Raw genomic sequence first — 137,228 nt, forward strand, 5'->3', positions numbered from 1 at the left:
AGTGGCTTCCAGCAATGGTTATAGAGGCACCCTAGTGTCATTCTCAGGCGAGAACTGTGACGCAGTTGGCGGCCATGTTTGTGTACATCGTGTACTCGTCTTTCAGCTGCTTTTTTCCTTCATTTTCCTGTCAGTTAGGTTCGTCCTGAGCCCCCAATGGCCTCCGGTGTGGCCTGAAGCCGCCATTGTGTGCAGAGAACACAGGAAATGGCCGCCTTCATCCAGGACATGGTGATAAATCTACCGTCCGAAGTCCCGCTAGCAACAAATATGGCAGCTGGGCGCAAAGATACCGGATGACATGGCGTAGTCGCCCAGCGACAGACGAGTGAGGTGATGACAAGATGGCCGACACCCAGCTTTTCCTCCCCGATTTACCCGTACCGCGGCTTTCCCTGATCTCTTGGGTCGTCGCCTGCTGTGTAAAGACCGCGGCACGGAGGACTTCACCAGCCGCCATGTTTACGTTATAATCAGAAATTCCCTCATCATATGACGCGACATTGAGCCTCTGAGGAGAAACGACCGGTGTCCTGTCAGACACATTAGCACAGTAATGGCGGTGACCCCGCTCCTTCACGTCTCATCAGAAGAGGGTCACACGACCGTATTACGGTGCAGGTCCCTGTGTGACCTGGGCTCACAGCATCGCAGGGAATCAGCGGACAATACGGTGGTGAAAACCTTCTCTGATTCATTCTCAGCCGTGACGGGAGACACAAAGCCACGGTGCAGGCTTCGTGTGTCAGCCATGCTGTCCTCAGTGTCACGCAGCTGCCTCCCACCACCCCTCTGTTCACTGAAGATGGTCTCTTCCATTACTGGCCAAGACCAGGCTGCTCCCAACTAAAGGACAAAGAAAGGGGGGTGCGCTGGAGCAGGAGGTGCGGGTGAGGACAGATGGGCAGAAATGGTAGCTCAGGAAGCGATACATACATGCTAGCCACCTTAGGGAGAGACCCAAGTTGGGCTAAATGTAGCGGGACGAAAGAGACCGAAAAGCCCTCTACTTAAAGGGAACCTGTCACCCCGTTTTTTGAGATTGAGCTATAAATACTGTTAAATAGGGCCTGCGCTGTGCGTTACTATAGTGTATGTAGTGTACCCCGATTCCCCATGTATGCTGAGAAATACATTACCAAAGTCGCCGTTTTCGCCTGTCAATCAGGCTGGTCTGGTCAGGTGGGCGTGTTCACAGCGCTCTTTTCTTCCCCAGCTTTCCGTTGGTGGCGTAGTGGTGTGCGCATGTCCAGAGTTCCGACTTCCCTGCGCCCACGTGAAGACACAGCGCGTGATCTGCGCTGTAATCCCTTGCATCGGTGGGGGCGGCCATCTTCCTGTGGCCGCGCGTGCGCAGATGGAGTGCTCTGCTGCACGGGGCTTCAGGAAAATGGCCGCGGGCCGCCGCGCGTGCGCATTAGAGATCGCGGCGGCCATTTTCCCAAAGCCGAGTTTGCATCTCGGCTTTGGGAAAATGGCGGCCGCGATCTCTAATGCGCACGCGCGGCGGCCCGCGGCCATTTTCCTGAAGCCCCGTGCAGCAGAGCACTCCATCTGCGCACGCGCGGCCACAGGAAGATGGCCGCCCCCACCGATGCAAGGGATTACAGCGCAGATCACGCGCTGTGTCTTCACGTGGGCGCAGGGAAGTCGGAACTCTGGACATGCGCACACCACTACGCCACCAACGGAAAGCTGGGGAAGAAAAGAGCGCTGTGAACACGCCCACCCGACCTGACCAGCCTGATTGACAGGCGAAAACGGCGACTTTGGTAATGTATTTCTCAGCATACATGGGGAATCGGGGTACACTACATACACTATAGTAACGCACAGCGCAGGCCCTATTTAACAGTATTTATAGCTCAATCTCAAAAAACGGGGTGACAGGTTCCCTTTAAAGGAAATACATAGTGGATGCTTTCCTGAAACGGAAAGTACTTGCAAGCATTTAGCCCAACTTCCCCTACATTTAGCCCAACTTGGGTCTCTCCCTAAGGTGGCTAGCATATATGTATCGCTTGCTCACCGAGCCCCACTCCATACAGCCAACCAATTCCAGCCCTGTGCTGATGAGGGCCTAAAGCCCGAAACACGTGTCCACAGGTAGGAATTGGTTGGCTGTGTAAATTTAGAAACTAATCCGCAGCATTGCACGCTTGGCGGTTCCAAGCGCTGTGGATTAGACTGGGGTGGAAAGAGATGATTTGCATAGCTCCGCCTACTGCAAAGGATTCTGGGTAAACCTGCTATTCTTTGTATTATGCTGCTTGCAAGTACTTTCCGTTTCAGGAAAGCATCCACTATGTAGCTCAGGAAGAACACTAATGGAAAAGTCTGGAAAAAAAAAAGAAAAACTTTATTTGGTTGGCAGATGCGGAACATTGGTGGCCTTCCCTCAAAATCCACTGGGTGGTGCCAAACTTTTGCGCATTACAGATGTAAAGGTCCCCATATAAATGGGGACCAGTCATAGCCACACGCAGTACATAGGCTCCACCCACAGTCAACCCCATCTATAGTCTCCATACTGTCACCCCCTTCTACAGGCTCCACCCACAGTCGCCCCACCTATAGACTCCAACCACAGTCAACCCCCTTTATAGGCTCCACCTACAGTCACCCCATCTATAAGCTCCACCCACAGTCATCCCCGCCTACAGGCTCCACCCACAGACACACCCATCATTAGGCCCCAACCACAGACAACACCATTTATAGGTTCCACCCACAGTCACCCCATCTACAGGCTCCACCCACAGACAACCCTGTCTACAGGCTCCACCCACAGTCACCCCACCTACAGGCTCCACCCACAGACACACCCATCATTAGGCCCCAACCACAGACAACACCATTTATAGGTTCCACCCACAGTCACCCCATCTATAGGCTCCACCCACAGCCAACCCTGTCTACAGGCTCCACCCACAGACAACCCTGTCTACAGGCTCCACCCACAGTCACCCCACCTATAGACTCCACCCACAGTCAACCCCCTTTATAGGCTCCACCTACAGTCACCCCATCTATAAGCTCCACCCACAGTCATCCCCGCCTACAGGCTCCACCCACAGACACACCCATCATTAGGCCCCAACCACAGACAACACCATTTATAGGTTCCACCCACAGTCACCCCATCTATAGGCTCCACCCACAGCCAACCCTGTCTACAGGCTCCACCCACAGTCACGCCCATGTATAGGCTCCACCCACAGTCGCCCCCTATCTCTGCCCCTATAGGGGTCAGGACTGTCCTGTAGATAATAATGATATGGAAATAATGACTGACTGAACCATAAATCTGTCACATACAGTATCTGCCCATTTTTTTTCGGTCAACATCTTGTTTTTTGCCGTCTTTAATATTTGTTTCTTTGTTATGGACCTTCTCATCCTCAGGAGTGATATCCCGCCACAGAGGAGAGCGGTGAGAGCTTTCATTGCCCCTCCACAGACCTGGAATAAAGAGGTGACCAGTATATTATATTACGCCCAGGTGTGGAGCACGGTGTGTGAAGTGTTTGTGGAGATCGCCAGGGGCGAGGGTAACGACGTCCCCCATCTAGAGGGCACATAGGGGGCATCACTGAGCAGGAAAATGTGGATCCACCTGGGGAAAAGAACATTTAGAAGTCACTTTTATTTATGGCAATCCAAGGATGATCACGCCATGGTGCAAGCTACATGATGACATCATAACGATGACCTAATAATCTGTAACTAGAGCAGGGCGACACGCCCAGTGATGACATCATCCCCACATCACAGAATTCCGCCATGATGTCATAATATTCTGTGATGTCATCACCGAGCGTATAGAACACGGTGAATGAGTCACAGGCACCACATTGTCCTCGCACATTATACAGACGAAGAAGAGCAACATTCCCACGTGTCACCGAGTTCTGCCTCCTCCGAGATGGATCGTCCAATGACCGACGTGAGACAGTACAGTAGCAGTGCTCAGACACCGGCCGCCACCAGACAGCGCGCTCCTCCCACGGGCCTGTACATGCCGCTAACGAGTCCCAGTGTAGTCGGAGCCGAGCCCTGGGGTAAGAGGATAGATTTTTACTGTGCGCCCCCTAGTGGTGGGGATGAGTAGACCAATCACTGAAGACAGTGATGTAATATACGGATAGCGGATGATACGCCGCCATGCGGTGATTATAGAGCGCTGTGACATCATAAGCGCAGAAGGCGCACCGTGGGTTCCGTTATCGGGGCCCGTAATGGTGGCCCCTCAGCTGCCGGGTTCTATAAGTTGGTGTAAAGCCTGAACATTACTCACTGTGGCGCCTCCATGTTCTCTCTCTCTGTAGGTGGTGCCTATGATATTGCTTGGATCCCCCCTTTTCCTGCTCAGTGGTGCCCCCTGCCTCCCGCCATCTTGCTCCAGACCCGGGATCTATGCCCCTGTCACCTTCTCCATTCATGTTCCCGGAGGGTCAATGACGGCGTCGCACCGCTCTCCTCTGCTGTGCAGTGTATCGCTACAGATGCAGCAAAGGCCCACAGCACCCTCCAGAGCAATGTACCCAGCGCCCCTGAGGAGGCGAAACCCGAGAACTGTTCACACCACAGAGGGGACATCATCGCTCTCCCACAGAAAGGTCCGTACCCCACCGTGGGGGGTGATGTTCAAAAGGAGCAGAAGGAAAAGCCAAAATCTCCTGTGGTGCCCCCACCCCGGCCGCCAGAGGGTCAGAAAAGCCGCCCGGCTACAGGGCTCACGCTGCCTCTCAAGAAACTGATCTTACACAGAATCAGAATGAATCACCAAGACGGCCGCCGAAAAGAAAAGGGACACAGGACCAGGAAGACGGAGAAATGTAACCGTACACAGGACCCGAAGACCTTCTCATGTCCCCTGAAACAGCACGAGAAGAAGGCGAAACGTTGTTAGGGTCACTGATCGGATTTATACAGTATCACTATAAAAGTATCTCATCCTGTCAGTGTGTATGTAATGTATCTAGGACAATGGTGCATAGACGAAGGGGCTCAGCAGCGAGTATCACACAGGAGAGGATTAGATACACAGCTCAGCAGCCAGTATCACACAGGAGAGGATTAGATACACAGCTCAGCAGTCAGTATCACACAGGATAGGATTAGATACACGGCTCAGCAGACAGTATCACACAGGATAGGATTAGATACACGGCTCAGCAGACAGTATCACACAGGATAGGATTAGATACACGACTCAGCAGACAGTATCACACAGGAGAGGATTAGATACACGGCTCAGCAGACAGTATCACACAGGAGAGGATTAGATACACAGCTCAGCAGCCAGTATCACACAGAAGAGGATTAGATACACAGCTCAGCAGTCAGTATCACACAGGAGAGGATTAGATACACGGCTCAGCAGACAGTATCACACAGGAGAGGATTAGATACACAGCTCAGCAGCCAGTATCACACAGAAGAGGATTAGATACACAGCTCAGCAGTCAGTATCACACAGGAGAGGATTAGATACACGGCTCAGCAGACAGTATCACTCAGGATGGGATTAGATACACGGCTCAGCAGTCAGTATCACACAGGATAGGATTAGATACACGGCTCAGCAGTCAGTATCACACAGGATGGGATTAGATACACGGCTCAGCAGTCAGTATCACACAGGATAGGATTAGATACACGGCTCAGCAGTCAGTATCACACAGGATGGGATTAGATACACGGCTCAGCAGTCAGTATCACACAGGAGAGGATTAGATACACGGCTCAGCAGACAGTATCACACAGGAGAGGATTAGATACACGGCTCAGCAGTCAGTATCACAGGATAGGATTAGATACACGGCTCAGCAGTCAGTATCACACAGGATAGGATTAGATACACGGCTCAGGAGTCAGTATCACACAGAATGGGATTACATACATGGCTCAGCAGTCAGTATCACACAGGACGGGATTAGATACACGGCTCAGCAGTCAGTATCACACAGGACGGGATTAGATACACGGCTCAGCAGTCAGTATAACACAGGAGAGGATTAGATACACGGCTCAGCAGTCAGTATCACACAGGACGGGATTAGATACACGGCTCAGCAGTCAGTATAACACAGGAGAGGATTAGATACACGGCTCAGCAGTCAGTATCACACAGGACGGGATTAGATACACGGCTCAGCAGTCAGTATCACACAGGAGAGGATTAGATACATAGCTCAGCAGTCAGTATCACACAGGATGGGATAAGATACACGGCTCAGCAGTCAGCATCACACAGGAGAGGATTAGATACACGGCTCAGCAGTCAGTATCACACAGGATAGGATTAGATACACGGCTCAGCAGTCAGTATCACACAGGAGAGGATTAGATACACAGCTCAGCAGTCAGTATCACACAGGAGAGGATTAGATACACGGCTCAGCAGTCAGTATCACACAGGATAGGATTAGATACACGGCTGAGCAGTCAGTATCACACAGGAGAGGATTAGATACACGGCTCAGCAGTCAGTATCACACAGGATAGGATTAGATACACGGCTCAGCAGTCAGTATCACAGGATAGGATTAGATACACGGCTCAGCAGTCAGTATCACACAGGACGGGATTAGATACACGGCTCAGCAGTCAGTATAACACAGGAGAGAATAAGATACACGGCTCAGCAGTCAGTATCACACAGGACGGGATTAGATACACGGCTCAGCAGTCAGTATCACACAGGACGGGATAAGATACACAGCTCAGCAGTCAGTATCACACAGGAGAGGATTAGATACACGGCTCAGCAGTTAGTATCACACAGGATAGGATTAGATACACGGCTCAGCAGTCAGTATCACACAGGAGAGGATTAGATACACGGCTCAGCAGTCAGTATCACACAGGAGAGGATTAGATACACGGCTCAGCAGCCAGTATCACACAGGAGAGGATTAGATACACGGCTCAGCAGACAGTATCACACAGGATAGGATTAGATACACGGCTCAGCAGTCAGTATCACACAGGAAAGGATTAGATACACGGCTCAGCAGTCAGTATCACACAGGAGAGGATTAGATACACGGCTCAGCAGACAGTATCACACAGGAGAGGATTAGATACACGGCTCAGCAGACAGTATCACACAGGATAGGATTAGATACACGGCTCAGCAGACAGTATCACACAGGTCAGGATTAGATACACGGCTCAGCAGTCAGTATCACACAGGAGAGGATTAGATACACGGCTCAGCAGTCAGTATCACACAGGAGAGGATTAGATACACGGCTCAGCAGACAGTATCACACAGGATAGGATTAGATACACGGCTCAGCAGTCAGTATCACACAGGAAAGGATTAGATACACGGCTCAGCAGTCAGTATCACACAGGAGAGGATTAGATACACGGCTCAGCAGTCAGTATCACACAGGAGAGGATTAGATACACAGCTCAGCAGTCAGTATCACACAGGATAGGATTAGATACACAGCTCAGCAGTCAGTATCACACAGGATAGGATTAGATACACAGCTCAGCAGTCAGTATCACACAGGAGAGGATTAGATACACGGCTCAGCAGTCAGTATCACACAGGAGAGGATTAGATATACGGCTCAGCAGTCAGTATCACACAGGAGAGGACTAGATACACAGCTCAGCAGTCAGTATCACACAGGAGAGGATTAGATACACGACTCAGCAGACAGTATCACACAGGTCAGGATTAGATAAACGGCTCAGCAGTCAGTATCACACAGGAGAGGATTAGATACACGGCTCAGCAGACAGTATCACACAGGATAGGATTAGATACACGGCTCAGCAGTCAGTATCACACAGGAAAGGATTAGATACACGGCTCAGCAGTCAGTATCACACAGGAGAGGATTAGATACACGGCTCAGCAGACAGTATCACACAGGAGAGGATTAGATACACGGCTCAGCAGACAGTATCACACAGGTCAGGATTAGATACACGGCTCAGCAGTCAGTATCACACAGGAGAGGATTAGATACACGGCTCAGCAGTCAGTATCACACAGGAGAGGATTAGATACACGGCTCAGCAGACAGTATCACACAGGATAGGATTAGATACACGGCTCAGCAGTGAGTATCACACAGGAGAGGATTATATACACGGCTCAGCAGTCAGTATCACACAGGAGAGGATTAGATACACAGCTCAGCAGACAGTATCACACAGGAGAGGATTAGATACACAGCTCAGCAGACAGTATCACACAGAAGAGGATTAGATACACGGCTCAGCAGTCAGTATCACACAGGATAGGATTAGATACAGGGCTCAGCAGTCAGTATCACACAGGAGAGGATTAGATACACGGCTCAGCAGTCAGTATCACACAGGAGAGAATTAGATACACGGCTCAGCAGTCAGTATCACACAGGATAGGATTAGATACACGGCTCAGCAGTCAGTATCACACAGGAGAGGATTAGATACACGGCTCAGCAGTCAGTATCACACAGGAGAGGATTAGATACACGGCTCAGTAGTCAGTATCACACAGAAGAGGATTAGATACACAGCTCAGTCAGTATCACACAGGAGAGGATTAGATACACAGCTCAGCAGTCAGTATCACACAGGAGAGGATTAGATACACAGCTCAGCAGTCAGTATCACACAGGAGAGGATTAGATACACAGCTCAGCAGTCAGTATCACACAGGAGAGGATTAGATACACGGCTCAGCAGTCAGTATCACACAGGATAGGATTAGATACACGGCTCAGCAGACAGTATCACACAGGAGAGGATTAGATACACGGCTCAGTAGTCAGTATCACACAGAAGAGGATTAGATACACAGCTCAGTCAGTATCACACAGGAGAGGATTAGATACACAGCTCAGCAGTCAGTATCACACAGGAGAGGATTAGATACACAGCTCAGCAGTCAGTATCACACAGGAGAGGATTAGATACACAGCTCAGCAGTCAGTATCACACAAGAGAGGATTAGATACACGGCTCAGCAGATAATATCACACAGAAGAGGATTAGATACACGGCTCAGCAGTCAGTATCACACAGGAGAGGATTAGATACACGGCTCAGCAGACAGTATCACACAGGAGAGGATTAGATACACGGATCAGCAGACAGTATCACACAGGAGAGGATTAGATACACGGCTCAGCAGTCAGTATCACACAGGATCGGATTAGATACATGGCTCAGCAGTCAGTATCACACAGGATAGGATTAGATACATGGCTCAGCAGTCAGTATCACACAGGATAGGATTAGATACATGGCTCAGCAGACAGTATCACACAGGAGAGGATTAGATACATGGCTCAGCAGACAGTATCACACAGGAGAGGATTAGATACATGGCTCAGCAGTCAGTATCACACAGGAGAGGATTAGATACACGGCTCAGCAGTCAGTATCACACAGGAGAGGATTAGATACATGGCTCAGCAGTCAGTATCACACAGGATAGGATTAGATACACGGCTCAGCAGTCAGTATCACACAGGAGAGGATTAGATACACGGCTCAGCAGTCAGTATCACACAGGAGAGGATTAGATACACGGCTCAGCAGTCAGTATCACACAGGAGAGGATTAGATACACAGCTCAGTCAGTATCACACAGGAGAGGATTAGATACACAGCTCAGCAGTCAGTATCACACAGGAGAGGATTAGATACATGGCTCAGCAGTCAGTATCACACAGGAGAGGATTAGATACACGGCTCAGCAGTCAGTATCACACAGGAGAGGATTAGATACATGGCTCAGCAGTCAGTATCACACAGGAGAGGATTAGATACACGGCTCAGCAGTCAGTATCACACAGGAGAGGATTAGATACATGGCTCAGCAGTCAGTATCACACAGGATAGGATTAGATACACGGCTCAGCAGTCAGTATCACACAGGAGAGGATTAGATACACAGCTCAGCAGTCAGTATCACACAGGAGAGGATTAGATACACGGCTCAACAGTCAGTATCACACAGAAGAGGATTAGATACACGGCTCAGCAGACAGTATCACACAGGATAGGATTAGATACACGGCTCAGCAGACAGTATCACACAGGAGAGGATTAGATACACGGCTCAGTAGTCAGTATCACACAGAAGAGGATTAGATACACGGCTCAGCAGTCAGTATCACACAGGAGAGGATTAGATACACAGCTCAGTCAGTATCACACAGGAGAGGATTAGATACACAGCTCAGCAGTCAGTATCACACAGGAGAGGATTAGATACACGGCTCAGCAGTCAGTATCACACAGGAGAGGATTAGATACACAGCTCAGCAGTCAGTATCACACAGGAGAGGATTAGATACACAGCTCAGCAGTCAGTATCACACAAGAGAGGATTAGATACACGGCTCAGTAGTCAGTATCACACAGAAGAGGATTAGATACACGGCTCAGCAGTCAGTATCACACAGGAGAGGATTAGATACACAGCTCAGTCAGTATCACACAGGAGAGGATTAGATACACAGCTCAGCAGTCAGTATCACACAGGAGAGGATTAGATACACGGCTCAGCAGTCAGTATCACACAGGAGAGGATTAGATACACAGCTCAGCAGTCAGTATCACACAGGAGAGGATTAGATACACAGCTCAGCAGTCAGTATCACACAAGAGAGGATTAGATACAAGGCTCAGCAGACAATATCACACAGAAGAGGATTAGATACACGGCTCAGCAGTCAGTATCACACAGGAGAGGATTAGATACACGGCTCAGCAGACAGTATCACACAGGAGAGGATTAGATACATGGCTCAGCAGTCAGTATCACACAGGATAGGATTAGATACATGGCTCAGCAGACAGTATCACACAGGATAGGATTAGATACACGGCTCAGCAGACAGTATCACACAGGATAGGATTAGATACACGGCTCAGCAGTCAGTATCACACAGGAGAGGATTAGATACATGGCTCAGCAGTCAGTATCACACAGGATAGGACTAGATACATGGCTCAGCAGACAGTATCACACAGGATAGGATTAGATACACGGCTCAGCAGACAGTATCACACAGGATAGGATTAGATACACGGCTCAGCAGTCAGTATCACACAGGATAGGATTAGATACACGGATCAGCAGTCAGTATCACACAGGAGAGGATTAGATACATGGCTCAGCAGACAGTATCACACAGGAGAGGATTAGATACATGGCTCAGCAGACAGTATCACACAGGATAGGATTAGATACACGGCTCAGCAGACAGTATCACACAGGAGAGGATTAGATACACGGCTCAGTAGTCAGTATCACACAGAAGAGGATTAGATACACGGCTCAGCAGTCAGTATCACACAGGATAGGATTAGATACACGGCTCAGCAGTCAGTATCACACAGGAGAGGATTAGATACACAGCTCAGTCAGTATCACACAGGAGAGGATTAGATACACAGCTCAGCAGTCAGTATCACACAGGAGAGGATTAGATACACAGCTCAGCAGTCAGTATCACACAGGAGATGATTAGATACACAGCTCAGCAGTCAGTATCACACAAGAGAGGATTAGATACAAGGCTCAGCAGACAATATCACACAGAAGAGGATTAGATACACGGCTCAGCAGTCAGTATCACACAGGAGAGGATTAGATACACGGCTTAGCAGACAGTATCACACAGGAGAGGATTAGATACATGGCTCAGCAGTCAGTATCACACAGGATAGGATTAGATACATGGCTCAGCAGACAGTATCACACAGGATAGGATTAGATACACGGCTCAGCAGACAGTATCACACAGGATAGGATTAGATACACGGCTCAGCAGTCAGTATCACACAGGAGAGGATTAGATACATGGCTCAGCAGTCAGTATCACACAGGATAGGACTAGATACATGGCTCAGCAGACAGTATCACACAGGATAGGATTAGATACACGGCTCAGCAGTCAGTATCACACAGTATAGGATTAGATACACGGATCAGCAGTCAGTATCACACAGGAGAGGATTAGATACATGGCTCAGCAGACAGTATCACACAGGAGAGGATTAGATACATGGCTCAGCAGTCAGTATCACACAGGATAGGATTAGATATGCGGCTCAGCAGTCAGTATCACACAGGAGAGGATTAGATACACGGCTCAGCAGACAGTATCACACAGGAGAGGATTAGATACACGGCTCAGCAGTCAGTATCACACAGGACGGGATTAGATACACGGCTCAGCAGTCAGTATCACACAGGACGGGATAAGATACACAGCTCAGCAGTCAGTATCACACAGGAGAGGATTAGATACACGGCTCAGCAGTCAGTATCACACAGGAGAGGATTAGATACACGGCTCAGCAGTCAGTATCACACAGGAGAGGATTAGATACACGGCTCAGCAGCCAGTATCACACAGGAGAGGATTAGATACACGGCTCAGCAGACAGTATCACACAGGAGAGGATTAGATACACGGCTCAGCAGCCAGTATCACACAGGAGAAGATTACATACAAGGCTCAGCAGACAGTATCACACAGGACGGGATTAGATACACGGCTCAGCAGACAGTATCACACAGGACGGGATTGGGTACACGGCTCAGGAGTCAGTATCACACAGGAGAGGATTAGATACACGGCTCAGCAGTCAGTATCACACAGGATAGGATTAGATACACGGCTCAGCAGACAGTATCACACAGGATAGGATTAGATACACGGCTCAGCAGTCAGTATCACACAGGAAAGGATTAGATACACGGCTCAGCAGTCAGTATCACACAAGAGAGGATTAGATACACAGCTCAGCAGTCAGTATCACACAGGAGAGGATTAGATACACAGCTCAGCAGTCAGTATCACACAGGAGAGGATTAGATACACGGCTCAGCAGACAGTATCACAGGAGAGGATTAGATACACGGCTCAGCAGACAGTATCACACAGGTCAGGATTAGATACACGGCTCAGCAGTCAGTATCACACAGGATAGGATTAGATACACGGCTCAGCAGTCAGTATCACACAGGAGAGGATTAGATACACGGCTCAGCAGTCAGTATCACACAGGAGAGGATTAGATACACGGCTCAGCAGTCAGTATCACACAGGAGAGGATTAGATACACAGCTCAGTAGTCAGTATCACACAGGAGAGGACTAGATACACAGCTCAGCAGTCAGTATCACACAGGAGAGGATTAGATACACGGCTCAGCAGTCAGTATCACACAGGAGAGGATTAGATATACGGCTCAGCAGTCAGTATCACACAGGAGAGGACTAGATACACAGCTCAGCAGTCAGTATCACACAGGAGAGGATTAGATACACGACTCAGCAGACAGTATCACACAGGTCAGGATTAGATACACGGCTCAGCAGTCAGTATCACACAGGAGAGGATTAGATACACGGCTCAGCAGACAGTATCACACAGGATAGGATTAGATACACGGCTCAGCAGTCAGTATCACACAGGAAAGGATTAGATACACGGCTCAGCAGTCAGTATCACACAGGAGAGGATTAGATACACGGCTCAGCAGACAGTATCACACAGGAGAGGATTAGATACACGGCTCAGCAGACAGTATCACACAGGATAGGATTAGATACACGGCTCAGCAGACAGTATCACACAGGTCAGGATTAGATACACGGCTCAGCAGTCAGTATCACACAGGAGAGGATTAGATACACGGCTCAGCAGACAGTATCACACAGGATAGGATTAGATACACGGCTCAGCAGTCAGTATCACACAGGAAAGGATTAGATACACGGCTCAGCAGTCAGTATCACACAGGAGAGGATTAGATACACGGCTCAGCAGACAGTATCACACAGGAGAGGATTAGATACACGGCTCAGTAGTCAGTATCACACAGAAGAGGATTAGATACACAGCTCAGTCAGTATCACACAGGAGAGGATTAGATACACAGCTCAGCAGTCAGTATCACACAGGAGAGGATTAGATACACAGCTCAGCAGTCAGTATCACACAGGAGAGGATTAGATACACAGCTCAGCAGTCAGTATCACACAAGAGAGGATTAGATACACGGCTCAGCAGTCAGTATCACACAGGAGAGGATTAGATACACGGCTCAGCAGTCAGTATCACACAGGAGAGGATTAGATACACGGCTCAACAGTCAGTATCACACAGGAGAGGATTAGATACACGGCTCAGCAGACAGTATCACACAGGAGAGGATTAGATACACGGCTCAGTAGTCAGTATCACACAGAAGAGGATTAGATACACGGCTCAGCAGTCAGTATCACACAGGAGAGGATTAGATACACAGCTCAGTCAGTATCACACAGGAGAGGATTAGATACACAGCTCAGCAGTCAGTATCACACAGGAGAGGATTAGATACACGGCTCAGCAGTCAGTATCACACAGGAGAGGATTAGATACACAGCTCAGCAGTCAGTATCACACAGGAGAGGATTAGATACACAGCTCAGCAGTCAGTATCACACAGGAGAGGATTAGATACATGGCTCAGCAGACAATATCACACAGAAGAGGATTAGATACACGGCTCAGCAGTCAGTATCACACAGGAGAGGATTAGATACACGGCTCAGCAGACAGTATCACACAGGAGAGGATTAGATACATGGCTCAGCAGTCAGTATCACACAGGATAGGATTAGATACATGGCTCAGCAGACAGTATCACACAGGATAGGATTAGATACACGGCTCAGCAGACAGTATCACACAGGATAGGATTAGATACACGGCTCAGCAGTCAGTATCACACAGGAGAGGATTAGATACATGGCTCAGCAGTCAGTATCACACAGGATAGGACTAGATACATGGCTCAGCAGACAGTATCACACAGGAGAGGATTAGATACACGGCTCAGCAGTCAGTATCACACAGGAGAGGATTAGATACACGGCTCAGCAGTCAGTATCACACAAGAGAGGATTAGATACACGGCTCAGCAGACAGTATCACACAGGATAGGATTAGATACACGGCTCAGCAGACAGTATCACACAGGATAGGATTAGATACACGGCTCAGCAGTCAGTATCACACTGTATAGGATTAGATACACGGATCAGCAGTCAGTATCACACAGGAGAGGATTAGATACACGGCTCAGCAGACAGTATCACACAGGAGAGGATTAGATACATGGCTCAGCAGTCAGTATCACACAGGATAGGATTAGATATGCGGCTCAGCAGTCAGTATCACACAGGAGAGGATTAGATACACGGCTCAGCAGACAGTATCACACAGGAGAGGATTAGATACACGGCTCAGCAGTCAGTATCACACAGGACGGGATTAGATACACGGCTCAGCAGTCAGTATCACACAGGACGGGATAAGATACACAGCTCAGCAGTCAGTATCACACAGGAGAGGATTAGATACACGGCTCAGCAGTCAGTATCACACAGGAGAGGATTAGATACACGGCTCAGCAGTCAGTATCACACAGGAGAGGATTAGATACACGGCTCAGCAGCCAGTATCACACAGGAGAGGATTAGATACACGGCTCAGCAGACAGTATCACACAGGAGAGGATTAGATACACGGCTCAGCAGCCAGTATCACACAGGAGAAGATTACATACAAGGCTCAGCAGACAGTATCACACAGGACGGGATTAGATACACGGCTCAGCAGACAGTATCACACAGGACGGGATTGGGTACACGGCTCAGGAGTCAGTATCACACAGGAGAGGATTAGATACACGGCTCAGCAGTCAGTATCACACAGGATAGGATTAGATACACGGCTCAGCAGACAGTATCACACAGGATAGGATTAGATACACGGCTCAGCAGTCAGTATCACACAGGAGAGGATTAGATACACGGCTCAGCAGTCAGTATCACACAAGAGAGGATTAGATACACAGCTCAGCAGTCAGTATCACACAGGAGAGGATTAGATACACAGCTCAGCAGTCAGTATCACACAGGAGAGGATTAGATACACGGCTCAGCAGACAGTATCACAGGAGAGGATTAGATACACGGCTCAGCAGACAGTATCACACAGGAGAGGATTAGATACACAGCTCAGCAGTCAGTATCACACAGGAGAGGACTAGATACACAGCTCAGCAGTCAGTATCACACAGGAGAGGATTAGATATACGGCTCAGCAGTCAGTATCACACAGGAGAGGATTAGATACACGGCTCAGCAGTCAGTATCACACAGGTCAGGATTAGATACACGGCTCAGCAGTCAGTATCACACAGGATAGGATTAGATACACGGCTCAGCAGTCAGTATCACACAGGAGAGGATTAGATACACGGCTCAGCAGTCAGTATCACACAGGAGAGGATTAGATACACGGCTCAGCAGTCAGTATCACACAGGAGAGGATTAGATATACGGCTCAGCAGTCAGTATCACACAGGAGAGGACTAGATACACGGCTCAGCAGTCAGTATCACACAGGAGAGGATTAGATACACAGCTCAGCAGTCAGTATCACACAGGAGAGGACTAGATACACGGCTCAGCAGTCAGTATCACACAGGAGAGGATTAGATACACGGCTCAGCAGTCAGTATCACACAGGAGAGGATTAGATATACGGCTCAGCAGTCAGTATCACACAGGAGAGGACTAGATACACAGCTCAGCAGTCAGTATCACACAGGAGAGGATTAGATACACGACTCAGCAGACAGTATCACACAGGTCAGGATTAGATACACGGCTCAGCAGTCAGTATCACACAGGAGAGGATTAGATACACGGCTCAGCAGACAGTATCACACAGGATAGGATTAGATACACGGCTCAGCAGTCAGTATCACACAGGAAAGGATTAGATACACGGCTCAGCAGTCAGTATCACACAGGAGAGGATTAGATACACGGCTCAGCAGACAGTATCACACAGGAGAGGATTAGATACACGGCTCAGCAGACAGTATCACACAGGATAGGATTAGATACACGGCTCAGCAGACAGTATCACACAGGTCAGGATTAGATACACGGCTCAGCAGTCAGTATCACACAGGAGAGGATTAGATACACGGCTCAGCAGACAGTATCACACAGGATAGGATTAGATACACGGCTCAGCAGTCAGTATCACACAGGAAAGGATTAGATACACGGCTCAGCAGTCAGTATCACACAGGAGAGGATTAGATACACGGCTCAGCAGACAGTATCACACAGGAGAGGATTAGATACACAGCTCAGCAGTCAGTATCACACAGGAGAGGATTAGATACACGGCTCAGCAGTCAGTATCACACAGGAGAGGATTAGATACACGGCTCAGCAGACAGTATCACACAGGAGAGGATTAGATACACGGCTCAGCAGACAGTATCACACAGGAGAGGATTAGATACACGGCTCAGCAGACAGTATCACACAGGAGAGGATTAGATACACGGCTCAGCAGTCAGTATCACACAGGAGAGGATTAGATACACGGCTCAGGATAGGATTAGATACTGGGTTCGGTATCTCGCACACGCCGCCCAGTATCTGGAGAATATCACACTCGTCACCAGCAGAGGGCGCTCATCCAGAGAGAACAGAAAGTGAAAATAACTTGTGTGTTCTCCGGAGACGGCGCCGGTGAACAGAGCAGAGATCACTGTCCGGGGGAACCTTCAATGCCAAGAGCCCAGGTAAGATATATCGTAAAAGCTTTAACTCAGCAATGTGCAGACTTTAAGAACTACAAGTTCCAGCACTGATGGGAAAAGACTCCTGGTGTTCTCATGTCTGTCCCATCATCTGTACCTGCGTGTACTCGGTTCTCGTCACACAGGTGTGAATCAGAAAGCAGGAAAGGAAATCTGGAACCTGAACAGTGAGAATAGGAGGCTGCAGCCCCAAGCGTTCTATGTAACCACAGAGACTAAAGGGAGCTCCCTGTATACAGAGATACATGATAAGATCCTGTCTGCAGTCACCACTAGGGGGAGCTCCCTGTATACAGAGATACGTAATAAGATCCTGTCTGCAGTCACCACTAGGGGGAGCTCCCTGTATACAGAGATACATGATAAGATCCTGACTGCAGTCACCACTAGGGGGAGCTCCCTGTATACAGAGATACATGATAAGATCCTGTCTGCAGCCACCACTAGGGGGAGCTCCCTGTATACAGACATACAGGATAAGATCCTGTCTGCAGCCACCACTAGGGGGAGCTCCCTGTATACAGACATACAGGATAAGATCCTGTCTGCAGTCACCACTAGGGGGAGCTCCCTGTATACAGAGATACATGATAAGATCCTGTCTGCAGCCACCACTAGGGGGAGCTCCCTGTATACAGACATACAGGATAAGATCCTGTCTGCAGTCACCACTACGGGGAGCTCCCTGTATATAGAGATACATGATAAGATCCTGTCTGCAGTCACCACTAGGGGGAGCTCCCTGTATATAGAGATACATGATAAGATCCTGTCTGCAGTCACCACTAGGGGGAGCTCCCTGTATACAGAGATACGTAATAAGATCCTGTCTGCAGTCACCACTAGGGGGAGCTCCCTGTATACAGAGATACATGATAAGATCCTGACTGCAGTCACCACTAGGGGGAGCTCCCTGTATACAGAGATACATGATAAGATCCTGTCTGCAGCCACCACTAGGGGGAGCTCCCTGTATACAGACATACAGGATAAGATCCTGTCTGCAGCCACCACTAGGGGGAACTCCCTGTATATAGAGATACATGATAAGATCCTGTCTGCAGTCACCACTAGGGGAAGCTCCCTGTATATAGAGATACATGATAAGATCCTGTCTGCAGTCACCACTACGGGGAGCTCCCTGTACACAGAGATACATGATAAGATCCTGTCTGCAGCCACCACTAGGGGGAACTCCCTGTATATAGAGATACATGATAAGATCCTGTCTGCAGTCACCACTAGGGGGAGCTCCCTGTATATAGAGATACATGATAAGATCCTGTCTGCAGTCACCACTAGGGGGAACTCCCTGTATACAGAGATACATGATAAGATCCTGTCTGCAGCCACCACTAGGGGGAGCTCCCTGTATACAGAGATACATGATAAGACCCTGTCTGCGGCCACCACTAGTGGGAGCTCCCTGTATACAGAGACACATGATAAGATCCTGTCTGCAGCCACCACTAGGGGGAGCTCCCTGTATACAGAGATACATGATAGGATCCTGTCTGCGGCCACCACTAGGGGGAGCTCCCTGTATATAGAGATACATGATAAGATCCTGTCTGCAGTCACCACTAGTGGGAGCTCCCTGTATACAGAGACACATGATAAGATCCTGTCTGCAGACACCACTAGGGGGAGCTCCCTGTATACAGAGACACATGATAAGATCCTGTCTGCAGCCACCACTAGTGGGAGCTCCCTGTATACAGAGATACATGATAAGATCCTGTCTGCAGCCACCACTAGGGGGAGCTCCTTGTATACAGAGATACATGATAAGTTACTGTCTGCAGTCACCACTAGGGGGAGCTCCCTGTATACAGAGATACATGATAAGATCCTGTCTGCAGTCACCACTAGGGGGAGCTCCCTGTATACAGAGATACATGATAAGATCCTGTCTGCAGTCACCACTAGTGGGAGCTCCTTGTATACAGAGATACATGATAAGATTCTGTCTGCAGCCACCACTAGTGGGAGCTCCCTGTATACAGAGATACATGATAAGATCCTGTCTGCAGTCACCACTAGGGGGAGCTCCCTGTATACAGAGATACATGATAAGATCCTGTCTGCAGTCACCACTAGTGGGAGCTCCCTGTATACAGAGGTACATGATAAGATCCTGTCTGCAGTCACCACTAGGGGGAGCTCCCTGTATACAGAGATACATGATAAGATCCTGTCTGCAGTCACCACTAGTGGGAGCTCCCTGTATACAGAGGTACATGATAAGATCCTGTCTGCAGCCACCACTAGGGGGAGCTCCCTGTATACAGAGATACATGATAAGATCCTGTCTGCAGTCACCACTAGGAGGAGCTCCCTGTATACAGAGATACACGATAAGATTCTGTCTGCGGTCACCACTAGAGGGAGCTCCCTGTATACAGAGATACATGATAAGATCCTGTCTGCAGTCACCACTAGTGGGAGCTCCCTGTATACAGAGATACATGATAAGATCTTGTCTGCAGTCACCACTAGGGGGAGCTCCCTGTATATAGAGATACATGATAAGATCCTGTCTGCAGTCACCACTAGTGGGAGCTCCCTGTATACAGAGATACATGATAAGATCCTTTCTGCAGCCACCACTAGGGGGAGCTCCCTGTATACAGAGATACATGATAACATCCTGTGCAGTCACCACTAGGGGGAGCTCCCTGTATATAGAGATACATGATAAGATCCTGTCTGCAGTCACCACTAGTGGGAGCTCCCTGTATACAGAGATACATGATAAGATCCTGTCTGCAGCCACCACTAGGGGGAGCTCCCTGTATACAGAGATACATGATAACATCCTGTCTGCAGTCACCACTAGGGGGAGCTTCCTGTATACAGAGATACATGATAAGATTCTGTCTGCAGCCACCACTAGGGGGAGCTCCCTGTATACAGAGATACATGATAAGATCCTGTCTGCAGCCACCACTAGGGGGAGCTCCCTGTATACAGAGATACATGATAAGATCCTGTCTGCAGCCACCACTAGGGGGAGCTTCCTGTATACAGAGATACATGATAACATCCTGTCTGCAGTCACCACTAGGGGGAGCTTCCTGTATACAGAGATACATGATAAGATTCTGTCTGCAGCCACCACTAGGGGGAGCTCCCTGTATACAGAGATACATGATAAGATTCTGTCTCCAGTCACCACTAGGGGGAGCTCCCTGTATACAGAGATACATGATAAGATTCTGTCTCCAGTCACCACTAGGGGGAGCTCCCTGTATACAGAGATACATGATAAGATCCTGTCTGCAGTCACCACTAGGGGGAGCTCCCTGTATACAGAGATACATGATAAGATCCAGTCTGCAGTCACCACTAGGGGGAGCTCCCCGTATACAGAGATACATGATAAGATCCTGTCTGCAGACACCACTAGGGGGAGCTCCCTGTATACAGAGGTACATGATAAGATCCAGTCTGCAGACACCACTAGGGGGAGCTCCCTGTATACAGAGATACATGATAAGATCCTGTCTGCAGTCACCACTAGGGGGAGCTCCCTGTATACAGAGATACATGATAAGATCCTGTCTGCAGACACCACTAGGGGGAGCTCCCTGTATACAGAGATACATGATAAGATCCTGTCTGCAGACACCACTAGGGTGAGCTCCCTGTATACAGAGATACATGATAAGATCCTGTCTGCAGATACCACTAGGGGGAGCTCATTGTATACAACGATACATTATAAGATCCTGTCTGCAGACACCACTAGGGGGAGCTCCCTGTATACAGAGATACATGATAAGATCCTGTCTGCAGCCACCACTAGGGGGAGCTCCCTGTATACAGAGATACATGATAAGATCCTGTCTGCAGCCACCACTAGGGGGAGCTCCCTGTATACAGAGATACATGATAAGATCCTGTCTGCAGCCACCACTAGGGGGAGCTCCCTGTATACAGAGATACATGATAAGATCCTGTCTGCAGTCACCACTAGGGGAAGCTCCCTGTATACAGAGATACATGATAAGATCCTGCCTGCAGCCACCACTAGGGGGAGCTCCCTGTATACAGAGATACATGATAAGATCCTGTCTGCAGCCACCACTAGGGGGAGCTCCCTTATACAGAGATACATGATAAGATCCTGTCTGCAGCCACCACTAGGGGGAGCTCCCTGTATACAGAGATACATGATAAGATCCTGTCTGCAGCCACCACTAGGGGGAGCTCCCTGTATACAGAGATACATGATAAGATCCTGCCTGCAGCCACCACTAGGGGGAGCTCCCTGTATACAGAGATACATGATAAGATCCTGTCTGCAGCCACCACTAGGGGGAGCTCCCTTATACAGAGATACATGATAAGATCCTGTCTGCAGTCACCACTAGGGGGAGCTCCCTGTATACAGAGATACATGATAAGATCCTGCCTGCAGCCACCACTAGGGGGAGCTCCCTGTATACAGAGATACAGGATAAGATCCTGTCTGCAGCCACCACTAGGGGGAGCTCCCTTATACAGAGATACATGATAAGATCCTGTCTGTAGCCACCACTAGGGGGAGCTCCCTGTATACAGAGATACATGATAAGATCCTGTCTGCAGCCACCACTAGGGAGAGCTCCCTGTATACAGAGATACATGATAAGATCCTGCCTGCAGCCACCACTAGGGGGAGCTCCCTGTATACAGAGATACATGATAAGATCCTGTCTGCAGCCACCACTAGGGGGAGCTCCCTGTATACAGAGATGCATGATAAGATCCTGTCTGCCGCCACCACTAGAGGGAGCCCCCTGTATACAGAGATACATGATAAGATCCTGTCTGCAGCCACCACTAGGGGGAGCTCCCTGTATACAGAGATACATGATAAGATCCTGTCTGCAGCCACCACTAGGGGGAGCTCCCTGTATACAGAGATACACGATAAGATCCTGTCTGCAGCCACCACTAGGGGGAGCTCCCTGTATACAGAGATACATGATAAGATCCTGTCTGCAGTCACCACTAGGGGGAGCTCCCTTATACAGAGATACATGATAAGATCCTGTCTGCAGCCACCACTAGGGGGAGCTCCCTGTATACAGAGATACATGATAAGATCCTGTCTGCAGCCACCACTAGGGGGAGCTCCCTGTATACAGAGATACATGATAAGATCCTGTCTGCAGCCACCACTAGGGGGAGCTCCCTGTATACAGAGATACATGATAAGATCCTGTCTGCAGCCACCACTAGGGGGAGCTCCCTGTATATAGAGATACATGATAAGATCCTGTCTGCAGCCACCACTAGGGGGAGCTCCCTGTATACAGAGATACATGATAAGATCCTGTCTGCAGCCACCACTACGAGGAGCTCCCTGTATACAGAGATACATGATAAGATCCTGTCTGCAGCCACCAATAGGGGGAGCTCCCTGTATACAGAGATACATGATAAGATCCTGTCTGCAGCCACCACTAGGGGGAGCTCCCTGTATACAGAGATACACGATAAGATCCTGTCTGCAGCCACCACTAGGGGGAGCTCCCTGTATACAGAGATACACGATAAGATCCTGTCTGCAGCCACCACTAGGGGGAGCTCCCTGTATACAGAGATACATGATAAGATCCTGTCTTCAGTCACCACTAGGGGGAGCTCCCTGTATACAGAGATACATGATGAGATCCTGTCTGCAGCCACCACTAGGGGGAGCTCCCTGTATACAGAGATACATGATAAGATCCTGTCTGCAGTCACCACTAGGGGGAGCTCCCTTATACAGAGATACATGATAAGATCCTGTCTGCAGCCACCACTAGGGGGAGCTCCCTGTATACAGAGATACATGATAAGCTCCTGTCTGCAGTCACCACTAGGGGGAGCTCTCTGTATACAGAGATACACGATAAGATCCTGTCTACAGCCACCACTAGGGGGAGCTCCCTGTATACAGAGATACACGATAAGATCCTGTCTGCAGTCACCACTAGGGGGAGCTCCCTGTATACAGAGATACATGATAAGATCCTGTCTGCAGTCACCACTAGGGGGAGCTCCCTTATACAGAGATACATGATAAGATCCTGTCTGCAGCCACCACTAGGGGGAGCTCCCTGTATACAGAGATACATGATAACATCCTGTCTGCAGCCACCACTAGGGGGAGCTCCCTGTATACAGAGATACATGATAAGATCCTGTCTGCAGCCACCACTAGGGGGAGCTCCCTGTATACAGAGATACATGATAAGATCCTGTCTGCAGCCACCACTAGGGGGAGCTCCCTGTATACAGAGATACATGATAAGATCCTGTCTGCAGCCACCACTAGGGGGAGCTCCCTGTATATAGAGATACATGATAAGATCCTGTCTGCAGTCACCACTAGGGGGAGCCCCCTGTATACAGAGATACATGATAAGATCCTGTCTGCAGCCACCACTAGGGGGAGCTCCCTGTATACAGAGATACATGATAAGATCCTGTCTGCAGCCACCACTAGGGGGAGCTCCCTGTATACAGAGATACATGATAAGATCCTGTCTGCAGCCACCACTAGGGGGAGCTCCCTGTATACAGAGATACACGATAAGATCCTGTCTGCAGCCATCACTAGGGGGAGCTCCCTGAATACAGAGATACATGATAAGATCCTGTCTGCAGTCACCACTAGGGGGAGCTCCCTGTATACAGAGATACATGATAAGATCCTGTCTGCAGTCACCACTAGGGGGAGCTCCCTGTATACAGAGATACACGATAAGATCCTGTCTGCAGCCATCACTAGGGGGAGCTCCCTGAATACAGAGATACATGATAAGATGCTGTCTGCAGCCACCACTAGGGGGAGCTCCCTGAATACAGAGATACATGATAAGATCCTGTCTGCAGTCACCACTAGGGGGAGCTCCCTGTATACAGAGATACATGATAAGATCCTGTCTGCAGCCACCACTAGGGGGAGCTCCCTGAATACAGAGATACATGATAAGATCCTGTCTGCAGCCACCACTACGAGGAGCTCCCTGTATACAGAGATACATGATAAGATCCTGTCTGCAGCCACCACTAGGGGGAGCTCCCTGTATACAGAGATACACGATAAGATCCTGTCTGCAGCCACCACTAGGGGGAGCTCCCTGTATACAGAGATACACGATAAGATCCTGTCTGCAGCCACCACTAGGGGGAGCTCCCTGTATACAGAGATACATGATAAGATCCTGTCTTCAGTCACCACTAGGGGGAGCTCCCTGTATACAGAGATACATGATGAGATCCTGTCTGCAGCCACCACTAGGGGGAGCTCCCTGTATACAGAGATACATGATAAGATCCTGTCTGCAGTCACCACTAGGGGGAGCTCCCTTATACAGAGATACATGATAAGATCCTGTCTGCAGCCACCACTAGGGGGAGCTCCCTGTATACAGAGATAAATGATAAGATCCTGTCTGCAGTCACCACTAGGGGGAGCTCTCTGTATACAGAGATACACGATAAGATCCTGTCTACAGCCACCACTAGGGGGAGCTCCCTGTATACAGAGATACACGATAAGATCCTGTCTGCAGTCACCACTAGGGGGAGCTCCCTGTATACAGAGATACATGATAAGATCCTGTCTGCAGCCACCACTAGGGGGAGCTCCCTGTATACAGAGATACATGATAAGATCCTGTCTGCAGTCACCACTAGGGGGAGCTCCCTTATACAGAGATACATGATAAGATCCTGTCTGCAGCCACCACTAGGGGGAGCTCCCTGTATACAGAGATACATGATAACATCCTGTCTGCAGCCACCACTAGGGGGAGCTCCCTGTATACAGAGATACATGATAAGATCCTGTCTGCAGCCACCACTAGGGGGAGCTCCCTGTATACAGAGATACATGATAAGATCCTGTCTGCAGCCACCACTAGGGGGAGCTCCCTGTATACAGAGATACATGATAAGATCCTGTCTGCAGCCACCACTAGGGGGAGCTCCCTGTATATAGAGATACATGATAAGATCCTGTCTGCAGTCACCACTAGGGGGAGCCCCCTGTATACAGAGATACATGATAAGATCCTGTCTGCAGCCACCACTAGGGGGAGCTCCCTGTATACAGAGATACATGATAAGATCCTGTCTGCAGCCACCACTAGGGGGAGCTCCCTGTATATAGAGATACATGATAAGATCCTGTCTGCAGTCACCACTAGGGGGAGCCCCCTGTATACAGAGATACATGATAAGATCCTGTCTGCAGCCACCACTAGGGGGAGCTCCCTGTATACAGAGATACATGATAAGATCCTGTCTGCAGCCACCACTAGGGGGAGCTCCCTGAATACAGAGATACATGATAAGATCCTGTCTGCAGCCACCACTAGGGGGAGCTCCCTGAATACAGAGATACGTGATAAGATCCTGTCTGCAGCCACCACTAGGGGGAGCTCCCTGAATACAGAGATACAGTGGGGCAAAAAAGTATTTAGTCAGTCAGCAATAGTGCAAGTTCCACCACTTAAAAAGATGAGAGGCGTCTGTAATTTACATCATAGGTAGACCTCAACTATGGGAGACAAACTGAGAAAAAAAAATCCAGAAAATCACATTTTCTGTTTTTTTATCATTTTTTTTGCATATTATGGTGGAAAATAAGTATTTGGTCAGAAACAAACAATCAAGATTTCTGGCTCTCACAGACCTGTAACTTCTTCTTTAAGAGTCTCCTCTTTCCTCCACTCATTACCTGTAGTAATGGCACCTGTTTAAACTTGTTATCAGTATAAAAAGACACCTGTGCACACCCTCAAACAGTCTGACTCCAAACTCCACTATGGTGAAGACCAAAGAGCTGTCAAAGGACACCAGAAACAAAATTGTAGCCCTGCACCAGGCTGGGAAGACTGAATCTGCAATAGCCAACCAGCTTGGAGTGAAGAAATCAACAGTGGGAGCAATAATTAGAAAATGGAAGACATACAAGACCACTGATAATCTCCCTCGATCTGGGGCTCCACGCAAAATCCCACCCCGTGGGGTCAGAATGATCACAAGAACGGTGAGCAAAAATCCCAGAACCACGCGGGGGGACCTAGTGAATGAACGGCAGAGAGCTGGGACCAATGTAACAAGGCCTACCATAAGTAACACACTACGCCACCATGGACTCAGATCCTGCAGTGCCAGACGTGTCCCACTGCTTAAGCCAGTACATGTCCGGGCCCGTCTGAAGTTTGCTAGAGAGCATTTGGATGATCCAGAGGAGTTTTGGGAGAATGTCGTATGGTCTGATGAAACCAAACTGGAACTGTTTGGTAGAAACACAACTTGTCGTGTTTGGAGGAAAAAGAATACTGAGTTGCATCCGTCAAACACCATACCTACTGTAAAGCATGGTGGTGGAAACATCATGCTTTGGGGCTGTTTCTCTGCAAAGGGGCCAGGACGACTGATCCGGGTACATGAAAGAATGAATGGGGCCATGTATCGTGAGATTTTGAGTGCAAACCTCCTTCCATCAGCAAGGGCATTGAAGATGAAACATGGCTGGGTCTTTCAAAATGACAATGATCCAAAGCACACCGCCAGGGCAACGAAGGAGTGGCTTCGTAAGAAGCATTTCAAGGTCCTGGAGTGGCCTAGCCAGTCTCCAGATCTCAACCCTATAGAAAACCTTTGGAGGGAGTTGAAAGTCCGTGTTGCAAAGCGAAAAGCCAAAAACATCACTGCTCTAGAGGAGATCTGCATGGAGGAATGGGCCAACATACCAACAACAGTGTGTGGCAACCTTGTGAAGACTTACAGAAAACGTTTGACCTCTGTCATTGCCAACAAAGGATATATTACAAAGTATTGAGATGAAATTTTGTTTCTGACCAAATACTTATTTTCCACCATAATATGCAAATAAAATGTTAAAAAAACAGACAATGTGATTTTCTGGATTTTTTTTTTCTCAGTTTGTCTCCCATAGTTGAGGTCTACCTATGATGTAAATTACAGACGCCTCTCATCTTTTTAAGTGGTGGAACTTGCACTATTGCTGACTGACTAAATACTTTTTTGCCCCACTGTACATGATAAGATCCTGTCTGCAGCCACCACTAGGGGGAGCTCCCTGTATACAGAGATACATGATAACATCCTGTCTGCAGCCACCACTAGGGGGAGCTCCCTGTATACAGAGATACATGATAAGATCCTGTCTGCAGCCACCACTAGGGGGAGCTCCCTGTATACAGAGATACATGATAAGATCCTGTCTGCAGCCACTACTAGGGGGAGCTCCCTGTATACAGAGATACATGATAAGATTCTGTCTGCAGCCACCACTAGGGGGAGCTCCCTGTATACAGAGATACATGATAAGATCCTGTCTGCAGCCACCACTAGGGGGAGCTCCCTGTATATAGAGATACATGATAAGATCCTGTCTGCAGTCACCACTAGGGGGAGCCCCCTGTATACAGAGATACATGATAAGATCCTGTCTGCAGCCACCACTAGGGGGAGCTCCCTGTATACAGAGATACATGATAAGATCCTGTCTGCAGCCACCACTAGGGGGAGCTCCCTGTATACAGAGATACATGATAAGATCCTGTCTGCAGCCACCACTAGGGGGAGCTCCCTGTATATAGAGATACATGATAAGATCCTGTCTGCAGTCACCACTAGGGGGAGCCCCCTGTATACAGAGATACATGATAAGATCCTGTCTGCAGCCACCACTAGGGGGAGCTCCCTGTATACAGAGATACATGATAAGATCCTGTCTGCAGTCACCACTAGGGGGAGCTCCCTGTATACAGAGATACATGATAAGATCCTGTCTGCAGCCACCACTAGGGGGAGCTCCCTGTATACAGAGATACATGATAAGATCCTGTCTGCAGCCACCACTAGGGGGAGCTCCCTGTATATAGAGATACATGATAAGATCCTGTCTGCAGTCACCACTAGGGGGAGCCCCCTGTATACAGAGATACATGATAAGATCCTGTCTGCAGCCACCACTAGGGGGAGCTCCCTGTATACAGAGATACATGATAAGATCCTGTCTGCAGTCACCACTAGGGGGAGCTCCCTTATACAGAGATACATGATAAGATCCTGTCTGCAGCCACCACTAGGGGGAGCTCCCTGTATACAGAGATAAATGATAAGATCCTGTCTGCAGTCACCACTAGGGGGAGCTCTCTGTATACAGAGATACACGATAAGATCCTGTCTACAGCCACCACTAGGGGGAGCTCCCTGTATACAGAGATACACGATAAGATCCTGTCTGCAGTCACCACTAGGGGGAGCTCCCTGTATACAGAGATACATGATAAGATCCTGTCTGCAGCCACCACTAGGGGGAGCTCCCTGTATACAGAGATACATGATAAGATCCTGTCTGCAGTCACCACTAGGGGGAGCTCCCTTATACAGAGATACATGATAAGATCCTGTCTGCAGCCACCACTAGGGGGAGCTCCCTGTATACAGAGATACATGATAACATCCTGTCTGCAGCCACCACTAGGGGGAGCTCCCTGTATACAGAGATACATGATAAGATCCTGTCTGCAGCCACCACTAGGGGGAGCTCCCTGTATACAGAGATACATGATAAGATCCTGTCTGCAGCCACCACTAGGGGGAGCTCCCTGTATACAGAGATACATGATAAGATCCTGTCTGCAGCCACCACTAGGGGGAGCTCCCTGTATATAGAGATACATGATAAGATCCTGTCTGCAGTCACCACTAGGGGGAGCCCCCTGTATACAGAGATACATGATAAGATCCTGTCTGCAGCCACCACTAGGGGGAGCTCCCTGTATACAGAGATACATGATAAGATCCTGTCTGCAGCCACCACTAGGGGGAGCTCCCTGTATACAGAGATACATGATAAGATCCTGTCTGCAGCCACCACTAGGGGGAGCTCCCTGTATATAGAGATACATGATAAGATCCTGTCTGCAGTCACCACTAGGGGGAGCCCCCTGTATACAGAGATACATGATAAGATCCTGTCTGCAGCCACCACTAGGGGGAGCTCCCTGTATACAGAGATACATGATAAGATCCTGTCTGCAGCCACCACTAGGGGGAGCTCCCTGAATACAGAGATACATGATAAGATCCTGTCTGCAGCCACCACTAGGGGGAGCTCCCTGAATACAGAGATACGTGATAAGATCCTGTCTGCAGCCACCACTAGGGGGAGCTCCCTGAATACAGAGATACAGTGGGGCAAAAAAGTATTTAGTCAGTCAGCAATAGTGCAAGTTCCACCACTTAAAAAGATGAGAGGCGTCTGTAATTTACATCATAGGTAGACCTCAACTATGGGAGACAAACTGAGAAAAAAAAATCCAGAAAATCACATTTTCTGTTTTTTTATCATTTTTTTTGCATATTATGGTGGAAAATAAGTATTTGGTCAGAAACAAACAATCAAGATTTCTGGCTCTCACAGACCTGTAACTTCTTCTTTAAGAGTCTCCTCTTTCCTCCACTCATTACCTGTAGTAATGGCACCTGTTTAAACTTGTTATCAGTATAAAAAGACACCTGTGCACACCCTCAAACAGTCTGACTCCAAACTCCACTATGGTGAAGACCAAAGAGCTGTCAAAGGACACCAGAAACAAAATTGTAGCCCTGCACCAGGCTGGGAAGACTGAATCTGCAATAGCCAACCAGCTTGGAGTGAAGAAATCAACAGTGGGAGCAATAATTAGAAAATGGAAGACATACAAGACCACTGATAATCTCCCTCGATCTGGGGCTCCACGCAAAATCCCACCCCGTGGGGTCAGAATGATCACAAGAACGGTGAGCAAAAATCCCAGAACCACGCGGGGGGACCTAGTGAATGAACTGCAGAGAGCTGGGACCAATGTAACAAGGCCTACCATAAGTAACACACTACGCCACCATGGACTCAGATCCTGCAGTGCCAGACGTGTCCCACTGCTTAAGCCAGTACATGTCCGGGCCCGTCTGAAGTTTGCTAGAGAGCATTTGGATGATCCAGAGGAGTTTTGGGAGAATGTCGTATGGTCTGATGAAACCAAACTGGAACTGTTTGGTAGAAACACAACTTGTCGTGTTTGGAGGAAAAAGAATACTGAGTTGCATCCGTCAAACACCATACCTACTGTAAAGCATGGTGGTGGAAACATCATGCTTTGGGGCTGTTTCTCTGCAAAGGGGCCAGGACGACTGATCCGGGTACATGAAAGAATGAATGGGGCCATGTATCGTGAGATTTTGAGTGCAAACCTCCTTCCATCAGCAAGGGCATTGAAGATGAAACATGGCTGGGTCTTTCAAAATGACAATGATCCAAAGCACACCGCCAGGGCAACGAAGGAGTGGCTTCGTAAGAAGCATTTCAAGGTCCTGGAGTGGCCTAGCCAGTCTCCAGATCTCAACCCTATAGAAAACCTTTGGAGGGAGTTGAAAGTCCGTGTTGCAAAGCGAAAAGCCAAAAACATCACTGCTCTAGAGGAGATCTGCATGGAGGAATGGGCCAACATACCAACAACAGTGTGTGGCAACCTTGTGAAGACTTACAGAAAACGTTTGACCTCTGTCATTGCCAACAAAGGATATATTACAAAGTATTGAGATGAAATTTTGTTTCTGACCAAATACTTATTTTCCACCATAATATGCAAATAAAATGTTAAAAAAACAGACAATGTGATTTTCTGGATTTTTTTTTTCTCAGTTTGTCTCCCATAGTTGAGGTCTACCTATGATGTAAATTACAGACGCCTCTCATCTTTTTAAGTGGTGGAACTTGCACTATTGCTGACTGACTAAATACTTTTTTGCCCCACTGTACATGATAAGATCCTGTCTGCAGCCACCACTAGGGGGAGCTCCCTGTATACAGAGATACATGATAAGATCCTGTCTGCAGTCACCACTAGGGGGAGCTCCCTGTATACAGAGATACATGATAAGATCCTGTCTGCAGCCACCACTAGGGGGAGCTCCCTGTATACAGAGATACATGATAAGATCCTGTCTGCAGTCACCACTAGGGGGAGCTCCCTGTATACAGAGATACATGATAAGATCCTGTCTGCAGTCACCACTAGGGGGAGCCCCCTGCTTGTCAATAAGGTGGAGTCTTACACACTCTGACACTGTAGTGAATGTAGGGCTACAAGCTGAATAGTCACTGGAATTTTCTCACTTATTGATACGTTTTCAGGAGGAATAACTGAGGAACATTACAAAACAATATAAAGATGTACTGTGTCTGAACAGCTGACATGTTCTCTTCAAATAGTAATTTGTTTTTATCTATTATTGTATGTAAATCAGATTGAGATTTGGGGCCCGTTAGGGCCACGGTACTGGGCACATTGCAGCCGTACAGGTCAGTTGCTCCCGAGTTTACATTGAGGCTAGTAGTCACTTTTGCGGTTCAGCAAACTGTTCTTCATTGTAGGAAGCCGCTCAGGTTGTTGGTGGATTCAGAATATATGAAATCTGCAGAACATGACAGCCGCGCTCAGAAAGGAGCAATAATCTGCAGCCCTCTACAAAGGAACATAAAACCAGCTTAACCAGTGAAAACCAGTTATATTCGGAAACTAAAAGTGAAACCTACAGGTTGGATCCAGAGAAAATGTTGTCACTTTGCAAATTACATGTCACAATTTTTGTAATTTGTCAATTAATTTTGCGTTTTTCTTTATTTGGATCCCAAGATGAGTGCTGTAGTGGGTGTAGGGATCATGGTGACTGTAAGAATCATGGTGACTGTAGGGATCATGGTGACTGTAAGAATCATGGTGACTGTAGGGATCATGGTGACTGTAGGGATCATGGTGACTGTAAGAATCATGGTGACTGTAAGAATCATGGTGACTGTAGGGATCATGGTGACTGTAAGAATCATGGTGACTGTAGGGATCATGGTGACTGTAAGAATCATGGTGACTGTAGGGATCATGGTGACTGTAAGAATCATGGTGACTGTAGGGATCATGGTGACTGTAGGGATCATGGTGACTGTAGGGATCATGGTGAATGTAAGGATCATGGTGAATGTAAGAATCATGGTGACTGTAGGGATCATGGTGAATGTAAGAATCATGGTGAATGTAAGAATCATGGTGACTGTAGGGATCATGGTGAATGTAAGAATCATGGTGACTGTAGGGATCATGGTGACTGTAAGGATCATGGTGACTGTAGGGATCATGGTGACTGTAAGGATCATGGTGAATGTAAGAATCATGGTGACTGTAGGGATCATGGTGAATGTAAGAATCATGGTGACTGTAGGGATCATGGTGACTGTAAGGATCATGGTGACTGTAGGGATCATGGTGAATGTAAGAATCATGGTGACTGTAGGGATCATGGTGAATGTAAGAATCATGGTGACTGTAGGGATCATGGTGACTGTAAGGATCATGGTGACTGTAAGGATCATGGTGACTGTAGGGATCATGGTGACTGTAAGGATCATGGTGAATGTAAGAATCATGGTGACTGTAGGGATCATGGTCAATGTAAGAATCATGGTGACTGTAGGGATCATGGTGACTGTAAGGATCATGGTGACTGTAGGGATCATGGTGAATGTAAGAATCATGGTGACTGTAGGGATCATGGTGAATGTAAGAATCATGGTGAATGTAAGAATCATGGTGACTGTAGGGATCATGGTGAATGTAAGAATCATGGTGACTGTAGGGATCATGGTGACTGTAAGGATCATGGTGACTGTAGGGATCATGGTGACTGTAGGGATCATGGTGACTGTAAGAATCATGGTGACTGTAGGGATCATGGTGAATGTAAGAATCATGGTGAATGTAAGAATCATGGTGACTGTAGGGATCATGGTGACTGTAAGGATCATGGTGACTGTAGGGATCATGGTGACTGTAGGGATCATGGTGACTAAGGATCATGGTGACTGTAAGGATCATGGTGACTCGAGGGATCATGGTGACTGTAGGGATCATGGTGACTGTAAGGATCATGGTGATTGTAAGGATCATGGTGACTGTAGGGATCATGGTGACTATAGGAATCATGGTGACTAGGGATCATGGTGACTGTAGGGATCATGGTGACTGTAAGGATCATGGTGACTGTAGGGATCATGGTGACTGTAGGGATCATGGTGACTGTAAGGATCATGGTGAATGTAAGAATCATGGTGACTGTAGGGATCATGGTGAATGTAAGAATCATGGTGACTGTAGGGATCATGGTGACTGTAAGGATCATGGTGACTGTAGGGATCATGGTGAATGTAAGAATCATGGTGACTGTAGGGATCATGGTGAATGTAAGAATCATGGTGACTGTAGGGATCATGGTGACTGTAAGGATCATGGTGACTGTAAGGATCATGGTGACTGTAGGGATCATGGTGACTGTAAGGATCATGGTGAATGTAAGAATCATGGTGACTGTAGGGATCATGGTGAATGTAAGAATCATGGTGACTGTAGGGATCATGGTGACTGTAAGGATCATGGTGACTGTAGGGATCATGGTGAATGTAAGAATCATGGTGACTGTAGGGATCATGGTGAATGTAAGAATCATGGTGAATGTAAGAATCATGGTGACTGTAGGGATCATGGTGAATGTAAGAATCATGGTGACTGTAGGGATCATGGTGACTGTAAGGATCATGGTGACTGTAGGGATCATGGTGACTGTAGGGATCATGGTGACTGTAAGAATCATGGTGACTGTAGGGATCATGGTGACTGTAGGGATCATGGTGACTGTAGGGATCATGGTGACTGTAGGGATCATGGTGAATGTAAGGATCATGGTGAATGTAAGAATCATGGTGACTGTAGGGATCATGGTGAATGTAAGAATCATGGTGAATGTAAGAATCATGGTGACTGTAGGGATCATGGTGAATGTAAGAATCATGGTGACTGTAGGGATCATGGTGACTGTAAGGATCATGGTGACTGTAGGGATCATGGTGACTGTAAGGATCATGGTGAATGTAAGAATCATGGTGACTGTAGGGATCATGGTGACTGTAAGAATCATGGTGACTGTAGGGATCATGGTGACTGTAAGGATCATGGTGACTGTAGGGATCATGGTGACTGTAGGGATCATGGTGACTGTAGGGATCATGGTGACTGTAAGAATCATGGTGACTGTAGGGATCATGGTGACTGTAGGGATCATGGTGACTGTAGGGATCATGGTGAATGTAAGGATCATGGTGAATGTAAGAATCATGGTGACTGTAGGGATCATGGTGAATGTAAGAATCATGGTGAATGTAAGAATCATGGTGACTGTAGGGATCATGGTGAATGTAAGAATCATGGTGACTGTAGGGATCATGGTGACTGTAAGGATCATGGTGACTGTAGGGATCATGGTGACTGTAAGGATCATGGTGAATGTAAGAATCATGGTGACTGTAGGGATCATGGTGAATGTAAGAATCATGGTGACTGTAGGGATCATGGTGACTGTAAGGATCATGGTGACTGTAGGGATCATGGTGAATGTAAGAATCATGGTGACTGTAGGGATCATGGTGAATGTAAGAATCATGGTGACTGTAGGGATCATGGTGACTGTAAGGATCATGGTGACTGTAAGGATCATGGTGACTGTAGGGATCATGGTGACTGTAAGGATCATGGTGAATGTAAGAATCATGGTGACTGTAGGGATCATGGTGACTGTAAGAATCATGGTGACTGTAGGGATCATGGTGACTGTAAGGATCATGGTGACTGTAGGGATCATGGTGACTGTAAGAATCATGGTGAATGTAAGAATCATGGTGACTGTAGGGATCATGGTGACTGTAAGAATCATGGTGACTGTAGGGATCATGGTGACTGTAAGGATCATGGTGACTGTAGGGATCATGGTGACTGTAGGGATCATGGTGACTGTAAGAATCATGGTGACTGTAGGGATCATGGTGACTGTAAGAATCATGGTGACTGTAGGGATCATGGTGACTGTAGGGATCATGGTGACTGTAGGGATCATGGTGACTGTAGGGATCATGGTGAATGTAAGGATCATGGTGAATGTAAGAATCATGGTGACTGTAGGGATCATGGTGAATGTAAGAATCATGGTGAATGTAAGAATCATGGTGACTGTAGGGATCATGGTGAATGTAAGAATCATGGTGACTGTAGGGATCATGGTGACTGTAAGGATCATGGTGACTGTAGGGATCATGGTGACTGTAAGGATCATGGTGAATGTAAGAATCATGGTGACTGTAGGGATCATGGTGAATGTAAGAATCATGGTGACTGTAGGGATCATGGTGACTGTAAGGATCATGGTGACTGTAGGGATCATGGTGAATGTAAGAATCATGGTGACTGTAGGGATCATGGTGAATGTAAGAATCATGGTGACTGTAGGGATCATGGTGACTGTAAGGATCATGGTGACTGTAAGGATCATGGTGACTGTAGGGATCATGGTGACTGTAAGGATCATGGTGAATGTAAGAATCATGGTGACTGTAGGGATCATGGTCAATGTAAGAATCATGGTGACTGTAGGGATCATGGTGACTGTAAGGATCATGGTGACTGTAGGGATCATGGTGAATGTAAGAATCATGGTGACTGTAGGGATCATGGTGAATGTAAGAATCATGGTGAATGTAAGAATCATGGTGACTGTAGGGATCATGGTGAATGTAAGAATCATGGTGACTGTAGGGATCATGGTGACTGTAAGGATCATGGTGACTGTAGGGATCATGGTGACTGTAGGGATCATGGTGACTGTAAGAATCATGGTGACTGTAGGGATCATGGTGAATGTAAGAATCATGGTGAATGTAAGAATCATGGTGACTGTAGGGATCATGGTGACTGTAAGGATCATGGTGACTGTAGGGATCATGGTGACTGTAGGGATCATGGTGACTAAGGATCATGGTGACTGTAAGGATCATGGTGACTCGAGGGATCATGGTGACTGTAGGGATCATGGTGACTGTAAGGATCATGGTGATTGTAAGGATCATGGTGACTGTAGGGATCATGGTGACTATAGGAATCATGGTGACTAGGGATCATGGTGACTGTAGGGATCATGGTGACTGTAAGGATCATGGTGACTGTAGGGATCATGGTGACTGTAGGGATCATGGTGACTGTAAGGATCATGGTGAATGTAAGAATCATGGTGACTGTAGGGATCATGGTGAATGTAAGAATCATGGTGACTGTAGGGATCATGGTGACTGTAAGGATCATGGTGACTGTAGGGATCATGGTGAATGTAAGAATCATGGTGACTGTAGGGATCATGGTGAATGTAAGAATCATGGTGACTGTAGGGATCATGGTGACTGTAAGGATCATGGTGACTGTAAGGATCATGGTGACTGTAGGGATCATGGTGACTGTAAGGATCATGGTGAATGTAAGAATCATGGTGACTGTAGGGATCATGGTCAATGTAAGAATCATGGTGACTGTAGGGATCATGGTGACTGTAAGGATCATGGTGACTGTAGGGATCATGGTGAATGTAAGAATCATGGTGACTGTAGGGATCATGGTGAATGTAAGAATCATGGTGAATGTAAGAATCATGGTGACTGTAGGGATCATGGTGAATGTAAGAATCATGGTGACTGTAGGGATCATGGTGACTGTAAGGATCATGGTGACTGTAGGGATCATGGTGACTGTAGGGATCATGGTGACTGTAGGGATCATGGTGAATGTAAGGATCATGGTGAATGTAAGAATCATGGTGACTGTAGGGATCATGGTGAATGTAAGAATCATGGTGAATGTAAGAATCATGGTGACTGTAGGGATCATGGTGAATGTAAGAATCATGGTGACTGTAGGGATCATGGTGACTGTAAGGATCATGGTGACTGTAGGGATCATGGTGACTGTAAGGATCATGGTGAATGTAAGAATCATGGTGACTGTAGGGATCATGGTGAATGTAAGAATCATGGTGACTGTAGGGATCATGGTGACTGTAAGGATCATGGTGACTGTAGGGATCATGGTGAATGTAAGAATCATGGTGACTGTAGGGATCATGGTGAATGTAAGAATCATGGTGACTGTAGGGATCATGGTGACTGTAAGGATCATGGTGACTGTAAGGATCATGGTGACTGTAGGGATCATGGTGACTGTAAGGATCATGGTGAATGTAAGAATCATGGTGACTGTAGGGATCATGGTCAATGTAAGAATCATGGTGACTGTAGGGATCATGGTGACTGTAAGGATCATGGTGACTGTAGGGATCATGGTGAATGTAAGAATCATGGTGACTGTAGGGATCATGGTGAATGTAAGAATCATGGTGAATGTAAGAATCATGGTGACTGTAGGGATCATGGTGAATGTAAGAATCATGGTGACTGTAGGGATCATGGTGACTGTAAGGATCATGGTGACTGTAGGGATCATGGTGACTGTAGGGATCATGGTGACTGTAAGAATCATGGTGACTGTAGGGATCATGGTGAATGTAAGAATCATGGTGAATGTAAGAATCATGGTGACTGTAGGGATCATGGTGACTGTAAGGATCATGGTGACTGTAGGGATCATGGTGACTGTAGGGATCATGGTGACTAAGGATCATGGTGACTGTAAGGATCATGGTGACTCGAGGGATCATGGTGACTGTAGGGATCATGGTGACTGTAAGGATCATGGTGATTGTAAGGATCATGGTGACTGTAGGGATCATGGTGACTATAGGAATCATGGTGACTAGGGATCATGGTGACTGTAGGGATCATGGTGACTGTAAGGATCATGGTGACTGTAGGGATCATGGTGACTGTAGGGATCATGGTGACTGTAAGGATCATGGTGAATGTAAGAATCATGGTGACTGTAGGGATCATGGTGAATGTAAGAATCATGGTGACTGTAGGGATCATGGTGACTGTAAGGATCATGGTGACTGTAGGGATCATGGTGAATGTAAGAATCATGGTGACTGTAGGGATCATGGTGAATGTAAGAATCATGGTGACTGTAGGGATCATGGTGACTGTAAGGATCATGGTGACTGTAAGGATCATGGTGACTGTAGGGATCATGGTGACTGTAAGGATCATGGTGAATGTAAGAATCATGGTGACTGTAGGGATCATGGTGAATGTAAGAATCATGGTGACTGTAGGGATCATGGTGACTGTAAGGATCATGGTGACTGTAGGGATCATGGTGAATGTAAGAATCATGGTGACTGTAGGGATCATGGTGAATGTAAGAATCATGGTGAATGTAAGAATCATGGTGACTGTAGGGATCATGGTGAATGTAAGAATCATGGTGACTGTAGGGATCATGGTGACTGTAAGGATCATGGTGACTGTAGGGATCATGGTGACTGTAGGGATCATGGTGACTGTAAGAATCATGGTGACTGTAGGGATCATGGTGAATGTAAGAATCATGGTGAATGTAAGAATCATGGTGACTGTAGGGATCATGGTGACTGTAAGGATCATGGTGACTGTAGGGATCATGGTGACTGTAGGGATCATGGTGACTAAGGATCATGGTGACTGTAAGGATCATGGTGACTCGAGGGATCATGGTGACTGTAGGGATCATGGTGACTGTAAGGATCATGGTGATTGTAAGGATCATGGTGACTCGAGGGATCATGGTGACTAGGGATCATGGTGACTGTAGGGATCATGGTGACTGTAAGGATCATGGTGACTGTAGGGATCATGGTGACTATAGGAATCATGGTGACTAGGGATCATGGTGACTGTAGGGATCATGGTGACTGTAAGGATCATGGTGACTGTAGGGATCATGGTGACTATAGGAATCATGGTGACTAGGGATCATGGTGACTGTAGGGATCATGGTGATTGTAAGGATCATAGTGACTAGGGATCATGTGACTGTAGAGATCATGGTGACTAGGGATCATGGTGACTATGTGGATCATGGTAAATGTAGGGATCATAGTGACTAGGAATCATGGTGACTGTAGGGATCATGGTGAATGTAAGGATCATGGTGACTAGGGATCATGGTGACTGTAAGGATCATGGTGACTGTAGGGATCATGGTGAATGTAAGGATCATGGTGACTAGGAATCATGGTGACTGTAGAGATCATGGTGACTGTAGATTGCACAATAGCTGTAAGGATCATAGAAGTAGGGAGCATGGTACCTTAAAGGATCGTGTTGACTGTATGGATTATGGTGGCTGTAGGGATCATGGTGACTGTACGGCCTGTTTTGGCTTTAGTAGTTCTAGTATTTATAGGGGCTGTAGTTTCTTTAGGAGTCTGAATGACTGTAGTGTCAGTGGGTGTTGTAGGGGCTTTAGTTTCTTGGTGGGGCTATATTGATTGTAGTGGCTCTAATGGACCTTGTCTTCTGGATCTCCACATACCTCCCTAACTGCACATTTACCATCTCCCATTCTACCTCTTCATCCTGCCCTCTTTCTGTCAGAGTTCCTCACGGCTCTATCCTAGTGCCCCTACTATTCTCCATTTATACCTTTTTCCTGGGACAACCACGGCTTCCAGTACCACCTAGACACTGATGACACTTAGATTTACCTCTCTGGTCTTGTCCTTCAAACCTCCTTACAAGGCCATTCATAATTTACCTATTCATACTGTAGGGGTTACACTCGCTCAGGTGCGACGGCTGACACTCAAGAGGCACGTTCCATTAAAAGTTCAGAGGGTTTATTGCTCCATAAACCACATAGTAGATAACAGAAATCAAATAGCCTTTAGCTCAGGAACAGAAAATACAAGTGTCCAGTCCTTCAGGCTCAGTCCTGGAGCCTTAAAGGGACTCTGTCACCCGAATTTGGCGGGACTGGTTTTGGGTCAGATGGGCGGAGTTTTCGGGTGTTTGATTCACCCTTTCCTTACCCGCTGGCTGCATGCTGGCTGCAATATTGGATTGAAGTTCATTCTCTGTCCTCCATAGTACACGCCTGCGCAAAGCAATCTTGCCTTGTGCAGGTGTGTACTATGGAGGACAGAGAATGAACTTCAATCCAATATTGCAGCCAGCATGCAGCCACCGGGTAAGGAAAGGGTGAATCAAACACCCGAAAACTCCGCCCATATGACCCAAAACCAGTCTCGCCAAATTCAGGTGACAGGTTCCCTTTAACACACTCTGGAGGCTTTCACCTCCACACACACCTCCTGTGTAAAGCATTAGCCTGTCTTATATGGATCTAACCACACCCAGGAACCCATCACATGATTAGACATGTGGTTATGACATCACCACAGGTCCTGAAACACATATAGATAGGCAGGGTTATGTGCATCAAAGAAAACACTCCGGGTTACATCACAGCGACAAGCCACCTATGTGACACATACCTCCCGTTGACTACACAACCTTTAGCCACGCTACAATACATACATTCATTTAAGAGCACCAACCCTTGTAATGTAGAACTTTGACTTCTTAGTTTGTATGACTAGGATTCTTTATTAGTATAAATCCAGTAGATAATAGAAATGAACATTTCAGTCTAAGATTTCTTCTTTTTTTTAGCCAGGAAATGCCAATGGAATGGCTACTGTCCAAGCTTCATCTGGAGGAGTTCCAAGGCTCCAAAATCAGTCTGGAACATGTGATGTGTATCGAGAAAGAGATCAGGAATGATGAAACTTCACTGCCATGGAAGTTTCTCAGAAAACTTATAGCACTGGATGAAACTGCACGAAATACCATGATAGATGAGAATGAAGATTCCAACATAAGTGGTTTCTGTGCAGAAGATGATCTGTTTTTAAACCAGTTCTCAACTAGAAATTCCTCAAATTCTCTCCATCCCCTAGATGTCCTATGTGCTCTTCTTCGTTCTTCTGATAGCTTTCTACAACAATTTATCTTCTCCAAAATGTCCATGTGTCAGTTTGCGGTTCCTCTTGTGCTTCCTGCAGATAAGAACAATCCGATTACCCTTTCACTATGGCCCTTGAGAGAAATTGTAAAGAATTGGAGACCAACATCATTACTAAGCACTAAAGGCTTCAGAGAAGACAACCTGGTGAATATTTCCATGCCGATCTTTTCGTTTGTCAGATTAGGAAATTGTACTCTCTCAAAATCCAGAATCCTCAACAATGTTCTCAGTCCATCCTACGCTCATCATGATTTCTTCGTGCACCAGGACATGGAATGTGGTTATCATCATAGAACAATCTCGGAAGGACTTCTGGAGCTCTTCTGGCATTTTCCTGGTGGGAGTCAAAACTCTAACGTTTTTCTTGAACCCATAAGTATCATGAATTTACGTGGAGACCTAGAATTTAATCAGAAGCAGTTCAGTTTATTGACCAAAGTCTCTTCTGCTGTTTTTATTTTCTCGGAAGATCTCCAAGAAAAACATTGCAAAATATTGGAGAGCTATGCACCAGGCAATCCAAACCTCTACTTTATTATCTCTCTACCTGATGGCAAACATTACAATGAGGAGAAAGAAAAATATCTACACAAGTTAATAAGATCTCTAAACTTGACCAGTAAAAACATCTTGGTGAAAGATTCCGGGACAAATGAAGCCAAAATTGTAAAAGAGATACAAGGCTTTATAAGAAGTTTGATCAATGCTTCTCCTCAATCCATGACATTAGAGGAAGTTGGGAAAATTGCTAATGAGTTTGAAATCTATGTAGATGAAAATGCAGAAGAGTGCCAAAGAGCCAAGGCTCTAGCCAATAGGATCATCAGTCATATCACGGACGTGTCACAGTATAAGAAACAAACTATGACCCTGCAGGGGAATCTGTGGAAGAAGATTACTAAAAATGAAAAAGAACTCTGCAGGATGAGGAAACAGGTTGATGAAAGTGGGGAGACTTATAAGTCGGAGCTAAACAGACAAATTATAGACTTGCGTAAACAACAAAGCCAGCAAGAACTTCAGGCAGACATGAAGACATTTTTGTCGGCACTTACTGACTTGCCTCATCCTGAAAAAAAATATTTTTTGAAGTGGTTAAAGATATTTCTCGATAATATTGCTCGATCAACTATAAAAGAGTTACAAGCTGAGTATTTAAAAAATTCCACCAATATGTTTGTTCTGAAGGAAATAGATCAAAAGATGTCTGATGGCTCACTTGGGTTAGAACATTTCTTACGTGAAGTCGGGCAGATGCACGAGTCTCAGTTTTTTAAACTTAATCATAAACATCTAGGACAAAAATTCAGTGACCTCCCCAGATTAGCTGCTGATCTCATGCTGGATGGGTTTCCATTGGAGATGATTGATGGAGATGCCTCCAACATTCCCTTACAGTGGATAACTGATGTCCTGACCGAGCTGGATAAAAAGACCGGAGGACAATGCAGGATGAGGGTGATAACCGTGCTGGGAGTGCAGAGTACGGGGAAGTCCACCCTCCTGAACACCATGTTTGGTCTACAGTTCCCTGTGGCAAGTGGTCGATGCACACGAGGAGCCTTAATGACTCTCATTAAAGTGAAGGAGAACTTCCAGGAAGAACTAGGCTGTGAATTTATTCTGGTGATCGACACCGAAGGGTTGAAAGCTCCTGAATTGGCTTCACTGGAAAACAGTCATGAACACGACAATGAGTTAGCCACATTAGTGGTTGGGTTGAGTGACATCACCATCATTAACATATCCATGGAAAACTTTTCAGAAATGAAAGATATTTTACAGATTGTGGTCCACGCATTTCTCCGTATGAGCAAAATAGGAGAAAAACCAAACTGTCACTTTGTTCATCAGAACGTGAGTGATGTGTCTGCTCATACTTTGGGAATGAGAGACAGGAAAAAAATGTTGGAGAACCTGAATCACATGACAAAAGCTGCAGCAAAAATGGAAAAATTGGAAGGGATAACTACTTTTAATGATATAATGAATTACAATCCTGATGAACACACGTGGTACATTTCTGGCCTGTGGTATGGCATTCCACCCATGGCTCCTATAAACTCTGGGTACAGCGAGGGAGTTCTTTCACTTAAAAAATGTTTGATTGAGTTCCTGAGAAGTAAAGTGCAGAAGCCACGGACTATCTCAGTTTTTCTTCAGTGGTTAAAAAGTTTATGGAATGCAGTAAAATATGAAAAATTTATCTTTAGCTTTCGGAACAGTCTGATAGCTGATGCTTACGACCAGGTGTCCGTAAAATATTCACAGCTGGAGTGGAACTTCCGAAAAGAGATCTACAACTGGATGACAAAGGTGCTGATATCAATAAAGAACGAGCAAGCCGAAAATCTATCAATGGAAACATTGACTGATATAATAGAATCGACATCAGAAATGCTGAGCAAAGAGGAGAAGAAGATGCACAATTTACTCAATACTTATTTTGATGCTGAACTTGAAAATACACATCTGGTAGAAAAATACAGAGAAGACTTTATGAAAAGTGTAAAAAGTCTTAGGAAGGGACTTAAAGAAGAAACAGTCAACAAATGCATAGAAGCCATTCATATCCAAAAGACAAAGCATAAGATAGAAGGTTTGAAGGATAGTTACATATCACAAATGGAAGAGAAAGTGACAACTCTTATATGCCTGTGCAGGGGCAGGACTCAGAAAATGGATGACGAAAAGCTTGAAGGAGAATTTGATGCCATGTGGAAGGACACAATAAAAAACCTTCAGGTCAAATCCATAGCAAGACAAGACATTGACCACATCATGCTCCAGCAACTCCTGAAGGAGATGAGTCACAAGTCAGGGGCCGTCAACGAGAAACTGCTGAACATCCAGACGCTTCTTGAATTTGCACATGTAACTTTTGAGGTGCGTGATGAACACATCGATCTAAAATGGTACGAGAAATGTCACGACAAAATCATGTACAAAGTTAGAAGTTTTAAAGACTTCTACAAAGACGACTACAGTTTTAAATCAAAGCAGCTAGCAGAACGCCTGGCCGACAAAGGCTCAAGATTCGTCGATCAATGCGTGAAGAGGAACGAGAATTACCATGATATGTTTTGTTTAGAATTACTTAAAATGGTCAATGATAATCTCCAACAGACCGATGTGAAGAACCTGCACACCACAGACCATTTTGAGCTTGACCTCAAGCTTTTACTTTTAGGCAGAGCAGCTCCAGAATTTCAAAAGATACACGATAATTTCTTAACCTTAAATGACCCATACTTGTGCTTAGAAACATTAAAATCTGATTATCTTTCAGTTTTCAAAGCAGTATTCCAGGAAAAGGATGAATGTACAACTAGAGCGAAACGCTTCTGTGACCTATGCCTCAAACCAGCCATTGTGGACTACGTGAACCATCGTCTTGGACAGGAGATAGTCAACGAGATGCTGAGCGGCAAAGACAACATGAAATACATGAGTCACACTTTCTTTCAGATGCGGGTTCTCTGTAAGCTTCTGGAGGAACATTCTTTTGAGCAATATGTGAAGTATATAAATAACTATGAGCGTTTTGTCAAGGAATGTATCTTGGAGTTCATTAAAGAGAAATATGAAGACCCAGAAGCTTTGCAATCATTGCAGTCAAACATAGTCTTGTCCATTCTTCAGAAATTACGAAAAATTCTTAAAGACTCCCAACTACAGAAAAGTGCAGATATCTCAGAATTCCTAAGAAATATTTGTAAAATGCTGAACAAGGACTTGGTCATATCACAAAAAGATGTCAAGGTGATTGTTTTTCAGAATTCTGTGCCCGTTACTCAGTTCGCTGCTGATGTTGAGTTTTTCCTTTCTGACCTTAGAGCGGATATTATATCAGAAATGAGATGGTCAACCATTGAGTCTGTTCTGGACGTAGTTGTCCTAAAACCAGAAGAAGAACTGTTTAAGAAAGTGATTGGATGTGGGAACCAGTGTCTGTTCTGTAAAGTCCCCTGTGAAGCCGGATGTGCTGAGCACACAGAGCACTTTGCCACTGTTCATCGTCCTCAGGGCCTGGGCAGATACAGATCGGTGGACACTAATGTCCTATGTTCCTCACTATGTTCTACAGATGTTGTCACCGGGAAGTCATTCCGGAACTCTGACACTGAGTGGAAGTTTCATCCCTATAAAGATTATCAGGACTTGTACCCAGACTGGATGATCCAACCAGACCCCAGCATCAGCGCCTCCGACTATTGGAAATTCATCTTTAAAGAGTTTAATGCCAAGTTTGCAAAAGAATATAATGCAAAGCCTGCAACTCTGCCCAAAGACTGGTATGACATAAACAAGGGTCAAGCTCTTGAAAGCTTGAAGGAATCATTCCGTGTGAAATAAGTTCTGCACCATGAAAAAAAAACATGAAGGACACCATAGATCTATATCTAATGCTTGTAGATGGTGCAGTTTCTCATAAGGTTGGATGATGGACCTCATTATAATACAGCGTTCAGCTATAACAATGTTATAGGCCTAAAGACCATGACTCTTGTGTCCATGCCCTTGGGACCAGTTTTATCATGCTGACATTTTAATCCAAGTCCAATCCAACTCACCATCCACATTACTGGAGTATTCCCGTCTTATAAAGTGATATTACTGATTGCTAGGGATACAACCTATGGGACCTTGACCACTATAAGGTTACGTGCTGTCACCTACTTTACATTGATATTTCGTTAGCTCTCTCCAATCACTGACTACAAGTGATTTCGGCGATGTAGTGTGAATATAAAAATGGCTATTATGAATCCATATTGAAATATACAGAAAGCATTCACAACATAACAGAGCAGCATTGCTGGTCATAGATGCTTATAGTGACACAATCTTGAGAACTGTTTACTTATTGTCTGAAACCCTTTCAGTTCACAAACAGTTCTATGTTTCTGTTTGTTTTTATTGTAAAACATTAAGGTTTACTTAACCTCTGTCTGTGGTGGACTTATCTAATCATTGCTTTATAGTCTGGGTTTATGGCCCATTGTCTGATGTATAACTGGTATCTTGGTCTCATCCTATCTTGAAAGCTGGCCACTTGAAGGGCAGGGTGAAACCAAAGTTACACATAGTGCAAATCACTATATAAGACCAGAGAAACATGACTAAGACAGAAGCATAAACTGGTGTAACTGTACTTACATATGTACAGTGTTGTGATACCTACATAAGTGGGGACGCCCATGCAGTGTTGTGAATTTTCCAGGGGTTCTCTGTCTTGGTGTTGATTTTCTGATTTTCCAGACGGATGATGTTTAAAAGCCCCTTGGTGATGGATGATATGAGTTTATGTACTTAATCATTATATGTATTTAATCTTTATATGTACTTAACCTTTGTATCTTAAAATATACAAAAGTGTACGCAATCATACTATTCAATCATACTATTCCTTTAATTTTGTACTTTAAAATAAAATTGCATTATATCACAAGTAGTAGCCTTCTTTAAAGCCGTATCTGAATCTTAACGTTAAAGACTTGGCAATACAGGTGACCAGAACCAGAATATTTACAAGAAGATCCAGAAAACAATGTACTCACCTGATTAAACTACAGTTCACTGTCTGGACATATCGGTGCGCTGTCAGGACTAGCTGGAAATGGAAGTTTAGTAACGGAGAACCAGATGTGTGAGACCTGTCAGATAATAGAGCGTTATATATTCTGTACTTTGTTTTATGAACTGCAAATAAAATGAACTATAATGAAATAAGATTCAACTAATAGATGTACAGTCAGGGCTGGCGTTAGCGGCAGGCAGACCAGGCAGCTGCCTAGGACCCCCACTCCCCCAGGGGCCCCCAGCCAGTCTCCTGCCACCAGCGCCGACTCCCCCCCCCCCCTGCCGGCTCACTCACCCACCAGCACTGACACATTAAACTACATAGGCTTCTAAGACGGCTGTACAGTTCAATGCAATGATGGAGGAGAGAGCATCAGATGACGCTCCCTCTCCCATCATTCGCCTCTGACACTGCAGGTGCACGATGACGTCATATCATCACTAGCTGCTGTGTGCCGGGCAGACTGCAGCCGCTAAGACCCGAGCCGGGTATTATATTCTATGGAGCGTGTATTATAGTCTGTGGGGGGCTGTATTCTATGGGGGGCTGTATTATATTCTATGGGGAGGTGGGTTGTATTATATTCTATGGAGGGCTGTACTATATTCTGTGGGGGGCTGTATTCTATGGGGGGCTGTATTATATTCTATGGGGGACAGTTATATTCTGTGGGGGGCTGTATTATATTCTATGGAGGGCTGTATTATATTCTGTGGGGGGCTGTATTATATTCTATGGAGAGGTAGGTTGTATTATATTCTATGGAGGGCTGTATTATATTCTGTGGGGGGCTGTAATGTATGGGGGCTGTATTATATTCTATGGGGGGGCTGTATTCTCTGGGGGACTGTATTATATTCTGTGGGGGCTGTATTCTATGTGGGGCTGTATTACATTCTGTGGGGGCTGTATTATATTCTATAGGGGGCTGTATTAGATTCTATGGGGGCTGTATTAGATTCTATGGGGGGCTGTATTATATTCTGTGGGGGGCTGTATTCTATGGGGGGCTGTATTATATTCTATGGGGGGCTGTGTTATATTCTATGGGGGGCTGTATTCTATGGGGGGCTGTATTGTATTCCATGGGGGGCTGTATTATATTCTATGGAGAGCTGTATTATATTATATGGGGGCTGTTGTTATGATCTGGTGGTTTAAGAGCAACATGGGACAAGCTCAGAGGGAGGTGGTAACTATACTGACCGCAGTTCCTAAGCCTAACACACAACTAGCAGTAGCCATGGGATGTTCCTAATGCTCCCTAGACACCTCGTCACAGCCGAAGATCTAACTACCCCTAAAGATAGAAACAGGAAAGCTATCTTGCCTCAGAGAAAATTCCCAAATGACAGACAGCCCCCCACAAATAATGGCTGTGAGTGGAGAGGGAAATGACATACATAGAATGAAAACCAGATTGTAGCAAAGGAGGCCAGTCTAGCTAGACAGAAAGAATAGAACAGAGTGCTGTGCGGTCAGTAAAAAACAACTAGAAAAATCCACACAGAGTTTACAAAATCTCCACACCTGACTAAAGGTGTGGAGGGCAAATCTGCTTCCCAGAGCTTCCAGCTTAACTGAAAAGATCCATACTGACAAGCTGGACAAAAACATAGAAAGTGCTGAACAATGAAGTCCACAACAAGTGGACAGAAAAGAGCAAGGCCAAAACTTATCTTTGCTGAGCTGATCAGGATATCAGGGAAATCCAAAAAGAGATATGAATCCAACCAGGAACATTGACAAGAGGCACTGGCTAAAGGAAAAGGCCAGGCATAAATAGCAGAGTAGAAAAGTAATCAGTGAAATCAGCTGCAGACTGCTAAATCCAAGGAGTAGCCATACCACTTAAAACCACAGGAGGGAGCCCAAGAGCAGAACTCACAAAAGTGCCATTTCCAACCACCGGAGGGAGCCCGAGAATGGAATTCACAACAGTACCCCCCCTTGAGGAGGGGTCACCGAACCCTCACCAGAGCCCCCAGGCCGATCAGGATGAGCCAAGTGAAAAGCACGAACCAAATCGGCGGCATGGACATCGGAGGCAAAAACCCAAGAATTATCCTCCTGGCCATAACCCTTCCACTTGACAAGATACTGAAGCCTCCGCCTCGAAAAACGAGAATCCAAAATTTTCTCAACCTCATATTCCAGCTCTCCCCCAACCAACACCGGGGCAGGAGGATCAACAGAGGGAACAACGGGCACCACATATCTCCGCAACAAAGATCTATGGAAAACATTATGAATGGCAAAAGAGGCTGGAAGGGCCAAACGAAAAGACACCGGATTGATAATTTCAGAAATCTTATAAGGACCAATAAACCGAGGCTTAAACTTAAGGGAGGAAACCTTCATAGGAACATGACGAGAAGACAACCAAACCAAATCCCCCACACGAAGCCGGGGACCAACACACCGACGGCGGTTAGCAAAACGTTGAGCCTTTTCCTGAGACAACGTCAAATTGTCTACCACATGAGTCCAAATCTGCTGTAACCTGTCCACCACAGAGTCCACACCAGGACAATCAGAAGGCTCAACCTGCCCCGAAGAAAAACGAGGATGAAAACCAAAATTACAAAAGAAAGGTGAAACCAAAGTAGCCGAACTAGCCCTATTATTAAGGGCAAACTCGGCCAACGGCAAGAAAGCCACCCAATCATCCTGATCAGCAGACACAAAGCTTCAAGGTAGAAGGGACAGCGCTCCAGGCGGGTGTTTTAAGGTCCAAAAATCTTTATTTCAGCCATAGTAAACAGCAACGTTTCGACCGTACAATCGGTCTTTTTCAAGCATAACAGCAGACACAAAGCATCTCAAATAGGTTTCCAAGGTCTGATTAGTTCGCTCAGTTTGGCCATTAGTCTGAGGATGAAACGCCGAAGAAAAAGATAAATCAATGCCCATCCTAGCACAAAAGGCTCGCCAAAACCTAGAAACAAACTGAGAACCTCTGTCAGACACAATATTCTCCGGAATGCCATGCAAACGAACCACATGTTGAAAAAACAATGGAACCAAATCTGAGGAGGAAGGCAACTTAGGCAAAGGTACCAGATGGACCATTTTAGAGAACCGGTCACAAACCACCCAGATAACAGACATCTTCTGGGAAACGGGAAGATCTGAAATAAAATCCATGGAAATATGCGTCCAGGGCCTCTCAGGAACCGGCAAAGGCAAAAGCAACCCACTAGCGTGGGAACAGCAAGGCTTGGCCCGGGCGCAAGTCCCACAGGACTGCACAAAAGCACGCACATCCCGCAACAAGGAAGGCCACCAAAAGGACCTAGCAACCAAATCTCTGGTACCAAAAATCCCAGGATGGCCAGCCAACACTGAACAATGGACCTCCGAAATTACCTTACTTGTCCATCTATCAGGAACAAACAGCTTCCCCACCGGACAGCGGTCAGGTTTATCGGCCTGGAATTCCTGAAGCACCCACCGCAAATCAGGGGAGATAGCAGAAAGAATCACCCCATCCTTAAGAATGCCAACCGGCATAAGGACTCCAGGAGAATCAGGCAAAAAAATCCTAGAGAGGGCATCAGCCTTAACATTCTTAGATCCTGGAAGATACGAGACCACAAAATCAAAACGGGAGAAAAACAGAGACCAGCGAGCCTGTCTAGGGTTCAGCCACTTGGCCGACTCGAGGTAAATCAGATTCTTATGATCAGTCAAGACCACAACGCGGTGCTTGGCTCCCTCAAGCCAATGTCGCCATTCCTCAAATACCCACTTCATAGCCAACAACTCACGATTGCCGACGTCATAATTGCGCTCCACAGGCGAAAACTTTCTGAAAAGAAAGCACACGGTTTTATCAAAGAACCATCAGAATTCCTCTGAGACAAAACGGCCCCTGCCCCAATCTCAGAAGCGTCAACCTCAACCTGAAAAGGAAGAGAAACATCTGGCTGACGCAACACAGGGGCAGAAGTAAATCGGCGTTTAAGCTCCTGAAAGGCCTCAACAGCCGCAGAGGACCAATTTGTCATATCAGCGCCTTTCTTCGTCAAATCAGTAAGAGGCTTAACCACACTGGAAAAGTTGGCAATGAAGCGGCGATAGAAATTAGCAAAGCCCAAAAATGTCTGAAGGCTCTTCACAGATGTGGGTTGAATCCAGTCATGAATGGCTTGGACCTTGACAGGATCCATTTCCATAGACGAGGGAGAGAAAATAAAACCCAAAAAAGAGACCTTCTGAACTCCGAATAGGCACTTAGACCCTTTCACAAACAAAGCATTATCACGAAGGATCTGAAATACCATCCTGACCTGCTTCACATGAGACTCCCAATCATCGGAAAAAACCAAAATATCATCCAAATACACAATCATGAATTTATCAAGGTAATTGCGGAAAATATCATGCATGAAGGACTGAAATACAGAAGGAGCATTAGAAAGCCCGAAAGGCATCACCAGATATTCAAAATGGCCCTCGGGCGTATTAAATGCAGTCTTTCATTCGTCACCTTGTTTAATACGAATAAGATTATATGCCCCTCGAAGGTCAATCTTAGTAAACCAACTAGCCCCCCCTAATCCGAGCAAACAAATCAGAAAGCAAAGGCAAGGGGTATTGGAACTTGACCGCGATCTTATTAAGAAGACGATAATCTATACAGGGTCTCAAAGAGCCATCCTTCTTAGCAACAAAAAAGAAACCCGCTCCTAATGGTGACGAAGATGGCCGAATATGCCCCTTCTCCAAAGACTCCTTAACATAATTCCGCATGGCGGCATGCTCTGGCACAGACAGATTGAAAAGTCGGCCCTTAGGGAACTTGCAGCCAATCAATTCAATAGCACAATCACAGTCCCTATGAGGAGGAAGGGAACTGGACTTGGGCTCATCAAATACATCCTGTAAATCCGACAAAAACTCAGGGACCTCAGAAGAGGGGGAAGAGGAAATTGACATCAAAGGAACGTCACTATGTACCCCTTGACAACCCCAACTAGTCACAGACATAGTTTTCCAATCCAGCACCGGATTATGTTCCTGTAACCATGGAAAACCCAGTACAACAACATCATGCAAGTTATGCAACACCAGAAGACAGCAATCTTCCTGATGTGCAGGAGTCATGTACATGGTCAGCTGTGTCCAGTACTGAGGTTTACCCTTGGCCAATGGTGTAGCATTAATGCCCCTCAAAGGAATAGGGCTCTGCAAAGGCTGCAAGGAAAAACCACAGCGCCTGGCGAATTCCAAGTCCATTAAGTTCAGGGCAGCGCCTGAATCCACAAATGCCATGACAGAAAAGGACGACAATGAGCAAATCAGGGTCACAGATAAGAGAAATTTAGGCTGTACAGTACTAATGGTAACAGACCTAGCGACTCTCTTAGTACGCTTAGGGCAATCAGAAATAACATGCGCAGAATCACCACAGTAAAAACACAGCCTATTCTGACGTCTGAATTCCTGCCATTCAGCTCTAGTCAAAATCCTATCACATTGCATAGGCTCAGGACTCTGCTCAGAGGACACTGCCATATGGTGCACAGCTTTGCGCTCGTGCAGACGCCAATCAATCTGTATGGCTAGAGACATAGATTCACTCAAACGAGCAGGCGTAGGGAAGCCCACCATAACATCTTTAACAGATTCAGACAGACCCTTTCTGAAAATTGCATCCTCATTCCACTTAGTCAGCACAGACCATTTTCTAAATTTCTGGCAATAAGATTCTGCCGCTTCATGACCCTGGCACAGGGCCAACAAGGTTTTCTCAGCATGCTCCACCGAATTAGGTTCATCGTACAGTAACCCCAATGCCTGAAAAAACGTATCAACATTAAGCAAGGCTGGATCCCCAGATTCTAGGGAAAATGCCCAATCCTGAGGGTCACCACGCAGCAGAGATATGACAATCTTAACCTGCTGGGTGGGATCACCAGAGGAACGGGGTTTCAAAGCAAAAAACAGTTTGCAGTTATTTTTAAAGTTCAAAAACTTGGATCTGTCCCCAAAAAACAAATCAGGAGTAGGAATTTTAGGCTCTAAAGCCGGAGTCTGGACAACATAATCTTGGATACTCTGTACTCTTGCAGCAAGTTGATCCACACGGGAAAATAAACCCTGCACATCCATGCCAGCGTCAAAATCCAGAACCACCCAGAGATCAAGAGGAAAAAAAAGACAAAACAGAGTGCAGAAAAAAAAAATGGCTCAGAACCCTTTTTCCTTCTTTTGAGATGCATTCATTTTTGTCCTCTTGTACTGTTATGATCTGTATTATGATCTGGTGGTTTAAGAGCAACATGGGACAAGCTCAGAGGGAGGTGGTAACTATACTGACCGCAGTTCCTAAGCCTAACACACAACTAGCAGTAGCCGTGGGATGTTCCTAACGCTCCCTAGGCACCTCGTCACAGCCGAAGATCTAACTACCCCTAAAGATAGAAGCAGAAAAGCTATCTTGCCTCAGAGAAAATTCCCAAAGGACAGACAGCCCCCCACAAATAATGGCTGTGAGTGGAGAGGGAAATGACATACATAGAATGAAAACCAGATTGTAGCAAAGGAGGCCAGTCTAGCTAGACAGAAAGAATAGAACAGAGTGCTGTGCGGTCAGTAAATAACAACTAGAAAAATCCACACAGAGTTTACAAAATCTCCACACCTGACTAAAGGTGTGGAGGGCAAATCTGCTTCCCAGAGCTTCCAGCTTAAATGAAAAGATCCATACTGACAAGCTGGACAAAAACATAGAAAGTGCTGAACAATTAAGTCCACAACAAGTGGACAGAAAAGAGCAAGGCCAAAACTTATCTTTGCTGAGCTGATCAGGATAACAGGGAAATCCAAAAAAGAGATGTGAATCCAACCAGGAACATTGACAAGAGGCACTGGCTAAAGGAAAAGGCCAGGCATAAATAGCAGAGCAGAAAAGTAATCAGTGAAATCAGCTGCAGACTGCTAAATCCAAGGAGCAGCCATACCACTTAAAACCACAGGAGGGAGCCCAAGAGCAGAACTCACAAAAGTGTCATTTCCATTCACCGGAGGGAGCCCGAGAATGGAATTCACAACAGGCTGTATTATATTCTATGGGGGCTGTATTATATTCTGTGGGGGGCTGTATTAGATTCTATGGGGGGCTGTATTATATTCTGTGGGGGGCTGTATTATATTATATGGGGGGGCTGTATTATATTCTATGGGGGGCTACATTATATTCTATGGGGGCTGTAGTATATTCTGGGGGGCTGTATTATATTCTATGGGGGCTACATTATATTCTATGGGGGGCTGTATTATATTCTATGGGGGGATATATTATATTCTATGGGGGGCTGTATTATATTCTGTGGGGGGCTGTATTATATTTTATGGGGGGCTGTATTATATTCTATGGGGGGCTGTATTATATTCTATGGGGGGCTGTATTCTATGAGGGGGCTCTATTATATTCTATGGGGGCTGTATTATATTCTGCAGGGGCTGTATTATATTCTATGGGGGGCTGTAATATATTCTGTGGGGGGCTGTATTATATGGGGGGCTGTATTATATTCTGTGGGGGCTGTATTACATTCTGTGGGGGCTGTATTATATTCTATAGGGGGCTGTATTAGATTCTATGGGGGCTGTATTATATTATATGGGGGGCTGTATTATATTCTGTGGGGGGCTGTATTCTATGGGGGGCTGTATTACATTCTGTGGGGGGCTGTATTATATTCTATGGGGGGCTGTATTCTATGTGGGGCTGTATTATATTCTATGTGGTGATAAACTTACCTGGAGCAGCCAGTGCCAGGCAGCAGCTGCCAAGGCAAACAGGATCATGGGGTGCATTAAAAGAGGTCTGGATACACATGATGAGAGCATTATACTGCCTCTGTACAAATCCCTAGTTAGACCGCACATGGAGTACTGTGTCCAGTTTTGGGCACCGGTGCTCAGGAAGGATATAATGGAACTAGAGAGAGTACAAAGGAGGGCAACAAAATTAATAAAGGGGATGGGAGAACTACAATACCCAGATAGATTAGCGAAATTAGGATTATTTAGTCTAGAAAAAAAGACGACTGAGGGGCGATCTAATAACCATGTATAAGTATATAAGGGGACAATACAAATATCTCGCTGAGGATCTGCTTATACCAAGGAAGGTGACGGGCACAAGGGGGCATTCTTTGCGTCTGGAGGAGAGAAGGTTTTTCCACCAACATAGAAGAGGATTCTTTACTGTTAGGGCAGTGAGAATCTGGAATTGCTTGCCTGAGGAGGTGGTGATGGCGAACTCAGTCGAGGGGTTCAAGAGAGGCCTGGATGTCTTCCTGGAGCAGAACAATATTGTATCATACAATTAGGTTCTGTAGAAGGACGTAGATCTGGGAATTTATTATGATGGAATATAGGCTGAACTGGATGGACAAATGTCTTTTTTCGGCCTTACTAACTATGTTACTATGTTACTATGTTACTATGTGGGGCTGTATTATATTCTATGGAGAGCTGTATTATATTTTATGGGGGCTGTATTATATTCTATGGGGGCTGTATTATATTCTGTGGGGGGCTTGTTATGATCTGGTGGTTTAGGAACAACATGAGACAAGCTCTGAAGGAGGTGGTATCTGTACTGACCGCAGACCCTGAACCTAGCAGCGCAACTAGAAATAGCCGTGGGGGGTACCTAACGCTCCCTAGACCCCTCGGCACAGCCTAAGATCTAACTTCCCCTAAAGATGGAAACAGGAAACCTATCTTGCCTCAGAGAAAATCCCCAAAGGAAAGATAGCCCCCATAAATATTGACGGTGAGAGGAGGGGAAAATAACATACGCAGAGATTAAATCAGATTTTAGCATAGGAGGCCAGTCTAGCTTGATAGATAGGACAGGAAAGGATACTGTGCGGTCAGTATAAAAACTACAAAACAATCCACACAGAATTTACAAAATCTCCACACCCGACTAAAGGTGTGGAGGGTAAATCTGCTTCCCAGAGCTTCCAGCTAACAGAACAAATCCATAATGACAAGCTGGACAAAAATAAAATGCACAGAACAATAAGTCCACAACATGTGGACAGAAATGAGCAAAGCCAGAACTTATCTTAGCAGAACTGGTCAGGAAACCAGGAGAATCCAAGCAGAGATGTGAATCCAGCCAGAGAACATTGACAAGTGGCACAGGCTGAAGACTAGAGCCAGGTTAAATAGCAGAACCAGGAGAGACGATTAGTGAAAGCAGCTGCTAAAGCTAAACCCAAGGAGCAGCAGTTCCACTCAAAACCACCAGAGGGAGCCCAAGGGCAGAATTCACAACAGGGGCTGTATTAGATTCTATGGGGTGCTGTATTAGATTCTATGGGGGGCTGTATTAGATTCTATGGGGGGCTGTATTATATTATATGGGGGGCTGTATTATATTCTATGGGGGGCTACATTATATTCTATGGCGGCTGTATTATATTCTGGGGGGGCTGTATTATATTCTATGGGGTGCTGTATTATATTCTGTGGGGGGCTGTATTATATTCTATGGGGGCTGTATTATACTCTATGGGGGGCTGTATTATATTCTATGGGGGGCTGTATTCTATGAGGGGGCTGTATTATATTCTATGGGGGGCTGTATTATATTCTGCAGGGGGCTGTATTATATTCTATGGGGGGCTGTAATATATTCTGTGGGGGGTTGTAATATATGGGGGGCTGTATTATATTCTGTGGGGGGCTGTATTATATTCTGTGGGGGCTGTATGATATTCTATGGGGGCTGTATTATATTCTGTGGGGGGCTGTATTATATTCTATGGGGAGGTGGGCTGTATTATATTCTGTGGGGGGCTGTATTCTATGAGGGGGCCGTATTATATTCTATGGGGGCTGTATTATATTCTATGGGGAGGTGGGCTGTATTATATTCTGTGGGGGGCTGTATTATATTCTATGGGGGGTTGTATTCTATGAGGGGGCTGTATCATATTCTGCAGGGGGCTGTGTTATATTCTATGGGGGGCTGTAATATATTCTGTGGGGGGCTGTATTATATTCTGTTGGGGGCTGTATTCTATGGGGGGTGTATTATATTCTGTGGGGGGCTGTATGATATTCTATGGGGGCTGTATTATATTCTGTGGGGGGCTGTATTATATTCTATGGGGAGGTGGGCTGTATTATATTCTGTAGGGGGCTGTATTGTATTCTGTGGGGGCTGTATTCTATGAGGGGGCTGTATTATATTCTATGGGGCTGTATTATATTCTGTGGGGGCTGTATTATATTTTAAGGGGGTCTGTATTCGATTCTATGGGGGGCTGTATTATATTCTGTGGGGGGGCTGGATTAGATTCTATGGGGGCTGTATTATATTCTGTGGGGGGCTGTATTATATTCTATAGGGGGCTGTATTAGATTTTATGGGGGGCTTTATTAGATTCTGTGGGGGGCTGTATTATAGTCTATAGGTGGCTGTATTATATTCTATGGGGAGCTACATTATATTCTATGGGGGCTGTATTATATTCTGTGGGGGGCTGTATTATATTCTATGGGGGCTACGTTATATTCTATGGGGGTTGTAATATATTTTGTGGGGGGCTGTATTATATTCTATGGGGGGCTGTATTATATTCTGTAGGGGGCTGTATTATATTCTATGGGGGCTACATTATATTCTATGGGGAGGTGGGCTGAATTATATTCTATGGGGGGCTACATTATATTCTATGGGGGCTGTATTATATTCTATGGGGGCTACATTATATTCTATGGGGGACTGTATTAAATTCTGTGGGGGCTACATTACATTCTATGAGGGGCTGCATTATATTCTATGGGGGCTACATTATATTCTATGAGGGGCTGTATTATATTCTGTGTGGGGTTACATTATATTCTATGGGGAGGTGGACTGTATTATATTCTATGGGGGGCTACATCATATTCTATGGGGGGCTACATTATATTCTACTGGGGGGCTACATTATATTCTATGGGGGCTGTATTATATTCTGTGGGGGGCTCTATTATGTTCTATGGGGGGCTGTATTATATTCTATGGGGAGGTGGGCTGTATTATATTCTGTGGGGGGCTGTATTCTATGGGGGGGCTACATTATATTCTATGAGGGGCTGTATTATATTCTGTGTGGGGCTACATTATTTTCTATGGGGGGCTGTATTATATTCTATGGGGGCTACATTATATTCTATGAAGGGCTGTATTATATTCTATGGGGTCTACATTATATTCTATAGGGGGCTGTATTATATTCTGTGGGGGCTACATTATATTATATGGGGTGCTACTTTAGATTCTATGAGGGGCTGTATTATATTCTATGGGGTGCTACTTTATATTCTATGAGGGGCTGTATTATATTCTGTTGGGGCTACATTATATTCTATGGGGGCTGTATTATATTCTATGGGGGGCTAAATTATATTCTATGGGGCTCTGTATTATATTCTATGGGGGGTGTCATACCCATTTCTCAGCACGTGACTATGGCGGTGCATTATACTATATGGAGCACTATGAGGAGTGTATTATTCTATATGGAGGACTGAGCAGTGTATTTTAATATATGGAGGACTATGAGGAGTGTATTATACTATATGGAGGACTGAAGACACAAAAGAGCACAGTAAGGTGAAAAATACTCTGCTGTAAAAAAGTCACAGTAAATAAGCAAGTGCTAGTCAAAAGATGGAAAAAAATACAGGGTATTTAGTTAATACGTTTTTTTGCAAAAAAAATGTATATTAAGCTGCTCCACCAATCGTCAAGGTATACCCATAATAGAGCAGTCCTAACTAATGTATATAATCCCTATCTGATGTATTTAAAAACCTGATCATCTGTATAGTACCTGTATAAGCAGGGTTCAGAGAGAAAATATCCATGTGGACATGCTGGATGGAACAGCTTTGATGCAAATGACCCATAAGGAGTGGTGGACTCCCCAGTCTTGTAGAAACAAGAGAACAATTATAGAACCAGAAACACACGGGCTACTTGCACATTGAACAAGTCTGTAGAAACGTTCACACCACCAAGAAACTTGAAGACACAAAAGAGCACAGTGAGGTCAAAAATACTCTGTTGTAAAAAAATCACAGTAAATGAGCAAGTGCTAGTCAAAAGGTGGGGAAAAAATACAGGGTATTTAGTTAACACCATATCTCCTTCTGGTTAGAAAGGGTTAATGGTCGGAGCTTGAAATGAATAAATAACAGGATTTGAATGAAAGAGAAAGTGAAAATAAATCGGCTTTCTGAGAAATCATTCCCTTTATCAGGCGCTCCTGCCACACCCTTATATATATATATATAGTGTCGTCACTATATATCCTCGCAGATCCCGGCAGCCGGCGAGGAGGAGGCTGCTGCAGCTCTGCTGGGTCGGGTGAGTCAGTCCCGCCATTCTGCTTCAGCTGTTTATATGTTTGTTGTAAATGCCGTTATCTTACAGGACGAACTAAATTTCGGGCCAGTCACATCTGTAAATTGTGGCCGTGTCCAACTGTGACAGCTTCATGTGCTCGTCCTCAGTGTAGGGGCGCAGGACTAACTAACTTACTAACGTGCACTGGACGGCCCATCCTGGCGCACACTGCGCCTTTTAGGCTGGGTTCACACTGCGTTGTGTGAACCCGTTTAACAGACTACGTTACACCGCGGCATAACGCGGTGTAACGTAGTCCGTTAACGCCGTCATTACTTTCAATAGCGAGCGCATCGCTAGCGCACGTCCACAATGGGCGTGCGCTAGCGATGCACCGTCAATGAGTGACGGATCCGAGACGCGGGCTGCAGCGTTTCCGGGTCCGTCACTGCTAGCGCAGATAGCTATCTGCACTAGTGGGATGCAAACGCCGACATTTGCGCTAGCAGCAGCCCGTTAGCGTATGTGCTGAACGGGCTGCTGCTAACGCAATGTGAACTAACATTGCTGTGTGCACGCTGCGCCTTTTACATCGCTGTGTGCATGCTGCGCCTTTTACATCGGTGTCTGCACACTGTGCCTTTTACACATCGTTGTGTGCACACCAGTCATTATCTGGTCGTCTGCTGTCCGTTCACGCCACTGTACATACACTTGTCAGAAGTCTGACTCTGGAATCACCGCCAGGTTTAGAGGTTGTTTAGGACAATTTTTCATGCAGGTTTAGATGATTTTTTAGTGAAAGTTAGACTAAGTTCACACGATGAGCATTTTGTGCGTTTTTGAGGTTTCAGATTTTATGCCGCATATTTACACCAATTAGTTACATTTTGTTACTTGCGTTTTTGTCTCATTTTAGTTTGTCGTGATTCTTATACAATGGTTTTGTTTTGGATACTACCTGTTACTAAACTTTGATAAAACTTTATATATAAAGTCGTGTGCGGATTAGGTGCATTATTAGTGCGTCTCCACTGGGGAAACAACTAAAAGCCCATATGTGTTTTTATCTGCGGATTTCCCTCATCTCATTCAAGTCTATAAAATACGTATTTACTGCAAGAGAAATTGACAGGTTGCGGATTTCACACTCACTCCGTAGGTCAATTCACCCAGTGAGCAGAAGATTTCTATGAATCCCATCTGTAAATACACTGCGGATAAACACAGCACACACTCATCGTGGGAGTGTAGTCCTAAGAGAAAAAGTACAGAGCCCTGATTTCTACTTATCCCATCACTCCCACCTTCTGCCTGTGTGACTCCAGCCTTGCACAAACACCATTTTTCACTGTTTATAAATGTTTGTAAAAAAAGCAATGAATTTTAAGAATGTTTGTCATGATCCAGACCGGGTTTTGGGTCTAGTCTCTCGTTTCCCAGTCTGGTCATGTCAGGGGTTAACTTTCTCTGCCTCGTTCTGGTGTCAGGTCTGCTATTTCTCTGCGCCGCATCCTGCAGGCAGTGTCAGTTATATTTCCTGCCTACGGCGTGTGTAGCTGGCTCTGATAAAACCCTGATTTATCCTGCTGCGTTTAGCTTTCTTTGCCCGTGTCTGTTCATTCCTTTCTTCCCACCCCGACTCTGTGTTTCCCTGTGTGTTTGGATTCCCCGAAACTTGACTCCGTTTTGGCTCTGACCTGATTCTGTCTCTTACTTCTGCTACAGACCGGTACTGACCTTTTGGCAGTGCTCTGACTCTGTGCTTGGAATTCCACTTGGTACTACTCTACTCTCTGGTATCGACCGGCTTGTTTGACTATTATGCTGCCACCTGCTGGTAGCCTCACTGCAGTTCTGCTGGTCTGCTTTGAGCAGGATTTCAGCCCTCTCTCCACTCTGCTGCCATCTAGTGGAGTTTGCATTTACCTGCAGAGCTGCAGTGTGACAGTGTTGTGCATTTTCTCGGTGGCATGTGTCATGATCCGTTCCGGGATTTTGTCCTGTCTGCCCTTTTTCCGGGCCGATCATATGAAGGGTTAACTTTGCTCTGCCTCATTCTGGGTTCAGGTTTGCTAATTAGCTCCGATGCATCCTGCTGGCGGTGTTAGCTATAGTTCTGCCTTCGGCGTGTGTGTACCTGACTCTGGTGGATCTTGATTTGTCCTGCTGTGATCCCTGACTTGCCCCGTGTCTGTTGACTCCCTCTGTCTGCCCTTTAGCAGTCCAAAATAGCTCCAGAAAAGTGTTAATCCGCACAGTGGGGAAGCCACTCAGTGCACAGGTAACTGCATGAACTGATGCTGCAAGCATGTATACAACAGTGCTTTGTGAGCCAGGGTGCCACTCCAAACAAATAGCCACAATGGAAGCAAAAACTGAAAGGAACGGATGGCACTCACCGGTTAAAAAAAGTCTTTATTCCAATACCTTAAAACATCGGCATCGAGAGGATGGGAGCAGGAGTGGAATGGACGACAGCCGTTTAAAGCTGCAGTGGCGCTTCTACTGGTCACTGGGATGTTTTAAAGTATTGGAATAAAGAAGTTTTTTTTAACCGATTAGTGTCATCGATTCTTTTCAATTTTTGTATCTGCCCTTTAGCAGTGTTTCCCTGTAAGTTTGTTTGATTCCCTAGTTTTGACTTGGCTTGTATTCGGACTTGCTTCTGCCTTCTGTCTTTGTTTTATCCGCTTCCGACCGTTGCTGAACCCCCTGGCTTGTTCCTGACCACGTGTACTGCTGCAACCTCTGGTGGTTCTGCTTCTGACTGTTTTTTGACTCGGCTTGTCTGACCACTCTCTCGCCACTTGGTGGTGTCTGTGCTGCTACTCTGTGTGTGCAGCCTCACTTCCCTCACAAGTTCCCCCTGGTGGAGGTTGCGCTATACTGCACTGCAACAGCATGACAGCATAATTTACTTTTCAGTTTGAACATTTTTTTCTGTTTCCGGTATACTGGAAAGCACTACAGAGATGTTTATAGGGAAATCGACCCCAAAAAGTGCAATATGAAATACCAGAGATGAGGTGATGGACCCCCACCAATCTCATATGGATGACCTATGCATAGTCAATAGGTCAATAATATCTGTCTACAAAAGAAAGAGAGCAGCTGCAACGCCAACGTCCCCTGTAAGGTACTGATTGGAAATGTTTATGCTGCCGCTAATCACTGTATGGTCTGCAGAGTGATGATGGCTCATAACAGTCTTGTCAGTGAAACAGCTCCCAGCATAGCCTTCCCATTTTAGTGGTCATACTGGGAGGTGTGGTTTCAAATGGTTAAATGTTATATGGCAGGTCTATGCAAACAGTGGATTGATCATCCAGCTGCATTCCTCCCCCCCCCCCCCCCCCCCATCATTTACTTGCTGCCCCTTATTACATGCAATGTCCTCTCTTTCTATTGTATACAGTGTTGTCACTTATTATACAATGGCATGTAAAGGTTTGGGCAGTGCTGGTCAAAATTACAGTTAAGCAAGTTGTAGATGATATGATCTCTAAAAGACCTAAAGTTACAGCTGACACATTTAGTTTGTATTTTAGGCAGCAAATATATATTTTCATCTTTTACATTTTGAAAATTACAAAAAAGGAATATAGGCCAATGTAAAAGTTTTGGACACCCTGTGTGGTTAGTACCTATTCACCTACTGTATCCTCACCCATCCCTTGTAGATTGTGAGCCTTCGCTGGCAGGGTCCTCATTCCTCCTGTACCAGTTATGACTTGTATTGTTTAAGATTATTGTACTTGTTTTCATTATGTATACCCCTCCTCACATGTAAAGCGCCATGGAACAAATGGCGCTATAACAATAAATAATAATAATAATAATAATTAGCACCCCGTTTTGAAAGTAGCACCGCAGTTTGTAGCTGGATAATAGTCCTTCAGTTCTTGTCTTAGGGATTTTCCTCCATTCTTCCTTGGACAATCCTTCTAGTTCTCTGATATTCCTGGGTCGTCTTGCATCCTCTGCTATTTTTTTGAGGTCTCGCCACAGATTTTCAATGATGATCAGATCAGGGGACTGTGAGGGCCATTGTAAAACCTTCAGCTTGCGCCTTTTGAGATTGTCTATTATGGATTTTGACATGTTTAGGACCATTCTCCATTTATAGAAGCCATTCTCTTCCTCTTTTCACCCTCAGCTTTTTTACAGATAATGTAAGGAAAAATGAGAGTCGGGGGGATACAGATATCCCTCGGCCGTCTCCAATCTGTGACAGAGCTTACACAGTTACAGCTCTTTGACGCCCCCTTACCCTCAGGTCAGTCAGGGAACTGCACCTAGGATAAGTAGTCGATGGAGAGGCTGCCCTGTCACATACTGGTTATCGGGGCACTCTGCAGTGAGGGTGGTATATATATCACCAGTCCTAGGCAAGGAATATATACGTATATAAACCTCCAGTCCATCACTGCCAAGATCCCCCAATAACACCAGAACGGTATGCTGCCACCAGTTCCTCGTTAGATATAAGCCTGGTCCATTAACAACTTATATCAGGTCAGAAACCAACCCCAGGTAGCGTGTAAGTACTAACCGGACTCATTGACGTGAGAAATTATGTTTCAAGATAAAAGAGCAGGCCAAGATTAATTGATATTTTAATTGCCGAAAGGCGCACTTGATACTACAGATATATACAGAGTAATATACAGATATTACAGGCAGAAGTACAGATAAAAGTAGGGTACAGGTTGGGGATAGCAGTTAGCTGCATGTATCAAGTTACTGTTTCTTATAGCATGTGGGCCCCAGGGAAGCACTTGAGTCCACAGGCACCTTCTTAGTTCCTGGTCCATCTCCACACATGGCGCGACGCGGCTTCCATGGCAGAACAATGGCAATGGCTAAAGGTGTGTGGCTAGCTTTTAACCCCTAGCTCACCCCTACACATATACGCCACTGCCCCTCTGGGTTGGACTGAAATCTCCTCCCTTGACCTCCTAGCTGAAATAATTCCCAATATCTAGGATGGGTCATAACTTCCTAGTGGAAGGTCCAAATGGGATGACTGACAATGGGTTTATTGGGGCTGGACCGATATGTAGAGTCCAACCTTGGGTCAGCTAAGTGGTTCCGGAGAGCCAGTCTCGATAGCTCGGTATCTGGGACAGCTGGAGAAAGATGAGACATAGGGGTGTGTGCGGAGGGCTCCCAGGATTCTGGTGGTATACTGCTGAGGTTTTTGCATGTACCCATTCAGATGGAGACGTTTATTCTCAGTGAGGTAGGTCAAACTTAGGACCTCGTATAAGAGAGATGCCTTAACGTGGCTACGAGGTACACATAAAATTGGCCATTTTTGTGCGCTAAAAGCTCTCATTTTTCATATTTCTAGTGCAGTAATGCAGTTCAAATTTCGTTTTTTCAAGTTTACATGTTTTGGCGCTGCAGTGTGCTGCCCTATTTATTTAACTATATACGAGTTGGCGACTCTGGGTTCAGCACCTGTTCACACTCAGTCTATGTTTGGATGTGCAGGTCAGGTTTTTGAAATGTATTCTCTAGCCTTCTGATCGTGCACTCCCCGCCTCCTAGCTTCAGGTGTTTTAATTATAGTAGGTCCAATACCCCTCCACATAGAGAGAGAATTTGAGTCCAAGAAGAGGTTTTTGCATGTACCCATTCAGATGGAGACGTTTATTCTCAGTGAGGTAGGTCAAACTTAGGACCTCGTATAAGAGAGATGCCTTAACGTGGCTACGAGGTACACATAAAATTGGCCATTTTTGTGCGCTAAAAGCTCTCATTTTTCATATTTCTAGTGCAGTAATGCAGTTGAAATTTCGTTTTTTCAAGTTTACATGTTTTGGCGCTGCAGTGTGCTGCCCTATTTATTTAACTATATACGAGTTGGCGACTCTGGGTTCAGCACCTGTTCACACTCAGTCTATGTTTGGATGTGCAGGTCAGGTTTTTGAAATGTATTCTCTAGCCTTCTGATCGTGCACTCCCCGCCTCCTAGCTTCAGGTGTTTTAATTATAGTAGGTCCAATACCCCTCCACATAGAGAGAGAATTTGAGTCCAAGAAGAGGTTTTTGCATGTACCCATTCAGATGGAGACGTTTATTCTCAGTGAGGTAGGTCAAACTTAGGACCTCGTATAAGAGAGATGCCTTAACGTGGCTACGAGGTACACATAAAATTGGCCATTTTTGTGCGCTAAAAGCTCTCATTTTTCATATTTCTAGTGCAGTAATGCAGTTCAAATTTCGTTTTTTCAAGTTTACATGTTTTGGCGCTGCAGTGTGCTGCCCTATTTATTTATCTGGTGGTATACTGGACTTAACCCTGAGATGCACGGTACTCTCATAATTCATTTCTAGGTGTCGGTGATGCTCCATCTAGAGCTTCCATTGATAGCTGGTTGATGTTGGCCCGCTTGCTCAAAAGACAGCATGGGGTCCCAGCTCTGTTCCTCCTCACTTTAGTTAACATGTGACCTCTAATTCTCTGGCCATATGGCAAGGTCCTGTTCTTTTGGGAATTTGTATACTTATCCCAAGGGTGGGGGCCACAAATTGGGAGTGGAAGGAGATCTATGGATAGTATATTGGTCCGGAATTAGTAAATCAAAAATGGAGTCTCCCTCGTCCCTCACAGTGTTATGTTTGCATCAAGAATTTGTTGAAATTCCATTGAGTCCATTCTTCCTGCTACCTGTGAAATGTTCGCCGTGCCAATGGCTGCAATACAACCCAAAAGCGCGATTGATCCCCCCATGCTTAATGGTTGGTGAGATGTTCTTTTCCTGAAATTCTGTGCCCTTATCTCTCCACACATACCTTTGATCATTGTGGCCATATAGTTTTATTTTATCCTCATAGGTCCACAGGACTTGTTTCCAAAAGTGCATTAGGCTTGTTTAGATGTTCTTTTGCATACTTATGATGTGCAATTTTATGGTGAGAATGCAGGAAAGGCTTTCTTCTGATGACTCATTCATAAAGGCCATACTTGTGCAGGTGTCTCTGAATTGTAGAACAATGTACCACAACACCAAAGTCTGATAAATCTTTCTTAAGGTCTTTTACAGTCAAGTGGGGGTTCTGATTTGCCTCTCTAGTAATCCTACGAGCAGCTCTCACTGACATTTTGCTTGGTCTTCCAGACCTGATCTTGACCTCCACTGTTCCTGTTAAGTGCCATTTCTTAATTACATTTCAAACTGAGGAAAGGGCAACTTGAAAACACTTTGCTCTCTTCTTATAGCCTTCTCCTGCTTTGTAGGCCTCTACTATTGTCATTTTCATAGTGTTCGACAGTTACTTAGAAGATCCCATGGCTGCAGTTTTTGGCACAAGGTTAGAGGAGGCTGGGTTTTTATAAAGCTGGGAAATTTGCATCACCTGGCCTTTCCTAATGATGATGGTGAACAAGCCATAAGCCTAACAGGGAAATTATGTCTGAAACCTTGGTTAAAATTGACTGAGCACACAAATCTCCAAGGGTGCCCAAACTTTTACATTTTCCTTTTTGTAATTTATAAATTGCAAAAAATTACTAAATATGTATTTTTTTGGCCTAAAATACAAAAGGAAAATGTGTAATCTGTAACTGTAGGCCCTTTAGAGATCATTTTATCTTCAACTTGCTTAACTGTTCACAATAACTGTTATTTTGAGCAGGGGTACCTAAACTTTTATATGCCACCATATATAATATTGGTATTTGTATATGTGGTATGCATTCATTTTGGGGTATAATGAATGGAATCATATACACTGTGAGTCACACGGTGTCAGTTGGTCACTGCGTTAATGGCCAAAAAAATATATTGAGCTGAGCGCCACGAGCGTCAGTAGGTGGGATCTGCAATTTAAACCAAAACTGAAATATCCAAAGAATTAGGCACAAAATCAATTTATAAAATATTAATGATTTTATTGAACAATTTAAAAGAGCACAAAATAAACTAGGCAATAAAAGGTGAGGGAAGGGAAAAAGGGGGAAATAGGAGAGATTAAAAATAAAAAATGATGGGAAATGGATGCATGTGCAAATATTGGTATAAAAGTTCAGTATGCGTATAAATTAGTAGCAATATTTACATAATTCATGAATAAATACATTACATATCATTAAAGTGCTGGTGCTACAAGAAAAGTGCATAAAAAGTATCAATGAATTTTATCTGAATAAATCTATTCATGACTTAAGCAGCAGGAAACGTGCGTTGGAGTAGGTGGAGGGGGCTGTGTTGTGCCTATGGTCAATATAAGTTTTTCATGTACTGCTTTACTCGATTTATCCTCATTTAATTATGTAGCAATTAATTGTTTGACTTATATCTGTTGGGCATGCATTTCCCTTCAGGAACTTATAAGCATGGGCCATATACCTTAGTCATGAACAGATTTAATTAGATAAAATTCATTGATACTTTATATGCACTTTTCTGGCAACATTGAATCTTATTTTTATATATTTTTGTATAAATTGTGTAATTTATTTAGCACCAGCACTTTAATGATATGTAATTTATTTGTTCATGAATTTTATGGAAATATTGCTGCTAATTAATACGCATACTGATCATCTATGCCAATATTTGTACATGCATCCCTCTCCCCTCATTTTTTATCTCTCCCATTCCCCCCCTTTCCCTTCCCTCACCATTTTATTACCTAGCTTGTTTTGTGTTCTTTTAAATTGTTCAATAAAATCATTAAATATTTTCTGAATTGATTTTGTGCCTGATTCTTTGGATATTTCAGTTCTGATTTATGTGCGGTGTTACCCATAGGCTCCTATAACATTTGACACTTTTTGGTATTTCCTTCTTATGTAGGTGTGGGGATCTGCAATTTACCTCATCGGCCTACAGCACCAAAGTACCATGTCCCAGTCTTGGTGCCTCCCAAAGGTGGACATATCATTGGCGAAGCTTGTGCCGCTTCCCTGGGGCCCTAGAGATAAGAGGGCCAGTACTACCTTCAAAATAGCTTCTGTCAGACACATAAAGGAGTGCATTATGACAAACTACTGGACTACAAAGGGTCAATGCGCTGTTCTTGCACAAGGTTCTTCTTTAGTCTGTGTCCACACCTGCTGCATCCCTATGTGTCTTTCTCCTCTTCAGCATTTCTCTTGTTCTTACATCTATCTCCTTGCCATTCCCTGGGTGTCTTCCTCTGGAGCTTTTTTGTCTCTTCTGAATATCATCCTCCTCTCCAGCCTTCCCCTCCTTCCTCCCATCTGCTTCCTTGGATGATTTCCTCTGCAGCTCCTCCCATGTATCTTCTCCTCCTCTCCAGCATTTGCCTTGTTTCCCACATCTCCTTGTCCTTACCTAGGTGTCTTCCTCCTGAACTTTCCCCTAATCTCTTCTAAATATCTTCCTCTTCAGCTCTTTCCTTGTTCTTACCATCCTCTTGTCCTTCCCTGAGCGTCTTCCTCTGCAGCTCCCCCTTCTCTCTTCTGAATATCATCCTCCTCTCCAGCATATCCCTTGTTCCTCCCATCTCCCTCCCTGGGTGTTCTCTTCTGGATATCTTCCTCAACAGCATTTCCCTTGTTCCTTCCATTTCCTTGTCCTTCCCTGGGTGTTTTCCTCTGGAGCTCTTCCTTTGTCTCTTCTGAATATCCTCTTCTTCAGATTCTCCTTTGATCCCCCCCCATCTTCTTGTCTTTCCATGGGTGTCTTCCTCTGCAGCCCTCTCCTTCTCCCTTCTGAATATCCTGCTCCTCCAGCTTTTCTTTTGCTCTTTCCCTCTATTTCCCTGGGTGTCTTTCTCTGGAGCTCTTCCTTTGTCTCTTCTGAATATCCTCTTCTTCAGATTCTCCTTTGTTCCCCCATCTTCTTGTCTTTCCATGGGTGTCTTCCTCTGCAGCCCTCTCCTTCTCCCTTCTGAATATCCTGCTCCTCTAGCTTTTCTTTTGCTCTTTCCCTCTATTTCCCTGGGTGTCTTCCTCTGGAGCTCTTCCTTTGTCTCTTCTGAATATCCTCTTCTTCAGATTTTCCTTTGTTCCCCCCATCTTCTTTTCTTTCCACATGTGTCTTCCTCTGCAGCCCTCTCCTTCTCCCTTCTGAATATCTTGCTCCTCCTCCAGCTTTTCCTTTGTTCTTCCCCTCTATTTCCCTACTTCCTCCCATCACCTTATCCATCACTGGGTGTCCTCTTTTGCAACCTTCACCTGTGTCCACCAGGATAACTCTTCATCTTCTCAAGTATTCATTGCCCCTGTTCTTCCATATTTGTCCTGGAGTTTTCCCCTTATCTCTCCCCAGAATTCCTTATCCAGCTCACTCTGTGGTGTGAGGGCCTTGTTACATTATTGCACAGAGTTCACTGCTCAGCAGTTTCTATACTTCCATTAGGACCACCTATACAATAGATACAACTGTTCCCAATCATGTACTGCATATTATTGACCAGCCAGAGCAGAAGTAACTGAGCTTACATTTTTTTGCAGGCTGACCTTCAGTTATCATGGCGGCATCCAAGACCATCTACCGTCTGAGATGGAAATTCTCCGAGGTATTTGAGAAGGACGTAGATGGTTTCATGGATGAAGTGGACTCTCTCCAGCTTATAACATGGAAACAATACAGGAATCTGTGTGAAGTTGAGAGTCCGGTGGAAAAAACACTTAATCTGATTGACCTAATTCTTCAAAAGGGAGAAGAGGCCTGCCAGAAGTTCTTAAATCATCTCGAAAACATGATTCCCAGATTTCCAGGATTGTCATCGGTGTCTGAACAGTTTCAGGACAGTGAGTACCTGGCCTCTATTATATGACAGTTTTTTTTCTCCAAATTTCTACACTGTTTCTCTTTAGTAAAATAAAAAATATTCAAGTTTGGTATCACCTTAAGGGGTCTTTCACACATCCGTGTTACGCCAGCCGCTCGTACGCCTTTTGAGTGCCGCACTACTCACCGTGTGTTTCACTCTGCACCACCTAGTACCAGACCATTGCTCCGAGTTGCCTTTTGTGGTTGTGAGTCATGGGGGCACGACCAAACTCTACAGTTATTTGTAGCAGACGACTCCACCCACTAATGTTGGTTCCTAGCCTGATAGAATACAAAGGTACACATGAACCAGATACTGTCTCCCGTTACCAACCTAGCCTGTTTACACGTTTTATTTGACATCACCATTCTTTGAATAGTGAACGCATGCTGCCCGCTCTGACCTTGGATCATCTGACTATGCTTGTGCCTCACCCTGCTGTACATCATACTCACAACTCTGACCCTCCAGTAACATGGGGCAGCACGGTGGCTCAGTGGTTAGCATGGCAGCCTTGCAGCGCTGGAGTCCTGGGTTCAAATCCCACCAAGGACATCTGCAAGGAGTTTGTATGTTCTCCCCATGTTTGCATGGGTTTCCTCCCACATTCTAAAGACATACTGATAGAGAATGTAGATTGTGAGCCCCATTGGGGACAGCGATGATAATGTCTGTAAAGCGCTGTGGAATATGTTAACGCTATATAAAAATAAAGATTATTATTAATAAGATGCTCTAGTCCTGGGGACTGCCATGGAGTGGTACCTGGTGTCTACCGGCAGCCAAGCCTATCCTCACCATCAGAGGCTCTAGTGAATACCCAGTAGACACTTAGTCATTCCCTTCAAGGGTAAGCGCAGTGGGTCCACAACCACCAGCATTACATTATGTTCAGGCTCACTGACAAATCGGTACCCAGGGACCCCAAGTCTAGTGTACAAGTACGGTATGAGGAGGTCCCTTCTCAGCGTGATCATCAGGACCAATTGATGCAGGCCATCAATTTGGTGGTAATCCAGGTGCAGGATCTTTCCACAGCAATAGCCTCCTGGCCTTCCACTTCTAACATGTCTGGTCATCCCTCCTCTGGACAGTCTGCCTCTCCGAGGGAACCACCTAATGCTCCAGTTTCTGGTGGAATGGCTAAGCTACAGCTTCCACTTCCGTCCCACTACGATGGAGACCCCAAGTAGAGCCCCTGCTTCATTAATCAATGTCAGATCCATTTCACACTCTACGCTCACCTCTTTCCTTTGAACCGGACCATAATAGCGTTTATGGTTTCTTGTGTCTGGACAAGCCCTGGTCTGGGCAAACCCCATTTGAGGGCGTGAAGGTCCAGAGACCCGCAATATTGGAAAGTTTCTGGAGATGTCCTGAGCGGTATTCGAGGTTCAACGTCGTACATCCTCTGCTACTGTGTCTTTGTTGTCTAAGGCAGAGCACAAATATCAAGGCCCAGAATGCCTTATGCTTCCGTACTTTGGCAACGGAGCTGACTTGGAACGATTAAGCCCTAGTGGTGAACTTCTGGCAAGGCCTGTCCGGTCAAATCAAGACTGTCAGAGATCTACCATCCTCGCTCGATGTCCTTATACATCTGACCACAAGGATAGATCTCCGCTTCCATAAGCAAGCTCAGGAACAAGATTCATTGTCTCCTCGTTCCAGAGGACCACCCAGACTGGCTCCAAACTTCCAGATCCCTCTGCTACCCTACCGCAAGGTGCACCACCTGCCACTGATGAGCCGATGCAGGTTGAGCAGGCCAAAGTTTCTGTGCAGGAACGACGGCGGAGGTACAGGTAGAACATTTGTATGTATTGTGGAGGCAAGAGGCATTTTGTTCGCCAGTGCTCTGCGAGACTGGGAAACTGCAGCACCTAGGGTTGGCTGGGGAGACTACCCTACATGAGTGTAATTGCTCTCCAAAGTTACTGACCAAAGTTATCTTGATAATAAACTTGCAATGTTCCAGCTCCTTCAGTAAAATCCAAGATTTATTCAATTTGATTAAAACATTTTTCAAAGCTCCTGAACCACACTCATGACAGGGAAGGTACAGCAACAGCGTTTCGATCGCAGATCGATCTTTATCACAGTTGATATTCTACGAAAACGGCACTGCTTTAAATTGTGAAATAACCAATAAACCTGTTTAAGCATGTCATGTGACACACTGCAGGTGCTAATTGCACGTATATATAAAATCACATAAAAACATTCTAAAGAAGAATTGATACACTGATTAAACACAAAAACTTAAATACAGTACATTTACATAGAACCTCAATTCAATAATGGAACATGATTTCATTGCGCTTATTTAGACCTTTAGGAGTTTGTGTGCCGAGATTGTATATCCAGAAAGATTCACACGTGAGGAGACACTGTCTGGTATCACCTCCTCGAAAGGGACAACATTCCGGGAATAGCTGGAGATGAAATGTCTAGCCACTGATGAAATATTACGATTCGTGCTGACAGTGTTTGTTATGTACTAGAGATGTTCAGATATCCGTGTTTTTAGTTTTCGAGAGGTACAACCCACATAAGCCTTATTACAAATAGAACAATAAATTTGATATATGACATTGCATGAATTACAATTCATAAATTGCTTAATATTACATTTTGCAATGTTATTATTGCTAAAAGTTTTACTATTGGTTGCTTGCATGTTCTACAATTGGTCCCTCCACATCTGAAAAAACCTGTGCAATCCAACCAGTTTTTTGTGTTTTTTTGGATAAAAATGTACAAGGAAAAATTATGTTTCCAAGTGTGGGTGCTCTCCTCGCAATCACATTCCACCCTGATTGTAAAATTAATGCTAATGTTACATCTTCATATAAAATTGGTAGAAATCTATTAATAATAAATTTAATTTTATGGAATTGAGGACTATATTGAAAACAGACATACAATTTTTGCCTAAATTCTTGATTACTTTGTTTGCCTCTGGGCAAAACAAAACAAAACGGTAGCACTTTGTGCAGTCCTTTCACTAGTGGGGGTCAGCCCACTCAGGGTTAACAATGTCCTTGCACAAGCACTATGTGCACATACTTTCCTGGAGTGCTCTCTCTCCAGGCCCATACTGCACACTGAAAGCTCTGGCCTTCAGACATTTAAGACCAGAACTTGTTACTCCTCCATCATGTGACTGATCACATGATCCTGACATTACACAGGTCCTGTCAGGACTCTGCAGGTGGAGATACGGTGGACCCCCTCCCACCCGCTCTATGGAGGTCCACTAAAACCAGCCCATAACATAACTCTCATTTAATCCTCTCAACACGTAGTGTGCTGGTGGAAACTACTGTGGTTCTACATTATTATTATTACTTATTATTATAGCGCCATTTATTCCATGGCGCTTTACATGTGAGGAGGGGTATACATAATAAAAGCAAGTACAATAATCTTAAACAATACAAGTCATAACTGTTACAGGAGGAGTGAGGACCCTGCCCGCGAAGGCTCACAATCTACACGGGATGGGTGAGGATACAGGAGGAGAGAGGACCCTGCCCGCGAGGGCTCACAATCTACAAGGGATGGGTGAGGATACAGTAGGAGAGAGGACCCTGCCCGCGAGGGCTCACAATCTACAAGGGATGGGTGAGGATACAGTAGGTAAGGATAGAGCTGGCCGTGCAGTGGTTTGGTCGATCGGTGGTTACTGCAGGTTGTAGGCTTGTCGGAAGAGGTGGGTCTTCAGGTTCTTTTTGAAGGTTTTGATGGTAGGCGGGAGTCTGATATGTTGGGATAGAGGGTTCCAGAGTATGGGGGATGCGCGAGAGAAATCTTGTATGCGATTGTGGGAAGAGGAGATGAGAGGGGAGTAGAGAAGGAGATCTTGTGAGGATCGGAGGTTGCGTGCAGGTTTTTTCACAGATGATGTGTCATATGAATGACGTCCTGGAAAAGAGAGGACGAGGGGAGAAAGAGGGAGAGCGCTATCTAAGCATAGTAGATGAGTACATCTTTCTTGGAGAGAAAAGCACAGCTTGAATCTTGCTCACCTGGTGTGGTTGTGCAAAGAGGCACAACACTGGGAAAAGTTTTGTAAACAAAGTAGATCCTTGGTGCGCAGCCCGTCACAGCAGTTCCAGAGGAGAGAGGTAGCTGAATGGGGTGAGGCAGACCACCGAGAACACCGAGAAGTGAGCAGCAGAAGCAGGGAGTTAACCAGCAAGCAGGCAGATGCTCAAGAGCCAGCAGCACAAAATACTCAGGCACAGGTGGACACAAGACCCGGACTTAAATAGTCAGGACAGACAGGAAGTTCCATGACAGGGCGAGATCCAAGACTCCATCTTGGATCAGGGCAAACAGACACCAGGAATGTCCGGAATCTTTACATTACTCCCACCTCAGAAGCGGCCTCAGGACGATCCAGGACCAGGCTTGTCAGGATATTTCTGATGGAACAGAGATATCTTTTGAGGAGCATAGATATTGCCCACCGGCTCCCAAGAGTTCTCCTCAGACGAATATCCTTGCCATTTGATGAAGTACTGCAGTTGATTCCTGCGGATCCTGGAGTCCAGAATCTTCTCTACCACAAACTGTTCTTGTCCGTCCTCTGACACAGGTGGAGGAGGAGGTGTAATCCGACCCTGACTTTGGAGTCACGGGTTTTAACATGGAGACATGAAACACAGGGTGTACCTTCAAGGTTCTTGGCAACTTCAGACGACAGGCAATGGAACTCACGATCCCAGAGATCTTGAAAGGGCCGATGAACTTTTGTCCGAGTTTCTGTGATGGAATGTTCAATCTCAAGTTTTTAGTAGATAACCACACAGAGTCCCCTTGAACATAGGTGCAGGCTTCCGAAACCTGTCGGCAGATCTCTTATATCTCTCTTGCGCAGTAGACAGTGATTCCTTCAGGTTTTCCAGATTCTGTCTCATTGCCGCCAACGTCTCATGAACTGCAGGCACCGGTGCGTTGATCGGGGATCTTGGAAGAATACTTGGATGATAACTAGGTTGGCAAAGAAAGGTGTTACCTTAGTAGAAAAACTCTGAGAGTTGTTATAACAGAATTCTGTGAGCGGGAGCATCTCCAACCAGTCATCCTGAGAATGGTTGATATAACATCGAAGTTACTATTCCAGAGTCTGATTCGTCAGTTCTGTCTGCCCATTAGTCTGAGGATGGTATGCAGAGGACAGACAAACATTAACACCAAGCAAATCACAGAATCCTTTCCAGAACTTGGACGTAAACTGCACTCCCCGATCTGAGATGACTTCGTTCGGAACTCCATGCAGCCGAAACACATTCTGGATGACCAGATCCGCCGTCTCCTTAGCTGAAGGAAGACCATTGCAGGGAATGAAGTGGGCAGCCTTAGTAAGGCGATCTACAACCACCAGAATAGAATTTTTTTCCCCAGAGGTGGGCAATTCAACTATAAAGTACAAACTATACTATACACTATAAACTGAAATAGACCCCCAAGGATGAGAAGGGACAGGTAGTGGTTGAAGCAGTCCAGTAGGTGATACACGAGGAGTCTTGAAACGTGCACATACTTCACAAGAGAGAACATAACTCTTCACGTCCTTCAGACAGGTAGGCCACCCAAAAAAAATGGCTCAAACTCCAGTGTCTTCTGTACCCCCTGATGACCCGCCAACTTGGAATCATGGACAAACTTGAGCACCTGCAGCTTTACGGCCTCTGGAACATATAAACGTTGATCCCGGACCCACATACCGTTTCTGAGAACCAAGTTCACATCAGCAGTCGGGTTGGCGAGAAATGGGTCTGCGTCGTAGGCCTCCTTAATGGTCTTCCATAAGTCCTTATTCTGAATGACTCCGATAAAGTTGGCATCAGACAGGACGGTCTTAGACGGGGTCCCAGGTACGGAATTCGTGGCATGGATTCGGGACAAAGCATCCGCTTTCCCATTACGTGAACCTGGGCGGTACGAAATGACAAAATTAAATTGATTCAAAAATAGACTCCAATGAGCCTGCCGTGGAGAAAGACACATTTCAGTTCTAAGGAACTCCAGGTTGCGATGATCCGTGAGCAAAATAACTTGTTGTGATACCCCCTACAGATGATGTCTCCATTACTTAAATGCAGCGATAATGGCAAGAAGCTCCTTATCTCCCACATTGTAGTTCTTTTCTGCAGCGGAGAGTCTGCGAGAAAAAAAAGCACATGGATGTAACAAGCTTTTCTCTCCCGTTCTTTGTGAGAGGATGGCCCCCAGAGAACAGTCCGAAGCATCCACTTCTACGATGAAAGGTAGTGCTGGGTTTGGGTGAATTAGTACAGGTGCAGATGTAAACCGGGATTTAAGGCAATCAAAAGCTTCCTGAGCCTGTGCGGACCACAAGAAAGTCTTTTCCTTCTTAGTTAGCTGTGTAATGGGTCGCACAATTTCAGAGAAATTACGAATGAAACGTCTATAGAAATTTGCGAATCCGATGAAACGCTGTACCTCCTTGACATTTTTAGGTGTGGGCCAATCAATAATAGCCTGGATCTTACTTGCCTCCATGTTAAGCCCCTGTGGTGAGATGACATACCCCAGGAACTGAATCTCTGTGCGATGGAATTCGCATTTCTCAGGCTTAATGTAGAGGTGATTTTCCTTTAGATGCCTCAGGACGGTCTTCACATGCTCCTGATGTCCCTGCAAAGAGTCAGAAAAAATTAAGATGTCATCCAGGTAGATCACGACAAAATAATCCAATAGATCTCTGAAAATATCATTAGCCAGATGTTGGAAGATTGCCGATGCATTGCAGAGACCAAAAGGCATCACCAGATATTCGACATGCCCATACCGACATCTAAATGCAGTCTTCCATTCATCTCCAGAGCGGATCCTAATTAAATTATATGCTCCCCGAAGATCTAACTTGGAGAAGATCTTGGCCTGTCGCACTCTTTCCAGCAGTTCAGGGATCAATGGTAACGGGTAGCGATTCCGAATGGTCACCTTATTAAGCTCCCGGTAGTCGATACATGGTCTAAGAGTTCCTTTTTTCTTCTTAACGAAAAAGATGGGTGCTCCTGCCGGTGATGAGGAGGGGCGAATAAAACCCTTAGCCAAATTCTCATCGATGTATTCCTTTAAAGCCTTCAGCTCCGGAGCTGCAAGTGGGTAACATAGTAACATAGTAACATAGTTAGTAAGGCCGAAAAAAGACATTTGTCCATCCAGTTCAGCCTATATTTCATCATAATAAATCCCCAGATCTACGTCCTTCTACAGAACCTAATTGTATGATACAATATTGTTCTGCTCCAGGAAGACATCCAGGCCTCTCTTGAACCCCTCGCCATCACCACCTCCTCAGGCAAGCAATTCCAGATTCTCACTGCCCTAACAGTAAAGAATCCTCTTCTATGTTGGTGGAAAAACCTTCTCTCCTCCAGACGCAAAGAATGCCCCCTTGTGCCCGTCACCTTCCTTGGTATAAACAGATCCTCAGCGAGATATTTGTATTGTCCCCTTATATACTTATACATGGTTATTAGATCGCCCCTCAGTCGTCTTTTTTCTAGACTAAATAATCCTAATTTCGCTAATCTATCTGGGTATTGTAGTTCTCCCATCCCCTTTATTAATTAGACATTCTTAAAAGGAATAGCGGCCCCCGGAAGCAGCTCAATGGGACAATCATACGGTCTGTGAGGAGGAAGCTGGTCTGCCATCTTCTCACAAATGTCCAAAAATTCACTATACACAGATGGTAAAGTAGATACCTCAGTGGCACATTTCGTATCTCGAAGACTCACTAGACCTGTTACCGATGTCTCCTTTGATGGGAAAATGATTTCCTTGGTCTCCCAGTTGATAATAGGATTTTGTGACTGCAGCCATGGAATCCCTAAAATTAAAGGGAAATGTGGTGAAGAGATCAACATAAATGACAGCATTTCCTGATGATCAGGGACTATGAAGACTTCCAGAAGTACAGTCTCTTGATCTACTGGTCCAGAGACTAGAGGGGAGCCATCCACCCTTTCCATAGTTAACGGGGAGGCTCTCTGCTGGATCCAAATGCCATGTTCCTGGGCAAATGTTAAGTCCATAAAATTTCCTCCTGCCCCTGAATCCACCATAGCTGCACAGGGAATCCATTGACCCGATGACCGGATCTTAATAGGAAGGGAGCAATGTGTGTCCTTACGCTCCAGCGTCTTGGGAGAGGCAGTCATAGACAGAGAGTGAAAAATGGCATTCACAGAAAAACTAGACTCAGATGTAATGGATTCAGCATCCTGATTATCAAATTCCCCAACTGTGGCTAGTATCTTGCGAGGTCGCTTGGGACAATTGATAAGAAAGTGATCTGACTGACTAATGTAAAAGCACAGACTCTCCCGGAAACTATGCTCCCTGCGCTCGTTACTCTGTAGTGCATCCACCTGCATGGGAACTGGTTCAGCCTCCCAAGAGGATTTGCCTGATGGTTCTTTAGCAGGAAGGGAAGAGTTAGTGACACGATTAGAGGCTGCAAATCTCTCCCGTCTACACTCAGTAACACGTATATCTATGCGTACACATTGCTGTATAAAAGCGTCCAACTCTTCCGGAGCATCGGCATGAGCTAGTTCACACTTTAACACATTAGACAATCCCCTCTTAAAAATGGGTAATTGAGCATAACTGTCCCAAATCGTATCCACCACCAGCCATCTAAACTCAGTAGCGTATTCAATGACAGGACGCTTACCCTGACGTAGTGATAACAAGGCGGTTTCCGCTGTAGTGCGACGATTAGGGTCATCAAACATCATAGACATTGCATCTAGAAAATCATCTAGGTTATTCAGTCGGGGGTCACGAGTCTCCATAAGCGGATTTGCCCATGCGAGAGCTCGGGAAGTGAGCAACATGATTATACAGTACATAAAACCTTGGATCGACCAGTAAGGAAATGGGCGGCATGCACATCAAAATACAAAAGGCATTGGTTTACAAACCCACGAAACTTGTAGCGGTCCCCACTAAACCTAAATGGTGGTAACTTTGGAGGAGTAATTGGCTGTGTCTGTACTGGGGGTGGAGGAGCTCGTGCAGTCATCTGCCCAGCCTCCTGATTACCTAAGTCCTGAAGAGCCTGTCCAAAATGAGCCTCCCAGTTAGCAACCTTGATTTGCAATGCCTCAATATCCTCCTGTAAAGAGTGGATCATAGAGAACAACTGATCTATCTTTGTCTCAGTCGACATTATCCCAGCAGATTCCTTTAATGGCCTGAGTATCCTGTAATAATTATATGGGTACTACAGAATCTGATAGCATGGGATAAAGCCAGTGTGAGAGCAAAGTTGCAGCAAAAGATGTATTTACTCAAAAACAGAAATGTAAACAGAACTAACACAGATATTTCTGCAATTGTAACTAGGTCCTCAGCTCTATATAGAAAATCACAGCAAACAGAGTAGCGGGGCGCGACCGCTAATGTGAACCAGGCCAGCAAGGAAATGATGTGGAAACAAACAAGACATTTAAACGAGAAAGTCCAATAAGGTTATTAGTGCGAATGCACACAGTACTTAAATGATGAAGTCCAGCAAAACTTGCTCAAACGTGTGCACCGTACTTGTTAATAGGAGTCCAATTGTTCACAGATGATGCGTCATATGAATGACGTCCTGGAAAAGAGAGGACGAGGGGAGAAAGGGGGAGAGCGCTATCTAAGCGTAGTAGATGAGTAGTAAATCTTTCTTGGAGACAAAAGCACAGCTTGAATCTTGCTCACCTGGTGTGGTTGTGCAAAGAGGCACAACACTGGGAAAAGTTTTGTAAACAAAGGAGATCCTTCCACTGGTGCGCAGCCCGTCGCAGAAGTTCCAGAGGTGAGAGGTAGCTGAATGGGGTGAGGCAGACCACCGAGAAGTGAGCAGCAGAAACAGGGAGTTAACCAGCAAACAGGCAGATGCTCAAGAGCCAGCAGCACAAAATACTCAGGCACAGGTGAACACAAGACCCGGACTTAAATAGTCAGGACAGACAAGAAGTTCCATGACAGGGCGAGATCTAAGACTCCATCTTGGATCAGGGCAAATAGACACCAGGAATGTCCGGAATCCTTACACATGTGCACCTTCCTCTGTGTCACTGTGTAAGGTGCTATTGCGTTCGGGACGGGGCACCATAGTCTCATCAGGGTCAGATTCTGGCTCAGTACACTGCGAGGGCAATGTAGTGATCTGAGTCAATGGAACAGCATAATAATCTAGCTGTGGCTGTGCATCAGTGCACTCCATGTCCGATTCATCTTGTAATGGGCAGTTAAAAATTTCCCTTTCTACCCAGGCACGGTATGTGTAAAGAGCTCCATGGAGTAAACTAGTGTCGCCTGCCGCATCCTTCACTTTTGGTTTGGGTGAAGGACACAAGGAAGCGACTTGTTCCTGACCGGGAGCATCCACTGACGACTCGCTGCTTTTATATTTGGAACTTTCTGAAGAGGAGGCGAAAGAGCTAGAGTCTGAGTCAGCAAGGAAAGCCAAAACTTTTTCCTGCTGCTCCGGCTTTAAAAGCGGTTTTCCTACTCCCAGATAAGGGAGCCTTCGAGGCCTTGAGTAGCCAGACAATGACGCTGGCTCAACACCTCGAGCCTTTGGTGCTATTTTGCTTTTCCCACTACCACCAGATGCTCCACCACCACCACCATCAGTACCAGCTGGCAACGACCGCCCACTGGCTCTTCCACCAGATTTCCTCATTTTTGGGAAAATCTAACCAAAATAACAACCGTTATATGGTACTGTTAAACAAGGTAGAAGGTGTATATAAACTTGTTGAGAATTTAAATCTCCATTTTTTTTTTGGGAGACTGCACCAAAACTCAGGCCCAGTGTATAACACTACACAATGTAAGAGGCAGAACATGGCTGGCTGATATACGACAAACTAACAGAACTGACGTATATCCACTTTGTGACAATTTGAATCTCCCTTTCTTGGGGGGGAGACTGCACCAAAACTCAGGTCCAGTGTATAACACTACACAATTTAAGTGGCAGAACGTGGCTGAAAGATCTATGAAAAAATACAAGGACTGTAGTACAATTTCAATCTCCCTACAATGATCTCAGGACAAGTATGGCAGCAATAAAAAGGACTGCTGCACACAAAAGTGTGGACAAATAAAAAAGATAACTGTGCAGAAAGGAGCAACAGGATTTTTGCTTTAAAAAAAGCAGTTGGTTTGCACAGCGGCGTACAAACAGCAATGCAGCTATCAGGGAGCCTGATAAGGCAGCCTAATAAGCTACAGAGCTGATGCACAAAAACATAAACTCCACTGTCCCTGCAAAGAAAAGTTGGTGTTGGACAGTGGAAATCGCTACAGCACAAGCGGGTTGGGGGTTAATCTTCCCTCCCTAACTATATCCCTTCTTCTGATGAAGCGGCAGCAACCTCTCCCTATGCTCAGATCGGCAGAAGTAAGATGGCAGTCGGCGTGCACGCCCCTTTATAGCCCCTGTGACGCTGCAGAAAGCAAGCCAATCACTGTAATGCCCTTCTCTAAGATGGTGGGGTGTTGTGAGTTCTGTTTTTGGGCTCCCTCTGGTGGTTACTGATGGTACTGGGTGACTTGTGTTCTCTGCGGTCTCTGGTGTCCACCTGTTCCATCAGGTTATGGGAGTTTCCTATTTAACCTGGCTTTTTTGTCATTTCCTCGCCGGCTATCAATGTAATCAGCGTGTCTTTTTACCTCTGCTACCTGCGTCTGTTATCTTCAGGACAAGCTAAGTTTTGATTTTCCTGTTCCACGTTTTGTTTAATTTTTGTCTTAGTCCAGCTTGCAGATATGTGATTCCTTGCTGCTGGTTGCTCTAGTGGGCTGAAATTACTCCTCATGTTCCATGAGTTGGCACATGAGTTCAAGTAATTTCAGGATGGTTTTTTGAAGGGTTTTTCGCTGACCGCGCAGTTCACTTTTGTATCCTCTGCTATCTAGCTTTAGCGGGCCTCATTTTTGCTGATTCTATTTTTCATAACTACGTATGTGCTTTCCTCTCATTTCACCGTTATTACATGTGGGGGGCTGCTATTTCTGTGGGGTGTTTCTCTGGAGGCAAGTGAGGTCTGTGTTTCTTCTGATAGGGGAAGTTAATCCTTCGGCTGGCGCAAGACGTCTAGGAATCATCGTAGGCACGTTCCCAGGCTACTGCTAGTTGTGTGTTTAGGTTCAGGATCGCGGTCAGCTCAGGTTCCATCACCCTAGAGCTTGTTTTGTTTTTTTGCTTGTCCTTTTGTGATCCCCTGCCATTGGGATCATGACAGTATAGCCGGCCAGAAAAAATTGGTCATCGTTTTGGCTGAAGTAGGAGGAAAAGTAGTCTGAGGAAGTTTTTTTTTTTTTTTTTTTTTTTCTCCTCCTCAGTGTTTGCTGCCTAGCCTTAATTGCAGCTTGGCTGCTTCTTTCGTCCTCTTAATCCTTGAATGGCTCTGACCTCAGCTGTTTATCATGGACGTCCAGAGTTTGGCTTCCAGCCTGAATAATCTTGCTGCTAAGGTTCAAAATATACAAGATTTTGTTGTACATGCTCCTATGTCTGAACCTAGAATTCCTATCCCAGAGTTTTTTTCTGGAGATAGATCTAGTTTTCTGAATTTTAGGAACAATTGCAAGTTGTTTCTTTCCTTGAAATCTTGCTCCTCTGGAGACCCTGCTCAGCAGGTCAAGATTGTTATATCTTTCCTGCGGGGTGACCCTCAGAATTGGGCATTTGCATTGGCACCAGGGGATCCTGCGTTGCTCAATGTGGATGCATTTTTTCTGGCATTGGGTTTGCTCTATGAGGAACCTAACCTAGAGATTCAGGCTGAAAAAGCTTTATTGGCTCTCTCTCAGGGGCAAGATGAAGCAGAAATATATTGTCAGAAATTTCGGAAATGGTCGGTGCTTACTCAGTGGAATGAGTGCGCTCTGGCTGCAAAATTCAGAGATGGCTTTTCTGAGGCCATTAAAGATGTTATGGTGGGGTTCCCGGCGCCTACAGGTCTGAATGAGTCCATGACTATGGCTATTCAGATTGATCGGCGTTTACGGGAGCGCAAACCTGTGCACCATTTGGCGGTGTCTTCTGAACAGGCACCTGAGACAATGCAATGTGATAGAATTCAGTCCAGAAGTGAACGGCAAAATTATAGGTGGAAAAATGGGTTGTGTTTTTATTGTGGTGATTCAGCTCATGTTATATCAGCATGCTCTAAACGCACAAAAAAGGTTGATAAGTCTGTTGCCATTAGTACTTTACAGTCTAAGTTCATTCTGTCTGTGACTCTGATTTGCTCATTATCATCCATTTCCGTCGATGCTTATGTGGATTCAGGCGCTGCCCTGAGTCTTATGGATTGGTCATTTGCCAATCGCTGTGGGTTTAGTCTGGAACCTCTGGAAGTTCCTATTCCTTTGAAAGGAATTGACTCTACACCTTTGGCTATGAATAAACCTCAGTACTGGACACAAGTGACCATGCGTATGACTCCCGTTCATCAGGAGGTGATTCGCTTCCTGGTACTGTATAATTTACATGATGTCTTAGTGCTTGGTCTGCCATGGTTACAAACTCATAACCCAGTCCTGGACTGGAAAACAATGTCTGTGTTAAGCTGGGGATGTCAGGGGGTTCATGATGATGCACCTCCGATTTCTATCGCTTCATCTACTCCTTCTGAGGTTCCGGTATTTTTGTCTGATTATCGGGAGGTTTTTGAGGAGCCTAAGCTCAGTTCTGTTCCTCCTCACAGGGATTGCGATTGTGCTATAGATTTGATTCCTGGCAGTAAATTCCCTAAAGGTCGTTTGTTCAATCTGTCAGTGCCAGAGCATACTGCTCTGCGGAATTATGTTAAGGAGTCCTTGGAAAAGGGACATATCCGTCCATCTTCGTCCCCTTTGGGAGCAGGTTTTTTTTTTCGTGGCCAAAAAAGATGGTTCCTTGAGGCCTTGCATAGATTATCGTCTTTTGAATAAGATTACAGTCAAATATCAGTATCCTTTGCCATTGTTGACTGATTTGTTCGCTCGCATTAAGGGGGCTAAATGGTTCACTAAGATTGATCTTCGGGGTGCGTATAATCTTGTGCGGATAAGGCAGGGTGATGAGTGGAAAACCGCATTTAATACGCCGGAGGGCCATTTCGAGTATTTGGTGATGCCTTTTGGACTTTCTAATGCTCCTTCTGTCTTCCAGTCTTTTATGCACAATATTTTCCGTGAATATCTGGATAAATTTATTATCGTGTATTTGGATGATGTTTTGGTTTTTTCTGATGACTGGGAGTCTCATGTTCAGCAGGTCAGGAAGGTGTTTCAGGTCCTGCGGGCCAATTCTTTGTTTGTAAAGGGTTCTAAATGTCTCTTTGGAGTCCAGAAGATTTCTTTTTTGGGGTATATTTTTTCCCCTTCTACTATTGAGATGGATCCCGTCAAGGTTCAGGCTATTTGTGACTGGACGCAGCCTACATCTCTTAAGAGTCTACAGAAGTTCTTGGGCTTTGCTTATTTTTATCGTCGCTTCATAACTAATTTTTCTAGTGTTGTTAAGCCTTTGACGGATTTGACTAAGAAGGGTGCTGATGTTACTGATTGGTCTCCTGCGGCTGTGGAGGCCTTTCAGGAACTTAAGCGCCGGTTTTCTTCTGCTCCTGTGTTGCGTCAGCCAGCTACGTCGCTTCCTTTTCAGGTTGAGGTTGATGCTTCCGAGATCGGAGCGGGGGCGGTTTTGTCACAGAGAAGCTCCAATGGCTCAGTGATGAAGCCATGTGCGTTCTTTTCTAGAAAATTTTCGCCCGCTGAACGGAATTATGATGTTGGTAATCGGGAGCTTTTGGCCATGAAGTGGGCATTTGAGGAGTGGCGTCATTGGCTTGAGGGTGCTAGACATCGTGTGGTGGTCTTGACTGATCACAAAAATCTGATGTACCTTGAGTCTGCCAAGCGTCTGAATCCTAGACAGGCTCGTTGGTCACTGTTTTTCTCCCGTTTCAATTTTGTGGTTTCATACCTGCCAGGTTCAAAGAATGTGAAGGCGGATGCTCTTTCTAGGAGTTTTGTGCCTGACTCCCCCGGAAATTCTGAGCCTACTGGTATCCTTAGGGATGGGGTGATTTTGTCGGCTGTCTCCCCAGACTTGCGACGTGCTTTGCAGGAGTTTCAGGCGGATAAACCTGATCGTTGTCCGCCGGAAAGACTGTTTGTTCCGGATAATTGGACCAGTAGAGTCATCTCCGAGGTCCATTCTTCTGTGTTGGCAGGTCATCCTGGAATATTTGGTACTAGAGACTTGGTGGCCAGGTCTTTTTGGTGGCCTTCCTTGTCGAGGGATGTGCGTTCTTTCGTGCAGTCTTGTGGAGTTTGCGCTCGGGCTAAGCCTTGCTGTTCTCGGGCCAGTGGATTGTTGTCACCTTTGCCTATCCCGAAGAGGCCTTGGACGCACATTTCCATGGACTTTATTTCGGATCTCCCTGTCTCTCAAAAAATGTCCGTCATATGGGTTGTGTGTGACCGCTTTTCTAAGATGCTTCATCTGGTACCCTTGCCTAAGTTGCCTTCCTCCTCTGAGTTGGTCCCTCTGTTTTTTCAAAACGTGGTCCGTTTGCATGGCATTCCGGAGAACATCGTTTCTGACAGGGGATCCCAGTTTGTGTCTAGATTTTGGCGGACGTTCTGTGCTAAGATGGGCATTGATTTGTAATTTTCGTCTGACTTCCATCCCCAGACGAATGGCCAGACGGAACGAACTAATCAGACTTTAGAAACTTATTTAAGGTGTTTTGTTTCTGCTGATCAAGATGACTGGGTTTCCTTTTTGCCGCTTGCCGAGTTTGCCCTTAATAATCGGGCTAGTTCTGCTACCTTGGTTTCTCCTTTCTTTTGTAATTCGGGGTTTCATCCTCGTGTTTCCTCTGGTCAGGTGGAGCCTTCTGATTGTCCTGGAGTGGACATGGTGGTGGATAGGTTGCATCAGATTTGGAGTCATGTGGTGGACAATTTGAAGTTGTCCCAGGAGAGGGCTCAGCAGTTTGCTAATCGCCGTCGCCGCGTGGGTCCTCGACTTCTTGTTGGGGACTTGGTGTGGTTGTCTTCTCGTTTTGTTCCTATGAAGGTCTCTTCTCCTAAGTTCAAGCCTCGGTTCATCGGTCCCTATAGGATCTTGGAAATTCTTAACCCTGTGTCGTTTCGTTTGGATCTCCCGGCATCGTTTGCTATTCATAATGTGTTCCATCGGTCGTTGTTGCGGAAGTATGAGGTACCTGTTGTTCCTTCGCTTGAGCCTCCTGCTCCGGTGCTGGTGGAGGGTGAATTGGAGTATGTTGTGGAGAAGATCTTGGATTCTCGTGTTTCCAGACGGAAACTCCAGTATTTGGTCAAGTGGAAGGGTTATGGTCAGGAGGATAATTCTTGGGTGATTGCCTCTGATGTTCATGCTGCCGATTTGGTCCGTGCTTTTCATAGGGCTCATCCTGGTCGCCCTGGTGGTTCTCGTGAGGGTTCGGTGACCCCTCCTCAAGGGGGGGGGTACTGTTGTGAGTTCTGTTTTTGGGCTCCCTCTGGTGGTTACTGATGGTACTGGGTGACTTGTGTTCTCTGCGGTCTCTGGTGTCCACCTGTTCCATCAGGTTATGGGAGTTTCCTATTTAACCTGGCTTTTTTGTCATTTCCTCGCCGGCTATCAATGTAATCAGCGTGTCTTTTTACCTCTGCTACCTGCGTCTGTTATCTTCAGGACAAGCTAAGTTTTGATTTTCCTGTTCCACGTTTTGTTTAATTTTTGTCTTAGTCCAGCTTGCAGATATGTGATTCCTTGCTGCTGGTTGCTCTAGTGGGCTGAAATTACTCCTCATGTTCCATGAGTTGGCACATGAGTTCAAGTAATTTCAGGATGGTTTTTTGAAAAGTTTTTCGCTGACCGCGCAGTTCACTTTTGTATCCTCTGCTATCTAGCTTTAGTGGGCCTCATTTTTGCTGATTCTATTTTTCATAACTACGTATGTGCTTTCCTCTCATTTCACCGTTATTACATGTGGGGGGCTGCTATTTCTGTGGGGTGTTTCTCTGGAGGCAAGTGAGGTCTGTGTTTCTTCTGATAGGGGAAGTTAATCATTCGGCTGGCGCGAGACGTCTAGGAATCATCGTAGGCACGTTCCCCGGCTACTGCTAGTTGTGTGTTTAGGTTCAGGATCGCGGTCAGCTCAGGTTCCATCACCCTAGAGCTTGTTTTGTTTTTTTGCTTGTCCTTTTGTGATCCCCTGCCATTGGGATCATGACAGTGGGGACCGAGAACTATGTCATCACGCTGCCCATACTCTGCGTCCTCCTTCATTGGCTGAAAAATGGCGCTGAACGCGTCATACGAAACGCGACTTTGGCGCGAAGATCGCCGACCTCATGGCCGATCCCACACTAGGATCGGGTCGGGTTTCATGAAACCCGACTTTGCCGAAAGTCAGCGATTTTTTAATTTGTCCGATCCGTTTCGCTCAACCCTACTGTTGGGCGTCATACTGTTTTGAGGGTATATACTGTTTACATTTAAATCTGGTAATGAGAGTCTTATAAACCAGGGCAGTGAACATCACAAAACAGTTTCAGCCTGGTAAAAATCTTGCAGATGTGAATTTATATAACCCTTTCCATATAGTAGACATCAGAAAAAAGTCAGAGAATATTCGTATTAAAAATCTTACAAAATTTATTTAAGCAAAAATAACAAAAATAGAAATCAGAGTGACACTAAAAGCATCTGACATATGGGTATATATAACCAGTCAAGCCAGGAATGAAAAGCAGTAATCCGTGCTGTAGGTCTAAGCCGAAGATAAAGTGCAATAGTGCATACTATATATATAAACTACATGTACTCAAGTGTAGATGTTAGCTAGCACATGATGGACAATATAACTTACATAGTGTAAATGATGAGATCCCCACCTGCCGCCTCAACGCGCGTTTCGCCAATCTTCTTCAGGAGTATTGTCCATCATGTGTTAGCTAACATCTACACTTGAGTACATGTAGTTTATATACAGTTAGGGCCAGAAATATTTGGACAGTGACACAAGTTTTGTTATTTTAGCTGTTTACAAAAACATGTTCAGAAATACAATTATATATATAATATGGGCTGAAAGTGCACACTCCCAGCTGCAATATGATAGTTTCCACATCCAAATCGGAGAAAGGGTTTAGGAATCATAGCTCTGTAATGCATAGCGTCCTCTTTTTCAAGGGACCAAAAGTAATTGGACAATGGACTCTAAGGGCTGCAATTAACTCTGAAGGCGTCTCCCTCGTTAACCTGTAATCAATGAAGTAGTTAAAAGGTCAGGGGTGGATTCCAGGTGTGTGGTTTTGCATTTGGAAGCTGTTGCTGTGAGCAGACAACATGCGGTCAAAGGAACTCTCAATTGAGGTGAAGCAGAACATCCTGAGGCTGAAAAAAAAGAAAAAATCCATCAGAGAGATAGCAGACATGCTTGGAGTAGCAAAATCAACAGTTGGGTACATTCCTAGAAAAAAGGAATTGACTGGTGAGCTTGGGAACTCAAAAAGGCCTGGGCGTCCACGGATGACAACAGTGGTGGATGATCGCCGCATACTTAATTTGGTGAAGAAGAACCCGTTCACAACATCAACTGAAGTCCAGAACACTCTCAGTGAAGTAGGTGTATCTGTCTCTAAGTCAACAGTAAAGAGAAGACTCCATGACAGTAAATACAAAGGGTTCACATCTAGATGCAAACCATTCATCAATAACAAAAATAGACAGGCCAGAGTTAAATTAGCAGAAAAACACCTCAAGAAGCCAGCTCAGTTCTGGAAAAGTATTCTATGGACAGATGAGACAAAGATCAACCTGTACCAGAATGATGGGAAGAAAAAAGTTTGGAGAAGAAAGGGAACGGCACATGATCCAAGGCACACCACATCCTCTGTAAAACATGGTGGAGGCAACGTGATGGCATGGGCATGCATGGCTTTCAATGGCACTGGGTCACTTGTGTTTATTGATGACATAAGAGCAGACAAGAGTAGCCGGATGAATTCTGAAGTGTACCGGGATATACTTTCAGCCCAGATTCAGCCAAATGCTGCAAAGTTGATTGGACGGCGCTTCATAGTACAGATGGACAATGACCCCAAGCATACAGCCAAAGCTACCCAGGAGTTCATGAGTGCCAAAAAGTGGCACATTCTGCCATGGCCAAGTCAATCTCCAGATCTAAACCCAATTGAGCATGCATTTCACTTGCTCAAATCCAGACTTAAGACGGAAAGACCCACAAACAAGCAAGACCTGAAGGCTGCGGCTGTAAAGGCCTGGCAAAGCATTAAGAAGGAGGAAACCCAGCGTTTGGTGATGTCCATGGGTTCCAGACTTAAGGCAGTGATTGCCTCCAAAGGATTTGCAACAAAATATTGAAAATAAAAATATTTTGTTTGGGTTATGTTTATTTGTCCAATTACTTTTGACCTCCTAAAATGTGGAGTGTTTGTAAAGAAATGTGTACAATTCCTACATTTTCTATCAGATATTTTTGTTCAACCCTTCAAATTAAACGTTACAATCTGCACTTGAATTCTGTTGTAGAGGTTTCATTTCAAATCCAATGTGGTGGCATGCAGAGCCCAACTCGCGAAAATTGTGTCACTGTCCAAATATTTCTGGCCCTAACTGTATATAGTATGCACTATTGCACTTTATCTTCGGCTTAGACCTACAGCACGGATTACTGCTTTTCATTCCAGGCTTCACTGGTTATATATACCCATATGTCAGATGCTGTTGTGGTAACTAGCCTTAGTAGTTGTGCTGCATTTTCTTTATACTAGGATCACTGATGGGACCATTTTTTGTAGATACAACAGTTGTTTGTATTTTTTAGTGCACTATTATCTATATATATATATAATTGTCTAAGGGTTTTTCCGTCTGTCTGTCTGTCTGTCCTGGAAATCCCGGCTCTCTGATTGGTCGAGGCCACCAGGCCTCGACCAATCAGAGACCGGCACAGCATCGACGTAGAAATCCCGCGTCTCTGATTGGTCTAGGCCGCCAGGCCTCGACCAATCAGCAACGGGCACAGCGACGATGATGTCATAAAGGACGTAGACATCTCATGTTTCTGATTCAGCGACGGGCACAGTATCGACGTAGATGTCATAATGGTTGCCATGGCGACGATGATGTCATAAAGGTTGCCTCGACCAATCAGCGATGGGCACAGTGTGCCGTGAATATTTCAATAGAGATATGCATGTCCCCGTAGTATATGGACAATGATGATTCCAGAATTCGCGGCAGACTGTGCCCGTTGCTGATTGGTCGAGGCAACCTTTATGACATCATCGTCGCCATGTCTGTCTTTCTGTCTGTCTGTCTGTCCAGGAAATCCCGCCTCTCTGATTGGTCGAGGCTGCCAGGCCTCGACCAATCAGAGACGGGCACAGCATCGACGTAGAAATCCCGCATCTCTGATTGGTCGAGGCTGCCAGGCCTCGACCAATCAGCGACCGGCACAGCGACGATGATGTCATAAAGGACGTAGACATCCCGCGTTTCTGATTGGTCGAGGTCGCCAGGCCTCGACCAATCAGCAACGGGCACAGCGACGATGATGTCATAAAGGACGTAGACATCCCATGTTTCTGATTCAGCGACGGGCACAGTATCGACGTAGATGTCATAATGGTTGCCATGGCAACGATGATGTCATAAAGGTTGCCTCGACCAATCAGCAACTTTTGCATGTGTTGCAACTTTTGTGCATGTGGCAATTTTTCCGCGTGTGCAAGTATGGCGAGTTTCCCATGAGGTGAGTTTTGCACGTATGGCGAGCTTTGCATGTGGCGAGTTTTGAGCGGCGACTTTTGTGTTTCGACTTTTATGTGGCGAGGTTGGTGTATGTGTGGTGAAATGTGTGCTGAGGGTGGTATATGTGTTCAAGCACGTGGTAGTGTGTGGCCCTTTTTGTGTGTGTGTTCATATCCCTGTGTGTGGTTAGTATCCCATGTCGGGGCCCCACCTTAGCAACTGTACGGTATATACTCTTTGGCGCCATCGCTCTCACTCTTTAAGTCCCCCTTCTTCACATCTGGCAGCTGTCAATTTGACTCCAACACTTTTCCTTTCACTTTTTCTCCATTATGTAGATAGGGGCAAAATTGTTTGGTGAATTGGAACGCGCGGGGTTAAAATTTTGCCTCACAACATAGCCTATGACGCTCTCGGGGTCCAGACGTGTGACTGCAAAATTTTGTGGCTGCAGCTGCGATGGTGCAGATGCCATTCCCGGACATACATACACACATACATACACACGCACATTCAGCTTTATATATTATATATATCTATATATATACTAGCTGAAGAGCCTGGCGTTGCCTGGGCATAGTAAATATCTGTGGTTAGTTATAGCACCTCACTTTTCTTATTTTCCCATCACGCCTCTCATTTTTCCCATCACATCTTTCATTTTCCCTCTCACATCTCTCATGCATGCAGTGCACAGAATTCACAACAATAGTCATCTATATATATAATTGTCTAAGGGTTTTTCCGTCTGTCTGTCTTTCTGTCTGTCTGTCCTGGAAATCCCGCGTCTCTGATTGGTCGAGGCCGCCAGGCCTCGACCAATCAGCGACGGGCACAGTATCGATGTAGAAATCACGCGTCTCTGATTGGTCGAGGCCGCCAGGCCTCGACCAATCAGCGACGGGCACAGTATCGATGTAGAAATCACGCGTCTCTGATTGGTCGAGGCCGCCAGGCCTCGACCAATCAGCGACGGGCACAGTATCGATGTAGAAATCACGCGTCTCTGATTGGTCGAGGCCGCCAGGCCTCGACCAATCAGCAACGGGCACAGTGACGATGATGTCATAAAGGACGTAGACATCCCGCGTCTCTGATTGGTCGAGGCCGCCAGACCTCGACCAATCAGCAGCGGTGATGTCATAAAGGATGTAGAAATCCCACGTTTCTGATTCAGCGACGGGCACAGTATCGACGTAGATGTCATAATGGTTGCCATGGCGACGATGATGTCATAAAGGTTGCCTCGACCAATTAGCGACGGGCACAGTCTGCCGCGAATTCTGGAATCATCATTGTCCATATACTACGGGGACATGCATATTCTAGAATACCCGATGCGTTAGAATCGGGCCACAATCTAGTATACTATATTCATTTAATATTGCTATTTTGCAACAGTTATAATCCCCTGATTTTCCCGTCTCCCAAGCACACCTGAGTGAGGGGATCCGCCCAGTCAGGACAGGAAACCTACTGAAATAAAAGGGCGGTACCTCTCCCTCGCTTCAGTTGGGTTTCCTGTCCTGATCTGGAATCACGGCGGTTTTGAAAGACTCACCCACTCCTGTCCCGGCACTGGAAGAACAGGCAGAGCGCCTGTATGCCGGCCTTCAGGCTGTGGAAGCGCCGTTCGCAGGTCCTGGGGCCTTTGCGCACATGCGGGCGTCGGCTCAGTGCAGTCCAGAGTCCTGTGGCTCTTCTGCGGCTGCCACGCTGCTTTCTGCCACCTCTGCTGCTGCCTTCGGCCTTGGGCCTAGCTTCCGGGTGCTTGGCAGGCGTTGCGCGCAGGGCACGCTGGGAATGGGCGTGCCCGCGTGACGTCACTGCTGCGCGCCGGATCCAAGATGGCGGCGCCCATAGACTAACGCTGGCTGGGTCACAGGGATCTTCTGCGGTCTCCTGGTGGGCACAGAGGCGGGGGAGGAGCAATTTCTGAACCGGATGAGGCAGTGAGCAGAGTGGATCACCCTTAAAAAGGGAGTGAGTCCACAGTGGAAGTGCTCACATCTACAGAGCTCCGCTATGGAGGATTGTATGGAGCAGCACCCCCAACAGCCATTGCTACAGCAGCAGCAGCAAGAAATCTTACCAGGTGCTATGTCTGCTCACCAGCATACTAAGAGGAGAAGCGGCAGTCGTCCGGATCGAAAGTCGCAGGACTCCTCAGCTTCTAGGAGGGACGTTATCCGTACTCCAGATCGGCCTCAAAATCCGGTACCCTTGAGTGTCAGCAGGTGGTGAGTGATCTTCGTGAATGTCACATTGGTGTGTAATGGGCTACATTTCTCTTCTTACTTGTCAGGCGCCGAGGAAGGCTAGTGCCAAGTCAAAGTACAAAGAATGTGCCCTCTGTAAAGCCCCGCTAGCAGTCCAATGGCAGAAAAGCCTCTGTGCGGACTGTATCCAAAAGACTATTCTGGCTGAATCCCCTGACTTTGCCTCTAGCCTCAGGGCCATGATTAGGGCAGAGGTTAAAGGGTCTTTAAAATCAGTCCTTAAAAAGAAAAGTAGCAAAACCCTAGAGACTGTTTCGGAATCTGGTGCCTCTCAGTCTGACGAGGAATATCAAGAGGGACCTCTGTCTCCCTGTTCATCCTCTTCTGTGTTCTCTGGCTCCTCTTCAGATAGTGATGTTGAGGGTTGACCATGCTTTCTAAAGGTACCTTCACACAACGATTTCGTTAACAATATCGTTGCTTTTTGTGACGTAGCAACGATATCGTTAACGAAATCGTTATGCGTGACAGCGACCAACGATCAGGCCCCTGCTGGGAGATCGTTGGTCGCTGGGAATGATCAGGACCTTTTTTTTTGGTCGCTGATCACCCGCTGTCATCGCTGGATCGGCGTGTGTGACGCCGATCCAGCGATGTGTTCACTGGTAACCAGGGTAAACATCGGGTTACTAAGCGCAGGGCCGCGCTTAGTAACCCGATGTTTACCCTGGTTACCATTCTAAAAGTAAAAAAAAACAAACAGTACATACTTACATTCCGGTGTCTGTCACGTCCCCCGGCGTCAGCTTCCCTGCACTATCAGCGCCGGCCGGCCGTAAAGCAGAGCACAGCGGTGACGTCACCGCTGTGCTCTGCTTTACGGCCGGCCGGCGCTGACACAGTGCAGGGAAGCTGACGCAGGGGGAAGTGACAGACACCGGAATGTAAGTATGTACTGTTTGTTTTTTTTTACTTTTACAATGGTAACCAGGGTAAACATCGGGTTACTAAGCGCGGCCCTGCGCTTAGCAACCCGATGTTTACCCTGGTTACCCGGGGACTTCGGCATCGTTGGTCGCTGGAGAGCTGTCTGTGTGACAGCTCTCCAGCGACCACACAACGACCTAAACAGCGACGCTGCAGCGATCGGCATCTTTGTCTATATCTCTGCAGCGTCGCTAAATGTGGCGGTACCTTAACTAAGAATACAGATAAACTGGTGAAATCAGTTAGGGCTACAATGGGCCTTAAGGATGAGAAAGCGTCTAGATCGGTAGAGGACGTTATGTTTGGTGGCCTGGAGGAGAAGAGGAAGCGTACCTTCCCTGTGTATACTAAAGTGAAAGCCCTTATAGAAAAAGAGTGGAAGAAGCCTGAGAAGTCTGGTAGTCTTCCCTCAGCTTCTAAGAGACGATATCCTTTTGAGGAAAAGGATTCAGAAGTATGGGATAAAGCCCCTAAAATTGATGGTGCGGTGGCTAGGTCATCTAAGAGGTCGTCCCTACCCTTAGAGGATTCAGGCGTCCTAAGAGACCCTTTAGACAAAAAAGCGGATGCTTTTTTGAAACATACCTGGGAGGCAGCCGCAGGAGGTCTAAAACCGGCAATAGCCGGAACATGTGTTGCCCACTCCCTTATTATCTGGCTGCAACAAATAGAGGATCAGTTGAAATCTAAAGTGCCGAGAGAAGAGGTCCTAGCCAATATGGCAATGGCACAAGGAGCGGCAGCTTTCATAGCAGGTTCATTGGCAGACTCTGTAAGACTAGCAGCTAGGGCAGCGGGATTGTCTAACGCAGCAAGACGTGCCTTGTGGTTAAAGGGGTGCCCAGGGGACTTACCCTAAAAAAATAGACTTTGTTCCATTCCGTGTGACGGCAAATTCCTCTTTGGTCAGAAGCTAGAGGACATTTTAGAAAAAGCAGGCGACAAGAAAAATGGTTTTCCTCGCTTTCCGGTGGATATCAGAAGGCCTTATTTTCGGAGAGGAAAATTTAATAGAGGTCGCCCTCTGGGAGATAGCAGGAACTGGGATTATAGAGAGAAAAAAGGATCTGGGTACATGTTTAAGGGCCCCTCCACGTCGACAAAAAAGCCCTCCCAATGACGCCAAGCCAGAAGTAGGGGGAAGGCTCTCTTTCTTTCTTCACGCCTGGTTAAGTATTTCCCCCAGCCATTGGGCGTTAAGTGTTGTCAGCGACGGACTAAAAATAGAATTTATCCATCCACCTCGGCAGACTTTTGTGTTAACACCACACAGGAAACTTCCAGAGGAACATCGAGCTCTGGAAACAGAGGTATTGGGGCTAGTTCTAAAACGGATCCTAGTAGAAGTTCCAAGGGAAGAGGAGGGAGAAGGTTTTTATTCCCCTCTCTTTTTGATACGAAAACCAGATGGCTCGCTAAGGACTATTATCAACTTAAGAAAACTCAATCGGTCTATAATAAATTACTCCTTCAAGATGGAGTCGGTAAACTCAGCGATAAAGATGCTGTTCCCGGGCTGCTTCATGGCAGCTATAGACTTAAAAGACGCTTACTACCATGTCCCATTTTATCGGGACTATCAAAAATTTCTGAGGGTAGCAGTGTTTGTCCAAGGTCAGCTCAAACACTACCAGTATGCTGCCCTTCCATTTGGTCTATCGATAGCGCCAAGAATATTTACAAGATTAATGTCAGAGGTCATGTGCTTCCTCCGTTCCCAGGACATAGTCATCGTTCCGTACCTAGACGACTTCCTTGTAATAGGCAGATCAGTGGATCACTGTCTTGCACAAATAGAAGTGACTACGACCCTAGCAGTGTTAGGTTGGGAAATAAATGTTGCCAAGTCGAGATTAACACCAGAGAAAGTTCAGTCCTTCCTGGGGTTGGTTCTGGACTCCACGCGCCAACTCTGTCTCCTGCCAGAGAACAAGGTAGCCAAAATACAAAGTCTTGTGGAATTGGCGATATATCAGCCTGTAATGACACTGAGGAAGACGATGTCCCTGCTAGGGTCACTAACATCCTGTATTCCCGCTGTAAAATGGGCACAGTTTCACCTGAGGCAATTACAGTGGGAGGTCCTGTCAACACAAAGATTGTTAAAAGGGTGTTTGGAGGGAAAAATTCACCTTTCAGTAGGCGTCAGAGATTCCCTAGTCTGGTGGTCAGTAAGGGATCACTTGAGCTCAGGGGTTCAGTGGCTAACTCTGATAGAAAACGTGATCACAACGGACGCGAGTGGTACAGGATGGGGTGCACATCTAGGGACCCTTTCGATACAGGGATCCTGGTCCCATACAGAGACACATCAGACATCCAATATAAAAGAGTTATGGGCTGTAGAAAGGGCAGTAAGACATTTCCTTCCTATCCTTCAGGGTCGTCATACCAGAGTGATGTCTGACAATTACGTGGTAGTAGCCTATATCAATAATCAGGGGGGAACGAGGTCCCTTTCACTTATGGAGGCAACATCCGTGCTTCTTCAATTAGCAGAATCTCACCTACTGTCCCTCACAGCTCTGCACATAAAGGGGGTCGAAAACACGAAAGCGGACTACTTAAGTCGCAAAAAGCTAAGACAGGGAGAATGGTCGCTGAATCCCAGGGTATTCCAACAAATAGTGCAGGCCTGGGGCAAACCGGTATTAGACTTATTTGCCACGTTTCACAACAGGAAGGTGAAGAGGTTCTGCTCGTTAGACCCGAGGGGGAACCCGGTTGCAGTAGATGCCCTTCAAATACCATGGAGGTTCAGCCTCGCTTACGTGTTTCCACCGATAGCATTAATTCCGGTAGTAGTAAGGAAGATCAGAATGGAGCAGGCAAGAGTGATTCTGATTGCTCCATTTTGGCCAAAAAGACCATGGTTTTCTCTCCTAAGACAAATGTTGGTAACCGATCCATGGATCCTACCAGAGGTTCCGGACCTGCTTACCCAGGGACCAGTATGCCACTCTCAAGTGAAGGGCTTCCATCTGGCAGCCTGGAATTGGAGAGGGCATTACTAGGCCGACAGGGATTCTCGTCAGGGCTAGTCTCCACCCTGTTAAGAAGTAGGAAACCGATTACATTGAGAATTTCTGGTAGGACATGGAAGAGGTTTCTAGAGTTTTTAGGACAACCTTTGTCGGATGAGGCTCCTGTGGGTGCTATTTTAGAGTTTCTACAAGCAGGCTCACAACTAGGGTTGGCAACCAATACGCTTAAGGTTCAAGTGTCAGCGTTAGGAGCTTTGTATCATTGTAATTTAGCCTCCAATAAGTGGGTAGCCTGTTTTATTAAATCATGTAGTAGGTCTAGACCTGTAGTAATTCAGAAAATTCGTCCCTGGGATTTAAATCTGGTTTTAGATGCTCTAACTAAAAGTCCTTTTGAGCCTTTGCAAGAGTTATCGGTAAAATTTCTCACTCTAAAAACAGTGCTATTGGTAGCTTTAACATCCGCACGTAGGGTGAGTGACTTGCAAGCCCTGTCCGTTTGTCCTCCATACACTCAGATATATGACGACAGGGTGGTTCTAAAACCAGTTACGGCTTATCTACCTAAGGTAGTTCTTAAATTTCATAGGAGTCAGGAGATTGTATTACCCTCATTTTGTGTTAATCCTAGAAATCCAGGTGAGGAAAGGTTTCATACTCTTGATGTAAGGAGGTCTATGTTACAGTACATATCCTTAATCAGTCAGTGGAGGAAAGATCAGTCTATATTTGTAGCTTTCCAGGGTAGCAGGAAAGGCCATGGGGTGTACAAAGGTACTATTGCCAGATGGATTAGGGAGGCCATTAGCTTATCCTATGCTGCATGTGGCGTTCCGATCCCTGAAGGCATCAAGGCTCACACCACCAGGGCCGTGGCTACTTCCTGGGCTGAAAAAGCAGAGGTATCGATTGATCAGATATGTAAGGCCGCTACCTGGTCCTCACCGTCTACCTTCTTTAAACACTACCGACTGAATTTATCTTCCTCTACTGACCTTACCTTTGGTAGAAGGGTGCTGCAAGCGGTAGTCCCTCCCTAAGGTGTCTCTTTCTCCAAAAATCTCTCAGGTGTGCTGTCATGGGAGACGGGAAAACACCAAGGTTACTTACTGGTAACCGTTTTTTCCAGAGCCCATGACAGCACCTGTATATTCCCTCCCTTCTTTTTCACCCTTTGGTGCGCACTTTTAGTTGGGTGTTTTTTTGTTATTATTATAATGTGGTGTGTTATGGACCTGGTGGTTAGGAGCACCCGGAACGACCTGATAGATAAACTGGCACAGGACAAGCTCTGGGAAGTGGGAGCTCTGCTGACCGCAATCCCTAATCCTATCACACACTAAAAATAGCCATGGATTGCTCCTAACGCTCCCTATGCAACTCGTCACAGCCTAAGAGCTAACTAGCCCTAAAGATAGAAAATAAAGCCTACCTTGCCTCAGAGAAATTCCCCAAAGGAAAAGGCAGCCCCCCACATATATTGACTGTGAGTAAAGATGAAAGTCACAAACACAGAAATGAAATAGGGTTCAGCAAAGGGAGGCCCGACTTACTAAACAGACTGAGGATAGGAAAGGTAACTTTGCGGTCAGCACAAAATACTACAAAAGACCACGCAGAGTGTGCAAAAAGACCTCCGCACCGACTCACGGTGCGGAGGTGCCACTCTGCATCCCAGAGCTTCCAGCTAGCAAGGCAAAATCATGATAGCAGGCTGGACAAGAAAACAATAAACAAATAATAAACTAGCAGGGACTTAGCTTCTGCTGGAGTAGACAGGTCACCAGAAAGATCCAGGAGTGAACTGAACCAGTACAAAAACATTGACAGCTGGCATGGAGTAACGATCTGAGTGGAGTTAAATAAAGCAGCCAGCCAAGGAATTAACTACGTCACCTGTGGAAGGAACCTGTTATGACCTAGTGGTTAGGACAATAATGGACCTAGTGGTTATGAGCACACGGAATGACCTGATAGTTACTAATAATACAGGACAAGCTCTGAGACGTGGGAACTCTGCTGACCGCAATCCCTAATCCTATCACACACACTAGAAATAGCCGTGGATTGCTCCTAACGCTCCCTATGCAACTCGTCACAGCCTAAGGAACTAGCTAGCCCTAGAGATAGAAAAATAAAGCCTACCTTGCCTCAGAGAAATTCCCCAAAGGAAAAGGCAGCCCCCCACATATAATGACTGTGAGTAAAGATGGAAATTACAAACACAGAGATGAAATAGATTTAGCAAACTGAGGCCCGACTTACTGAACAGACAGAGGATAGGAAAGGTCACTTTGCGGTCAGCACAAAAACTACAAAAAGACCACGCAGAGGGCGCAAAAAGACCCTCCGCACCGACTCACGGTGCGGAGGCGCTCCCTCTGCGTCCCAGAGCTTCCAGCAAGCAAGACAAAATCAAAATAGCAAGCTGGACAGAAAAATAGTAAACGAGAGAAAAACAAGCAGGAACTTAGCTTCTGCTGGGAAGACAGGTCACAAGAACGATCCAGGAGCGAACTAGACCAATACTGGAACATTGACAGGTGGCATGGAGCAATGATCTAAGTGGAGTTAAATAGAGAAGCCAGCTAACGAATTAACCTCGTCACCTGTGGAAGGAACCTCAGAAGCCGCAGCCCCACTCACAACCACCAGAGGAAGCCCATGGACAGAACCAGCCGAAGTACCATTCATGACCACAGGAGGGAGCTTGACAACAGAATTCACAACAGTACCCCCCCCCTTGAGGAGGGGTCACCGAACCCTCACCAGAGCCCCCAGGCCGACCAGGACGAGCCAAATGAAAGGCACGAACCAGATCGGCAGCATGAACATCAGAGGCAAAAACCCAGGAATTATCTTCCTGACCATAACCCTTCCACTTGACCAGGTACTGGAGTTTCTGTCTCGAAATACGAGAATCCAAAATCTTCTCCACCACATACTCCAACTCCCCCTCGACCAACACCGGGGCAGGAGGATCAACGGAGGGAACCATAGGCGCCACGTATCTCCGCAATAACGACTTATGGAACACATTATGGATGGCAAAAGAAGCTGGAAGGGCCAAACGAAATGACACAGGATTGAGAACCTCAGAAATCTTATACCGACCAATGAAACGAGGCTTAAACTTAGGAGAGGAAACCTTCATAGGAACATAACGAGACGACAACCAAACCAAATCCCCAACACGAAGTCGTGGACCCACACAGCGCCGGCGGTTAGCGAAACGTTGAGCCTTCTCCTGGGACAATGTCAAATTGTCCACCACATGAGTCCAAATCTGCTGCAACCTATCCACCACAGTATCTACACCAGGACAGTCCGAAGACTCAACCTGCCCTGAAGAGAAACGAGGATGGAAACCAGAATTGCAGAAAAACGGCGAAACCAAAGTAGCCGAGCTGGCCCGATTATTAAGGGCGAACTCAGCCAAAGGCAAAAAGGACACCCAATCATCCTGATCAGCAGAAACAACGCATCTCAGATATGTTTCCAAAGTATGATTAGTTCGTTCGGTTTGGCCATTTGTCTGAGGATGGAAAGCCGAGGAAAAGGACAAATCAATACCCATCCTAGCACAAAAGGATCGCCAAAACCTCGAAACAAACTGAGAACCTCTGTCCGAAACGATGTTCTCCGGAATGCCATGCAAACGAACCACATGCTGGAAAAACAATGGCACCAAATCAGAGGAGGAAGGCAATTTAGACAAGGGTACCAAATGGACCATCTTAGAGAAGCGATCACAAACCACCCAAATGGCCGACATCTTTTGAGAGACAGGGAGATCCGAAATAAAATCCATAGAAATATGCATCCAGGGCCTCTTCGGGACCGGCAAGGGCAAAAGCAACCCACTGGCACGAGAACAGCAGGGCTTAGCCCGAGCACAAGTCCCACAGGACTGCACAAAAGAACGCACATTCCGCGACAAAGACGGCCACCAAAAGGATCTAGCCACCATATCTCTGGTACCAAAGTTTCCAGGATGACCAGCCAACACCGAACAATGAACCTCAGAGATAACTCTACTAGTCCATTTATCAGGGACAAACAGTTTCTCCGCTGGGCAACGGTCAGGTCTATCAGCCTGAAATTTTTGCAGCACCCGCCGCAAATCAGGGGAGATGGCAGACAAAATTACCCCCTCCTTGAGAATACCCGCCGGCTCAGGAACACCCGGAGAGTCGGGCACAAAACTCCTTGACAGGGCATCAGCCTTCACATTCTTAGAGCCCGGAAGGTACGAAACCACAAAATCAAAACGGGAGAAAAATAGCGACCAACGAGCCTGTCTAGGATTGAACCATTTGGCAGACTCGAGATAAGTCAAATTCTTGTGATCCGTCAAGACCACCATGCGATGCTTGGCTCCTTCAAGCCAATGTCGCCACTCCTCGAATGCCCACTTCATGGCCAACAACTCTCGATTGCCAACATCATAATTGCGCTCAGCAGGCGAAAACTTTCTAGAAAAGAAGGCACATGGTTTCATCACCGAGCCATCAGAACTTCTTTGCGACAAAACAGCCTCTGCTCCAATCTCAGAAGCATCAACCTCGACCTGAAACGGGAGCGAAACATCTGGCTGGCACAACACAGGGGCAGAAGAAAAACGATGCTTCAACTCCTGAAAAGCTTCCACAGCCGCAGAAGACCAATTGACCACATCAGCACCCTTCTTGGTCAAATCAGTCAACGGTTTAGCAACACTAGAAAAATTACCGATGAAGCGACGATAAAAATTAGCAAAGCCCAGGAACTTTTGCAGACTCTTCACAGATGTCGGCTGAGTCCAATCATAAATGGCCTGGACTTTAACAGGGTCCATCTCGATAGTAGATGGGGAAAAAATGAAACCCAAAAATGAAACCTTCTGAACTCCAAATAGACACTTTGACCCCTTCACAAACAAAGAATTCGCACGAAGGACCTGGAACACCATTCTGACCTGCTTCACGTGAGACTCCCAATCATCCGAGAAGACCAAAATATCATCCAAATATACAATCAGGAATTTATCCAGGTACTCTCGGAAGATGTCATGCATAAAAGACTGAAATACAGATGGAGCATTGGAAAGCCCGAATGGCATAACCAGGTACTCAAAATGGCCCTCGGGCGTATTAAATGCTGTTTTCCATTCATCGCCTTGTTTAATACGCACAAGATTATACGCACCACGAAGATCTATCTTGGTGAACCAACTAGCCCCCTTAATCCGAGCAAATAAATCAGACAGCAGCGGCAAAGGGTACTGAAATTTGACTGTGATCTTATTAAGAAGGCGGTAATCAATACAAGGTCTCAAGGAACCATCCTTCTTGGCCACAAAAAAGAACCCTGCTCCCAATGGTGACGACGACGGGCGAATATGACCCTTCTCCAAGGATTCCTTTATATAACTCCGCATAGCGGCGTGTTCTGGCACAGATAAATTGAACAGTCGACCCTTAGGAAACTTACTACCCGGAATCAAATTGATAGCACAATCGCAATCCCTATGAGGAGGTAGGGCACTGGATTTGGGCTCATCAAATACATCCCGGTAATCCGACAAAAACTCCAGAACTTCAGAAGAAGTGGATGACGAAATAGACAAAAATGGAACATCACCATGTAACCCCTGACAACCCCAGCTGGACACAGACATAGATTTCCAATCCAATACTGGATTATGGACCTGTAGCCATGGCAACCCCAAAACGACCACATCATGCAGATTATGCAACACCAAAAAGCGAATATCCTCCTGATGTGCAGGAGCCATGCACATGGTCAATTGGGTCCAGTACTGAGGCTTATTCTTGGCCAAAGGCGTAGCATCAATTCCTCTCAATGGAATAGGATACTGCAAGGGCTCCAAGAAAAAACCACAGCGCCTAGCAAACTCCAAGTCCATCAAATTCAGTGCAGCACCTGAATCCACAAATGCCATAACAGAATAGGATGACAAAGAGCAAATCAGAGTAACGGACAAAAGAAATTTCGACTGTACCGTACCAATGGTGGCAGACCTAGCGAAACGCTTAGTGCGCTTAGGACAATCGGAGATAGCATGAGTGGAATCACCACAGTAAAAACACAGCTCATTCCGACGTCTATGTTCTTGCCGTTCAGCTCTGGTCAAAGTCCTATCACATTGCATAGGCTCAGGTCTATGCTCAGATAATACCGCCAAATGGTGCACAGCTTTACGCTCACGCAAGCGTCGATCGATCTGAATGGCCAAAGACATAGACTCATTCAGACCAGCAGGCATGGGAAATCCCACCATGACATCCTTAAGGGCTTCAGAGAGACCCTTTCTGAAAATTGCTGCCAGAGCACATTCATTCCACTGAGTGAGTACAGACCACTTCCTAAACTTCTGACAATATATCTCCGCTTCATCCTGACCCTGACACAGAGCCAGCAAGATTTTCTCTGCCTGTTCCACTGAATTTGGTTCATCATAAAGCAATCCAAGCGCCAGGAAAAACGCATCAACATCACGCAATGCCGGATCTCCTGGCGCAAGGGAAAATGCCCAGTCTTGAGGGTCGCCACGTAACAAAGAAATAATGATTTTCACTTGTTGAACAGGGTCACCTGAGGAGCGAGGTTTCAAAGCAAGAAATAATTTACGATTATTTTTGAAATTCAGGAACTTAGATCTATCCCCAGAAAACAAATCAGGAATAGGAATCCCAGGCTCTGACATCGGATTCTGAACCACAAAATCTTGAATGTTTTGAACCCTTCCAGTGAGATGATCCACACAAGAGGACAGACCTTGAATGTCCATATCTACACCTGTGTCCTGAACCACCCAGAGGTAAAGGGGAAAAGAGAGACAAAATACAGTGCAGAGAAAAAAAAATGGTCTCAGAACTTCTCTTTTCCCTCTATTGAGATGCATTAACACTTTGGGCCAGCTGTACTGTTATGGACCTGGTGGTTAGGAGCACCCGGAACGACCTGATAGTTAAACTGGCACAGGACAAGCTCTGGGAAGTGGGAGCTCTGCTGACCGCAATCCCTAATCCTATCACACACACTAAAAAAAGCAGTGGATTGCTCCTAACGCTCCCTATGCAACTCGTCACAGCCTAAGAGCTAACTAGCCCTAAAGATAGAAAATAAAGCCTACCTTGCCTCAGAGAAATTCCCCAAAGGAAAAGGCAGCCACCCACATATATTGACTGTGAGTAAAGATGAAAGTCACAAACACAGAAATGAAATAGGGTTCAGCAAAGGGAGGCCCGACTTACTAAACAGACTGAGGATAGGAAAGGTAACTTTGCGGTCAGCACAAAATACTACAAAAGACCACTCAGAGTGTGCAACAAGACCTCCGCACCGACTCACGGTGCGGAGGTGCCACTCTGCATCCCAGAGCTTCCAGCTAGCAAGGCAAAATCATGATAGCAGGCTGGACAAGAAAACAATAAACAAATAATAAACTAGCAGGGACTTAGTTTCTGCTGGAGTAGACAGGTCACCAGAAAGATCCAGGAGTGAACTGAACCAGTACAAAAACATTGACAGCTGGCATGGAGTAACGATCTGAGTGGCGTTAAATAGAGCAGCCAGCCAAGGAATTAACTACGTCACCTGTGGAAGGAACCTCAGAAACAGCAGCTCCACTCACAGCCACCAGAGGGAGTCCATGGACAGAACTCGCCGAAGTACCATTCATGACCACAGGAGGGAGTTCGATAACAGAATTCACAACAGTGGTGGTAGATTGCCATGTGTACTAACCAAGGGGGCCTCTCATGCTCTGAAAACCAACTGAAGCGAGGGAGAGGTACCGCCCTTTTATTTCAGTAGGATTACTGTCCTGACTGGGCGGATCCCTCTCTCAGGTGTGCTGTCATGGGCTCCGGAAAAACCGGCTACCAGTAAGTAACCTTAGTGTATTGCTCCTTTTAGTGTCACTCTGATTTCTATTTTTGTTATTTTTGCTTAAATAAATTTTGTAAGATTTTTAATACGAATATTCTCTGACCTTTTTTCTGATGTCTACTATATGGAAAGGGTTATATGTGGTTACTGTATATTTTGAGAAGTAATTACTTTATGTATGAATCTATTTCGGGGGATAATTTGATTTAAATGTGAATTTATGTATGTTAAAAAGAAAGACAATGTTACCATACGTCATTTGCTAAATGAAGAGCACAAGTGGGTTGGTAAATAGAAATGGGAATAGAGATGTATTAGAGTAAGTTCACACAGCGCTTTTGCTGCGTTTTTTATGCTAATTTTCAGCTGCTTTTACAATACCAGCAAAGCCTTTGAGATTTTCAGAAATCTCATGCACACACATTGGTTTTTTTTGTGATCAGTATTTTGTGCTTTGCTGCGTTTTTTGGACATAGAGCATGTCACTTCTTTCAGCGTTTTTGCTGTGTTTTTTTCACTCATTGACATTGACTTGAATGGGTGTTGAAAAATACGCAGCAAAAACACAGGTATCATTATTTGCTGCTGTAACAGGGTCTACTGTGCTGTAGTACCTCTTTCAGAACCCCCTGTGTTTCAGGAGGTCCTCTCTACTTTTGCTGAAATCTGAATGAAGGACGCTGGCTAGAATTTCTTGATTACATGGGAGCATATAAAAGCTGACTGATACTCCATGTATTTCAGTCTAAAAGAACACACTTTATTTACAACACACAAAATATATAACATAGATACACAGGGCAGGCCAATAGAAAAAACAGGCCAGACATACATTACAATAGCCGCAGGGGGCCGGAGCCTGGAATTACAAAGGTGGGGGGAGGTCAGAAAGAGAATATCTTGTCCAGGGGCTCAGCCTGTGGACTGATGCATTTCACATGGAACCTATTATACATAATATATATATAGCATAACATATTCTTGGTGCTGGGGGTTCTGTAAATAATAAATAATAAATGGAAAATGTTTAAGAACATCCTAAATAGGCACTGTAAGCGGTTTATACCTTGTGGGAATAAAAGGACTAGAAATAGGAAAAACCCAATGTGGCTAAACAAAGAAGTAAGACAGGCAATTAACAGTAAAAAGAAAGCATTTGCACTACTAAAGCAGGATGGCACCATTGAAGCTCTAAAAAACTATAGGGAGAAAAATACTTTATCTAAAAAACTAATTAAAGCTGCCAAAAAGGAAACAGAGAAGCACATTGCTAAGGAGAGTAAAACTAATCCCAAACTGTTCTTCAACTATATCAATAGTAAAAGAATGAAAAACGGAAAATGTAGGCCCCTTAAAAAATAGTGAGGAAAGAATGGTTGTAGATGACGAGGTAAAAGCTAACATATTAAACACCTTCTTCTCCACGGTATTCACGGTGGAAAATGAAATGCTAGGTGAAATCCCAAGAAACAATGAAAACCCTATATTAAGGGTCACCAATCTAAAGGTAGCGTCACACATAACGATATCGTTAACGATATCGTTGCTTTTTGTGACATAGCAACGATATCGTTAAGGAAATCGTTATGTGTGACAGCGACCAACGATCAGGCCCTTGCTGGGAGATCGTTGGTCGCTGAGGAAAGTCCAGAACTTTATTTCGTCGCTGGATCTCCCGCTGACATCGCTGAATCGGCGTGTGTGACGCCGATTCAGCGATGTCTTCACTGGTAACCAGGGTAAACATCGGGTTACTAAGCGCAGGGCCGTAAAACGTAAAAAAAACAAACACTACATACTTACCTTCCGTGTCTGTCCTCCGGCGCTCTGCTTTCCTCTGCACTGTCAGTGCCGGTCAGCCAGAAAGCAGAGCGGTGACGTCACCGCTCTGCTTTCCGGCTGGCCGGTGCTCACAGCCAGTGCAGAGAAGCACAGCGCCGGAGGACAGACAGCGGAAGGTAAGTATGTAGTGTTTGTTTTTTTTACGTTTACGCTGGTAACCAGGGTAAACATCGGGTTACTAAGCGCGGCCCTGCGCTTAGTAACCCCATGTTTACCCTGGTTACCAGGGGACTTTGGGATCGTTGGTCGCTGGAGAGCTGTCTGTGTGACAGCTCTCCAGCGACCACACAGCGACGCTGCAGCGATCGACATCGTTGTCGGTATCGCTACAGCGTCGCTTAGTGTGACGGTACCTTAACCCAAGAAGAGGTGCGAAACCGGCTAAATAAGATTAAAATAGATAAATCTCCGGGTCCGGATGGCATACACCCACGAGTACTAAGAGAACTAAGTAATGTAATAGATAAACCATTATTTCTTATTTTTAGGGACTCTATAGCGACGGGGTCTGTTCCGCAGGACTGGCGCATAGCAAATGTGGTGCCAATATTCTAAAAGTGAACCTGGAAATTATAGGCCAGTAAGTCTGTTAGGTTGAACAATTTAATAAAATGTTCACTTCACTTAAGTTGCCTACTCCTGGCCTAATGGATATTGATCAGGTGCGCACCATAGAAATAAACATATAACAACACACAGTCATATGTAAACTCTCCATGATCAATCTATGGCCCAGCTGCAAGGGAAAAAGAGACTTTATTCAGGCAAGACACAGATTTATATATTCCCTGTGAGGGGGCTCGGAAAGGCTATGTTCACATTGGCGTTCCGCCAATGTGCGTCGCTGTTGCGCCGGCGACGCAGCGGCGACACAGCGGCGACGCGCCCCTATGTTTAACATAGGGGACGCGTGCGTTGTTTTGGTGGCGTTTTTCGCCACGTGCGTCGTTTCCGACGCTAGCGTCGGACGCAAGAAAACGCTACATTGTAGCATTTTCTGTGCGTCCGATTTTCGTCAAAAACGACGCACGCGTCGCAAAACGCGCGCGTTTTTGCGCGCGTTTGCGCGCGTTTTTACGTGCGTCGCGCGTTGCGTCGCCGACGCAGGGCGGCGCAACGCTAGTGTGAACCTAGACTTAGCTCTAAAATGGGAGTGATCGGATGCATTCCATTGGTTAGTGGGTTGGGCAATGAGCAAGTCCATGGGTGGATCCCTGAGGTCATCAGGGTGGGTTGGTCCATGAGGTCATCAAGGTGAACGTCACTGTGGGTGGATCCATGAGGTCACCAGGGTGGGCGTCATCTTGGATACCAGCCAGGCAGCCACATGGCTCTCTGATACAGGAAATGGCAGCCATCTTTAGTGTCTTACTTTCATCTAAAAAAACTTATGTAAGATCAAACAATACACGTTATGGGTCACTTCTCTCAACCTCTTATGTCTTGGGGTTAATTAAGTATTTGATCTTATGGCTCTCCTCAACAAGTCTAACGTCTATTGTTGGTAAAATATTTGAAGGGTTTCTGAGGGATGTTATTCTGGATTATCTCGTGCTGCGCCGATTCTTTGGAATGCACTACCTAGGTTAATGCGATTAATCCCCAATCCCCACAGTTTTAAGCGTGCCCTAAAAACTCATTTGTTCAGACTGGCCTACCGCCTCAATGCATTAATGTAAGGATCCCTGTGTGGCCTATTTAAAAAAAAAAAAAAATGTTCTCATTCACTTTATGCAGTTAATAGCCCTCTGTGTCTGTACTGCTACATACTTAGGCAGATAACTGGTTCATGCAGCTTTACATGAACACCCGAGCCTTACACTATAGCCGGTCCGAATAACTATAGCAATTGTTACCATCCACCTCTCGTGTCTCCCCTTTTCCTCATAGTTTGTAAGCTTGCGAGCAGCAGGGCCCTCATTCCTCCTGGTATCTGTTTTGAACTGTATTCCTGTTAGGGTATGTTCACACGTTCCTGATTTCCATCCTTTTTTTTTCAGGACTCAAACCGCAGCTCTTGGCAGAAAACGTAGGTCCTTTTTTTGGTCCTTTTTTTGTGCTTTTTTGGTGCGTTTTTTGATCCTTTTTTTTATGCAGTTTTCTATGCAGAGTCTGTGTGTTTTCTAGGAAGTTTTTTTAGGGTTAAAATGGCTGAAAATACCCTAACCCTAACCATACCCCTAACCCTACCCCTAACCCTAACCCTAACCCTACCCGTAACCCTAACCCTATTCTAACCTTAGTGGGGAAAAAAAAAAAATTCTTAATTTTTTTATTGTCCCTACCTATGGGGGTGACAAAGGGGGGGGGGGGGGTCATTTACTATTTTTTTATTTTGATCACTGAGATAGGTTATATCTCAGTGATCAAAATGCACTTTGGAACGAATCTGCCGGCCGGCAGATTCGGCGGGCGCACTGCGCATGCGCCCGCCATTTTGCAAGATGGCGGCGCCCAGGGAGAAGACGGCCGGACGGACACCGGGAGGCCGGGTAAGTATAAGGGGGGAGATTAGGGCACGGGGGGGCATCGGAGCACGGGGGGGGCATCGGAGCACGGGGGTGGGGCATCGGAGCACGGGGGGGCATCGGAGCATGGGGGGGTGGGATCGGGGCAGCCACACTCCGCTCACGCACTTCCGCCCGCTTCCCCGCACTTCCTGCTGCAGCGGTTCGGTACCACAAACCGCAATAAAACCAGCAGATATATTTTTGATCTGCGGGTTTTACTGCGGGTTTGACCTCACAATGGAGGTCAATGGGTGCAGAACCGCTGCGGCTCCGAAAAAAGAAGTGACATGGTACTTCTTTTTTACCGCGGCTATTCAGCGCGGCTTTTTTTCCCGATTCCCGCATCATGTGCACAGTGGTTCCTGTTTTCCATAGGGTACATTGTACTGTACCCTGCATGGAAAACAGCTGCGGAACCGCAGCGGCAAAAATGCTGCGGTTCCGCAGAAAAAAACGCACTGTGTGAACATGGCCTTATGCTGTAATGTCTATTGTCTGTGCAAGTCCCCTCTATAATTTGTAAAGCGCTGCGGAATATGTTGGCGCTATATAAATAAAAATTATTATTATTATTATTATTATTATCTCAATGAGAATAACTGTTTAACTCCATATCAGCATGGGTTTATGAGAAATCGCTCCTGTCAAACCAATCTAATCAGTTTTTATGAAGAGGTAAGCTATAGGCTGGACCACGGTGAGTCATTGGACGTGGTATATCTCGATTTTTCCAAAGCGTTTGATACCGTGCCGCACAAGAGGTTGGTACACAAAATGAGAATGCTTGGTCTGGGGGAAAATGTGTGTAAATGGGTTAGTAACTGGCTTAGTGATAGAAAGCAGAGGGTGGTTATAAATGGTATAGTCTCTAACTGGGTCGCTGTGACCAGTGGGGTACCGCAGGGGTCAGTATTGGGACCTGTTCTCTTCAACATATTCATTAATGATCTGGTAGAAGGTTTACACAGTAAAATATCGATATTTGCAGATGATACAAAACTATGTAAAGCAGTTAATACAAGAGAAGATAGTATTCTGCTACAGATGGATCTGGATAAGTTGGAAACTTGGGCTGAAAGGTGGCAGATGAGGTTTAACAATGATAAATGTAAGGTTATACACATGGGAAGAAGGAATCAATGTCACCATTACACACTGAACGGGAAACCACTGGGTAAATCTGACAGGGAGAAGGACTTGGGGATCCTAGTTAAAGATAAACTTACCTGGAGCAGCCAGTGCCAGGCAGCAGCTGCCAAGGCAAACAGGATCATGGGGTGCCTTAAAAGAGGTCTGAATACACATGATGAGAGCATTATACTGCCTCTGTACAAATCCCTAGTTAGACCGCACATGGAGTACTGTGTCCAGTTTTGGGCACCGGTGCTCAGGAAGGATATAATGGAACTAGAGAGAGTACAAAGGAGGGCAACAAAATTAATAAAGGGGATGGGAGAACTACAATACCCAGATAGATTAGCGAAATTAGGATTATTTAGTCTAGAAAAAGACGACTGAGGGGCGATCTAATAACCATGTATAAGTATATAAGGGGACAATACAAATATCTCGCTGAGGATCTGTTTATACCAAGGAAGGTGACGGGCACAAGGGGGCATTCTTTGCGTCTGGAGGAGAGAAGGTTTTTCCACCAACATAGAAGAGGATTCTTTACTGTTAGGGCAGTGAGAATCTGGAATTGCTTGCCTGAGGAGGTGGTGATGGCGAACTCAGTCGAGGGGTTCAAGAGAGGCCTGGATGTCTTCCTGGAGCAGAACAATATTGTATCATACAATTATTAGGTTCTGTAGAAGGACGTAGATCTGGGGATTTATTATGATGGAATATAGGCTGAACTGGATGGACAAATGTCTTTTTTTGGCCTTACTAACTATGTTACTATGTTACTATGAAACAGCTGCTTTTTTGCTGCTGAAAATCCAAGGACATTAGCATGGACAAAGAGGAAAAAAACGCAACAAAAAAAACGCAACAAATACGCAACAAAAACACAACAAAAACGCAACAAAAACGTACCTAAACCTGCGTTTTTGACCCAGCTTCTTTCCTGCCAAGAAGATCAGGTTTTGCTGCAGAAAAAAAAGCAACAAAAACGCCCAGTGTGAACTAAGGGTACCGTCACACAGTGGCACTTTTGTCACTACGACGGTACGATCCGTGACGTTCCAGCGATATCCATACGATATCGCTGTGTCTGACACGCAGCAGCGATCAGGGACCCTGCTGAGAATTGTTTACCGTGGTTACCCGGGGACCTCGGCATCGTTGGTCACTGGAGAGCTGTCTGTGTGACAGCTCTCCAGCGATCACACAACGACTTACCAACGATCACGGCCAGGTCGTATCGCTGGTCATGATCGTTGGTAAATCGTATAGTGTAACGGTACCCTTACCCTTATAGTTCAGCACTGTGGGGAGCTTTGTAGATTAGAGGGAAAGATTTAATTAATTAGTGCAATGAACAACAGAGAACAACTGGTAGACAGAGAGAAGGTGGATAAAACGATTTACTCATCTGCTCCACCCATGATTGTTGGTTCCAGTCAGTTTATTGAAATGCCAGATAGTGGTGAACTACATTACTGGAACTGAGAAATGATTAGGGTCTGGATAACTGTATGTGTTATACGATTTTATACACTTAGTGTACTAAATCTATTCAAGCTATATTAATCACTTGTAAATGTATTTTTTTTTCTTTTTAGGCAAACTAAAATCTTCTAAGGCCCTCTTGGTTGAAATGGGACTGGAGAAGGCGAGAAACTCAAAGCTAACTTTGAGGAATGTTTTGAGCATTGGCCTAGAGAATGTACATCATGAGAAACCTAAAACCACAGCAGATCTTCCTGAACGTTTCCTAATGAATCTTATAGCCTTACACAGAAACACAAGAAAAACAGAACTTGATGATCTGTCAAACACAGAATCAAGTGCAGATGATGATCCATTTGACTTGTTCACCAGTAAAACAATGCAAAAACAGATATCAAATTTAACTCACCCTCTGGATGTTCTGTGCGCAGTCCTGAGCTGTTCAGATGAATGTCTTCAGCAAGAACTCGTATCCAAAATGTCCATGTGCCAGTTTCCAGTTCCTCTTTTGCTTCCCTCTGATGATGGTTCAGGATCTATCTTCATGCGTTGGGCAATGAGAGATATTGTGAAGAAATGGAGACCTCAGTCTCTAGCAGACAGTAAAGGGTTCAGAGAAGACAACGTGGTGAACATTGAGATGCCGCTCTTCTCTTTCGTCAGGCTGGGGCCAAATAAGTTATCGAAATCTAAGATCTTAAACCAAGTTCTTAACCCAGCTCAACAACATCATGAGTTCTTCATACACGACAACATGGAAGGAGGAAACATTGAGAGGAAGATATCTGACGGGCTGGTGGAAATGTCCTGGTACTTTCCTTGTGGGAAATCTGATGTCTTCCCGGAGCCGATTGCTGTGGGTAATCTACGTGGAGACCTGGAGTCCAACTTGGAACAGTTCACCTTTCTCACTCGGATCTCATCGGCCACCTTCATATTTATTGAGAGTATTTGCGAGAGACAATTCAGGTTACTATCTTCCTTTAGTCCCTCTGACACTGAATTTTATTTCATTATCACTCCAGGTAAAGACAAAGCTGTTGACCCAGAGACAAGGAAACACATGCAAAATCTAATTTCACTCTTAGAAATTGAAAAAACCAATGTTATTCTAAAATCATCCACCATGAATGATGCAGAGTTCATGAACAAGGTTCAAAAAGTCATAAATGGTCAACTGAAGAGGAATCCTAAACTTGTAAAAGTAAAAGATATTACTAAAGAAGTCTCTGATCTTAACATCCATATAGATGACTCTTCTCCCGAATTTCTGAGAACAAGCAAATATGCCCTTAACATCACCTCAATGATAGAAAATGTAGAAAGGTTTAAGAATGAAAGCTTAACCCTGCAAGGAGATCTGTGGAAAAAGTTGTCAAAATTAGAAAAGGAATTCTGCAGAATGACAAAACAAGGTGGAGAAGATCAGGAAATATATCGGTCAAAGCTAAAAGTGAAACGTACTTTACTTCATAGTGAACAAAATAAACATGCTCTCCCTGAAGCCATGACTCTATTTATCAATGCACTTACTCATTTACCTAGAGATAAAAAAAAACATTTTCTTAAATGGATGAAGTTTGAGCTTGATTTCATTGCAAGAAAAAATGTATCCAAGCTACAGGCAGAATATAAAGAGATGTGCAGCCAATCTGCTGCAGCAGACCATGCCCAAGAACTGAAGCAGCTTGACAAGAAAATTTCAGAGTGTTCATTAGGTATTGAGCATTTCCTTCGTGAGTTAGGACAATTTTATGAAGCTGAATATTCTACAGTGAAAAATGAATCTGACAAACAATTCAGTTGCCTCCCAGGTATTGCCGCTGATCTCCTGTTGGATGGTTTCCCGTTGGAGCTGATTGATGGAGATGCCTCCAACATTCCCTTACAGTGGATAACTGATGTCCTGACTAAGCTGAACAAGAAGATTGGAGTACAATGCAGGATGAGGGTGATAACTGTGCTGGGAGTGCAGAGTACGGGGAAGTCCACCCTCTTGAACACCATGTTTGGTCTACAGTTCCCTGTGGCCAGTGGTCGATGCACACGAGGAGCCTTCATGACTCTGCTTAAAGTGAAGGAGAACTTCCAGAAGATGATGGGTTGTGAATTTATTCTGGTGATTGACACAGAAGGGTTGAAGGCTCCTGAATTATCTTCTCTTGATGATAGCTATGAACATGACAATGAGTTGGCCACACTCGTGGTTGGGCTGAGTGACATCACAATAGTCAATATGGCCATGGAAAATACCACAGAGATGAAGGATATTTTACAGATAGTTGTCCATGCATTTCTAAGGATGAAAGAAGTTGGCAAGAAACCCAACTGCCAGTTTGTCCATCAGAACGTGAGTGACGTGTCCGCACATGACAAGAATATGAGAGACCGGAAGAAGCTTCTAGAACAGTTAAACGAAATGACAAAAGTAGCTGCAAAAATGGAAAAGAAAAGTGGCTTTGACAAATTCAGTGATGTCATGGACTATGACTTGGACAAACACAACTGGTACATCCCCGGACTGTGGCAGGGGGTCCCACCAATGGCTCCTGTAAATTCTGGATACAGTGAACACGTTTCTGAACTTAAAAAATATCTTTTAGAATTCCTACAAACCAAGACACTAGACAAGGCCTTAACAATACCAGACTTTTGTGAGTGGGTGAAAAACTTGTGGAATGCTGTCAAACATGAGAAATTCATCTTTAGCTTCAGGAACAGTCTGGTGGCCGAAGCTTATAATAAGCTGTCTATGCAGTTCTCTCAGTGGGAATGGGACTTTACTAAAGAGGTCCATAATTGGGTAATGAGGAAAGAAACGAACATTAAGAATCAACCGACTCACAATTTTGATGAAAATGCCAACGAGACTATCAAAGATCTGGATCAACTGCTGCATAAAGAAGAGAAGAAAATGATGGACCTGTTGGAGAAATATTATGAAAGGGATTTAGAAAACATTAATTTGATAGAAAGATATCAGGAGGATTTTAAAAAGAGCATTACAGGTCTAAGAAGAGAGCTCCGGAGAAATGCGATAGACAAGTATCGAAGACTACTCTCTATAGAAAAGGGGAACCTAAAGATTCGGGACATCAAGAAGAAGTACCAGGCGTTGATTGAAGAGAAAATTGATGGACTGTTGAAAACCTGCAGAGAGAAGGACCATGAGCTGAGTGATGAAGAGGTAAAACGTGAATTTAATGCCATGTGGGAGAAGACCCTGTCAGATTTACAAATTGAGAAACTGGAGAGATGTAAAGTGAGCGATGCAATTCTCCGACAACTTAGAAATGATATGAGCAACAAAGGACCGGATATAAATGAAGCGTTATTAGCTGAGAATACATTGACTGAGCAACAATGTAACTTTATTATTGAAGAAAGCCATATAGATCTGCATTGGGTTAAAAAAATATGGAAACAAATGGTTGGGAAAAAAAATGAACCAAATGAAAAGCTTGAAAATTTTGCCACCTCAATAATAGAAATGTGTCTCAGTAAAGTTAACGAGATGGAGAACACTAATGAGGACTATGATGACACTTATTGCCAGGAAATTCTGCAGATGATTAATAGAAAACTTGAAGATGAACAGAATAAAAATCTCCACTTCACATTGCAGTTTGAGTTGGACATCAAGCTCTTTATTTTTAGAAAAGCATCAACCAGATTTCAGCAGATGCATGATCACTTTATAGAAAGGAACGACCCAGAAACCTGCTTGGACAACCTGAAGCCGGATTATCTGACTGTATTTCTTGATGTTTTTAAAGCAAAAGATGAATCCCAGAGCCGAGGCAAACAGTTCTGCGAGAAGTGTCTGAGCCCCGCAATAATCGATTACGTTTACAATCATCTGGGGAAGAAGATGGTCGATGACATTTTAGAAAATTCAAGCAACCACATATTCAAAAGTCGAAGCTTTTTCCAGTATAATCTACTGAAGGACTTACTGGGCGAAATGTCTTTCAAAAAATATGTTCAATATACAAAATTTTATGAAACCTTTTGTAAAGAATGGATCCAAAATAAAATTAAAGAAAAATATCAGAAGCGAGCAGCTCTTCAACCATTACAGGCAGATCTCATCAGCTCTGTCCTCAAAGATGTGAAGGACGTCCTTAGAGACGAGACCATTCTGGAGAGTGAAGACATTCCTCAGTTCTTAGAAAATGTCCAGAAGAAGTTAAATGAAAAACTTGTAATTTCACAGGAAACAATGAAACTCATAGCCTTCAATAACCAAGTTAATGTTCGTCAGTTCTCCACTAGTATTCAGAATTTTCTTGCATCTACAGAACAACAGATTCTGTCGGAGCTGCAGTCCATCAGTTTTACATCTTTACTCTCAAAACTCAAACTGAAGCCTCAGGATGAGCTGTTCATGAAGGTGATTGGATGTGGACATCAGTGTCCATTCTGTAAAGTGCCCTGTGAGGCTGGAGGAGGCGACCATACTGAACACTTTGCATCTGTTCATAGACCTCAAGGTTTGGGTAATTGCAGAGATGTAATTAGTGGCATTTTAGTGAAAAACATTTGTACCACTAGCATTGTGTCTTCACGTAGTTTTAGAAATTCAGACACCGGTGGTAAGTGGAATCCATACAAAGATTATCGCAAGTACTATCCAGACTGGTCCATCGATCCCGATCCCAGCATCGAGTCCTCAGATTACTGGAAATTAATTTTTGCCAAATTTAATGGAGAATTTGCTGAAGAATATGAAGCCAAACCAGCAGAACTGCCTGGTGACTGGAAGGAAATTACAGAAAAAAATGCCCTCAACAGCTTAAAGAAAATATTTAACATCTCCTAATATCAGTTCAAGTAACACAAGAACGGTAAGTAATTTCCACAGCTACAATATTATTCATTTGAGTGGAGTCATCTGTTAAATTGCTGTCAGGGCCCCTAGAGAGCCTGAGAGTCCTGCTGACCCCTGTCACATGTATACTCATCTGAGGAGAGCAGCCAATCAGCAGGGTGTGGGTGGGGTCAGTAGGACTCACAGGCTCATGGCTCCTCTCAGCAAACAAAATTTTAAATGAATTAAAGGCTGTAAATGGATAAAGAGGATGTCACAGGTTTACTGTGACAGAGAGGAGCCAGAAGACCGCAGCGTCCGAGTTCTCGTACTCCTGCACTGAATAGAAGCACTTCATCTGCAGTGTAAATTTCTTTGGGCAATGCAGGGGTTAATCTGCTCTGTTGAGAGCTCTCGGCTGTGCACCACTCCCATCCCCTATATAATCTGGGCCCTGGCTAGCACTTATTGTCAGAGTAGCTTATGCTGCATGGCTGGAGTTTGTTGTTGATGGTTATTAATGGAGAAGGTGTTTGGTGGATATTGCTTGGTTTTGTGACTGTTGCCTGGTTTTGTAAGTGTGACAATTCCCTTTCTTCTCCTACTTTGGTTTAACCTCATCCTCCACTCCACGATCCATTCCTCTGTTATATGTGAGTGTATATTTGTATGTTTGGCATTTTTTGTTACCCCTATTCATGTTACCTTATTAGTCTACTTGGTGTACTACGGTGCACTACTACTTCCCTCTCCTCTGGGTGGGGGAAGGGTACAGACTGAGGGTGAATTCAGGAGCTAAGGCAAGGTACGTGGCCTCGGCATCTTCACCTTCAGAAGTAACCCGGGGAACCGGGTGCTTCTTAGTGTTAGTAACAGGAAAAAAGCCCCTGGTCCCAGGACACCCGCAACAAGGTCTTGACAGAAGGCCTGTAATCAGGTGAGTTTTTGTTCATATTTTCTTCCGACTGCTCCCGAAGATTATTATTTTTTTCTCTAAATCTGTCAATTGGTTACAGAGATATGGGGCTTTTTATTTAATACTAAATTTTAATGGTCTTTACCAGTGGTCACAAGGTAATTCAATTATGCAGAGCATCCTAAAGATTTGCCTCAAGAGAATTCTGCAAGACCCCTCCGTAAAGACCGTAAAAATTAGCAACAAATATAAAGTCCATATCTCTGGAACTGTATGACAGTTGTTAAAAAACAAAAACAGAATAGTCTAGAACAACCGGGATAAAATAAGAGCAAAACCTGCCATGTTTCACCTTGGACAGGTTCTCTTTAAAGGGGTTGTCCATCTTTGAGGACTTTTTTTTGTTTTACTTAAATATTTATGGCTTAAAAGCATTTTTTGAAATTGCAATTCATTAACAATTTTGTGTTGTTTTGCTTTTACAGGCTTATTCTCTGCACGTTCAATTCTGAAGTGAACTATAGTCCTAAACTAGCTACAAAAAAGACTGAAAAGTGTTGCTAACTCTCCTGTCAGACCATCAGAACAAGCTCGTTGAGAGTTTCTCCAGTTTCTCAGACAACTCATTCTACAATCAGCAAAAGAAAATGCAAGAACGATGCTATAGAAAGCAAATTATGATCATTTAAATAAATGAAACCCAACTGCAAAAATGATTTTTGGCCCTACAAACATGCATATGGTTAAAAAAGAAAAATTGTCCCCAACAGTGCCTTAATCCCTTCACGACCTTAGACACCCATACGTCCAGGTCGGCTGGTACTTACTGACCTTGGAAGTATGGATATGTCCTGTGATCACTGCTGGGTGTCAGCTGAAATCCGACTCTCAGTGCCAGGAGCGGTGTACACACCGCTCCCGGCACTTTAACCCTCGGAGTTTTTTTCGATTTTGCGTTTTCGTTTTTCGCTCCCCTCCTTCCCAAAGCCATAACTTTTTTATTGTTCCATCAATATGGCCATATGAGGGCTTATTTTTTGCGGGACAAGTTGTTCTTATGGAAAACACCATTGGTTTTAGCATGTCGTTTACTAGAAAACGGGAAAAAAATTCCAAATGCGGCGAAATTGCAAAAAAAAGTGCAATCCCACACTTGTTTTTTTGCATGGCTTTTTGGCTAGGTTCACTAAATGCTATAATTGACCTGCCATTATGATTCTACAGGTCATTACGAGTTCATAGACACCAAACATGTCTAGGTTCTTTTTTATCTAAGTGGTGAACAAAAATTCCAAACTTTGCTAAAAAAAAAAGAAAAAAATTGCGCAATTTTCCGATACCCGTAGCGTCTCCATTTTTCGTGATCTGGGGTCAGGTGAGGGCTTATTTTTTGCTGACGTTTTTAATGATACCATTTTGGTGCAGATACGTCCTTTTGATCTCCCGTTATTGCATTTGAATGAAATGTCGCAGTGACGAAAAACAAATGTAATTCTGGTATTTTGACTATTTTTTCTCGCTACGCCGTTTAGCGATAAGGTTAATCCTTTTTTTTTATTGATAGATCGGGCGATTCTGAACACGGCGATACCAAATATGTGTAGGTTTGATTTTTTTTAAATTGTTTTATTTTGAATGGGGCGAAAGGGGGGTGATTTCAACTTATATATATATATATATATATATATATTTATTTATTTTTTTTTCATATTTTTAAAAACTTTTTTTTAATTTTGCCATGCTTCAATAGCCTCCACGGGAGACTAGAAGCTTCCACAACTCAATTGCCTCTGCTACATAGAGGTGAAGCACAGATCGCTCCTATGTAGTAGAATTACTGCATTGCTATGATCACCAACCACAGGGTGGCGCTCATAGCAATCTGGCATCAACAACCAGAGAGGTCTCAAGGAGACCTCTGGTTGTCATGCTGATGCACCGATGACACCCGATCTTGTGACAGGGGTCCCCGGTGCGTGCATTTCCGGCCGCATGGCTGGAAGCGCTTGTTAAATGCCGCTGTCAGTTTGACAGTGGCATTTAACTAGTTAATAGGCACGGGTAGATCATGATTCAGCCCACGCCTATTGCAGGCACATGTCAGCTGTTCAAAACAGCTGACATGTGCCGGCTTTGATGCGGGCTCACCGCCGGAGCCCACATCAAAAAGAGGTTCTGCCATCGGATATACTATTCCATCCGATGGCAGAAAGGGGTTAAACTCCCAAAGTGCTGCAATAAAAGCATTTAGTGAGCAGGCAGAGCACAGGGCTGTTGAGTCTGTAGGCTAAATCTCCGACTCCAACTCCTCAATTTCCACGACTCCGACTCCAACTCCACGACTCCGACTCCCTCATACATGGCTCATGTTTAAGTTTAAGTGATAAATTTACTGTAGTAAAATGGAGACATCAGACTTTTAATCTTTATTATGAAACAATAATCAAGCCATTTAGAAAGAACATAAAATAAATTTATTGGAATAACAACAAAGGCTTTAATATTTTCAATTTATTATTTATTCTGCAGTAAGTGTAAAAAAATAGTTTTTAACAAAAACGTACCGAATAACATTTGTGCAGTCTATGAATTTTGTTCTGAGAAATAGTATCGCCTCCATCAGATCCTCCTCCATAGATGACCTCACATCTGACCTAATTATTTTAAGAAAAAAGAACCTTCGGCACTCAAAAAAAATCAATTTCACAAAAAAAATGACTTTGAAGAAATATTTATTCATTCTCAACACCGAACCGGTATTTCAAGAACAGCAGACATCAAGGTAATCCAACGTTTCGGCGTAATTTAGCCTTTCTCAAGGAAGTCTACAATAGTAGAAAAAATGACAATAAACAATAACACACTGAAAAATATTCAACATCAAAGGTTGAAAAAGAGAAGAAACTAAAAAGGATAATCCACCCAGGACGTGAGGCTGAAATAGTGATGAGAAAATGTTTTAATAAATAAATAAAGTGAGTAAAAAAGAGGGTGAGTAAAATAGTGGACCTGACGTCCAGATATTATCCATGAAGCTATAGAAAAACATAGAGACATAAGATCTCACATAAATCAAACCTGAACACACCTCATAGGCCAATGGTGAATAGAGAGACCAACAGAAAATAAAGGTAATCAATGTGATCACAGATAACCATGCTATGTTGGTTGTTATGTCTGCTAATGAAAGGTGTAATGAAGGCAATCCAGAGACACAGTGTGCCTAGCGATCCGAGCGCACACAGTGATCTGACAAATACCAAAAAACAAAAGAACGAGCTCTGAGACGTGGAAACTCTGTAGACTGCACACCTGATCCTATCCTAAACACAACTAATAGCGGCTGTGGATTGCGCCTAGCAACTACCTATGCAACTCGGCACAGCCTAAGAAACTAGCTAGCCTGAAGATAGAAAAATAGGCCTGACTTGCCCCCAGAGAAATACCCCAAAGGAAAAGGCAGCCCCCCACATATAATGACTGTGAGTAAGATGAAAAGACAAAATGTAGGGATGAAATAGATTCAGCAAAGTGGGGCCCGATAATCTTAGACAGAGCGAGGATAGTAAAGCGAACTTTGCAGTCTACAAAAAACCCTAAAGCAAAAACCACGCAAAGGGGGCAAAAAAGACCCACCGTGCCGAACTAACGGCACGGCGGTACACCCTTTGCTTCTCAGAGCTACCAGCAAAACAAAAGACAAGCTGGACAGAAAAAAAGCAACAAAATAGCAAAAAAGCACTTAGCTATACAGAGCAGCAGGTCACAGGAACAATCAGGAGAAGCTCAGATCCAACACTGGAACATTGACAAGGAGCAGGGATAGCAGCATCAGGCGGAGTTAAGTAACGAAGCAGTTAACGAGCTCACCAGAACACCTGAGGAAGGAAGCTCAGAAGCTGCAGTACCACTTGTGACCACAGGAGTGAATTCAGCCACAGAATTCACAACAGTACCCCCCCCTTGAGGAGGGGTCACCGAACCCTCACCAGAGCCCCCAGGCCGACCAGGATGAGCCGCATGAAAGGCACGAACAAGATCGGGAGCATGAACATCAGAGGCAAAAACCCAGGAATTATCTTCCTGAGCATAACCCTTCCATTTAACCAGATACTGGAGTTTCCGTCTAGAAACACGAGAATCCAAAATCTTCTCCACAATATACTCCAATTCCCCCTCCACCAAAACCGGGGCAGGAGGCTCAACAGATGGAACCACAGGTGCCACGTATCTCCGCAACAACGACCTATGGAATACATTATGTATGGAAAAGGAGTCTGGGAGGGTCAAACGAAAAGACACAGGATTGAGAACCTCAGAAATCCTATACGGACCAATAAAACGAGGTTTAAATTTAGGAGAGGAAACCTTCATAGGAATATGACGAGAAGATAACTAAACCAGATCCCCAACACGAAGTCGGGGACCCACACGGCGTCTGCGATTAGCGAAAAGTTGAGCCTTTTCCTGGGACAAGGTCAAATTGTCCACTACCTGAGTCCAGATCTGCTGCAACCTGTCCACCACAGAATCCACACCAGGACAGTCCGAAGACTCAACCTGTCCTGAAGAGAAACGAGGATGGAACCCAGAATTGCAAAAAAATGGAGAAACCAAGGTAGCCGAGCTGGCCCGATTATTAAGGGCGAACTCAGCCAACGGCAAAAAGGACACCCAATCATCCTGGTCAGCAGAAACAAAACATCTCAGATATGTTTCCAAGGTCTGATTGGTTCGTTCGGTCTGGCCATTAGTCTGAGGATGGAAAGCCGAGGAAAAGGATAGGTCAATGCCCATCCTACCACAAAAGGCTCGCCAAAACCTTGAAACAAACTGGGAACCTCTGTCAGAAACAATATTCTCAGGAATGCCATGCAACCGAACCACATGCTGGAAGAACAAAGGCACCAAATCAGAGGAGGAAGGCAATTTAGCCAAGGGCACCAGATGGACCATTTTAGAAAAGCGATCACAGACCACCCAAATGACTGACATCTTTTGAGAAACGGGAAGGTCAGAAATGAAATCCATCGAAATATGTGTCCAAGGCCTCTTTGGGACCGGCAAGGGCAAAAGCAACCCACTGGCACGAGAACAGCAGGGCTTAGCCCTAGCACAAATCCCACAGGACTGCACAAAAGTACGTACATCCCGTGACAGAGATGGCCACCAGAAGGATCTAGCCACTAACTCTCTGGTACCAAAGATTCCAGGATGACCAGCCAACACCGAACAATGAAGTTCAGAGATAAGTTTATTAGTCCACCTATCAGGGACGAACAGTTTCTCCGCTGGACAACGATCAGGTTTATTCACCTGAAATTTTTGCAGCACCCGCCGCAAATCAGGGGAGATGGCAGACACAATGACTCCTTCCTTGAGGATACCCGCTGGCTCAGATAAACCCGGAGAGTCGGGCACTAAACTCCTAGACAGAGCATCCGCCTTCACATTTTTAGAGCCCGGAAGGTACGAAATCACAAAGTCGAAGTGGGCAAAAAATAACGACCAACGGGCCTGTCTAGGATTCAAGCGCTTGGCAGACTCGAGAAGTCAAGTTCTTATGATCAGTCAATACCACCACGCGATGCTTGGCTCCTTCAAGCCAATGGCGCCATTCCTCGAATGCCCACTTCATGGCCAGCAACTCTCGGTTGCCCACATCATAATTACGCTCAGCGGGCGAAAACTTCCTGGAAAAGAAAGCACATGGTTTCATCACTGAGCAATCAGAACCTCTCTGTGACAAAACCGCCCCTGCTCCAATCTCAGAAGCATCAACCTCGACCTGGAACGGAAGAGAAACATCTGGCTGACACAACACAGGGGCAGAACAAAAACGACGCTTCAACTCCTGAAAAGCTTCCACAGCAGCAGAAGACCAATTAACCAAATCAGCACCCTTCTTGGTCAAATCGGTCAATGGTTTGGCAATGCTAGAAAAATTACAGATGAAGCGACGATAAAAATTAGCAAAGCCCAGGAACTTTTGCAGACTTTTCAGAGATGTCGGCTGAATCCAATCCTGGATGGCTTGGACCTTAACTGGATCCATCTCGATAGTAGAAGGGGTAAAGATGAACCCCAAAAATGAAACTTTCTGCACACCGAAGAGACACTTTGATCCCTTCACAAACAAAGAATTAGCACGCAGGACCTGAAAAACCATTCTGACTTGCTTCACATGAGACTCCCAATCATCTGAGAAGATCAAAATGTCATCCAAGTAAACAATCAGGAATTTATCCAGATACTCACGGAAGATGTCATGCATAAAAGACTGAAACACAGATGGAGCATTGGCAAGTCCGAACGGCATCACTAGATACTCAAAATGACCCTCGGGTGTATTGAATGCAGTTTTCCATTCATCTCCTTGCCTGATTCTCACCAGATTATACGCACCACGAAGATCTATCTTAGTGAACCAACTAGCCCCCTTAATCCGAGCAAACAAGTCAGATAACAATGGCAAGGGATACTGAAATTTAACAGTGATCTTATTAAGAAGGCGGTAATCAATACACGGTCTCAGCGAACCATCCTTCTTGGCTACAAAGAAGAACCCTGCTCCCAGTGGTGATGACGATGGGCGAATATGTCCCTTCTCCAGGGATTCCTTCACATAACTGCGCATAGCGGCGTGTTCGGGCACGGATAAATTAAATAATCGACCTTTAGGGAATTTACTACCAGGAATCAAATTGATAGCACAATCACAATCCCTATGCGGAGGTAGGGCATCGGACTTGGGCTCTTCAAATACATCCTGATAATCAGACAAGAACTCTGGGACCTCAGAAGGGGTGGATGACGAAATCGACAAAAATGGAACATCACCATGTACCCCCTGACAACCCCAGCTGGACACCGACATAGAATTCCAATCCAATACTGGATTATGGGTTTGTAGCCATGGCAACCCCAACACGACCACATCATGCAGATTATGCAACACCAGAAAGCGAATAACTTCCTGATGTGCAGGAGCCATGCACATGGTCAGCTGGGCCCAGTACTGAGGTTTATTCTTGGCCAAAGGTGTAGCATCAATTCCTCTCAATGGAATAGGACACCGCAAAGGCTCCAAGAAAAACCCACAACGTTTAGCATAATCCAAATCCATCAGATTCAGGGCAGCGCCTGAATCCACAAACGCCATGACAGAAAACGATGACAAAGAGCATATCAGGGTAATGGACAGAAGGAATTTGGACTGTACAGTACCAATGACGGCAGACCTAGCGGACCGCTTAGTGCGCTTAGAACAATCAGAAATAGCATGAGTGGAATCACCACAGTAGAAACACAGCCCATTCAGACGTCTGTATTCTTGCCGTTCAACTCTGGTCATAGTCCTATCGCACTGCATAGGCTCAGGTTTAACCTCAGGCAGTACCGCCAAATGGTGCACAGATTTACGCTCGCGCAAGCGTCGACCGATCTGAATGGCCAAAGACAAAGACTCATTCAAACCAGCAGGCATAGGAAATCCCACCATGACATCCTTAAGAGCCTCAGAGAGACCCTTTCTGAACAAAGCTGCCAGCGCAGATTCATTCCACTGAGTGAGTACTGACCATTTCCTAAATTTCTGACAATATACTTCTATATCATCCTGACCCTGGCACAAAGCCAGCAAATTTTTCTCAGCCTGATCCACTGAATTAGGCTCATCGTACAGTAATCCGAGCGCCAGGAAAAACGCATCGACACTACTCAATGCAGGGTCTCCTGGCGCAAGAGAAAATGCCCAGTCTTGAGGGTCGCCGCGCAAAAAAGAAATAATAATCAAAACCTGTTGAATAGGATTACCAGAAGAATGAGGTTTCAAGGCCAGAAATAGCTTACAATTATTTTTGAAACTTAGAAACTTAGTTCTATCTCCAAAAAACAAATCAGGAATAGGAATTCTTGGTTCTAACATAGATTTCTGATCAATAGCATCTTGAATCTTTTGTACATTTATAACGAGATTATCCATTGAAGAGCACAGACTCTGAATATCCATGTCCACACCTGTGTCCAGAATCACCCAAATGTCTAGGGGAAAAAAAAAAATTGAACACAGAGCAGAGAAAAAAAAATGGTGTCAGAACTTTTTCTTTCCCTCTATTGAGAATCATAAGATAGGCTCCTTGTACTGTTTCGTCTGCTAATGAAAGGTGTAATGAAGGCAATCCAGAGACACAGTGTGCCTAGCGATCCGAGCGCACACAGTGATCTGACAAATACCAAAAAACAAAAGAACGAGCTCTGAGACGTGGAAACTCTGTAGACTGCACACCTGATCCTATCCTAAAAACAACTAATAGCGGCTGTGGATTGCGCCTAGCAACTACCTATGCAACTTGGCACAGCCTAAGAAACTAGCTAGCCTGAAGATAGAAAAATAGGCCTGACTTGCCCCCAGAGAAATACCCCAAAGGAAAAGGCAGCCCCCCACATATAATGACTGTGAGTAAGATGAAAAGACAAAACGTAGGGATGAAATAGATTCAGCAAAGTGGGGCCCGATAATCTTAGACAGAGCGAGGATAGTAAAGCGAACTTTGCAGTCTACAAAAAACCCTAAAGCAAAAACCACGCAAAGGGGGCAAAAAAGACCCACCGTGCCGAACTAACGGCACGGCGGTACACCCTTTGCTTCTCAGAGCTACCAGCAAAACAAAAGACAAGCTGGACAGAAAAAAAGCAACAAAATAGCAAAAAAGCACTTAGCTATACAGAGCAGCAGGTCACAGGAACAATCAGGAGAAGCTCAGATCCAACACTGGAACATTGACAAGGAGCAGGGATAGCAGCATCAGGCGGAGTTAAGTAACGAAGCAGTTAACGAGCTCACCAGAACACCTGAGGAAGGAAGCTCAGAAGCTGCAGTACCACTTGTGACCACAGGAGTGAATTCAGCCACAGAATTCACAACAGTTGGTGTATGCACCAAGTGCTACAAAACACAATAGAGGGACATAGGCGCAATAAATACCTGCATAGAGCAATTAATTTCCTAAGGTATATCACTAGCCATCAGGCTACCAACCGTAGCAGTGCTATAAAAGTCAAACAACAAAGGCGAAATCCATACATCAACGAGTCAAGTGAAAGTAACCTGCAAATAAACATGGATCGCTAAGCACAACCACAAAAATATAGTATAATCTACCTGTAATGAGTGACTGGTATGTGTCCGGCGGTGTCAGGAGGCGGTGTGCGCACTATAGCCAGAAACCGGGTATAAATGCCGAAAAACCATGACGTCACTTCCGGTCTACGAACAGTGTCTAGTCCGGAAAAGCCCGAAGAACAAAACGAAAGAGCGCATGCGCAATAGTTGTTAGTGCCGCCGAAGTGAAAGAACGAGAGGAACATCTACATCCACAAAATGAAAGCCAATAGTAGGTAACAGGCGCATGCGCAATATGCGGTTTGAATTATATCATAGACAAGGACTAATAACACTGAATGCCTAAAACATAGCACCCTATGGGACAAGAAAAAGAGAATAATAAGTCCCCTCTAGACTAGTACATCCACATTAACACTAGGACCAAACGTAGCAAAAAAACATATAAGACAAGCAAACAGAAGAAATAAAACTTAAACGCAGTATAGCACTTAGATAGCACTTATTTCTACAATATCAGAGTGGAATAACAAGAATGGAAATAACAAGAATAGATAGGGAAGGGGTGTCACCCAGCAGAAGAACAGCCTTGAGAAGTAATGTTGAAATCACAAGGGTATCTAAAAGAAAAAAAGAGAAAAAAGCGGAACACATAAGATAAAGATAATATATCCATCATAAATCTTACAATGATATATAATACATCAATCAACATATTAGTAAGCTTATATAAGCAATCGCTATAGGGCATCATATTCCCTATTCATACCAAGTGGGTGGAGTGTCTGAAACGTGTATATCCAAAAAGCCTCCCTTTCCTTCAATTTTTGGATTCTATTACCACCTCGTCTGGGGGAAGAAATACATTCTAGTACCTGAAATCTCAACTGAGCAACCGAATGCCCAGCCAAGATGAAGTGGAAGGGGACAGGTAATATCATGCGTTCACGTCTAATAGTGGACTTATGTTGTGAGATGCGGTCTCGGACATGCTGGGTAGTCTCCCCAACATATCCGAGACCGCAAGGACATTTAATTACGTATACAACATACGAAGAATCGTATGTAAAGAAACCTTTTATCTGAAAAAGTTTTCCAGATCTGGGGTGAGAAAAAGTGTCCCCCTTAATAACATTTGAACATTAAGAACAATGTAAACACGGAAATGTACCATGTCTCTGGGTGGCTAGAAGGGACTGTCTTTGCACTGCTTTGCTTGAACCCACATCGGCTTTAACCAGGATATCTCTAATATTCTGTGGTCTCTTATAGCATAAAAGAGGGGGGACGGAGAATTCAGGGATATTTGGATAGGCCTTGCGTAGCATAGGCCAATGTTCAAGTATACATTTCTTAAAGAAGTTGGTGTATGGATGGTAAGTAGTAACTAATGCCATCCTCTTCGTGTTCTCCTTGCGCCGAATGGTGGGTTGTGAGGCTTTTTGTAAGACCAATGGTGGATAACCACGGTCAGCAAATTTTTTATTCTTCTCTGAAATACGTTGACGTTTCAGACCCGAGTTTGTAACAATGCGTTGGACTCTTGTACCTGGGATTTCGGCAATGATTGTTTGACGTGGGAGGGGTGACAGCTAGAAAAGAGTAACAAATTACCATATATACTCGAGTATAAGCCGACCCGAGTATAAGCCGACCCCCCTAATTTTGCCACAAAAAACTGGGAAAACTTATTGACTCGAGTATAAGCCTAGGGTGGAAATGCAGCATTTACCGGTGAATTTCAAAAATAAAAATAGATCATTATTTTCCCATAGCTGTGCCATATAGTGCTCTGCAGCGTTCATGATTGTCCCATAGATGCTGCACAGATGCCCCATATAGTGCTGTGTGCCGTTCATATTGCCCCATAGATGCTGCACAGATGCCCCATATAGTGCTGTGTGCCGTTCATACTGCCCCATAGATGCTGCACAGATGCCCCATATAGTGCTGTGTGCCGTTCATACTGCCCATAGATGCTGCACAGATGCCCCATATAGTGCTGTGTGCCGTTCATATTGCCCCATAGATGCTGCACAGATGCCCCATATAGTGCTGTGTGCCGTTCATACTGCCCCATAGATGCTGCACAGATGCCCCATATAGTGCTGTGTGCCGTTCATACTGCCCATAGATGCTGCACAGATGCCCCATATAGTGCTGTGTGCCGTTCATATTGCCCCATAGATGCTGCACAGATGCCCCATATAGTGCTGTGTGCCGTTCATACTGCCCATAGATGCTGCACATAAATCTGTGCCATGGCCGCTGCTGCTGCTGCAATAAAAAAAAAAAAACACATACTCACCTCTCTTGATTGCAGCTCCCAGCGTCCGGTCCCGGCGCCTTCATCTTCCCGGCGTCTCTGCACTGACTGATCAGGCAGAGGGCGCCGCGCACACTATATGCGTCATCGCGCCCTCTGACCTGATCAGTCAGAGCGCAGACGCCGGGAAGATGGATCGGCGCCCGGCGGCTGGAACGTGGACAGGTAAATATAACATACTCACCTAGTCCCAGCGATCCTCGCGCTGTCCCCGCCATCCTCCCCGTCTTCTGTGCTGCAGCCTCTTCCTGTCAGCGGTCACCGGCACCGCTGATTAGAGAAATGAATAGGCGGCTCCACCCCTATGGGAGGTGGAGCCGCCTATTCATTTCTGTAATGAGCGGTGCCGGTGACCGTTGAAGAGGGGAAGAAGCTGCAGCACAGAACACCGTGGGACGGCAGGGACAGCGCGAGGATCGCTGGGACTAGGTAAGCATGCCTCAGCGCCCTCACCCCCTCACCTGCCGACCCCACCGCTACCGTGACTCGAGTATAAGCCGAGAGGGGCACTTTCAGCCCAAAAATTTGGGCTGAAAATCTCGGCTTATACTCGAGTATATACGGTATTCCTATCAGTTGGTTTGGTGTATAAATCAATTTCAAGAAAACCATCATCTCTAATTGTTACCAATGTATCTAGAAAATTTACACTTTGTTGACTTTTAGAGATTGTGAATGTCAGATTTGCCACCTGAACATTCATGTCTTGAAAAAACTGCATCAAAGAAACATCATCACCCCCCAAATTAAAAACACGTCGTCGATAAATCTTTTCCAGTACAATGAGTGTTGTTTAAACAGAGTATGAGGATAGACAAACTTCTCCTCAAAATGGGCCATAAAAATGTTGGCATATGGCGGCGCCATATTCGAACCCATGGCGGTCCCGACCCTCTGAACGAAAAACTGATCAGCAAAAAGAAAAAATTTTATTGTAAGAATAAGCTGTAATAATGTCAAACAGAGAGTTTTTTTGTATTGGCATAAAATCCGTATATGAGTTAAAAAACCAACTAACAGCCTCAAGGCCTCTACTATGGTCTATGTTAGTATATAAACTATTTACATCCATAGTTACGAGGAAACAACCCTTTGGTAAGGTGCCCAGTGTACCCAAACCATCTAGAAAATCTGGGGTGTCCTTGATGAAAGAAGCTATATGACCGAGTAGGGGGGGTGAGAATTTTTTAGACAGTTTTAGCTAGTAGTGAAAGTAATGAATTGGTCGACGCCACAATTGGTCGTCCCGGAGGGCGAGGCTGATGTTTGTGAATCTTGGGTAGCGCGTAAAAGACAGGGACTATCGGGTATGTATTTATTAGGTATTGACCTAACCTAGCATCAATAACTCCCTGTTCCCTAAAGGAATTCACAACCTGTTGAATCTCATGCGCTATCTCCTTCGTAGGATCCCTGTCTATGGGCGTATATATGTATCTTTATCATCTAGATGTTGGCGGACCATTGAGTTATAAAATGAACTATCCATTACCACGATAGCCCCCCCTTGTCAGCCGGCTTAATAGTAATAAGTGTATTATTTCTAAGATTGTCAAGGGCCCTCTTCTCAAGTGGGGTACAATTCCTTTTAACAGATAATAAACCCTGATTAATATCTGCACATTTCCTCTGTATATCCTGTGAAACAAATGCTATGTAAGTCTCCACCGGGTGGTAAGATTTAGGAGGATTATAATTACTCAAAAGAGATAGGCCAAGCCCTTTAAGGCTAAACATACTCCTATCAGGATCCAAAGTTGACACAGAATTGGAAATACTGGGGTCAATGGTAGCAAAATGTGTTTTCAGTCTAAGGGTACCGTCACACAGTGGCATTTTGATCGCTACGACGGCACGATCCGTGACGCTCCAGCATCGTAACAATATCGCTCCAGCGTCGTAGACTGCTGTCACACTTTGCAATGTACGACGCTGGAGCGATAATTTCATGACGTATGTGCGATGTAGAAGCCGTTGGTTACTATGCGCACATCGTATACGATATCTGTTACACCATGCGATCATGCCGCCACAGCGGGACACTAGACGACGAAAGAAAGTTTCAAACGATCTGCTACGACGTACGATTCTCAGCGGGGTCCCTGATCACAGGAGCGTGTCAGACACTGCGATATCGTAACTATATCGCTCGAACGTCACGAATCGTGCCATCGTAGCGATCAAAATGCCACTGTGTGACGGTACCCTAAGGTTCCTAAAGAACCGCTGGAGTTCTTGATCTAATTGGAATTCTCAATAAATGTTCAATGGACATTATTAGACTATTGAATACCTACAGAAGGAGATAACTGAGATGGATAAACAAATAGAGGGCATACAACAGCAACTTAGTAGCACATTAACAACGGATAAATTTGATACCTTGAAACAGAAAATTGATAAAACTATTGATGAATTTAAGAATGTATTACAGGAGAGGAAATGTACTAAATTCCTACGAGATACTGAGGATTACCACCGAAATACAGTGTATAGATGGCGTGATATTAATACCCAGAGGGATCGACACCAATATAGGCGTGACAATAACAGTTTTTTTACTACTTCTTCCAGTTGTGATAATGAGTCCCGTTCCTGTACTACCTCTCCTTTTTTAGAGCAAAGGCGGGGGCGGTCAAACAAAGGCCGACGAGGAGGGGTTCCGGATCACATAGACGGCCAGGGGTGGATTAAGGGTAGCCAGGGCCCCGGGCTGTTCAGACACTGTGGGCCCCCCCTGGTCATGTGACGGGGGTCATGTGACGGGGGTCATGTGACGGGGGTCATGTGACGGGGGTCATGTGACGGGGGTCATGTGACGGGGGTCATGATATACCCGAACCAGATTATTCCAGAAAAATGGCCGGGCCCTACTCTACTGTAACCTATTAAATATTTGTTAGAATCTGCAATACAATTTAGGTATATTTTGACCAATAATATCACATACAAGGAACAAATACCACCGCACCGTGACCAGACCACAAATTACAACCACAGTGATCGAATAATATCACATACAAGGATCAAATACCACCGCGCCATGACCAGACCACAAATTACAACCACAGTGATCGAATAATATTACATACAAGGATCAAATACCACCGCGCCATGACCAGACCACAAATTACAACCACAGTGATCGAATAATATCACATACAAGGGACAAATACCACAACACCATTTCCAGACCACATATTACCACCACATAGTGACTGAATACTACAATACTGATCAGTAAAAAACAACAACACAATACTATCACCATAAGTGCCAGTATTCACAGGAGATCTGTACTTAGTATGCAGTGTCTGTGTAGAGGTAATACAGAGATCACTGGTGGTATTATACACAGGAGCTCAATATAGTATACATTGTATAGTGTCAGTGTATAGGTAACACTGACTCACCAGTGACGTCTCTAGGTGAAGTCCTTCATCTTTCATCCAGCACAGACCGCCATCATTTCTTCCAGCCAGGACTCGTTTCTGCAGGAAATAACACAGTTATCTCGAGCTCCGCTTGCAGAACACATTACTTAATTTTCACAACTTCTACATTACACCACATGAAGAAAAAAAGGTGATATAGTGTCACTCTGCACAGTAACAGGACCGCCCCCCATTTAAAACAGTATACTCAAAAAATAAAATAAATACATCACTGCAGTAATAATATCCCTAAATTAGCCCCTATGGTAATAATATTCCCCATCCTGGCCCCGTGTGTCTCATTCCTGGCTCCAGCCATATGTTCTCGCATCCTGCCCTCATGAGTATCCATTCTACCCCATATGATCTTCACATCCTGCCCCATATGTCTCCATCGTATCCATCCTGCCACATGAACCAATCCTGCCCCATGTCTTTAATTCTGCCCCGTGTCTCCAATCATGCCCCGTGTCTACATTCTGCCCATGCCTCCAGTCCTGCCCCCATTGTGTCCAGCAATCTGCCCCAGTATGTCCAGCATATTGCCCCAGTGTCCAGCAATCTGCCCCAGTGTCTCCAGCATATTGCCCCCAGTGTGTCCAGCATTGCCCCCAGACAGTGTGTCCAGCAATCTGCCCCAGTGCGTCCAGCATTGCCCCCAGACAGTGTGTCCAGAATATTACCACCAGTGTGTCCAGAAATCTGCCCCAGTAAGTCCAGCATTTCCCCCAGTGTCTCCAGCATTGCCCCAGTGTCCTCCAGCTCCAGCAATCTGCCCCAATGTCCTCCAGCATTGCCCCAGTGTCCTCCAGCATTGCCCCAGTGTCCTCCAGCAATCTGCCCCAGTGTCATCCAGCAATCTGTCCCAGTGTCATCCAGCAATCTGCCCCAGTGTCATCCAGCCATCTGCCCGTGTCCTCCAGCATTGCCCCAGTGTCTTCCAGCATTGCCCCAGTGTCCTCCAACAATCTGCCCCAGTGTCTTCCAGCCATCTGCCCCAGTGTCCTCCAGCCATCTGCCCCAGTGTCCTCCAGCCATCTGCCCCAGTGTCCTCCAGCATTGCCCCAGTGTCCTCCAGCATTGCCCCAGTGTCCTCCAGCCATCTGCCCCAGTGTCCTCCAGCCATCTGCCCCAGTGTCCTCCAGCATTGCCCCAGTGTCCTCCAGCATTGCCCCAGTGTCCTCCAGCCATCTGCCCCAGTGTCCTCCAGCATTGCCCCAGTGTCCTCCAGCCATCTGCCCCAGTGTCCTCCAGCCATCTGCCCCAGTGTCCTCCAGCATTGCCCCAGTGTCCTCCAGCATTGCCCCAGTGTCCTCCAGCCATCTGCCCCAGTGTCCTCCAGCATTGCCCCAGTGTCCTCCAGCCATCTGCCCCAGTGTCCTCCAGCCATCTGCCCCAGTGTCCTCCAGCCATCTGCCCCAGTGTCCTCCAGCATTGCCCCAGTGTCCTCCAGCATTGCCCCAGTGTCCTCCAGCCATCTGCCCCAGTGTCCTCCAGCATTGCCCCAGTGTCCTCCAGCCATCTGCCCCAGTGTCCTCCAGCATTGCCCCAGTGTCCTCCAGCCATCTGCCCCAGTGTCCTCCAGCATTGCCCCAGTGTCCTCCAGCATTGCCCCAGTGTCCTCCAGCATTGCCCCAGTGTCCTCCAGCCATCTGCCCCAGTGTCCTCCAGCATTGCCCCAGTGTCCTCCAGCATTGCCCCAGTGTCCTCCTGCCATCTGCCCCAGTGTCCTCCAGCCATCTGCCCCAGTGTCCTCCAGCCATCTGCCCCAGTGTCCTCCAGCCATCTGCCCCAGTGTCCTCCAGCATTGCCCCAGTGTCCTCCAGCATTGCCCCAGTGTCCTCCAGCCATCTGCCCCAGTGTCCTCCAGCCATCTGCCCCAGTGTCCTCCAGCATTGCCCCAGTGTCCTCCAGCATTGCCCCAGTGTCCTCCAGCCATCTGCCCCAGTGTCCTCCAGCATTGCCCCAGTGTCCTCCAGCCATCTGCCCCAGTGTCCTCCAGCCATCTGCCCCAGTGTCCTCCAGCATTGCCCCAGTGTCCTCCAGCATTGCCCCAGTGTCCTCCAGCCATCTGCCCCAGTGTCCTCCAGCATTGCCCCAGTGTCCTCCAGCCATCTGCCCCAGTGTCCTCCAGCCATCTGCCCCAGTGTCCTCCAGCCATCTGCCCCAGTGTCCTCCAGCCATCTGCCCCAGTGTCCTCCAGCCATCTGCCCCAGTGTCCTCCAGCATTGCCCCAGTGTCCTCCAGCATTGCCCCAGTGTCCTCCAGCCATCTGCCCCAGTGTCCTCCAGCATTGCCCCAGTGTCCTCCAGCCATCTGCCCCAGTGTCCTCCAGCATTGCCCCAGTGTCCTCCAGCCATCTGCCCCAGTGTCCTCCAGCATTGCCCCAGTGTCCTCCAGCATTGCCCCAGTGTCCTCCAGCATTGCCCCAGTGTCCTCCAGCCATCTGCCCCAGTGTCCTCCAGCATTGCCCCAGTGTCCTCCAGCATTGCCCCAGTGTCCTCCTGCCATCTGCCCCAGTGTCCTCCAGCCATCTGCCCCAGTGTCCTCCAGCCATCTGCCCCAGTGTCCTCCAGCATTGCCCCAGTGTCCTCCAGCATTGCCCCAGTGTCCTCCAGCATTGCCCCAGTGTCCTCCAGCCATCTGCCCCAGTGTCCTCCAGCATTGCCCCAGTGTCCTCCAGCATTGCCCCAGTGTCCTCCTGCCATCTGCCCCAGTGTCCTCCAGCCATCTGCCCCAGTGTCCTCCAGCATTGCCCCAGTGTCCTCCAGCATTGCCCCAGTGTCCTCCTGCCATCTGCCCCAGTGTCCTCCAGCCATCTGCCCCAGTGTCCTCCAGCATTGCCCCAGTGTCCTCCAGCCATCTGCCCCAGTGTCCTCCAGCCATCTGCCCCAGTGTCCTCCAGCATTGCCCCAGTGTCCTCCAGCATTGCCCCAGTGTCCTCCAGCCATCTGCCCCAGTGTCCTCCAGCATTGCCCCAGTGTCCTCCAGCCATCTGCCCCAGTGTCCTCCAGCCATCTGCCCCAGTGTCCTCCAGCCATCTGCCCCAGTGTCCTCCAGCCATCTGCCCCAGTGTCCTCCAGCCATCTGCCCCAGTGTCCTCCAGCATTGCCCCAGTGTCCTGCAGCCATCTGCCCCAGTGTCCTCCAGCCATCTGCCCCAGTGTCTTCCAGCCCTCAGTGTGTCCAGTCCACCGTTGTAAAAAAAAAAAACAAAGTCTCCTCACCTGTCCTCGCTCCAGCGCCGCGATGAGCTCCCTCCAACAGAGCACACTCGCCGGCGACTGACAATGACGTCAGACGCCGGCGACGTGTGCGCCTGCGGCCGACATCAGCCGCCAGCCTCCAATTGGCTGGCGGCTGGTGTTAACTATTGACGTGCGGGCGCGTGCCCGCACGTCAATAGGAAACCGCCGCAGGCAGCGCCGGAAGGGGCCCGGTGAGCAGATGAGAAGGGGCCCGATGCGGGCCCCCTCTCTCTGCCCACCGGCTACGGCAGGGGGCCGGGGGCGGGCACATAAATGCCGGCGGCGGCCGCCGGCAGCGGCATTCGAATAACAGATGATCAGAGGGTCAACAGTGCGGTAGCCCAGGGCCCCCCCAGACCACTGGGCCCTGGGCTACCGCCCATATTGACCCTCTGATAATCCGCCCCTGCAGTTCAAGGGTCAGAACCCGGTCTCATGTAGGGACACGCTGGTCTATAACATCTCCTCATACAACCTCTCACCACCTGAATTGATGGTATTGCAAAAGGGCCTTTCATTCTGCCCTACGCCTTCATTTAGAGAATTCCAATTACCGGTAGATCAAGAACTCCAGCGGTTCTTTAGGAACCTTAGACTGAAAACACATTTTGCTACCATTGACCCCAGTATTTCCAATTCTGTGTCAACTTTGGATCCTGATAGGAGTATGTTTAGCCTTAAAGGGCTTGGCCTATCTCTTTTGAGTAATTATAATCCTCCTAAATCTTACCACCCGGTGGAGACTTACATAGCATTTGTTTCACAGGATATACAGAGGAAATGTGCAGATATTAATCAGGGTTTATTATCTGTTAAAAGGAATTGTACCCCACTTGAGAAGAGGGCCCTTGACAATCTTAGAAATAATACACTTATTACTATTAAGCCGGCTGACAAGGGGGGGCTATCGTGGTAATGGATAGTTCATTTTATAACTCAATGGTCCGCCAACATCTAGATGATAAAGATACATATATACGCCCATAGACAGGGATCCTACGAAGGAGATAGCGCATGAGATTCAACAGGTTGTGAATTCCTTTAGGGAACAGGGAGTTATTGATGCTAGGTTAGGTCAATACCTAATAAATACATACCCGATAGTCCCTGTCTTTTACGCGCAACCCAAGATCCACAAACATCAGCCTCGCCCTCCGGGACGACCAATTGTGGCGTCGACCAATTCATTACTTTCACTACTAGCTAAAACTGTCGAAAAAATGGCTGCG

General features: G+C 45.7%; 3 protein-coding genes across 3 annotated transcripts; 2 read left to right on the forward strand and 1 right to left on the reverse strand.

The window, feature by feature from the left end:
- The first annotated feature begins 17,571 nt into the window (after nt 1–17,571).
- Nucleotides 17,572–46,999, forward strand: LOC138645630 (up-regulator of cell proliferation-like). The gene is made up of 2 exons (XM_069735076.1): nt 17,572–17,640; nt 41,195–46,999. Exon 2 carries the CDS (start codon nt 41,202–41,204, stop codon nt 45,903–45,905), a length of 4,704 nt encoding a protein of 1,567 aa, XP_069591177.1. The 5' UTR covers nt 17,572–17,640; nt 41,195–41,201; the 3' UTR covers nt 45,906–46,999.
- A 12,473-nt stretch (nt 47,000–59,472) lies between these two features.
- LOC138645626 (up-regulator of cell proliferation-like) lies at nt 59,473–118,486 on the forward strand. The gene is made up of 4 exons (XM_069735071.1): nt 59,473–59,524; nt 69,939–70,238; nt 112,256–116,989; nt 118,354–118,486. Exons 2-3 carry the CDS (start codon nt 69,956–69,958, stop codon nt 116,962–116,964), a joined length of 4,992 nt encoding a protein of 1,663 aa, XP_069591172.1. The 5' UTR covers nt 59,473–59,524; nt 69,939–69,955; the 3' UTR covers nt 116,965–116,989; nt 118,354–118,486.
- LOC138646209 (octapeptide-repeat protein T2-like) lies at nt 68,852–69,337 on the reverse strand. The gene has a single exon (XM_069735672.1). The coding sequence runs from the start codon at nt 69,335–69,337 to the stop codon at nt 68,852–68,854; it is 486 nt and encodes a 161-aa protein (XP_069591773.1).
- Nucleotides 118,487–137,228: the final 18,742 nt, after the last annotated feature.

Source organism: Ranitomeya imitator, chromosome 7 (assembly GCF_032444005.1).
Source record: "Ranitomeya imitator isolate aRanImi1 chromosome 7, aRanImi1.pri, whole genome shotgun sequence".
Classification (NCBI taxonomy): domain Eukaryota; kingdom Metazoa; phylum Chordata; class Amphibia; order Anura; family Dendrobatidae; genus Ranitomeya; species Ranitomeya imitator.

What these genes read in the sequence shown, in the direction of transcription:
- LOC138645630 (XM_069735076.1), top strand. Translation starts at nt 41,202, where the DNA reads ATGCCAATGGAATGGCTACTGTCCAAGCTTCATCTGGAGGAGTTCCAA.
- LOC138646209 (XM_069735672.1), bottom strand. Translation starts at nt 69,337, where the DNA reads ATGGAAAGACAAGAAGATGGGGGAACAAAGGAGAATCTGAAGAAGAGG.
- LOC138645626 (XM_069735071.1), top strand. Translation starts at nt 69,956, where the DNA reads ATGGCGGCATCCAAGACCATCTACCGTCTGAGATGGAAATTCTCCGAG. An exon ending in GTCTGAACAGTTTCAGGACA is followed by an intron (nt 70,239 to 112,255) that starts GTGAGTACCTGG and finishes TTTTCTTTTTAG; the next exon opens with GCAAACTAAAATCTTCTAAG.